Below are 144,179 nucleotides of genomic sequence, written 5' to 3'. Positions count from 1 at the left end.
ATTCATATTCACATTCTCCAAGCTGATTGCATTTAGTCGTTTGGCAGCTTTAATTCGAACTGGCTTGCATGTTAAGAACTCACATGCCAGGAGCAGAGCTAGCTGCAACCTTCAGAGGGTTGGGAGATCAATAATCATGTGGTCAGCATCAGACAATTACGTGCACATATAAAACAGACTGAGAAAAAGAGCTCATCTCATGAAGAAAAGTTCAGCTAAGTGCGGAGATGATGTTATTGTATAAATTGTGCATGTGTGCAGTTCTGGCAGAGCTCCATCTGAGATCAGAGTGAAAAACCAGCAGAGGAAGCAGTGTATTTAGTCAAGTATTGGTAGTGGTTTGACATGTTTTTATAGACATTTGCCACCTTGACATTGTCATTAAAATGCACTAATCATAGTTAACTTTCTCCATAAGGAGGTCACACATGTTCACTGATGCTATGTGTGTGTGCTGGCTTACTTCACTACTTCATTAAAGACATTCATGTGAACGCCGGGGAATAATTAAAAGTCTACATACTAACAAAACCAAGGTGGGACAACTTCATAACGCAACACCAAGTGCTTAGCCAAAAGATTTCAGCTTCACTGCCAGGTCACTGAACTCAGTATTATTTTCATAAAGAAATCAAAGAGAAAGCAACAGACTGCAAAGAGTGAGACTGGGTCAGGACCTAGACTGTTAAACGCAGCTGTATGGCAGACTGAAATAATAGTTTTAAGTTTTGAGAAAGTACATTAAAAAGTCCTTTTGATGTACAACTGTGGCATTAGCAGTACAAGAGTACAGCATTTCTCATTGCATTTTCGTTAAGTGGTGCGCAGAAGCACTCTGAGCACTAACTTGGTCCAAGCAGCAAGGTCACATTGATCATGCTGTGTTTAATGTAAAGTGACAGGCAGTATAATGAAACAGCTCCTCGTTCTTAATAACATATGACTCTGCCTGCGCGAGCCATAAAACAGAGCTTCTCTGTCCTCATGTCTCCGTCACGCCTGGCCTCCTGAACACGTGCAAAGACTCATATGCTCATCTCAGAACGGAGATTTTACCTGTTTTCGTGCAGACGAGTGCAAACTACATGTTGGGGCTCTAAACTCTTTATATCTTTTCTAGGCCAGCAGTGGACATCTCAACAGTAAATCCAGCTGGATCTTATGTTTATTTAGTTTTAGTCAGTGTTTCCACTAGTTATCAGTAGCCTACAACAAAGTCTGTTGGAACAAGGCTGTAAACAAAGGCAGCAGATAAGACAGATTATGCAAACCACTATGTGGGTCAAAGTGATGTTACAGATGTGCAGTTACAGCAAGTACAGGTCACAGTTCAGCCAGGATGTCTGCCTGTCCGACGGATGCTTCCGCAACAGTTTGACAAATTGTGTGCAGTCATTTTCTCCAAATAAGCTGGAGAGGAAACAGTAATGGTAATACTACATAACTTTGGAGAATGTTTGAGTAAAATTACTTAAAAATATAATTATTCTGATAAAAGTGAAAATATGTCTTGAAATATCCTCTGTGGAAACAATTCTGTATCACATTTTATGGTGAAAGCTAATTTACAACCCCTTAACCCTAACTATTACATCATCAGAACAATGTATGTACGTACATTTTATCAGTGCACATACAGCATTTGTGGTTAAGAACATGCACTCAAGCTCAATAGCCACTTGCACTTTGCCAGCAGTGCATACAACTGATTAAACACCATTAGTTTATTAGCTTTAACTAAACTAAACTAACCTCAATTTACAGTTAGAAAGCAAAGGTGCAGTCTACACCCAACACAAAACGGTTGGTTGTCAGACATGGAGCTGAGTGATTTAACAGCTGGAGGGTCCACTATGAGCATTATTAGCAAGACCCAGCATGCACATGTCATTCCACATAGCAGGTGTTTTTCACAGAGCAAGCTGGCTGGGTGGCACCGGGTGGTGTGTTTGTACTGTTTACACATTGCCAGATCGAGCCTGTGTGATGAAGAAGCTCTGCCCTCCACCCACCATAGTCACACCAACAACTCCTGTGACTGTACTGAGGTTGCAATAGACGAAAATCCTACAATGGTGTAGTCACTGTAATGAAAGTAAATGTAATTTGTTACCTCGACCCCTGGAAACAAGTTTGACAAACTTGGTGGTGTGTTTCACACTTGTATTGCTTGTGTTGCAGGATCTGTCAGATTTCTTTTAAGCCTTGTTGAAATATTAATACAGTGTTTATAGTATCAAGACCTATAACAGTCAGCATGACAGCGACACAGGTTCTACTGCATCAAATTCATCCTGTGAACTAATCACTGCATCCTTCAGGGTTAAAACATCTGAGTGAATCAACAGTGCAGTGGTGGGCAGTGACATATTCCTCTATTGTTGTGGCTCTGTACTCCACACACAGCTTCGCACACACACACAAACACAAACACACACTGGGTCTGAAGTGAAACAATAAAATGTTATTACTCCTACATTACTGTTGGTACTATTCATTAAACACATAGGAGATGGCCTTTCTGATAAGGTCCCATTTGCCAGGCTTTGTCAGCGCTCTAATGACGTCTATCCTGTAAAGAAATATGTTTCAAAGCGGCACCGCAAAGCACAAAAGAAATATACAAATTTGGATGTAAAGCAGACAATCATCGGGCAGTGACTAAGCACTGGATGATGGACACTTACCTAACCAGAAGCTGTTCATCTTTGGTCATATTCCTGGTGCTGCTTGACTGCAGCTGGTTCATTCTTTGATTTCCCATTCACAGTTAACATTCACAGTACCCATAAAATGTATTCACCCTTCATCATTGAACATTTTGACCTTTGGATCATGGTTGACTTCATTTGGATTTTTAACAAAACAAAACATAACATTTAAAAAGATCTCGATAAGGTAATGTACGTTAACTAAAAGCACAAAACTGAAAATAAATAAATGTATAAATGTTCATTCTCTTTAAAATTACTTGCCTACATTATCACTGGTGCAGCTTTTGGTTTGAATTAGGTGGAGATCACCTGTGTGCAGTGGTTGTTTTTCAAGAATTGTAGTATACGTAAATACACCTGCACTGTAAAAAACTACACCATGATGGATACAAGACAATTGAATATCCCTTTGTGCAAGAAAAGAACTAATAGTGGGATGCCACCACAACACCTGTGATTCCTCTGCAGGAGTTACAATGTTGTGCAGCTGAGGTGGGAGAGACTGTGTATAAAACAACTGTTGCCTGGCTTCTCCTCACTTCACAGTTTTATGGGAGAGTTCTCATACTAAATCTCAGCTAATTTACGAGAAGGCATGTGAGAGACTCTGAAGTCAGCTGGAAGAGGTTTCTAAGGTCTGATGAGAGAAATTTTACGTTTGGCCATCGGAATGTAGAAATCCAGGCAACAGTGTCTCCCATTTGAAACTCCTTGAGGGAGTCACAGGTGTCTCGTGTCCTCCCTCACTAGTCCACCTGCCGAACCAGTGGTGAGTTAGGGGACTTACTTTAAAGGGTTTCAATGCGTGCAATGATTTTTCGTTTTATACTTTTAAATAATGTGTACAAATTTATAATTGAACTAAGAAAAACACTTAACAAATCTAAACATCTGCAGAGCGTCGCTTGTCTTTTAGCCTTTTATTTTTATTATAGAGAGAATACCATGAGAATATTATTAATTTCTTTGCTTTGGTTTGTTCTAGTATTTAGTTTTTTAAGGTAAACGAAGATTAAGTGCACCGCCGTATGCTTTTTGTGGCATTTACTGTCGTTAAATAGTCATAAAAATGTTAAATGAAAAGGATTTTTAATGCCTTTAACATCGACAATAGGAAAATGTGTTTAACAATAATATTATAACAAAAATAGCCACATAATTCTTCTTAGCTGTGTAGTCCAGTGATTATGTTTCAGTGCTTAGGTCATGGTCTAGTTTTGATCTACGTTCCCCCCAGTTGTCTCTCTGTGATTCTGATTCTCTTAATGAGAACATGTTGGGGGCCATGACAGCACAGGTTCTTCACGGGTAGCCAATGTTCTATGTCTGCTCCCAAAATAGGGGATCTGTTAATTGTTACTATCCAGGGCAGTGACTTGAAAATGAAAATCATTTCTGGGTTTGATGTGTTTCTGTGGTAAAATGAAAGGACACACTTTGCATATATAGTCTGTAGTCTTTGCATAGTTTCACAGCGTAACACAGTAAACAGCTACAAGCACATGTACAATTCTACAGATCAAAACATAGTGAGCAGCATGGGACACCGTGTTGTGCTCCTGCTAATGGCAGCATTAAGATAATATTTCTCCGATTTTAAGGAAAGGCCACGTTTTGGCCGAGTGTCTCCTCTGCCCATGGAGTCTCTAATTGTTGCTCTTTTGCCGTTTTGCTTCTTACCTTCTCCCTCTCAGTAAAAGATGACAAGGCCACAGCTTGTCTTTTCTTAACCCCCTGCTCTCTGTGTGCATCTATGTGGGCATGGCAACCAGGCATAGCTGCAATAAAGGTGAGTGAAGAAGAAAACAGTGAGTCACCTTCATCCACAGCCGAATCGATTTAAAGAAAAGGGGTTGTGGAAGAGAAGTGTGGCTGGATCCAAAAACCAGCGCAAACATACACACTTGGTTCATGTAACTGCACGCAGCATTATAAGTTCAGTAATGTAAGAGCATGTGCTCATGTGGGTCAAAAAACTGCAGTCTCACATTGCACATACAGGGTCTGTTGTATTTCCACTCATTACTATGATGTTTGTACTTCGTCAATAATGCTCTTTTCACAAAAGAAGAATTGCCCAAGGCTGGTTTCCATCATTTAACATCTGTGTCAAAAACCAGAGAGCACAATGGGGAGTTAGGGAATAAAACACCCACATTAAACCAACTTTCTCTTTATGACTCATATCTATAAAGATGAACACATCTATTAGACTCACTTTCTCGTGAGTTTTAAGTTTGACGTTTTAGTTTTTTTTCCTTCTACTTCTCATTTGGCAAACTTCTTGGCTCTGCTTGTTATTGAAAGAAAATGTACGTCGGCTAGAGGCGCGAGCAATTTAAAGCTGCCTTGCTATACACCTGCTGGAAGTAAGATAGCATGTGGTAAAAGTGCATCCCTCTAACACAATTACCAGAGCACTCTCCAATTTGAGAGCTTCACTCAGGCATATGTTCATCACTGGCTTCATTAAATCCACGTTTCCAGTGCAGCATTCCCTTTAAACTCAAAGCTGTACATTAAGTACTGCAACTGCAAGTACTGTTTTCGAATTTGAGATTGGCTTCGTGTTTAACATGGCTCATTAGTTTCATTAGTTAAACCAAAACTCAAAGGCAATGTCTGATTGCCATGAGTGAATTTTTTAATACATTTTTATTTATTAATAATTTTGTCAGATTCAAGTTATTTCAGTGACCTTTGTGGGTCCACATGTGTAAATCTATCTGCACTACACAAACATCTTAACATGTGGATTTGAGTGTTCAGATATCTGAATGTTTCAGACATGTAGCTCACTGGTTCACAGCTTAGTTTCTGACAGGAAGAACTCAGCGGGCCAGCCAGACCTGTTTGCACCTTTCTATTCCTGCCTTCAGGCTTCACATATAGTGTTCTAGGTCATAAATACTGAAGTGAAGTTTTCAGACAGTGCTCATGATTGATGGGTATATTTTTGTTAAAAATACATTCTACACTGTAAGACTGCTGTAGCCACATCATGCGTGTAGTAGAAAAACATACAAAGCAATTCAGAGTTGAGGCTGATAAGTTACTTCTAGGACATCAGGTTAGAGTAACATGTGATCTCAACAGACAGTCATGAAAATTGTGCCTGTAGCCATGAGCAGATGTCTCATTGCTGCATCTGGGCCAAAGTTGTATAGTTACTAGACATTTCCATGTAAGTTGTAGATGATAAAAGACTTTCATCTGGTGACTTCCTTTTTGAAATGTCAAAAACATCATTGACGGCCTAGATCTTGTCTATTTTTCATCACATATATTTAAACTTGACAAGCTGAGTTTAAAAACTGGGATATTGCTAGAGAATAAATGACTACATACTCAGAGCACTGCTTGTCCTGATTTAAAACCCAGTGTAATTTCTTAAGTAGCATCATGTGATAAGGAGGGAAGTAGCCCACAGTATAAATAGTCTGTCTGGGAGTAATTTTGGCCCCATGCTTTACTAGTCTGATCTGCCAGAACATTCAGGGGTACAAGGTCTCATTTCATCAAAATGCATACGATGTCCGCTAGTGACAACTGGCATCATGTGCCCAGGGACAGGGAGCTAAGGTGCTGTACACCACTCAAATGCAGGGCATGCGGAGACATAGACATACCGACACCCAACCAGGAAATGAGTCTGTGTGCACAATTTGCATTAGCTGGCACACCCATGAAACTCTCACACGGTTCGACCGGAGCTTCACATGAAACACTCATCTTTGGCCTTGCCTGGAATTTGAGGTCATTCCCTCAACAGCAGCACGGAATCGCAAAACCTGAATACGCACTTTTCCTGTTGTTGCTGCTAATTTACTGTAAGCCGTCAGCCAGGGTTACATAAAGGCTTCTACTGAATGTACACTAACAGAAAGCTGACAGCAAAATATTTCACTTTTTAAGAGAGAAGTAAAAAAGGTTTTATTTTGTTGACTCTAGTGTTTTTTTTTTGCTTTTTCTACATGATCCAAACTGGTGAGTATAGTAAAAAAATATGTTGCAGCAGAGGCATCATTCAGCAGTAAACTTGAAAACGTGCCAGTGCAACCCTTCCTCCTAAAAGTGTATGTCCCCAAAGAGGGTGAGGACAAATGTCATTGTAACGTGTACATGTCGCATATGACAAATAAAGGCTGCTGCTTCTTCTGATCCCAGTGTGATTATGTCCCTGCATATTTTCTTTTAGAGAAGCCCTACATTTAATAAACTGAGGTGGGTATGGGGAGGATGGAGGACTTGTAGAGTGCTGGACCGCCACACTACAGACCTAAATTTGAGTCCAGTGTGTTTTTGGGCTTAGGCTTATAAGCACTTTGTTCAAGGTTAGAGAAAGGTTAGCATTTTGTTTAAAGGTTAATAAATAATAATAAGCGTGTGAAGTAGCTTTTCATTTTGTCTCTATTAAGTGCGAGTGTCTGAACCTAACCATAAAAAATGCTGCAGTCAGTCAAAGTAAATGTTCTGCTACATTTGAACATTTTGGCGTAAAGTCGACTGAATATATTTTTAGAAAAAATTCATCTTACTGTATTTTACTAATATGATCACTACCACAGTGGCCACCTGTCTTTTACATTAAGTGTTCTCAGGAACATGTGTGCATTAGCTTCCTGCACATTAGCAAAGGGTTTAGTTTAGTCAGTTGGCACATCATGTCTCCTGCCACCAGGAAATGAATGCCCAGCACTTGCCCCCTGCATTTCTTTCTCTCTCTCTCATTCTCTCTTTGCTTTTCCCCCTTCAAAGCGCTTCTTTCTCCCCACAGCTCAGGAACCTTTTCTCACGCTAAAACAGACCCCTTCACCCCTCGTTCCAACTCACCATGCACAAATTCCCTGGACGAAGCTCGTGTAGGATTCCTGCGAGCAGAGAGATAATTAAATAGCCGTCCATTCATCTGCTTGTGTCTTTGTGTATGCTTGTCACGCCTCAGAACCAGCTGCTGGGGCCGCGGTGGTCACCAAAAAGCTCACCTCACCAGGTCCAGGGTGCAGTGGCACAATACAGTCTTTTGCTTTAGACTTTCAATTTTGTGTTTTCCAATCTGGCTCTCTCTTTCTCTTTGGAAAGAGTGATTCAGAGCCATGATAGAGGAGCATTAGCAAACAAAACAAGCAGAACAGACTGATTCACTATGGTGATCAGAGCCTCATCAATGGCAGACTGTGTACTCTTACCAGTGTGTAGGTTGACTATTATGACCCCTATTCGATTCCTGTATGTATGTGTGTGGGAGCCATATTTCTTTTCTTTCCTGTTAAAGGTCTGCAATGACGGGCGGCCATGGGAAACCAGCGTCGCAGAGGGATCTGGCAAGGTATTCAGGGGCCAGTCGAGCACTTCCACTAACAGCCAGGGTTGCTGTGATAATTTTATCTCCAGCAGGGACAATCTGGAAAGGTTATTTCCATCTGCTGAAAGGCTTGTAGGGAGAGCTTCCGCTTGGAAAGAATGGTTAGGGAGAGAGAGATTTCATATCAAATACTCCCAACTGGTCTTGGTTATGCATCAGTTTGTGATGCTTCAGGCATTCCAGGAGTAACTTTGTGGTATAATAACCACCGTAACATACTCAAGTTATTGCTCCAGTCCACGTTATTTCCTGCTTTTCTTAAAATAAATGCTACGATAAACAGAGTAACTGCATTCATAGCACACCCTGTCTATCAAGCTTTGGATTTCTCAATAATGATAAATCAGTGTGGGTAACTGTGATAATTAGTTGTGAGTGCTGCAACATTTGTACTTATTTCTAAAAATACAAAAACACTTTTTTGTAGATTTTCCTTACATAAATGTCCAGGAATGGATCAAACTAAATGGGTGAATGCATGCTCTCTGACTAATGACCTAACCTAATGTTACTTCCAAGGCCTGCTGATGCTGGTGTTACGCCCCCTCAATAACTCCTTTATTCCTGTTTTTTTTTTTTATTCCTTCTGCTGAAACAGCTTCCTTAGTGTTTACTTTAGGTTAGATGTAAGAGACATTTTGTTAAGTCTGATAATAATGTTTTATGTGATAATATAATGAGCTGTAGAGTCATTGCCATGGCAATGCACACACATTAAATGCAGCACACGAGGGAGCACTGAAGGGAGACCAAATATCAGCAGTGGACCATAGCTTTAATCAGCGTTTTTATCATAAAGAAGTTATTGATCACACTCACCAGGGCCACGTGTCAGTCATGTTCGGTCTGAAAAGCTTCCATTAATTGTTTTGACCATTATTATGTCTTATTATAATACAAACATACATATGCTGTACAACATAATGTGTTTTCCCCATATCAAAACTATACTAAAACATTTCTAAATGCCTATAAATCCCCTTCCAATCACCTTGACAGGTGTTGTTAATCTTCACATGTATTGAACAGTCTTTCCCTGCGTCACCCTGAATCACCATGCTGTGGCATTTGCTGTGAAACTAGTGAAAAGGTTAATGACATATGAAACAAATTGTACAGTACTTGAGTGATTTGATTTACTCTTGCTCTGATCTCCCAGTGCAATTAGTCTGAAACTACCACAGAGGGAGAGAAACGCAGTCACTGCAGCACTATAACAATCAGTGAGAGAGATTCTTATCACAAGACCTGTGTTCTGTGGTAGCTAGTATTGGTGTTTCATGCTTTCTTTCTTCGTTACCTTCAAAACGCACTTCTTCTCAAATATGCCGTGTTGTCTAGGCAGTAACTTCAAGATTACTGGCGTCTAATTCCACGGTTTCCAAGAACCCATACAGTGTGGCTGCACCAGTACATCATGTTCATGCATTTTGAATTGCTAATTAGTTAGTCAGGGCCTGTGAGACTCGTATAGCAGCAGCAATAAAACCCCTCACATTCAACTAAAGAAGAAAACATGCTTTGGTTTGGATTAACCAAACGCTGGCTTTTTGGCTTTGTTGGAAAAAACAAAAAAGGGGTTAAAATGTCGCAACCAGTACAGATTATTTTAGAGTAAACACAATGCTAATTAGTTCTCTCAGTTCTCCATCGTATGCAGCTTCCCACTGTTCAGTGTTAGTATATGCTCGGCTTGTATTTCTCATCACAACGTCTGACCAGGCAGGAACTGTGACCTGGTCGGGGATGTGAATGATGAAGGCCAGAAAACAAGAGAAGAGGGTGGGTCAAGGAACTGACCGTGGCCTAAAGGAAATAAGGTTATGTAAAAATTAATGAGTAAATGATGGGGTGAACAATAGGGTGAATATTATTATAATGTGACCTTGGCATGTTAATGCTTTGCAAGAGTTCACTGATGTGGTGTCAACTAATTGTCAGCTGATAGTGATGACCTCACTTTAGTTGATGCATACCCACATTTTTCCTCCCAGATTTAGTTGGGTCACGTTTAAATAAAACATAAAATATAATTTCTGTATCTAGTGCACTAACTTGCAAGAAGCTGCATCAGTTATAGACCCTAAATACAAGATAATGTCTCCAAATGTAATCTAAATGTATTTTTCTCTCATCTTTATATTTAGAAATCAGGTTCATTTTGAAATTTCAGGACGTGACGTTCTCTTTTGGAGACATTGGCAACCATGACCCATAATAGACTGTTATATAGTAAACAGTTTGTTTCCAAGTGTAAAAGACGTACTGTACCTGCTTTGGCAGTTGAAGAGTGTGTGACAGTCGTGTGGGTGTGAAGTCGATCAGGTTGTCAAAAATGCATGAAGAGTGCAGTTGCAACTCTGGTTACAGGCTTTCTTGCATCCAACTTCAGCAGTAGCCAGACAAAATCATTACGGGTTTTGACAAGTAAGAACATCTGTAGCTTAATACGGAGCTTACTTTAGTCACAGGAGATGACAATTCAGTTTTTTCATAGAATACAGTGATTATGGTCGCTGGCAGCTAAACACACACGCACACACAGATTGCTTAAAGTGAGAATGAATTAAATGTTTAAAGTGCTTTTGTACAGTTTAGTCTTTTGGCCGCTGAGCTGGTCTGATGAATTTACCAGCGTCCACGAATCCGTGCTTACAGTATTCATTATTTTTTTTACACTGTCCCATAAATGACTTATTAAGAATGTGCAGCTTTTTACAGTTTTAACATTCCACAGTTTCAAAGCTGTCACTGTAATCCCACCTTCCACAGTCTGAGAAACAATTATGTGTAACATGTCATGCTTGGACACTGTGTTCTTACACGTGCTCTTGAAAAACCTGCTTCTGTGGTTCATTCACGTTCCCCAAAATCACTGATAAGTTCGGTAACATACCACAGTAGTTTCATTTCCGTTGTTACTATAGTTATTACTCTGTAGATATCCAGGCTGTAAAAGCAATGCACGTAGAAACATCTAATATTGGCATTATAATAATTGAACACCATTTCCAATGCTTTTTTAAACAAGTTATGCACATTTAAATAAAGACTAAGATGTGCTTTAACAACACGTTCATGAATATGGATTGTTTCGGGTGCAACTCATACACATAAAGTTCCTATAAGTAGTGCTGACATTAGCTATCCTCGTGTCTCTAACGCTGCCATACATTTATTAACGTCTAAAGTAACTAATGTCTTTTAACACAAACCCGTCTGCCTTCTAATGCACATAAATCTTTAAGAACACTTGCTGCTCATTTGTGAAACAGCTCTTAGGGTAATGTTTGATTAAAAAGAATTGCTCTAACCAATCACTGAAAAGTCCAAACCTGCGCAGGCAGTGTTTCTAATGAGGACAAATGAGGTTTGTAATAGGAGAAGGGAGGATGAAAGGCCACAATAGCTGATGCATGGTTAGGATTTGTATTTAAGCGCTGTCTCATAGAGCAGTATTGACCATGTCAGCTCGGCATAAAGAATGATAGTCTGTCTTGCATCAGGTAAGTCCGGGGCCCTGCTTTTCCTTTCCAAATCAGGTCGGGCCAATCGTCAGTCTTTGCAAACCTGCATAGCATGGTCAGAGGGATCAAATACAGTGCAGAGAAGGTTAGTCTAAGCTCAGTTTGTTCAGCCTTGCGCCCAGTGCCTGCAGAAAGATTTATCTTTGTGTTTCTTAATGTAAACCCAAGCCAGAGAGGGCACCGTTTTTTTTCTGTGATGAGTAGGATGAGCTGAGGTGAATAATTTAATTTACAGATTCCCCCAGGAGCAGTAGCTGTTGTTTAGAGAAGGAATGTGCAGAACAGCTTACTTCATCAAAGTCTATGTAACACATTGCACAGTGCTGAATGCATAAAAATATGTGCTTTTAAACAGCAACTTTTTGTACACAGAATTGAGAGGGCATTTATCAACGTTATGAAATAAATGAATGAAATAATAAAATGCCATTAACAAACTAATGCCAGCATTATGGACTTTAGCTTTAGGTTTTCTACAGCAACAACAAGCACGACCCAGTGTTGTCTGTCACCTATTTGTGCTTCACTGGGAACATTTTCATTGTCACTTTCTTCGTATTTGGTTGTGTTTACTGTATTTGTAGATTTAATTCTTTAATGCTGCTCCTCTGTTACCAAATTGTTGAAGCTGTTTTTGTAATATGCTTGTATGGACAACTATACAACCAAAATACAATATACAAAACAATTATTTGTCAGAAATGAAATGAAAATTGCAGTTCAAGTCCCAGGAAGTGTTAAACAATAGCTAGTTTGAGCCACTATGTAAATGCTACAGTATGACTACTTATTACTGACTGGCTGTTTTAAACCATTGTCTAACGTCCTGCTTAATGTACTGCTCTGTGTCCATTCACCTTGTAACATTAGCAGCTAACTGTGATCGTTCGGAGAGGATTTACATCTGTGTGTGTGTGTGTGTGTGTGTGTCCTGGCATATGCATGCTCGTGTGTGAGTATTTCCAACTCCTCGGGCTGTTGTACGTCACTGTTCTGCTAAATGAGGTTTCCAGTTACTAGGACTGTTGGCTACAGTAAGAGTTTAACGTGAGGATGCAACTGTGCTCCGTCTCTCTCCAAAGAAGGAGATTAATCGATGCTGTGGTCAGATGGGACTGCATGGCAGAGAAAAACAATAGGTAGATGACGTATAATTTAAAAAACTGTACAATTCCCTAAGGGCTGAAGGAACACTGTCACATACTGGGTCCCTCTCCACTCATGCAGAAACTTCCCATTCAAGCTTCCTAGTTTTATTATTATTATTTTTTGTTTTCTCTGCTACTGTCTCATTGTTTTTCACATGCACACACACACACACACACACACACACACACACACACACAGTTACATCGTAGCTCCACCCCAAACCCAAGAGTTTCCAACATTCTCAGTTCTGTTTTCAAGTGCCAGAGAACATTTGTCTGGCTGGATAGCTGACCAGAATAGTTGTACAAAATAGTACATTCAATGTTGCAGAGATGATTACAAAGACATTAGAAGTTTACCAGTTAAAATCAAATGGCAATTACACTGTGTCCGCACACACACTGATGTAATGATGTTTATGATGCATGCAACCTGAGGAAAAGCAACTCAAAAGTTGTCAGAGACTAGTTACCTACATACATCACAGCTGAATTTCAATCCAACTCTTTTCAGTGGCTCTCATCTTTTACCATATGTCACAATCCACTTATTCATTTCTATTCAATCTTACTTTATAATAATTTAGAAATTAGGGACACAGGAATCAAATCTGCAAGCTAATCGTGCCATTGTTTTTTATAATGATGACATAAAACATTGTATTCATGCTTCCTATGTGCTGAGTCCTTTTAAAGTTTGTTATCCTGGGACTTTTTCTCTAGTACCACCACAACGTTGTGGTTTTAAGTGAAATGTCTCTAAAATAATGGTATGAACTAAAATACCTTGATGTATTGGCATCATCCGGTAAAACTTTGTCAATCCTTGAAAGTTTGAACATGGTAAACATTATACCTCTTACAGTATGTTATGTATCTAACGTCTCTATGAGCATTTTAGTTGTTGATAAACATAAAGCACCCAGATGCTTTTAGTTCACTTTGCACAATATCAAGAATTGTTGATCAAATATCCAGACAGGAAGATAACTCCATGTCAAATGTTGCACGTTCTTGTTGTTCTATAAAACGGTGAATTGAGATCACTTGGCTTCACCGTGATGATGTTTTATGGAGTTGTGTGTCCCAGTAAAACTTGTGCTGTTTTTCGGTACGAGAAAATTCAGGACTGTTGAAGTGAGGTCAGTCTATTACTGTGGTATTTCATGTTTTGTTCCTTACCAAGCAGGAACCTGCCAGTGATCTGATATGTTTATTTGAGGTGAAGAGCACGTAGTCCAGAGGTTGTCTCAGACAGACTTCAGAAACACTCACACTCACATATGGAAAACAATTCATACATACTACGACTGCATTTTTTGCATATCATATAAACACTAAAACATTTAGACGGTACTTTCTCCTTAGTTTAAAATGTTTTACTTCATGTCCAAGCTGCTTCTTTAGTCTAACGTTGACAATGTTCAGCGTGATTGATATTATTCAACTGTAGCAGCAAGTCACCGACCTCGTTTGTGGTGCCTGCATCTGTTATGCAACCTCAATTTTCGTTTTCCTCTGATAAGTGCTGAACAGTGTGTCTCCTGGCAGCAGGAAAGAGGAACTAAAAGTGAGGGCGAAGCAGAAAGAAATATAGAAAACCTCCTGATGGCTTGGGTTAATAGCCTACGATTAGCAATCAACACTTCCTGTGTGTTTTCTGATGGAGAAAAAAAAAAAATCTATTTTTATCACTTTCAATTGTAGCTTACTTTTATAAGAGAAGATCAATACAGAACTTGTCAGATGTAGGCCTACATAGAATGAGAATGTATTATTATAGTAGTATAGTAGTAGTAGTATATAGTATCTTGTGTGCTAGGACGATCACACACATGCAGTCACATGCAGGTTATATATGATTCCATTGTAGTAGACCTATTTTCAATTTTAGTCGGGCAGTTTATGACACCAAAGTAGCAAATACAAATGCTAAATAATTATGTGACACCCTGACAAACATTCTCATCACTTACATTGTGAACATGGTTTAATTGACATTAAACTATAGTCTGGTTTATACGCAGTTTATGTGTTTTTAACCCGAATTTAAATGTCTTTTTCACAGACAGGTCAACATTGTTGTGAAGACAACACAAGAGTCCATTTACTTCTAAGACATGTCAGAACATGCTCTCGGTGGATAAGAAGACAACAATTGTTCTGTCTCAGTGATGGTGTTTTGTAATTTGATGCAACAGATATAATCCTTTCCACTTCCTCTTAATGTTAGCCCTTTCTGCATGCTGTTTCGAGAGAAGCATTCAAGAATACATCCACAGGCAAACTGCTTTTTCTACAATAGTACTGTTAATGCCTTTCATTAGTAAAACTCCGATTTTACTGTTTTCTTGCAGTGCTGAATTTATGCACATTTCTTGTAAGTTCATGAAATCCAGTAAAAAGGTGAGATTCTTTCCAACCATGGAGGTTTTTTACTATTTCGACTCATATATTCTCGTATTGTGGCCCAGACGCCCTTTATCACTAATAAACAAAATAAATGCAGGAGCCTTCTCTTCATTTCCATGTGTGTGCATGTGTTTCAGTCTGGATGTGTGTCCGCTGTGGGATTTTGAGAAATGGGTCAAAGATTAATTGATGGTACGATGAGGAAGACAACACGCTGTTCTCTTGTTTTGCACTGAAGCATTACCTGACAAGGAAATGAAAAGGCTTTTTTTTTTTTTTTTCAGACAGGAAGTATTTACATAAATTTGCCAGATTGGGCAACTACAGTCAGCTTTTTAAACACGACAAGTGACACAAGCCTTGTCTGGTTAAACTTAAGATTTCTGGACAAGTATAAGGTTGTTGTGCCATAAAGTCATTAAGTGTGATGATGACCTCTACTTAGCCACAGCCTGCAGGCTTCTCCCATCCTACTCAGGCCAAGATTACAGACATTCACGGACAACAACCTAGTATCATTATGCCTATTGCCATTACTCAGGCAGGATCAGTGTGGTAAAATGACGTTTATAGGCTGCTCAACACAATCTTCAAAGGCAGCATGAGCCTGCTGACCTGCAAAGCTGCAGTGAGGGCATGCAACCATGCATGTGCACATATTATATGTTGAATTACAGCAATAGATGCCACAGTTTGAATTTGCACAGCACACCTCAGGTACCTCTGTATCTATTTGTCCAAAGAGCAAAGATGACATCTGAATATAAAGGAAAAAGTTGAAAGTTGAGTGACTTATTGATCGATAACAGATGGGGATTTATGAAACTCAACAATGCATTGATTATTATGACCTCACTCACATACAGGAGGGATTTGGTACAGCTGACCAGGCTGAGTGTTCCTAACTGTGCATGGAAAAACCCAGTGACACACTGTGACTAACATATTAATTTCACCACCTTGTTGTCAGTGTGACCCCTGCTTTCCACTGCACACTGCAACAAGAACCCTGTGGCTCTGTGACCATACGCTTAGTTAATTGAGTGATTTCAAAACGTGGTGAAACAACTGACTGCATCATGCTGCTGATGGGAATATTGAGTTTTTGAATAATGCTGATGGGTGTGATTGATATATTACTGTGTTGCTGTTATGAAAAAAGATCATTACTTTAGCACAATTTCATTAAGGTGTCACAGCAGTAGCGTGAGAATTGCCATTAGCCTTGGTTAATATGAAGCACTTGATGACTGCCATTTAAATTACTCATGCCTTCATCACTGTACTGTATATACTGACATAGTTGATCCTTTCACACAGCACTTACACTCAAGTTACTGCCATTTGGCCCATCCCAATACCTGTAGCTATATTCCTCGTGTTAATACTCTATAAGGGACTGTATGGAATTTGGCTATAGGAGCAAAGAGTGAATAAAGGAGGAAGTTTACATTTTCATTTACTTATGTTGAAGCTAAGTTAAGATGTTTGTTAGAGAAAGGAGGGGCCATTCAACTTTTCTCGTCCCAGGATAATTATTTTTTTCTTTTTGAAGTTATTTGTATTTAAACAGTCAGAGTGTGTTAGCTGATGGACATTTATTGGTTTTGTTAGACACAACTTTTTAAGACAACAAAGCAAATTGTGTAGTAAGTGAAAGTGAGTGTAATAAGTCAGAAGTAGTTTATAAACTGATGTCAGGATCCATTAGATATAATTGTAATTCTTAATTAGACAGAGCCAATTCAATAATGACTCACTTTATTTTACAGTTTGCCGTTTGTAAAATACAAAAATATGTGTGGAAATACAATCTGAGTCTGTGAAACTCCATATTATGGAGTGTGTTTTAATTGTTGATCATATGCTTTTAAAACACAAACAATTCCCAAAGCAGTACTGTAAGTATAATTTAGTTTTCATTGAATTTAATAATAAAAAATCTAGTCATAATTTTGGCTGTTGGTGACAACGTGAAAATAACTACTGTTGTGTCTTTATCATGCTGTATGATGAGTGAGTCAAGCGCCATCTGTTTTGGCAACATGTGACCATTGTGGGAAAATGGTTCTAGCTAAACCATAGTGTACAAGTGCAAACTTGTATTGTCAGTAAACTGTTAGATCTGAGGTTTGTAAATAATAGCTACCGTAGTTACTAAAAGCTGCTGGGCCCCTATTCATCAAGCCCCTCAGATTAGAAACAAGCCAAACTCCTAGAAGTAAGAACATTCTTAATTCAGAAAATCACCTCCACCAAAATGAAGAGTCTTTTGCGGGACGATGCATTTGCTCCATCAGCAGGAACAAATTACATATACAGAGACAGATGATGTTACTTCTTCTCATGCAGGTGCAGAACAGACAAGTAAACAGCCCACTGTTTGTGATCTATGTGGTGTGTTTAAGGGCTCCTTTTTGGCCCACACGAAGGCGACGTGAGGCAACGCAGCAGTTTTTTTCAAACAAGGCTGCAGAACCCAAACAGGGTACATAGGCTACCAATTCCACTTCTTATTTGGAGGAAGAATATGTGATTTGACTTTGGATAATGTTGCCTTAGAACGGGTTATAAGGTGACCAGTACAGTGCTAATTAATCATACTGAGATATTGTTAGGAGTTGTTGCATTTTTTCACTTGCTCAAGGGAAGGGCTCCAAAATAAAATGAAATATAAAGTTTAGCCCCCTCCCTGCCCCAGTAAATCATGTCCCTGACACTGTCAAAACACTGTCCCTGACCTGAGCATACTTTATATATTCAGTTAAATTCTTTTACACTCATCACAACCTCCTAGTGTGTTAATGAACTTTTATCACACTATGGTATCCTCAGGAAATCCCCTCAAAACCAAACTGGAAATTGCAGGGCTGATTTTAATCTACACTGATGCATTACAGCTTCAGGCCTTGCATGACCTCAGACTTCATACTCTACATAACTTGCAGAAAAGAAATCAAATTTATGTTTTTTTATCTTTTGGATGGAAGGGCCTGGTCATTCATCTTGTTTTAAAAGCTAGCCAGGAGTGTGGATAACAGGCATCAGCAGTTCATTATGTAAAGACAAAGTGGAAAGAGCTCCTTACCAGCAAAACTGGCAGTACTGATTGGACCAGGCTATCATGGTAATAGTCAGGGTGTGAATGTGAGTTTTTCTACTAATTTTAAGATAAAGGTTCCGACTTTTTCTTTCTTAGAAGTATACTGAACCGCAAATATTTGCAACTTTGGAAGAATGAAATAAAGGCACATGTACATCAGAGTGAAGGCCCTGTCTGTGTTTATCAGTTTGTGTGTATCCATGCATGTGTTTGAGTCTCAAATGTTCCCACAGGAGCTAACAGTTGCTTTTAGATGTCCCTCAGTGTTTGTGTGCACGGCATAGTGAAAATACATTTCCGAAGTGTGTCACATGGCTAACATCTCTTATTGAGCTGCTGTCAGAAGTCTGAATGAGCAATATTGTCACTAAAGGATTTACGTATATTCAACTCAGAATTACATCTGTCACCATGAAACCATAAATCCAAGATGAAATTCCACCAGCGGAGAGGAAACAATAACCCTTTTAAAGGGAAATACCATTACAAAAGTGCTCTCCTTATTATGAGTTTGTGTTGTTTGAATTTCCATCCCTGTTTCCATGGAGTGCTGTTGATATGCCATTGTTTGAGATATTACGCAACAATGGCAATGGCAGTATGCTCCAGTGCACCGAAACATTTTAAAATAGCCGTTTGAAAGTTTGAGTGAAGAGAACTGCTGCCCCCAAGAAAAAAAAAAAAAGCAAGAGTTACCGTAGCTTTATTTACAGATTAGTAAATCAAATTTAGATTTAGTTGATGTTCTTGAATGGGCAGCAGAAATGCTGTAGCACCATGACTGATTCAAGACAGCCGTGTTAGCATGCCAAAAGCTGTCACTATAGCTACTCAAATGAATAGGCTTACTGTAGTCGATGCTTCCAATATAAATAATGGAGCAATAATGATACATTCATTTATTAAATTCAATTAATTCTCTTAGTGTCACATTTGTCCTGTATGCCATGCTTCTTTTGACATATTGCTCTTGATTTGAATGAAATTAATGCATTGCCTGCAGCCTGTGTCTAATTTCATGCTTCACTGAAATGAACTGCAAAGTCATGCAGCCTACCTTTATTGCAAATGACATTCAGAGGCGCCTGATAAAATGCAATTAAGATGCCTTGCATTTGCATTTCCATATGACCAACAGAACTCCCAACAGAGAAAACAAGACATGCTTTGCAACACAAAAGCAACGCAGATTTTTGAAATGAGGGACCATCTTTTAGAGTAATGTAAAGTCAAAGTAACTTTGGTTCACACCATTGTACATGGCATGTTCGGATGCATTGCCAGATGGGACATGTGTCATCTTTTTGTTCAGGTTTTTTATTATTTAGTCAAGGATACTCTTTAGATTTGCTTTTAAGGTGACAGATCCCGAATGTGTAAAGCTACAAAAGCCATAGAGATGTGTAGCATAAATATTAAAAGTAGGATTTGTTCTTTGGCCTTGTGAGACAGGCAGTCTTATTCTTTTGTGATTTTGGACTAAGCTTTAACATAAATTGATTCCAGCTCTCAGGTTTGTGTTGGGCTACATGTGGCTACAAGATGGGATCTGACTGATTCTGGTAATAGCTGAGCTACAGGAAACACAGGGCCACGCTGATAGCATAGCGTATCTTTCATACAAAATTGTCAGATTTAAGTCTTGCAAAGCAAGAAAACATTAAGTATCACTTTACCATTATCAGTGTTAATATACCCTTAGTTATAATGCCTGTATATCAGTATAAACTAATAGAAACGTTTCACATTGCCTGTATAAAGTGAGGCTGTATCTTATATTGAACTTGGAAAAACAAAAACTGGACTGATTCCATGGGGAGAACTACTGTTGTAATGTTCACAGAGAGACTAAAAGCAGCGTCAGTAGATATTGTTAGATCATGTGGAGATGTCTTATGAAATCCCTCAAAGTCTATTTAAATGTGGTTTTTTAATTTGTCATGTTTTTGTACTTGTGGTCCAGTTTTAATAATGTCAGGCTGTAAACAAAAGACTTGCAACAGGGTGGCTGATGGCGGCATCTTAACCCATTGACAAAGACGTCGACTTTACGTGTGTGTGTGCGTGCGCGCGCTAGTGCAGCATTCTAATTTAATGAGATAAATAAATGATAAACAAGTGATAAATCACTGAGCTTCTGTTGTATGCTTCATCAGTTTTCAGTTTACACACTGCTAAAGGAATGGTAAGTTGCACACAGTTTTATTGCTGACACAAGAAAGAGCGCTTTCATGGTTGCACGCCTGTTGCAACTCTGTCTCATCCTTTGCTCTAGTGGACAGAAATCGTTCAAGGCTGCATGTCTTTATATAGGGTGGGTATCTTCTTGAGGGTCAGTCACATCCTTTGCTTATTTGACAGGGAATGGGTCAAAAGTTGAGCTTGAGTCCACAGCGCCATGTCAGGTTGGGTTTAGGCAAGAAAAGGCCTTTCAAGATTCAAGGTGATTTTACTATCCTCAGAGGGGCAATTTGGTTCACAGCCAGCGGTAATAAATAACATCAGACAACAGGACAAGTAAATCTCAATACAATTAATAATTCCAATTGTCACTGACCAGACTGATATGACCGTTTCAACTTGTATGTCCTGCATTGCAACAGAATATATCTGCACCCTGATGGTAGTAAGCTAAAATTATCCCACAAGAATTGGCTTGGATCTTGTACAGATTGTGAAGGTCATTCAAGGATGTACCAGCAATTTTGCTGCACATCTTCACGACTTCACGATTTTTCTGTTTGACAGAGGGTAACCTGTGCTAGAACATAAAAGAAAAAGTAAGAACAGATTCAATAAAACAAAAAGGAACGTCTTCAGAAAGGTGGCGTTGACATTAAAACTCTGACTCCCATGATAGAAGCACATAGACTGAAGTGAAAGCCTAGTTTTTTGTTGAGTGCCCAGAAACTGCTGCACCAGTTAATTGATGAAAGTCGGAAAGTCAGAGTAATCACTGCTAAGGAAGAACACAAAAACAGTATCATTTGTGATTTGGTAACATGGCAGCTGTCATGATGACTTTGGCATTCATTTGTCTATAAAGAAAATAAGAGAGTGGAGAGAACACAGACCTGGATCCTGTGGAGGAAAAAAAGATATCTGATAAAACACCCTTAGGAGCTGTGACCTTTCTGTTAAAACGTCCATCAGCCAGCAAATCAGAACAATATCAATGTTGTGATTGTTCTTCAACCTTCTGCTAAAACATGGAGTTGGACACAGTTAAAAGCAGAACAAAAGTCAATAAGTAGCAAGTAGAGAGAGGGTCTAACTTATCCCCTACAGTGTCCAAAAGTGCATTCTTCACCAATTTGTAAATGTTTTCATGACAAGAGAAGTGGGTGCCACTTGCCTGAAGTCATTGATGTGTTTAGGGTTTTGTTCTTAGACATAAGAACATTTACTGACTCCTTTGAAAGACTAGTGACCTTATTCAGCTGGAAGGCCAACAACATTTCTGCCAGCTGTGCAGCACACTAATGTTGGTTAATGTAAGAAAAAGATCGTGTGATCATGGGAAAGTAAAGTCTGGTCTGGGGGTCAAAATGCATAAAGGGAAGATCCTTATTTTCAGTATGAATATTTACTTGACCAATCATTGGCAGCTCTAGGATTGGTTCTCAGATGAAGACCTGCCATTTATCTCTCTGAATGAGACAATGGCATGGTCTTCATTTATTTATACCTGTATTTACTGTACCACCACCTGACATTCAGCACTGCCTATGGCTATTAAAGAGCAGGTATTGTGGAAAACAAGAAAATGGGCTTTGGAATGGATAAGAGTGATGGTGCTGGCTCTCCTGTGCTGTCAAATTCGATCTCAGGAGCTAACGTCATTTAAAATTTAGAAATTCCAGCCTTAAGAGCTATTGGCTTTAAAGCAATACCCATTGCAGCCATAAACATTGTTCCATTACTCGGGCAAATGAATATAATATAGCTGTGCTAAAGCTAAGCTATCTAAGTTAAAGAAAATAACAAGTGTTACTTTGATTGGACATAATTTTCCTGTTCTGAAACACCCTGTCAGGCTGAATGAATGAAGAGCTGCATTTAGTGGCAGAGAGCGGGTGGCACGGAGGTACAGCAGTGTAGTTTGCAGAACTGACAAAGCACAGACCACTGGTTAGGGTTAGACAAATCATGATGTTGAACTGGAACATCAGCTGTCTGTATAGAAAAGAAAACGTGATACTGTAGATTGGATATTTATGTTGCTTGTATAAATGTAATTGATATGTTAGATAACATATTTGCAAGTTGTCATTTACACTAATTGTGAATCATCAGAAAATCGAATCGGGTTGTAATTACGCATCCCCACAAAAATGCATATGTCATTGCAGCTGTAAAGAAATGTAATGTAAAAGGAGACTGGATAATAAGATCTGACGTTGCTTTATAGATCTTGATACTGTTTAACAATATATACATCAGTATATCAGTATATCACTATATATCAGGTGTTGGGTTAGACAATTTGCATTATTCATTTGGTTATATTATGATGTGTGATGCTGTGGGTGACAAAGGAAAGAAAGTAAAGAATTATGCTAATTTCATTTAAATTGCCTTCCAAACAGTTTGCCAGAGGGCAGAGAGAAATCTAGGATGTTTAGACAAATCCAAACTACTAAAAATACACTGTATACAAAAATAGTTAAGAGGGACAGTATTGAAGTAATTTAGGTGGAATCACTTTTGTTTTAAGCAAAGGTTAATTATAATTTGCCTCTGTGCTGACCATATCAGTATCAGTATCTACAGATACTTTGTGGAATGGTAAACAGTTGCACACACTTATGAAATTCTCACAACCACAGAAATGCATTTCTTCTCTTCCCATAGGGTTGAACAACAGTAGCAAAACAGCTCAGGCTTAAACAACCTAATTCACACTGTAAATCCTTAAGTTTTGGCAAAATCCCTGTTTTCTAATAGTAGTTCTGGTTTTCCACACAGGTCACTGGGTCAATTCCAAACATTTAACCTTTAACCTTTTTTAAACAATAGTGATAAGTCTAAATACCCTGTGTACTACTGTTTCCCTTTGTGCATCATGATCAATAAGAGGAACGAAAAAAAGGGTCTCCCGTGAGAGCAGTGATTTTTCTTCTAAGCCGGGAGAGGCTCTGTGAGATATTCTCCCTTCTCTCTTTCATTGGCTTCTTAGAGTGTACTGAGAGAGTAAGGGAGTGTGGGTAAGACACATTGATAAATTCGAAAACAGTGTCTTATGTTTGCACACTAAAATACAAGAGCATCCTGTGCAATATCCTATTTTAGTTACACTGCTCAGATCCCGTAAGAACATTTTTTTATGTTGTCCCTTGTATATGTTATGCTCATTCTGGAAACCACAGCTCACGCGTTGTTGAATAGTACAGTAAAGTGTTTTTACAACCTCTTCCTCCGTCTGAACTTTATCAGGAGCCAGCTGAGTGAACAATGACCCAAACGCTCTCTCAGAAACTGCTTTTTCTATATATGGGCTTATTCATTAGAAATACACAAAATAGTTTCGTCCTACTGTTTTTGTTTATGTGAACCACATGCAGTACCGAGCGGGATACTTTCAACAAGAACACTAGTAGTTGATAGGACAAGCAGGGTTGGATTTCTGCTCTTTGATGGTCATAAACCCATTAGTTTTTGGGTGGACCTCACCCACAGTCCGATAGGGGGATTTCACACAGAAGCAATCTGTTGTCCAGGCTCTGAATTAATCCCAGGGGAATGTCTTTGTTCCAGTGAATTAAATAAGGACATGATTTGCCTGACAGACTAAACAGTCAGCAGTCGACACAGTTGTCTTCACATGATCACGTTCAATTTGAGATGATCTATTGGTCTCATGTTGAAGATAAGTTGTACATGCACAAATCTTGCACTTACGTTTGTATGTAACAGAGCGAGAGCATTTTGTGTTATTACTCTTTGCTATGTGTAACTCAACAACTGTGCTGCTGTGAACATCTGCCATGCAGCAGGTGTTCCATCGTCATTGAGTATTGATTTCTTTGATAATGAAACAGGCTAGTCAAACAAGCTGGTTGAAACATATTCATGATTAATAGTTCGACGGGCTGGAAAAGACTCTTAATCAGTAATATGAACAGAGTTAGATGAGATGTGTTGATACCACTTTCTTGTCTGTACAGTATGCTAAATATGAAGCTAGAGCCAGAAAATTAACTCAGTTTAAAAACCTAAAGCAGAGGAAGCCTGGCTGAGAAGAAGTAGGTATTACGGCATGAAACTGAATGTTCTCGCTTTGGTTGTGTTTATTTTTACAAATGTGGTAAAGGTAATACTAGTAAAGTAAACTGACATTTAAGAGGTGAGAGAGAATCTGGGCTCAGTTCCCGTCATGCTCCTGAAACTTTTCCCTAGAGGAATAAGGTCTCCAGGTATTGTTTTTCACAGATTACAGGACTAACATGGGTTTGGCTGGTGGGGGAGGTGCAAATTGGGCCAATGAGTTAATGTCACAACTTTCTATGTGTGGAAGGAATATGGATGTACAGTGTTTGACTAAGCAGTGCAATGGAAAATATCTGAGCATGGACCAAGACAGGAGGGTTAATCAGAAGTGTTTTGGCTCCGCTTGGGAGTGACAGGATACAGGAAGACAGATGTCACCGATTGAGGAAACTAGTCATGATTAATCGAATATACAGACTCCCACTTTCTAAAAGAAGGCAGTGAACAGAAATTAAATTATGTTTATTATAGGTATATACATGATATACATAGCTCTAAGCCAGTGAGGTGTAACAAGTGCAGTAGTTCACTAAGATGTACAGGCCTCCAAGTACCCAATACGAATAAGGAATTTAAGGCTCAACACCAACAGCAGCAAATACTATTGTAACTCTAGAGAGGCTTTTTCATAAAATGTGTTTTTATGTTGTTTGTGTACAAGCACAGAAAGGCTCTTCTTAAAAAAGTTAAGCACCACAGGGGGTCACAAAAACCAAAAGACTTCAACTGGGAGCAGTACTGTACTGTGTAAGTAAATTCCATGTTAATCTTTGATGCAGTTCTGACATTTTCACCTCTGCGATGCATGAGGAAAGCTCAGCGAGTGTTAAAAATGGCAAGTATTCATCCTCCTCGGAGGAAGAGATGTGATCTGTTAATTACAGGGCAATGATTGCATAATGTTTTGATATGTCTTGGGCAGAAGCGGAAATTTCATCACATTGTCGGGGCTAGAGAAATGTGCAAGAGGTCATCCAAGCATCTGAACTTACACTGGGATGATAAGTATTCAGAGATACTATGTTGTCATTCAAGAGCGTGTGTGTAATTAAGGTCAAACAAAAGGTTAGAAAGACGTAAAAATCATCAGGAAGGGGTGTTTTTAATATTTGCCCAGTGAGACTTGGCTGGATGGCCTGGACAACATAACTTAAATATTTGTAGGGCCCACAATCATTATAAAAAATCAGAACAGCTGAGCTGTAAGTGTCTACAGTATGATGAAAAGCAAGTTCCAATGATTTAGAAACTGTGTGTGAATGCTGAGTACCAGAGGACTCACTGGATGGATCAGGCGCTCATCGTGAACTACACTGATCAAGCGCCTGTGGCGCTGTCATTTGATGCTGTCAGAACTCTGGAAAACGTCATCACTTCCCTCAGTGAGGTCAGCACAGACACTCATGCAAAATCCCACCTGCAGGCACTGAACAACAACCACTTAGCTCAAAAGCCTGTTTATAATCCATGCTCTTTCTTAATGGTTGTATTTTTCACAATCTGCGCTCAACCACCCTCTGTACTGTATTTCAGCTAAATTGCCTCCACTCTTCATTATTATCAAAGAGAATCAATGCACAACAAGAAATTATCCAGTGATGACAGATGTCTGAAAGATCATTGATCACTTTACTGCAGTCATCTAACGTGAACGTGACTGGGACTCAGTTCTGAATGGAGCCAGCCAAAAGTGAGGACAATCAAGCAGATGACAGGGACCAAACTGCTGCATCAACTGCTTCGCAATTTACTGTACTGCACATGCCTGTGTTGCATGGTGCCAGAACTTCATATGTGTTTGTGTGCCTACAGATTAAATCTGTGAACATCACGTGTGAGATGATGTTTCCTCAGGTAGTTTAATTTACCAATGATTCCTCAGTCCAGATCATCTGGATATTGTCTGATCTCGCATGTGGTTCCTAGCTTTCTGAGGCTTTCAATATACACCCACCATATGTTTGCACAGAGGATAGCTACGTATCTGGGGAATAATGTGGGGAAACACCATGCTGACTCAATAGAAGCCAGGCTGTGGCACAAAGTAATGCAAAGAAAGAAAAAAACATTTACAGCCCACAGTCACTGATCTGTTCTTGTGACTCTTCTTGTGCATCTGTCGCTGACAGGGTTCCACACAGGGCTCTCTGTTTGTTTAGCTAACACATAGATAATGAAGTTCATTGTGTGCCAGACTTTGAATATGATTTCAGGGTCATTGAATAACTGTATGTCACCAACTTTGCATGGACTTTGTAAGCTTTGCTGAAATGCAAATTTGTCCCGAATCTCAAAAAAACTTTTTATTCCATTTAAAGCAGCGTTTGTTTTCTGCAGAGTACATCCGCTGGGCCGTTTGTGCACATTTCTAACAGAAATGGGATGAAATTTTCTGCAGTTTAACCTTTAGATGTTTTTCCTTGATGCATTACATACATTGATACATACAGGCTAAACTATTCCCAATGTTCATGTGTGCTGGATTATACATATATTATACATATATTTTTCTCATATTGAACACATGCAAATGTTTTTTCTAGTATTAGTTGAACTTTCCAATAAAATATAGTTGATAAACTGAATCTGGTTTACCTTGCCAGTTGGATCAACACTCAAATGTCTCCTCACTCAGAAAGCTTCACCTGTTTTCAATATAATACAGATAAACAGGCAAGAGCTGTAAAACCTCCTAAGTGCGTGGACTGCAAAGTCAACTAAATGTTTTTATCTCACCTTTAAAAATAGTACATGCATATTAAAAATAGTGTGTATGTACAAGGCTTTTAATATGTTTGCATATTTTAAAAGAAGTCAGATTAAAGACATTGCTTGTGAATGCAGCATTTGTGTCAAGCAGCGCTGCACAAGTAGCTGCAGGGACAATGCGTTCAAGCTCTCAGGAGCGCACAGCACCCTCCGCAGGCTATCTGTCTGATTGGCTGAGCACTGACCGTGATGTCATCACTGCATGCTATAAGGGCTCTGACAAATAGCCTGGGAGACAGATTTGAAGAAACACTGCTCAGCTGAGGCACTGAGTGAGTGAGGCACACGGAGCTTTAGAAAAGCAGAAAGTAGAGAAAAGGACATGTGACACTGAATACTTCACAGGAACTGCCTGAACAGTCACATTTCTACTTTATATGGGAAGCAGGAAGCAAAACAACTACCTGTGGAGGTTTGTATTCTTATATTGCGTTGGACTGTTTGAAATGCTGTTTAAGCTGTGATTGCTAAAGTCTAACATGGTGTAATGAACTTGCAGAGGTGGTGCTGTAACTTTTCTTTTTTTGTGAAAGTAAAACTTACTAGTGCAAATTTGTTAGTGCTAGATTTATATGCACATTTGAGTAGTGTGCAGTGCAGTTCTTTTTTCTTCTGTTTATATCAGGCCGTTTTTAGGTTTAAACTATGGTCTTCACCTCCGTGTGTGTCTCTGTGTGTGTGTGCGTGTTATCCACATATGATCTCTTCAGATGGGAAGCACAACCCCCTCAGACTACCTCAATGGGAGTGCAGAGATCAACTCGTCCTCGGACCCAGCTGAGCACGAGGAGGGTTACAGTGAGGTAACAATGATCCTGCTGGGCATGATCATGTCCTTACTTGTCCTGTGCATTGTCTTTGGTAACATCCTGGTCATTACAGCGATCGCCCGCTTCCAGCGTCTCCAAAATGTCACCAACTGCTTCATCACGTCCCTGGCCTGCGCTGACCTGGTTATGGGTCTTGTTGTAGTTCCTTTCGGTGCCTGTCACATCATCTTTAAAACCTGGCACTTTGGTAGTTTCTGGTGTGAGTTTTGGACTGCGACTGATGTGCTCTGTGTGACTGCAAGCATCGAGACCCTATGTGTCATAGCTATAGATCGTTATCTGGCCATCACCTCTCCTTTCCAATACCAGTCGATGCTGACCAAGTGCAAGGCTCGCATTGTGGTGGTGCTGGTGTGGGTGATTGCCGCCTTGATATCTTACCTGCCCATCCACATGAAGTGGTGGATATCAGATGATAAGGAAGCTAAGAAGTGCACCGAGGACAGTAACTGCTGCGAGTTCTACACCAACACGGCTTATGCTATCACCTCCTCCATCATCTCATTCTACATCCCTTTGATCATTATGGTTTTTGTCTACAGCCGTGTTTTCCAGGAGGCAAGGCGCCAGCTAAAGAAGATTGACCAAAGTGTTGGCCGTTTTCATAACAACGACAACAGCAACCTCAAATCTTTGGATGCCAATAATGGGCGTGCCCACAAGAAGGTTAAATTTTGTCTGCGGGAACACAAAGCCTTAAAGACGCTGGGCATCATCATGGGGATTTTCACTCTGTGCTGGCTGCCCTTCTTTCTGCTCAACGTGGTGGTGAGAATATGGAACGTGGACTGTAAACTCACTTTCAGGATACTGAACTGGATAGGTTACGCAAATTCTGCCTTCAACCCGCTCATTTACTGTCGGAGTCCTGAGTTTAGATATGCCTTCAAGGAAATTCTCTGCATGAAGAGGAACCGCCTCAGCAACCCAGGACCGGTGAATGGATACATCTACAGCAGGCACAGCTGGCAGAGCGAGCAGCAAGGGAGAAGTAAGGGCAGCTCAGAAGACAGTGACCCTAACGATGGGTGTCAGGAGAAAGGAGTGGCAATCTGCACTGTTGTGGACAGAGCAGTGGATTCTAACGGGAATTGTAGCAAAGGCCTAACAACTGCAACAGCTGTCCTTTAGAGCCCTAAGACTTCTGTAAACGGGGCAGTCCAGATATGTTTACATGGCGATCATGAACTTTTTTTTTCAATTTGACTAATGAAGGTAAGGTCGGTCAAGTTGACTTGGCAGAGTCTCTGGAGACTACTTTAAGGAAACTGTTAGAATCAACAGTTGCTAGTTCAACTCAAGCATTTCTTTCCTCTTCAAACACAGCAAATAGATACTGTAGGTAGATCACTTTTCATTTTGTTACATTTCTAATATTGATTTTGCATCTACCTCATTACATCTTTATTCACTCTACTAAATGTTCTGCTGTTTATGAAACTGCTAATTACCCGGTTCCAATTAAAAAAACGGTGGGACTTTTTTTTTATTTGTTTTTTATTTGTAAATCCCACAATTTATAGCATAAAATGTTTTTTGAATTTCAAAGTATATGTTGCTCTAGGTTGTAAATTCCATTTGAGCACGTTAACACGGCACATGTGGTAACTTACTTCTGTCAGGAAACTGGTGAGGAGTATTTAAGGATCAAATGCAATGCTTCTTTGGTTTGATGTTCAAAAATACATTCCAAATCAACCAAGTCAGAATTTGCTTTAATGTATTTCTTGTAGATTTTTTTTGTGTGTGTGTGTCTGTGTGTGGTAAAGTGTATGTATGGAAAATGATTGACAGCAGGTGTGGTGAGACCTGCCTCTCGCTTCTCACTGTTCAGCAATGTTCTGAGGCCCAGCTATCCCTGTGCTTTTTCAGCCTGTTGCATGGGAGTTTCTGTTGTCAGCAGATAGCACCAGAGATATGAATGTTCACAGCTATCTACATCTCACTGGTGCAAGCGTAGATACTCCTGGGGCCATCCCCTGTGAATCATATGATCAAACGAACTAAAAGCAAGTTTAAATGTGTTGTATCAGCCACTCCTCCTCAAGATATTTAATACCTTTAAGTGCAGAGCAGGTGACATTATTTGGGTTATTATGGATATTGAACTTTAATTCTAGCTGTTATATGCCTACACTTCAATGCACTTTTTTCAAACATTCACTACTGGACGTCATGCAAACCGATATTTGGTACATTGTATAGCTATTATAGAAGTTTTAAGCCAAGCTATGAGTCTGTCCTGCCTCCTCCATGTAGGCAGTAACAGTTGGTCCAACTGTTGCACAAACCCTGTTTGTTTATTAAATTTTGTGGTTGCGGTGCTTCAGCATGTTAAGTGTTTACTGAAACTAGAGAAGCCATTTCCTTAGATATGGCACAGGGTACAATCCACACATAATAATAAACAGTACATCGAAATAGCCAAGTGATAACAAAGTTCCAGACCAAAGATACAGTGGCGCTGACTACTTGGGCAAATAAACAGATATCTCCTGGTGAGTCGTGCACCTTTGTTGCTGCTCCCTAACATTTCCCAGAGTTTCGTCTGTCACTTAAACAGATGTCTGGATCTCTACAGCATTTGGATATAAGACACCAAGAAGTCCACTGAGATGCGTCTCATCTGTTCCAGCTGTTTCAGTCAGTCTTTAAATGCCCCTTGGTGTGCAGTCTTTAGGAAATGCTGCATTCCAGTGGAGGGTAGCCCAATAGGCACAAATTAATGTCTCTTATTTCTCATTAAGATTACGTTATCTCTGCTGTTCAGCTGAAGAATTATATAACTCCCTCATGAAAACTACACCAATGTTGATTACAAAATTACAAAGTCTATAGTTTCTCATTTGTACAGTGTGATGACACTCTTTCTTATCACCCGTCTAAAGGTCACAGGCTCTTGGGAATGTCACTTTTTTACTTAGGCAAGCATAAACAAGCACTTTCGCATGCGGGACTTTAATTGGAAATTTCACCCACCCTTTCCCACACTACGTGGCTTGCAAGAGCATTGCTCTCAGGAAGAGCAATGGAGGTGTTGCTGAAGTTGTACCCCCTTTTCCCCAGTGAGTTTGGCAATCTCTAGTATGTTCTGATCAAAGTGACAGCATGCTAAATGTGGCTACTGAAGGCACAGTGGGGGGGGGGGGGAGCAGGGATTCTCTGCCAGTCTAAATCGGTGTTAGTGACCTGTGTTGTAGTGCATGTTGCGTTGCCTCTGGAGTTAAGGTCAGCTGACATCGTCAAAACTGTGAACTTTGTTCCCTCAGAGTAATCACTATGTACTGTATGGCTAGGATTAGTATGTGCTGTTACCTTAGGCGTAGTCGTAAGTATGGTGACATCGTACGTCAGTGTCGGCCATGTGAAAAACAAGCTTTCTAACATGTTGGTCTTTTTTCTGTTTTTCTTTTCCATGGATTTACAGCAGAGGCTGACTGTTAGAACAAATGTTCACTCAGCTGTTTTACTGGACTGCATGCACAAAGCACAAAACAGATGAAGACGCTGATATTGGACTTTTTATTCATTTACAATTAGCTGAGACATTGACAACAATGTTACTGCTGAATTATATGGGCTCTGTGTTTGAACTGTCTGTCACTCCAAAAGTGATCTTTGCATGTTTTGCAAAATGTTTGTGCCAATGTATTTGTGGACTCTGGTGCCATTTCCTTTCAAAGTGCTCTGTTTTAGTTCTAGTGGAGTAGGATTTGAACTATATATCCATACTGCTCCCTCCTGGCAGTGGCCTCTCCTTGCACCTCAGCTGTCTTAAGGAGTATTAATGGTTTCTGTTTCATCAATACGCCATTACAATAAGGAATGTAGGTCATGTCTTCATCTCTGGGCGCTGGAGGACGCAACACAGTTATGTGCAACGAGTCTTGAACGATAAGCTGACACTCCGACATTCCAAATACAGCTGATGGTTTGGAACCATGTGTAGTGCTCACTGGTGCATACAGTTTACTTTCAGTTCGGCCACATATTAACCACTAATGTGGATATAGCAACTCAGATTAAATAAAGAGTCCTTTTAATAAAGCATACGTTACAGACATATGTATATGTGACACGTCATTTTTAATGGAAAATTAAATGATCCATGTCATGAATTGACAATTTTATGTGGCGCGATGCTAATGCTGTCTCTATGGATCTACTATTGTTTTTATTCAATAAAAGTCACTTTGCCTACAGTCATGTTGCCCTATGATTCAGATTTACTTAAAGCAGCAATGTATAGTACTCTCATAAAACATTTGTAGCATTTTCTCATTACATGACCCCCCCATTCGAGTTCATGAACTCTCAACAATATCTGGATGATGAGTTGTGTCTGTTCACTTGTACCATAATATTTGGGTGGAAGTTCCTTTTCCTGTTTGCAACAAAAAAAAAAAAAAAGAAAAAGAAGAAAAGAGGAACTCTAACAAACGATTGCTGCACAATCTCAGCAGTGACATTGTGGAAGGTGAACTATTCTGATTATTGGATGTATGTAAATGTGAATTTTCCATGGAAGTCAAATATTGCTTCAGCTTTCATATGACAAGTAAACCTTTCGTATGTGAACTTCTTTCGTCGCCAGAGTGAAAAAGTCGTCACTCAGCTGAATGTTTACTAAATGTTTGCAAGCTATTTTCGCACAAGTTTGTTTGTCAAGGTAATGACGTCTGTTACAACATGTGGTGTTCTGTAGTATTTATGAAAAAGCAAATGTGTATGTGCTGTAAAATTTGTATTGAAATAAATTATGTGCATGTTGCATGTAATGTCTTCAGTGATGTGTCTTTTGTCATCATTAGCGAGTATAATAAAAATAAAACAACCTGAGGAATGAGGTACCAGCAATTGATTGCACTTGGCTTTCACAATGACAGCGGTTAAGTCTATTTCAGTATGGGAAAACCAGTACCAGCATGTGATCCAGATGGAATGATGGACAGGAAAACGATCAGGACATTGTGAAAATGTTTCCATTCTGCTTTTGAAACTACACGGCCGGCCAGTTCTCCGAGTAATCATAGATTATACAGAGCACCTAATTCTATTCCAGATATCCATGGGAGGAGAAGTAGAGATATATAGAGGCATAAAAGTGTCTTAATATCTGGCACTTAGCCGGGGTGGAAAGCACCTTTCATGTTTCTTTCTAGCGTAAAACATGTTGATCTGCATTCAAAGACTTAGAGTTGCTCTGGTTAGAAATGCAGTTTGATAGAAAACATGGCCAGAACAACATACTTAATGCATTTGGTTTTAATGGCAACCGAAGAGATTGGACACTTAGAGTGTTTTAAAATGAGATAATGTGCTTCCATCACCCACACGGCTCTCTTTCTTCTTTTGACAGAGGAGGGTGCAAAATGAGTTCAGCCAAACTTGTTAGACCTTTTGTTATTTTGTGATTGTCAAACACACTAGTGAGTCCTCATGCTTCAAGCCTTTTTTCTCATTTAGCACCAAAATTAAAACACACAGTTTGAACATATAAACATTAAGGTATGGGTCTAATCTCCGTGTTGTTTATTTATGTGGCCTGTGCAGTCAAACAGCATCATGTTAAAATGAAGCAGGTTCTAACTGTGCAAATCCCTGATACTAACTCTTCACTGCAAACAAAGACAGTTAGCCTTAGCTTTAACTTTACTGTGAATCTTTTTTTTTTGCTACACAGCGACAGCAGTAAAAGTGGAGCCCATTAGTTAGAAATACAAAGCCTGTTTTGTCTACTTCTGTCGGAAGTCAAGGCCTATTATTTGAAAATTTGATGGAAAATCTGGCAATGTTATCATTGTAACTGGGTTTTATGAGAATGGACCGCTTGACAGGCACACAGCAGCAATAGTAAATAAGGGCTTTGCAAACAGTCAATTATACAGAGCCATGGTATCGTCTATGAATTATATCTATGGACTCTGAACAGCCCCAGACCTACTTGTGCATATATAAAGAGTCTAAAAGCTACTTATCATCTGCCCTTGAATTTCACAGTTGAACATCGGTGTTGTAGCAGAGGCATTTTGAGTGTAAATGCGTACAAGAGCTCTTCACTGCCCTCACCCTTTAATCCCTTAAAACTCAAGTTTTCCCCTGCAGCGTCAGATTGCAATTTGAGTTTAACTTGTGCAAAACGCTCCATGTCTTTCAAGGGTTTAGATGTGCACTGAGGCCGAGCCAAAGGGACGTGGGCAGACTTAATTCTGTGAGATCTGCCACGCACTCTCTGGAGCTTGATTAGTACTTTTTAATACTAGCAGAGAAACTTTAAGAAATCTATCTATCTATCTATCTATAGTATATCTATCTATGCAACCTTTCCATATCTGGACCTACTATGTCATCTGTGTCACAGTTAAACTTTAAAAAGTACCACAGTGGGAAAAATGTCTGGAAAGGGGGAGCCTATTTTGGTACAGGATGGCGATCATCTCAGATGTGTTAATCATGTCCATGTCATACTGCTTAAAGGGTGTGAGCATGTGAAAACGCTGCCTCTGATAGATCCATAAGTCCCCTGGCACTTTGGTGGCTACAGTGACCAAGGCACCGCAATGTCTGAAGCCCCCTCACTCCCAAGAGCCTTACTAGTATGTGTGTGTATCTGTGGGTGCGTGTCCGTGCATCTCAAATCATACAGTAGTTTGTCTGTTTGTGAAAAACTGGCCCTATCTGACCCCAGGTTATGAAAGCAAACATGAACTCAAAGGATAGGCTTCGTGATGCTTTCAAGGCCAAAGAAAACGTAAGAAACTACATCTTTCTCAAACTAGCTCTGTTCCTAACATGTTCGCTACAAACCGAGCGCACTTACCCTTTAAACGTTCTTATTCGTCACTTCGTTTCCAACCTGCAGCCAACCACGAATCTCCACATGTGACTGTTTTCTTTGACAGATGATTTATGCTCCATTCTGTCAGACTCATATCTTGTGCCATGGCAATTCTTTTCCCCGGGTTTCTCACTTAAACAACAGCGCTATTGGCAATGAAATAAATCACACTTACAGAAAAGAAATGCATGTTTATGAAATGTAGTAAAAATCAGCAGCCCAGTGTGTTTGTGTATGTACAAAGTGCTCAAAATTCATGTAGACAGCTACAAAATAGATACATCTGTTTTCTATGATGAAAAATATGTTAGTAATAAGTTTAGTTTCCAGGAGGTCAGGAAATTTTTCACAGAGTGCACGAGTGATCACATATAATCCCTTACAGTACAATCAGTAAGGAGTAGTGTTGTACTACTTAATTTTAAGCTCTCTTTTTATTTTATTAATATTTTTCTTCATGTTGCTGCTGACAGACCTTTGATTTCAATTTGAATAAATCTGCACACTGACACCAGTCCAAGAGCTGGTGCAGTGGCATAATCCCACCTAAAGTGTTCTTTCTCTCCTAATGGCTCAATTATCTGAATAAATAACAGTCATAATTTGCTTCCAAATAATCGATTTGACTCGGAGTCAGCTCCAGCGTAGTAAGTATCACTTTCATCACCTTTCTAAAACCACCTCAACATCTTAGGTAATGGTGCAGTATACTGATTCGGTTTAAATACAAACTTGTACTAAGTGGTGAATATTGTGTCCTAGGCTGGAGCTGACTTATTGTACAGTACAGTCATCAACATGTATTTTACAATAGAAAGTTTACACTGATATGAAATAACTGGAAATGCTCTGGGTTTTAAATCATCCAAAAGGAACAAACACAGGAAGAAATGAGGGAAACATGATCGTCACATCTCTATAGCACCCTAACAAACACCAAAGTTCTTTCTTCTGACCTGTCACACACAGGCTTGGGAGGCCCTGTCACCGCCAGTCACTAAGAAAACGCTCTTTATCGCTTTGACATAACAGTCGTCTCCCCCAGCATTCCCCTTACATGGTCCAAGTGTTCACCAAATGGGGGACAAAGACGCTTGTCATTTGAGTAAACAGATGCCTTGTAGGGAGCTACAGATAGGCCTATGTGTGAGCCAGCAAGTGTGGCTAAATGTGTGTGTGTGTGTGTGTGGATGTGTCTCATGGGCTCATGGTTAATGTCCAGTGGCAAGGAAGTATCCAACATTAATCCCTGACTCAACAGTCAGTATTAAATGGAAGCTATGGAGTGTATTTAAAACACATCTTGGCCCAGTAGTAAATACTTAACATGGTTAATACATTCCATTAGAGCTAAGTCTATTCTGCAAGGTACCCTGCTTTTAATGTGAATTAACATACATATTGAGTACATATGTTATGGAAGAACCTTGAAATACCTGTTATTAATACTATCGCAGATATTTAAAGCTTGACACTTTAGGTCAAGGCCAGTGTGAAGTGACAGATCCTGTCAACTTGAACCTCTTCTAATGAAAATCTGTACAGACAGAGAGTGAAACCAGAGTTAATCCCGCTGACCACGCTTTCATCACGAGCTGCTATTTGCTGCTGTTCACCTTGAACTCCCTGAGGTTACAAGAGGGCTTTGACAACAGGGATAACGTATCGGTTTGCTGCGAGATTGTCTCTACTGGAGCAGTCAACCTTAAACAGTGACTTATCCTCAATTATTGCAGAGAACAAAAACTCCCCAATCACCCACTACGGTGAAGGATAATGTTGCGGAGAAGAGAGTTATTATCCTCAGAGACGGAGAAGTGCGCTAGAGAAGGATGGGGCAGAGAGGAACAGAGCGTCCTAAAACAGACAACAGGGCATGCATGTTCCTTAAATCCTGCGGCTGACATTGAACTGTGACAAATCAGCTATGTTCCCAGCGAGATTTACCATGCAGTGTTTTGCTGTTATGAATATTAAGCAATCACTCAGCCCTGGCAAGTAGGTGACCAGCTCAGCTTAGCATAATAACACCAGTGTGCTACCATTTGACTCTATGATTCCATTAAGGCTCTGCAGAGATGCTGTGGTATGTATGAGTCAATGTGCATGGACAGTATATGCTGTCTGTTATCATGCACCTCCAGTGTTAGATAGCAAAGCAATTATAATTTCATTTATTTACTTGTAATTTACTCTTTTTTTAATGCATTTGTCTGCTTTGTTCTCTGTTCACTGGATTGCTTTTATGTATTCAGTTTGTTATTCCTCATTCAGTTCAGCCTTCCTGTCTGCTTCCGCCGCGTTTTGAAGTGTTTTATTGCTGTGTAATAGTCTTTCAGAACAAGTCTGGGGATTTTCTACATTTTGGTTGTTGTCAACAAATCCCATAAAGAAATTAAATCCAACAGCGAATTTAGTCTATTTACTACAACTTCTGTCAATCCAGAACCTCATTTATGCTTCCCGTCTGTGCTATAGAGCTCCATCCTGTGAGGCACTGGTTGATGTTTTTTTCTCATGATAAATATGAATATTTACCCCAAAAGAGCTCTGACAGCGAAGAACGGCCATTAGCCAACACCTGTGTGTCATGGATATGATTAAACTCATAAAACTAAATGGTAACACTGATTTGAAAAATCATGTGAGTTACTTCTCACATGCATGGTTCTTCCCTAAAGCAAATATACGGATGTGTGTATTGCTTTTTTGGGATGATGAAAATCCCTGTCAAGCATTAGCTTTACTTAAAAATGATTAGTTACATTAGGCAATCACACAGTTTGTCACTGGGGCCAGCAGAGATATTGTGTTTTGATGTAGTGTATCTTCTCTGCTCTCATGAGTCCATTAATCTGGACCTAGTATGTGCTGAAAACCTCACACAAAACTTCATCCTCGTCTAACCCGTCATGCATCTTCTGTACCACAATCTCTATAATGTTCCTCCTGTTACAACATCTGCTTCGGTTGGCATTGCTGAGCACTCGCAGCAGTTCTGTTGCTCTTTCTGAGTCTGACAAGTGAAGTGCAATTTAACAGGGAGGAAAAAATAACATGTCTTCTAGTGAGAAGAAGAGTGAGTAGTGGCAAGGAAGGGCACTCAGCAGGGGTGACAAGTCAAGCCATGGCAACAGACAGTATGTTAGTTATATGTTCCACCAACTTTAAGATCCACATCATGGTGGCTGCTAGTAATGCATAAAACCTAGCGCTATTGATTACAACCCAGATGACACATAGTCAGTGATAAACAAAGGCATTGTTTGCAAAAAAAAGAGGCAATTAGGATGTATATCTGCTATAAAATAAAAATGTGTGTTAACAAATCACAAACTGTTAATAAACCTGGTGATATTAAACAATGAGGTAATAGCAGCCACAAACGGCACAGAGAAATGTAATTGCCACACAAAATGCGTCTTCAACACAGTAACCAAGGCAGAGTAGTAGTTGTTTCACCAGTCATTTTCCTTTTTGACCTGTTGACCCTCTGCTGATACTCTTTTCTTACTATTGTACAGTACATTGTACTCTCCTTCCTATTGTTTGTTTTTGTTTGCTTGCAAAAAAGAAGTGACTCACTCCGCTAAGCAGTGTGTTACTGATTCCTTCATTGTTACGTCACAACCTTTGTTTTCTCCTTGGGAGCACATCTGTATCTCACAGCTGGCACCAGTGGATTCAGTACATCATTTTAATTACATGTAATTTGAGTTTTTTTTTTATTTTATACATTACTTTTTGTAAAATTGAACATCACTCACTTATAAAATATATATTGTATATATATAATGCAATAGTAATGAATAATTATTAACTCAACAACTTACAGTTTATATTCTTCTCACTCACAGGACTGTGGTATGTGCTTGTATAACGTGTATTGATTTATAAAAGTAAGATATGTGCCACAGATGATTAGGGAGCGATTGATCTATCACTACTACTACTACAACTACTATTTCATCTGTTGGCTCATTCTTAAGCAAAAAAAAAAAAAGAAAGAAAGAAAAGAGGCACACTGAATTACATATGATTCACCTAGGTTTTCATTTGTTATTTATTGTTCCAGTGTTTTGGGTCACATGAGAACATTTTCCTGTTGCTCTTTCCTCTTCACCCTGTACACCTCTGACTTTCAGTACAACACTGAGTCCTGTGATCTGCAGAAGTTCTCAGATGACTCTGCAGTTGTGGGGAGAGACAGTTTAAGGACTGGCTCCATTTCTGGAGAAGATGTAGAGGTGGTAGAGGGGTACAGATACCTGGGAGTTCACCTGGACAAGAGCCTGGATTGGAAATGCAACACAGAGGCTGTATACAGGAAGGTACAGAGCAGACTCTACTTCTTGAGGAACCTTTAATCTGTGCAACAAGATGTTACAAATCTTTTACCAGTCTGTTGTAGCCAGTGCAATCTTCTTTGCTACAAACAAACTGATCCGGGAGACTGGCTCTGTGCTGAGGACAACTGAAGCAGGTTGTGGAGAGGAGCTGAAAAAGCTGTTGAACATCATGGAGAGCAGCACACATCCTCTCCACAGCCTGCTGGTCAAACAGCAGAGCAGGTTTAGTCAGAGAAAGATACAGGAAGTCATTCCTGTATTTATTATATTCATTTGCACAATCATCTCAACGTGCAGCTGCACAGAAAGCTTAATAGCTGCCTGTTTTGTTCTGTAGATTTAACTGTGTGCAACTTTAGGTGCAATTTATCAATGTATCTAATGAGCCACTGCATTTCCTCACAAGCATCTAATGCAGTGTGTGGCGTAAACCTGTTAGTCAAATCCCTCATGACCATTTGAAAGTAGCACGGGGAATACTGAAAAAGGAAAAACATTCAGTGCTTGTATTGGCACAAATGAACTTGTTTTGAACTTGTGCTAAACTCATGCCTGCGGGGGGAAGGAAGAAGCCTTCCAACATTATTCAGCATGCAGATGATGTATGCAAACATTTCTCCCTGCATTACAACATTGTAATCTCTTTGTTTGCGTGTATCTGAATTCTCCTTATATTCGCTCGCATTTCTCTGCAATTTCCACTGTGTCAGTACCACAAGATGTTGGCTAGTTAATACTTTGATACTGTAATTCAAGAGATGCCTTTACGCACGCTAATCTTTCCACAAGTGTGGTTAAAATCAAAAGGCACTGTATGTAGTGACTGATTGACCCTGTATTTTAAACTTATCCTGTCAGGAAATGTATTTTAACACCTGCCTCTTACTCACAGTGTAATAGAAGGAGCTTCTTGCATAAATGGATGTCATTAATGGAGGTGAACGTTGAACACCGGCCAGAAATGTGACTGAGGTGACGCTTTCCATTACGGTCAGCATGGATACCTTCCATTGCCATGGCAGATGATAGAAGTTATTTTCTTTCCTCGTCTCTCTCTCTCTCTCACCTGTTGTCTGTGCCAGCTGAGGCAACGCAGGCTGCACTCAGGCATTATCTTCCACTGCCCACATCTGGCTCGAAAGAGGAATAACACGGGCATAGTGGCTTTTGCAGCAAAGCACATAATCAGTGTGACAGCGCTCTCTTGTGGTGCTTTCATGACTCTGTTGTTTTAATAAATCTGCTGGATAAAGGCAGCATTTTTATTATTATTATTATTATTATTATTATTATTATTATTATTATTATTATTATTATTATTATTATTATTATTATATAATTTCATTGTAATTTATTAGTTTATCTTAATAGCACCCACAACTATGCATCCAGTATAGGATCTCCCATGTGGCACTAAAGCAGAGCCCATGGGATTCACGTGACTACTAAAAACATCCCCCAACTTGTCAGTATAATAAAAATAAATTACCCAGCTTGTTAAAAGGGTTTGTGTTGTGTTTTTTCTGTTAAGATAAGGCTGGTTCTCCTGCTGTTATATGAGCTCTACAAAATTATGCACTGTCCTTTAGTTATACATGCTGCTGACTTGAACGAACAGCAGCATCTGTATGTAGTAAAGGTTTAGGATAATGTTCCCAAGCATATTTTCCAGACACAGTAATGGTTAAAGGGTTTCACATTAAGGGTATTTTCTATTTTATTCTGTACCACTATTTGTGGACTTGCATCAAATATATTAGAAACAACTAACTCTTTATATTTCTATTTGCACTTAGGCATTAAAATGTAAATATTAAAATATTACAAATAGAACTATAACTAAAATTATGGTTATAATTTAAAGAGTAAAACAGGTTTTTGACACATGGACTTTTTTATTAATGCATTTTAAGTCAGTACAGTTAATAAAACATGGAAACAATTCAAAAAGACGTTAGTCTGTCACTTTGAGCAAAGCAGCAGCAGCACAGTGGTTTAAAGAGCCAACGGAAGAAACGTCGTATTCTGTTCTTGTTGCTCCTCTTGACTCCTGAGTGATCTATAACAACGGCCACAGGTTCAAGAGGAAGGTTCAAACTAGCTGGTGAAGCTAGAACCATTGCAGAGTCTGGTGCTCTGGTGGGTTTTGGGTCTTCCTCTAGGCTCAAGCTTTCGTTTCTGTCCTCACTGTCCTGAACATCAGCAGTGTCAAGAGGTTCAGCGGGCGGTGGCTCAGGAGCTGGTGGGGAAGACACCACTACAGAGGCTGTCTCTGGACTGGATGGTGGCTCCTCTGTAGCCAGGTTCCTGGTGAAGCCGTCCTGCAAAGCAGCGATGACCGCAGGATGAGGATCTAGTGTCAGAAAAGGTGGGGCCACAGCAGAGTTTGCTGGTCCACTAGGTTTGGGCTTCTTTTCCATGTCAGCTCTTGTTGTTTCATCAGTTCTGTCCTGAATCTCAGTAATGCCTCTGGGTACAGCAAGGGGTGCTGAAGTACCTGACACTACAGTGGATTTTAGGTCTGGGTCCTTCTCTGGGCTTTTAATTTCATCCTCCCTGGGCTGAATCATAGGTTCAGCAGACACGGGTTCAGTAGGAGGTATTTGAAGAGCTGGAACCACAGCAGAGTCTGGTGCTCCGGTGTTGTCCCTGGCCTCACCCTCCGTAATGCATTCAGGTTCTGCAGGTTCAGGTGTTATAGAAGCTGTCTGCACCGCAGCAGAGTCTGTCTCTGGGCTGGGTGTTGGCTTCTCCTCAGTCACAGGCAGACTGAAGTCATCCTGGACTTGAATGGTGACAGGAGGTTCAGCAGCGGGTGTCAGATGAGCTGACACTTTAGGGCTCTGAGGCTGAAACATCCCACAAACCTGTCTCACTGCAACTTCAGCAATTTCACTCAGCAGCACCGGTGCAAAGCTCTTGATCCTGTTCACAAGGATGTCATGTGGGTGAGTCTGTCTGATCTCTGTCAGGATAGACAGCACCATGTCATCTCTGATGGAGCGAGAGAAGGTGACCTGATGGTTGTTGATGGGGAGACCATTGGAGACCCCATCCAAAACAGCCTTTGTAACCCCGATGGACAGTTTACTGAGCTTCAGGGAAGGCATATTTAAGAGGGGACGGGGAGGGAGCACCCAGAAGCCCTGCAGGACTCTGGGAACCACTTCCATCACCACGTCTTGTGGACAGAGCAGCTTGAAGCTCGGTGCTTCCTGCTTCTTCTCTCTCAGGATCTGAGCGTATTCTTGTGCCACACTGAGGACTTTAGGATGTCTGTAGGTTACAGTCAATCAGTTGTTAAAAATGTTAACAATATCCCAGTCATCACAAAGCCACTGTAGTTTAATTCATATTCATCAGATGTGACTCACTGGAAATTAGGAGGTAAGGCCTGTGGGGACTTGAGGAGCATCTGGGCTTCAAACTCAACATCCCTCATTTTGTTGCTGACGTTTACTGCCCACACCTGAAGTAAGTCATTTCATGTGAAATGTAGTTTTTACATACAGTATATTTACTGGGATAAAATAAGAAAACTGTAACAATTAGCTCCACACTAAATGTTAGGAATTACAGGATACTTACCAGCATGAGAAGTGGCTTGGCATCCTCCTCATCAAAATCCTCCAGTTCAAACTCCCAAAGACTTCAAAGAGAAACAATAAAAGAAAGTTCATCGTCAGTGCTACTCTTCAATCTTTGGGTACAGATTGGTCTGGGATTTAGTTGTGTCTCTTTAACTCACCGTTCTCTCACTGTACTTTTGCTTTTCTCTAAAATCAGGTTGATCATGTCTTCAGTAGTCACCTGAGATGGGATCAGGTTTTCCTGTTGTAGTCTTAGTAGCTCCGTCATCAGAGCCATCTAATAACATAATGGGGTTATATTATATTTATTAATCTAGCATTTTCTATTATTGTGGTTTTGGAAGGATCCTAGGTCTTACCTGAGACTTGTAGCTTCTAATATGCCAGCAGAGCTGCAGAACCCGATCATATATGGGTGTCTCAAACAACACCTTAGATAGATATTAATAACATAAAGTCAGTTATTGTTTGATAACCTGTTAAAACACATCTGAAAACGGTCAAAGTCGAACTCAAATCTTCTCTCACATACCCTGATGGGTCTGTAGATTCCTCTACTTCCTTCAATAAACTCCATGGATGGTTTGTTGCTGTATATCACAATGCAGAACAAACACAACTCTTATCAAAGCAACAACGACAAATTAGGTTTATGTTCGACAGCAGAGCTGAGAGTACTCGATCACAGTTGATCCTCCTGGCACCAATGAACAGAGTGAGTTCAGGTGAAGAGTGTGTGAGGTCCAAGTCGAATCCTGACTATTGAGTCACAACACACGACGTTCTGGAACTGAACTGGTTCTGAGTCTGGTTGGTCACCAAGGAAACGACTTTAAATGACGTTTAAAGTATTTAACACCCACCAAAGATGTACACATGTTTATGTTACCAAGTAAAATCCACTGGGTGTAAGTGTGGTGATATTCTGAACAGGAAAAGACCATATTTAATTATGAGTTGAAACTTCTGTCCATTGACTGATACATGTTAATGTGCTAATGTGCTGTATTATATTAAAGACACAGCAGTGAGTCACACTTTTGACCTGGATTTTCTCAGATTGTTTTGTTTGTATTGTATTTTTTTTATTTACAGTGCATTACATGTCTATTTTTGTGCACAGCACAATTGTGGGATTCCACTGTAACAGTTTAAAAGGGCTTTTTAAATAAAGTTGAATTGGACTGGTCAGTTTATTTTGAGTCCACACCTTTCTGCTAATAATACTTTAAAATTTTCTGTGTTTTCTGATTGGTTGATGCTTGTCAGCTCCATTTAGTTTTGTTATTTCCCTCTTTTTCAAACGGACAAAAAAGCACAATAAACACTAAAAAAAAAAACAAAAAAACATTCTTTATGTTTAAGTCATATCTTCCAGAGATACAAAAATTTTAGGAAACATATTAAAAGCACAAAGCACTGTAACAACTACAGAAGGCACATGCTTTAAATTTACTAAATCTCTCACAATTATACAGATTTGACATCATCTGTCTTACAATAAGTGCCACGTGGCTGGAACGTTGTTGGTCAGCAGACATGTGACCAGAAGAAGGAAATGACTGAAGAATATAAAGTACAAGGAATATAAAGTGCAACTATGTGTAGACATCATCTAAATCTTCGTTTTCAGCTTTCTCTGTGTTGCTGCGTGCATTGGTCACAGCTTTGTCGATGTTTGAACACTCAATGAGACTCGATTGTCTTCACCACGGACTTCTTTTTGAACAGGATCTGATTTGGCGTTTGTTTCCTCAGAGAGGCTGTTTTGTTCATCCTGAATGTCAGAATCAGTTTCTCTGGCGTCTGCATGTCCTGTGATGTCACTTGAGTGATTAAGAGGTATTTGACTGGGCGTGCTCTGGTCAGCATCAAAATCGGAGTCTTTCACATCTGTTGGCTTCTGGTGAGATTGTAAAGTGTCAGTGGAGCTGCTGAAATCTGAGATCTGTTCCTTAGCTGTATCAAAGGACTCAGTGAAAATGCTGTCACTGTACGACTGACTGACAGCTGTGTGTGTTTCAGATGCATCCGCAGAAGGACCATCTGTATCTTCTTTCACATCAGTACTTCCACTGTTAGTGTCTGTACATTTGGACTCTGCGTCTACATGGATAAAAGCTTGTGAAGGTGAATCATCTTCATACTTTTTAGCTTCAGGTGTAGAATTTAATATGTCATTTTCAATTTCTGTACGTCCTATATTATCATCAGACTCGTTTTCCTTCTTTTGGTCAGACTCTGTGTGTGCATCGTTCACATATTCCCGTCCAACAGCAGAGCTTTCCCCTCCAGCCAGAACCCTCTTCAGATCCTGGGCTCTGTCTCTGTAAACTTGGCACATGTGAGCGTCGGGCATGTGGTTGCCATGGATCTCTGCCAACTTCATGTACACCACGTAGAGAGCCTCTGGGTTAGCTTGGTCCTCCAAGGCTGCTGCCAGAGCCAACTGGAAGTAGCCCACTGCATCAAAAGCGTCCTGGACAGAGGGCACAGTGCAGAGGTCAGACAACAAGTCTTGTTGGAATGAAACACATCACACTGATCTTTGCATTTGGAAGTTGGATTTTGACCATTAGCGTTTCCTGTTATACTAATGTAACTATAAAATGAAAGATTTATTATGATAAATTAATTAAATTTTCCTTTTTATTTGAGAAATGCATCATATATATTCTGTGAGCTTATGCAACCCTGCCACATATGCTTTCGTCTTTTGCACCTTGAGTTTGTGTAGAGTGAGATTTCCCAGTCTGCAGTAGACTTTAGTGTAGTAGCGAGCCTCCATGGGGTGTTGCAGGAGAGGCGGACACAGGGATAGAGATTTGAGGTAGTAGTTTTCTGCCATCTCATACTGCTGCAGGCTATAGTAAACTGAAGCCAGCCGGTGGAAGGCTGACCTCTCATTCACACGCACACCTGAGGAGAAACAGAAATGGCATGTGCTCACTGAGTTATTCTAAGAATTGCTGCCTTCATTACACCCCTATGAAAAGTTAACATTGGTCCAACCTGTTTTGCTGGCTATCTGAACAGCCAGTGTCGCATACTGCAGGGCCTCTTCCTGCTCTCCCTGGTTCATCAACAGCTCCGTCAGTTTACTCAACAAACGGAACTCTGAATGGATGTCCTTGATACTTCGGGCAAAAGGCAGGCTGCCATCCTGAAACCACATACGAACAATTGTTCACATAGAACAGTTTGTCAACTGTAACACATTGTAACTATAAGTTATGGTATATCACATCACATCACATTAGTGACGTTTAGTTTTTTTGCATTCCCTTACCCTGTAGAAAGGTAGTGAAGCAATTCTGTTCCTGTGCCCTTTGAAGTAAACATCTCCTGCCTCCTCGTAGATGCTCATGGCAAAGTGAGGGTCATTCATCCTCAGGGCTGTCTTAACTGCTGCCTGTCAGTCAGATTATACTATCAATCCATTTGGTTTTATATCTCACAATAGAATGTGAAACGTAGCTTCTTGTAATGTTTGCCATTGCTTCACGTGAACGAGTTATGGCTACATAGAGAGGACGCCAGTTTACAAATGCTCCCATCTTTGCTGTAAACTCTACTTTACACTATGTCCCTTCCTTCTCACCTGCAGGTACATGTCAGCCAGCTCGTCCTCCTGGATGAGGTAATAGATGCGTCCCACCTGAAGCCAGGTCTCTGACTCTTCTTCTCTCTTGCCCAAATCAATAGAAATCCTCAGGCTCTGTTTTGTGTAGTCCAGAGACTTACGAGATGATCTGCATCACAGAGCATGAGTTAAAAAAAAGCATGAGCAAAGATAAGAGAATGAGAGTAAGAGGGAAGAAGAGGCAAAAAAAAACAAAACAACTCACTTCTCAGTGTTGAGTGACAGATACAGGCTGCTGAGGATTTCCAGGTACTCTCCCTCCAGTCTCTTGTCCTTTAGTTCTCTGGATACTGATACACAGTGCTCATAGTACGCAATACTCTGACCATATAATAGCATTTCAGCATACAGTCGGCTCAGCACCTTGGCCACCACCATCTGACCTATGAGAAATACAGAAAAGGTGTTATTACTTGCATGTAAGAATCCGAACTCTAAGTTTTGAAAGGATTAAAATGAGTTATAACACACTGTTTTGCCCATTTCATTTTACAGCTTTCATTTTACAACTTACTGTGCAAGTTTCTGGCATGTAGTGCAATAAGTAGCCCCATTTCATAAGATGCCCTGCTGTCCTGACTCCTTCCCCGGTCTTTGTAGCTCCGCCCCAACCACAGGTAGGTCTGAACATGCTCTACATCAGTGTAACTTTCCCAGAGATCCAGAAAAAGATGCAGCGATCTGTAAGATAGTTACTAATGAGAATAAATAACTATTTGCAAACTTTTGCACAACTTGAAAAACATAACGGACAAATATCTGACCTGACCAAGAAGCGTTCTGCTATCATAGATGCCCCCACATCTAGTGCCAAGCAGCCCAGGTTGGCTAGTGCCAGGGCTTGGTTCCTCTGATTACCGTTCTCCCTGGAGATTACCAAGGCTGAGTAAAGATGCCAGCCTGCCTCTTGGACCCGACCCTGCCGTCTCAGACACAGACTTAAGAGGTTATGGATCACTCCTCTTTGTGTAGGGCTGTCTGTTCCCTGGAGAGAGATCAGAGACACAGATATTCATCATAATCTATAATGTAATCTAATCTACATTTTATTAAATAAATCTATATTTAAAAACTAGTAAATACCATCTATTGCTATACCTGAAGTGATGTGAGTAGTGGGTGTAGGACACTTTGGGCCTGATCAACCTGTCCTGTCAGCACCAGTAGCCACCCGAGCAGCACAGAGGCCTCAAAGCCCTCCTCCTCATTAATGTGGCCCCCTCTCTCCACAGCTTGCTGAGCACAACGCACTGCCTTATCTAGAGATCCATGCTGCTGGTAGACTGAGGCCAAGCCCAAACAAAGGTCCCTCTGGGTTTTCATGTCCGCCCCTTGCTCAGCTATAGCCAGAGCCTGCTGCAGATAGATGACAATCTGCGCAGGGAGCAGGGAGCTTCCTTCTTTCCAGCACGGGTTGAGACGTACAGAGTTCTTAATAAACAACCCAATCCTCTGGAAAGCTTCGTGGAGAGAGTGGTCGTGTCTAGTGTCCAGACTCAGGGAGGCTAGTGCTAAGTAAGGCATGTATTTACGATGATAGAGCCAGCTCAGGAGCCAGTTCAGGTCCAGAGGAACTATAGGTCGCCCCTCAGTTGCTGAGAGAGTCACTGAGAGAAACTGGAGTCGCTCAACGAAGGGAAGTGCGTCATCAGACTTCCTGAGAAGCAGGAAGAGGCTGGAGATGAGGTAGCAGACACGCGCCTCCAGGTGTTTGTCCCCAATCACCACTGATCTTCTCAAGAGCAGCTTCAGCAGTTCCATCTCATCAGTGGAGGTGAAGTTGTGTCTGGGGAGACAGAGGAGTAGAGCGCTGGCCTTTTCTAGCGTCTGGGGCAGCTTGTCTGTCATGCGCTGCTTCAGGTAGACAGAGGTGAGATTTGTGAAGAGAGCAACGAGGAGTGGCGTGTCAGAAAAACTGTCCACACAAATACTCAGAGCCTCCTCGTAGTACACGCGTGCCTGATGAAAGGAGAAAACATATGAGGAGTGGTTTACAAACAGTAGACTATAATAGAAATTCATTAAAGATATGAGAAAGTGTGAGCAAGTAGGATGACAGACATGAAGTTCAAACCTGGGAGAACTTCAGCTTTCTAGCACAGAGTCTTCCGAGGAGGAAGCACGCTCGTCGATGTGCCCAATGCATCCCCATCCTCTTGGCAGTCTCCCTGATGCTCTCCAAATGTCCCGAGAGCTCGCCCTCAGTTTTACCAGTGAAGGTGACCCACATGAAGGAATACTGGAGGTCATACAAGGGCAGATAGTCCTCCTGGAAGAAACAACAAACCAAAGATTAGGTAACAATGGAGTTCTCCATATAACTTCATCTACCCACCCTATTAACATAAACGAGAGGGCCAAAAGATTAGAAACACAACATAATAGTAGATCACATTTATGACAGACATAAGAAAAGAAACTACAAGAGGTTAAAAAACAAAAAAGAAAAAGAAAAACACACAAGAGAAAAGAATCTGGCCCCTATAACAACTGAACTGGTTGAACTGAGACATTGCTGACCAGGAAGTGCTGATGGTTGAGCAGGGTCAGTGTAGGGTCACTGAGCTCAGACTCCTCCCCCTCCCAGCTGTTCTCCTCCAAGAAGAGTGGTGGATCTTCGTGGAACTCGTCCAGTTCTCGGAATGTGTCATCCAGACTGAAGGACAAGTGCTCTCCCTCCAGTGGCAGAGGATTGTGGGACTGATAGAGGGACACACGTGGAGAGGAGTGAGAAAGAGAGGGGCGAGGGGAAGAATGGTAGGGGGGTGTCCCTCCACTTTTCTCTGACATGACGCTTTGACGGGTGCTTGTAGGAACCTTATCTGTGTGAAGAGGATACAGGGGTTAACTATAACACAGAGCAAAGAAGCCAATGAAGATTTTATTTTTGAAGCTACTTAGACACTCAGTAAGAGCTAATTTCCTCAATACACTGTAAAGTATTACCGTGTTTCGGGCGACTTCTGATATACATGAAGTCAGTCTCATCCAGTCTATCTGGAAACACATAAGGTAATTCAATTAAAGGGTCAATAGTCCAGTTGGGAGTGTGGTCGGAAATACTTTTCTCAGAATGAATGAAACATCGCCCACTATTTGGGAAACAAACAGGACCTTCACACCAAAGCAAACATGACCTGTATTTTAGTTACGGCTCAGTGGCACATCCTGACAACAAGTACGTCTCTTGATCAACCCAGTCATGTCTTTACCTAGTCTGTACACAGAGCTGATATCCGATGAGAAGAGTGTTTCCAGCAGGCCGATGTTGCTCGGCTCAGAGTTAGATAGATCAATCTGAGCCAGGCTTGCCCTCTCCTCCTCAGTTAGAAAGACCAATTGTTCATCTCTGTGCAAGGCAAACAAAAGGCAGCGTTATGATCCCAGTTGTCTCCCCAGCCTCCTCGCCTGATCCAGCCTGTCCAGACTGCACACACTGTACGTTAGAAAGGACTTCATAAAAGATCAGAGAAAGACTATAGACAAAACGTCTGAGTAGAAACGTTTCGACCTAACAGGAAAGAAAAGTGCAGTTCCACATAACTTAACCTGGATGACAAGTTAAGATAGTGAGAGTCTTCACCATCTATAAACAAGAGGTAACTAACTAACTCACACAGTAACATTAGATCGATACGTTTAAGCCAAAGAATGGATTGCAAAACTAAAATGGTACAAACATCTTACAGGGGCGTGGTGTCCAGAGGTTTGACATGCGCCTTGTGTACAAAGCCAGTGTGTCCTGTGGAACTGTGTGTTCCTATAAACACATCCAGGCCTCTGACTAGCAGACCCTGAATCTCCACAATGTCACCCTGGCTGAGCTGGAGTTCATCGAGCCCCACTGGACTGTAGTCGACTACTGCTACACAGGAGCCTGTCACTGAAAGCAGGAGTAGGACAAGCAAAAGCCCAACACATGAGAGTTGAATATCATAAATATGATGATAAATGAAAATATATTTAAACAGTTCTGCATTTTACACACTGTCAGGAGTATTTAAAATGAAATAAAGCTTACATATTATAATCTCATACACATAACAGGTATTAGTAGAGGTATAAGGTTGTTAGTATTGATCCGTAATGTTTGTGCAATGTGTTTTCCGGTAAATAAGAGATGGATCAGTTTCATATTATCTTCTGTCTGTCTTTGTAAACAGTACAAGTAATGAATCTAAAAAACACAGTACATGTGTAGTTTAGTTAATTATAATATGTATGTGTTGTCATGTAAGCAAAACATTTCCTACTAAACATTTGTTCCACTGTAAGAATTTAATTTCTTTTTAATTTAATGCAATGTGATTATAGCACATTTTAAATTATTCTGATGTTTTTTGTTAAAAAAAAAATCAAACAACTAGTGCATTCAAAGTAGTGATTTCAGCTAATTAGGGTCAAATCAGTGAGAGAGGGCATAGACTATAGTAGCATGCATTGCTGTCTGCTACAGTGTGATTCTGGATGGTACCATGAGGAGGAACTAGTGTTTGCGTTCAGTCAGTCATGCTTGTTATTTTACATGTATAACTTTACCAATTGGATGTACATAAGGTTCCTTTTCTGTTGGCGAGCATCCAGCATAGCCTGTGTACTTCCTCAGGAACCACCTGACCAAACAGGAAGAACAGTTTAACACAAATATGCCCACTGATGGGAACACATTTTTAATCCTACTGTTTCTCAATCAAAAAAGTAGCTGAAGTGGCTCATTTGAGGAACACGGACTGACTCACTGATAGAAGGGGTAGGGTAGCGGCTGCATGGCGTTGACTGGCACCAGGCCATGGTTTCCTGTCGAGAGCATGGTGCCCTCCCACATGTTGTCCTGCCCTGTGTCTTTCACCATGAGCAAGTCATTCTTTTTGAATGACAGCTGATCTTCGTCGTCTTCATCCTGCCCACTTCTCGTGAATAGAGCCTTAGCAAAGAAGCATCCTTCAAAGAGAGTGACATATGAGCAAACCCACTGGACTTTTACAGACCCCAACAAACAAATGTGTACAGGTGTATACAAATGAGCCTCCATGAATCCAGACAGGGCAAGAGATTTCAGTCAATGATTTTGTGTTGATAAGAACCACCCTGCTTTAAGTTAAAGATCAGCAAAACAGCTACAGCTACTGCGCCCTCATTCTGTCACTGGCAAATGATGGATGCTTTATATTTCCTCTCTATCAGGTTAATGTAATTCTCATCACTATTTGCCAGCACTGCAGTCCTATAATACATTCTGCTTTTTGCCTTGGGTAGTGATGTCTGTGTGGCCCAGGCAGGAGGAAATCAATGTGTTCTTTAAAGCAAGTTGTATAATAGTTTTGTTTTAGCAGAAAAGAAAGGGAGATAGCTAAAATTGAGTTGTATAAATTAATTCAGTTGTACATCTTAATCATAATTAGAGGTCTTTAATAGTTTTGACATTAGCTCAACACAGTAACGTACAGGGAGTTCTCTAAAACCAACTGTAAGGCATCAATTAGAATTTGGCCATAGTCACGTGCAGCACCTTACTCATTTGGTCTTTCTCTGTGTTAATTGGGGTCAGTAATAGTGGATTAAAAGTAATGGGATCAAATGGCAGCTGCAGATTGTATAATTACAGTCAGTAGATTTAAAATGTCACACACAATAACTTCTTCTTACAAAGTAAAAGAACTACTACTTTTGAAACACACACACACAAAAGAAGACAATGTGCTCTTCGGTTAGAGTCATATTTAATTAACCAAGCTATACATTTTGGATTACATTCAGTAATCTTGGTTACACAACATTACTCACCCTCTTGCAGTACAAGTCCCAGGTAGAGTGTGGCCAGATGTTCCTCATCCACAGTTACGCTGATCTCCAAGTCACTGAGCAGCTCTGAGTCCAGCCAGAAGGCCTGATCACACAGGAAGTTCTCCAAGCAGCGCGTCACAAAGCCTTGGACAAAGCACATGCAACTTCAATTTACATACTACTAATCATTAAAATGAGTGCATGCCCAATATTTGTTAGACAGCTGAAGATTGTGCTTTCTAATATTTTAAAGTTTATAGTTATGAAGCTGAACGTTTTGATTTGCTAAACTGAAATGATGTGTTGATGCAGGACTCCATTAATGCCAGTTTGAAGGAACTGATTGAAAAAATATGTTGTTGAGACCTACAAGCAAAAGATGATCTAGGTTTCTTACCTAAGGCTAAGTAAGTTGAAAATTTCCAGATCTCCTCCACAGTCTTGAATGTGAGTACAAAGCTGTCTTTCTCAGCATGGACAGACACCAGACGTGCAGACAGGTCCTGCAGAAACAAAGTTTTTCCATAATGGAGCATCCCCCATGTATCAAATGAGCAATAAATAAACTGTATATTATTTTGCACCACATTGAACTCTTACTATACCACAATGCACTTCACTTTTTTTTTTTATTATAACATCAAGAGGTTTGAGTAGTACAGTGATGTCTACAGTATATAATGTTTGCATTGTCAGGTCTGACTGCAACTCACTTTAAAAAGCTGGCTGACGTCCTTGCTGTTGCTCTCCACTACCCGTAGTCGTGTGCGCAGGGCCTCCTGTAGCGCTCGATCAGGGTTTGCACTGGAGCGCCTCTGCCCCGTGAACAACAGCACAATTTCTAGGGAAGAGATGAGAATAATACTTATGATTAATCAAAATAATATTATTTCCTTTTAAATAAAATGCGACAGATAAAGAATCCTTTTGTTAATTCATCACACTTAATGGATACACATTCTTGTATTTTTCCTGTCTGTAATTAGTAAGTAAAAGGGGAAAAATCAAATGAAGCCAGAGTCAGAAATGAAATGTTTTGTTCTCTAAAAGCAGAAGACAAAAACGTCTGAGACTTTATTAAACATTTTCTCCAGGAGTTCACAGTTCAGTGAGATGCTACGTGAGCACAATGTTAGTCTCTGGAGGAATAATAAAGCTATTAAACCTCTTACTGGACTCTCACTGTGGCCATTTAAATCCATTTGAGAGGAAGAACCAGAGGGAATGTGATGGATGGAGCTAAACTGCTGAGCGAGTAAAACATTAGTAGACAGGGAAATGCGCTTCATCATTATGCATAGATGTAAAATGCATGGCAAATACCTCTGTGTAGAAAATGTAACTAGTTTAGCCGGCTGATATAAAAACAAGTTTTCTAGTTGAAACACACCACAAGTCAGGAAATGGACTGTGCAAGAAGCATCATTAAATATACCTGAGGAGAATTTGTCTCCTAATGACACAGTGCTTCCTCGAAGGAAGGCTTCTTTTTTCTTCCAGTAGTTGTCTGGCTCCTCCCCTCCTTCACCTGACTCCACTACTGGACCGTCCTCTTCCTCACCTGCACCTGAATGAGGAAATAAAGTCAGAAAAAAAAAAGCACCTTGATCAAGTTCAGATGTTTATCTTTTCTTATTCAAGGCCAGAAGGAAAACATCTTTATGTAAGAGATAAAAAAAAAAAAAAAAAAAAAAAAAAAAAAACTCAGTACGGTTTTTTAAGCCCATGTTTTCTAAACAGAATATTGTTTTTCAGGTATTCTGTGTGTTTATGTGGAAACAATTTTATCACAAGGGCACGTCCCAGCCTGACACAAGACAGCAACAACTGTTCTGCCGTTGAAGAAAATATGTCTGTCAGTATTAATAATACAGTATGGTTCAGGTTGAACATATGAATTAGAGCAGACCACCCTTATGGGTGTATACACGTATGTGTTTTTTTTTATTTATTTGGTAATAGGCTGAGCTACTCAACAGTCTACTTTGCTACTTTCTACTATGCCATTGTAAATGAAATGCAAAAATATTGTGAGAAATATTTTGGCCACATTCTTGTGTTCTAGTTGAATAGCCAGTTCTTCAGCCCACATACGGCATAACTGTCTGCTGCGTCCACATCTGCGCCATTTCTGGCACAGCCAGACTGTTGTGGAGGATAACCAGCAGTATCAGGCCAAGTGTATGGCATACTGTATAAAATGCCAGAAGTAGATTTAGTTAGTAAGTTAACTTCACCTAAGGACATAAACAGGATCTTCATCATTTCAAAACCTATAAATATCAGCCAGATGGATGCATATAATAGCTGTTGAAGTAGCACCAGGTTTCCCCTGGTTTGTTCCATTGTGCAGGGAGGATGTCCCATTCACTTCCTCAGTTTGTGACCACAGAGAGGCGGCAGCACGGCTCCTTCTCAAAAGAAGCCTCACAACGCTGTTTGAGCTCCACACTAATAGAGGAGTCCCTCATGTGATGACTTTCAACTGATCCAAAGGTTTAACGACATCTTTCTAAGCAGCCAAATCTACCTTGAGTCATGATGTCATTTCCTGGGAAGTGTTCATTGGTTCCCCCAAGAGTATAGGGTGGTTCCCTCCAAAGAGCATCCAGCTCAGCAGGAGAGATGTCTGTGAATAGAGAAGCAAGTGAGTGTGGGACCTAGGCAGAAAACATGTACATTTATTTAAAATTCAGTCAGTCAGTAATAAATTACTTCAAACATTTTCATGGAACTCAAACATCAAGGCATTTTAAAGGAATAGTTTGACATTTTGAGAAACCTGCTTTCATGCTGAGTTGAGAGAACTGACACCGCTGCAACACGTATGGTAGATGTGAAGCCTTTCTACTGTAAGGCAGGCAAGGCAACTTTATTTATGTAGCCCATTTCAAAGCAATTCAAAGTGCTTTGCAAAGGCAAAGAAAGGCATTAGAACATTAAAAAACCTTTAATGTTTAATGTTCCTTTTAGGTTGATGTCCACTTACCAGCATCTCCAAAGTTCACTAACAAGCCCACTTAAAAACATTTTTCTAGCTTTCAGGTAAGTTGAGCTAAATGTCTCCTGGCTGAAGCATTACCATATAAAAGTACGAGTATATTTCCCAAAATGTCAAACTGTTACTTTAAAGAAAATTGGTTTCTTTAGGGGAGGAGAATTATTGTCACTGTGGGTGATAAATGCAGCGGTCTATAGTTATTTGAAATGCCGGGGTTTGCACTCTTGGTTAGTGTGAGGAGTTATCGGGATGTGGGGATACAACAACAGCGAATACACACACACACACACACACACACACACACACACAGAACCTGGCACAGACACACAGCTGCACTGACATCAGAAGAACCCCCCAGGCTCAAACAGCCGCCCCTGCCTCTGACCCCTGCGTGCACGGTCACATGTTTTTCATGTCAGATACCGTGAAATGAAAAAGTAGGATAGTGCTAACCGAATACGCATTTTAAAAAAAAGTTATAATTCAGATTAAAATGCCACTTCTTTTCCTTTCCAACATGCTATGTCAGTGCAAAACACAAAACAAACAAACACAACATAACTGTGTTATCTTAACGCAATGCATTCACAACAAGACAATGAGGCACACAAATTAGCAACATGATGCATCATGACATTAGGCTGATGAGGACAACAGCCTATTCTTTCCATCCTACTACACAGAGCACAGTTAGCACCACCAGGACTGCCTGAGTCAACACAAACGCAGTCATGCTTCTACAGTTCAGAAACACACCATGCCCCTTTTTTTTACCTTCTTGGCTAAGTGTGTTACCCATGTTACACCTAGTCTATCTGAATGTGGCCGTCTGTCTCATGATGGTACAGCAGTACCACAGAGTGCGGGCCGGGACCAACCTGTGAAGGAGGAGAGGCAGACTTTGATGAGCGGTCCACAACAAGAGGAGTTGAGCAGCGGTCTGCAGCAACAAGACGCCATCTGGCCCAAGAGCCGGCAGCTCCCAGAGATCAATGCCATCCCACCGGTCCTCCCAGCAACTCACTCTCTCTCTCTCTCTCTCTCTTCCTCTCTGCTGGACAGCCCTCGCTCCCCCTCCTTCTCTATTCCCTATCCTGTCCTGCTTACTATGTCAGTCCACCACTTACAGTAGTGTTTACTAGATGTGTTTCTTCTGTTCTTCTTCTTCTTCACTATCTGTCTGGGTCTGCTCCTTTTTGTAATCCTTCTGTCTCTTAGTGTCTACATCTCCCTCCTCCCACCCACCCAGCCTCTCTCTCTCTCTCTCTCTGTCTCTCTCTCTCTCTCTCTGTCTCTCTCTCTGTCTCTCTCCAGTAGCTGCCAAGTCAGTTGGTGAAAGCACAGAGCACTCTCTGCAATGGGCACGGCTGTGTGGGGGCCAGGCCTCTGTGAGTTTCCCTGTGTGTTGTACTTGTATGTGTGAGTCCGGGTGAGAGAAAATATGTACAGAATGTGTGTCACAAAGACAGCGTGAGCGTGGTTTGTGTGAATTGCTAATCCACTGTAAGGCAATGCCACACAGAGAGGAGAGGCTGCAAGGTCACGAGGTAGGGAAGCGAGAGCAGCTTGGTGGCACAGATCAGTTTATCAACATCACAAAGTTCAGCACGGCTCTGCTCTGGGCCAACAGAGAGGTAACAGACATGCTCATGATAAGGCACGAGCACATCGGAAGGGCATCATGCTGCATAGAAATTAAATGGTAATGGGGGTCGGTCTCCACATGGTGACGACATCATGTAGACATCACATGACTCAGATCTAATGTTAAAAAAAAAAAAGACAAATCCAACAAGATTTTTTTTTGTTTAGTTTAAATAAACAAGCAGATGACAGAAATCTGTATAATTAGCTTTATTTATTTATGAAGTTGACTTATTATTTTCTCTATCCTTATAGTGTGAATAGATAAATCACATAATACTATAACATAGAGAAAAGTAAGCACAGATGACTGATGGGGAAATACAACTTTATTTGGGGTAAAAGTGTGTTTACTCTACTGGAGAACTCTCTCACTACAGTCTCTCTACCTTGCACACAGAAATCAATACTGCATTTCAAGTTTTATTACTGTCAGTCTCAAAGTAAATGGACTCTGCATGAAAAAAGTCACTTTGGAAATGAAATACTGTAGATGAGCCAGTTCGAAAGTAAACAAGGCTTTATTTTAATCATTTACAGTAGGATGATGTCAGACCGTTTCCCCGCAGACTTCTGCTCGGGAGCTGAACGCTCAGCAAAACTCGAATCGAAAGGGCTCAGGTTTAGTTGAGGTGTGGAGGCTGCTGCTGCTGCTGCTGCTGCTGCTCAGTGGTAAAGTGACACTCTTGTGTGCACATTGTCTTTGCATGTCTCCAGCAAACAGCTGGTGTGCATATACGGCTAACTTTCTTTTACACTGTTCCCCATTATGACACAGAATGAGCCGCTGTATGCGCGGCGCCTAGTGACTTCACTGAGATGCCACCGCATGTAATCGCTGCTCGTTCCGCTGTGTCAAGTGAGGACAAAGAGGCCGGTATTACAGCCCGAGACCAGTCGTTTCATCTTGTTTATGTGGCGGCTGAATGCTTGTGATTGAATCAGTGTTTGTGTCTTGTGAGGCAGACAGCTGTAAACAGGCTGAAGGCCTGTCGAGGCAGATCCCAACACCCATTGACTCCCCGTGCTTCAGTGCAACAGATTTTGTCTAATCAAATAAACACAGACTGGGCATGGTTGAGATGCACAGTCACACGGCCTTTGTTAGCACCAAAAGTTACACAAGGGAAAGAATTTGTCTCCAGTGGCAACCGCTTGTTGGCCGTCACAGGTTGTCTCGGTGGTAACCTCACATCGGAGGATGTAGCTACAGTGTTGCTTCCTCGCAGCTGTTGTGTCAAAACCCGTCCTCACCACCATGGCACCACACTACTGCTTTAATACGCTTTCATACAAACAAAACATGCCACTACAGGCATTTCGGTCCACAAACACATGTATGTACTGTATGTATGGCCAGTTCCAGTGAACACACACACACACACACACACACACCCCAAATTACCTTTCAGTCCCCACACAGTCTGAGACCACAGCAGAAGGCTGGGACTGCAATTGTGACACTCGACAGTCCGTGACAATAACACGAAACCCTAACATGAGACATATGGTTGAGGTCTGTGAGTGTGTGTGTGTGTGTATGTGGAAGTGTGTCTGCACAATCTGGGTTTGCAAATGTATAATATGTGGTTGAAGAGTTAGAGCAGAGTAATAGGAGACAGGGGTTCGGGTCTCTAAGTTTAGACTGATCCCCCCCCCCGCCTTTAGCTCACTCGCATGCCTGTGTGTCTAGAGCTCCCTGCAGGGAGATTCCCATGCTGTTGCACAGCGGCTTTTGCACCACACTGGAGCAAAGAGTGGAGCGGGAATTGTCCCTTTAACCGGCATTGTGGTAGTTTTATTTCAACAAAACTAACAGACTTTGATTTATTTAAAATTTCACAAGAAAATCTTTGTTGTCATGAACATTTGTTCTGCTCTTCGTGAGTCCTGGAAGCATTTATATGAATCACTAACCCACTAGTGAATATAAATGAATAAAAACGGCAATCTCTACACAATCTCCCCCCATTTAAAGCTTTACTGTCCATGCTATAACCTGTTGAGTGGCAGCGCCTTAATGAGTATGTGGCTAAGTACAAAGTACAGCAGTGTCAAACCTTCTGGAGAGAAGAACTTGTACGACGCAGTAAGACTTACTTATTTCAAAGCAGAAAGGGGAACTCTTACCTCTGTGTTGCTGCCGGTTTTCTCCTCTCAATTCATTCCTCATGAGCGTGGCTGAATGTGTGCGTAACCTATGCCCCTGCCTGGGTGAGTGTGTGAGGGTATGGCTTCACCATTTCACTGGTGAACTACATCCCACGACAGCTGCCAACCCCGCTGCCATTCTCCACGGTCAGCCCCAAAAACAGCAGGAGGAGAAACAGAAACAGAAAAAAAGAAAATCAGTGAGTGTGCGAGTGTGTGTGTGTGTGTGATAGAGAAGCTATCCCAGGCATGTCACTGACTGAGGAAGTGGTTCTGCAGTTAACCCCTCCCCTCATTTCTCTGGGAGAAGGGTCCAGCCTCCTTTTTCTCTCCCTCTCTTTCTCTTTCTCACTCGCCCCTACACACACACACACACACACACACGTGCGCACGCACACATTCTTCCTCTTTTCTGTCAAAACATGGAAACACACGAGCCTGCGGCAGCACTGAAGCAGGGAAGAGGGTTCTGGCTTTTTGAAATCTACCTTTTCAGAGCTATTCAACCCTTGCATTTCTGCGACACCTCTTCCCATTTGGAGTATCAAAAGCACAAACAGCCTATTTGCTCATCTTACAACACCTGTTACACCAGTTTTCTTTAACACACACACACACACACACACAGTCAGCTGGCTTACACAGCTATTTAGTCCATACCTGAAAAATCACTTCATTCCAAAGGCGTCGTGCCTTTACACAATCCTGTCCATCAAGTTGCTCACACCCGCATTACACAAAATTCACTGAAACATGTGGGGCATTTAGTGTAGCCTTGAGTGCTACTTGACAGAGCAAAAAACAAAAAATAAAAAAAGGCCATAGCAGTGACCTCTCTTTATCTTTGCCACTGTTTCACTTTCTGGGTTATGTACATCCCTATCTGTGCGAGGGGAGATAATAATCCCCAGGCCAGTAGCGCTTTGCTTTCTTGTGTGCGAGTGTGTGTGTATTTTGCCTGCTTAGTTAAATATAAACTCTGGAACTGATTGTGTATCCCCCAGTGCACCATGACAAAGTCACCCTGAACACAGAATTTCAGTGCTGTGCCGCACATGTGATCATACAACTGGCTGTGCAAGGCTGCAGGACACAGACCATTTATTCTGCTCTGTTTGCAAATGTGTGCACGCGTGTGGACGTGTGCGAGAGAATGTGGGTGCTCTGAATAGAAACAAATAACAAATACACAGGCATGGGTGGTGTGTCATTACGTGGTGGATGGTGGATTGTGCGTGTGTGTGTGTGTGTGTGTACTTTCCCCTGACTATGTGGTTGGACAAAGGGCAAGGGTTGTGAGGGTTAGTGAAGAATGAAGCATACTGCTGATCAGTGCTACTGATAGAGGACACATGGTCTGAGTGTGGTTCACAAACAAAAGACACATTACTTCCAACAGATGAACTGAGTGGACGACTGGGAAGCACAATGTGTCATGTGTTTCCATCATGTGTTCATGAAGTACATACTTAGTGTTGTCCTGTACTGCTTGCTGTGCTCAATGAAATGGTTTGCATTCGAAGGAGCAGAGTGACGTCAGTAGGATGCAGGTTTATTCCAGTAATAACATACAAGGCCACGTTTGCCTTTGGTGTCACATTAAGGAGTACTGGCATCTTTGCAGACAGTGACAGTACTGGATTGACCTGACGGCCCTCAACCCCGCTGCCTTCAGTGCACAGGAAGTCCAGCTTCCTGTTTTTCTGCCCCATCAGTTTGGAGGACGAAAGCACAATACAGGATTGACACAGGAGCACGATCAGCACCCAGGGCACCCACACACACTGATGAAGATCTTTGTTTCTTTACAGTCATCATCCATACTGATTATAATCAGAAAAAAAAGAGAAAACAGAAAAAAATCCTGCACCTTGATCTGTTCGTTTTAATTCAATATATATTTTAATTTTATTTAATATTCACTAGACAGTGAATGGATGACATAACAAACTGTTTATGTTGAACGGACAATTTCAAGTTCAGGCAATTCAGGTGACATGGATTCTTTTAAATTGTCATTAATATGAACATGCTGAAGGAAGTTATTCTTTCTTTCAGTGAAATCCGCACTATAGCTTTATGAAGCTCTCTGCTGAAACTGACCGTAACACTGTGAGGGGACTAAAGCAGATTAAAAGACAAAGAGAGAACATGTTGTACAACCACTGAGGTCCAGAACCAAAGAGGCACGACTGTGCCGGGCAGCAGACAGAGAGAGAGCGAGAGAGCCAGGCGCCTCTCACATCCCGCCATTGTCCAGCTTCCTCCAGGCTCCAGAACCAGGGCTTCCTCAGGACACAGGACAAGCCAGTGGGTTAGTTCAATGAAAACAGCACGCACGGGGTTTAATAAAACAGGACACACATAAAGTGCAAACTGTTCACCATCACATATTAAGAAATATTAAGAAGTGAAGACCATTTGCTGCCGACAAAAAGCACTAAATTACAGACTTCAATTCTATTAAGTAACTGAAAACACATCATTTTAAGCTCTGTAGAGTAATTATCAAGTGAACTGTGAACAAATACACATTGTAAGCACATATTATGTCTACAGTATGTTATATTTGGAATATTTTCTGTAACTACTAGTTTTTCACCTGTTCAGGTTTAAAGATGTCTTCATTTTAATTCTTTCTTGGTTTCACCATCTGTGACTTTTTGTTGCATTTGACCAGCTTCAGTTATATGTGTAGGAAACAGTGGGTGGGTGTTTCACCATTAGATGGAAATCTTACCACGCTGATATCACTGAATGCAAACGCCGCAGAGTCCTGACAGTTCCTCTATAACTCAAACCAACCAAAGCAACAGGCTGGGGCCAACTCTTAACACTCATATGTTACTTAACTCTACAGGTCATTCAAGCCAATTGTGGTAGTGGAGCAGCCTCAGTCCATCAGTGGTTACACAATTCATCTGTGCTGGACAACAGCTTTAATGCAAATAATCCTATTAACTAATTTGCTTACGTCGATTTTCCAGAAGAGGGCGGTGTCATAACAGGTTTTAGCACCAGGCCCAGCCCAGCACCAGAGGAGACGCCAACAAGTCGCTTCAGATTGAGAAACGCTCTCCACATCAGTTAGTTTCGAGTCATTTCAGTGAAGTGATGATGGTTATATTGCCTCCACTCAGCCCAGCAGCCCTAAAAAAAAAAAAAAAAAAAAACTGCTGGCTCGACTCATTCTAAACATCATTTGTGAATCTCATCATCATCTCAGGCCTCACTTCATGGGAGGCATCACTTATGGCTCAGATTAATGTGTGTGAAACATTTAACACTTCTCGCAGTGGGATGTGTCCCCAAAGCGTTTTCCTCAGCCCGGAGTGACGTCGCCTAACCCAGTGTGAAACATAAGAGGTCAAGTTCCTCACACCCAGCCAGAGAAATACCAGAAATAAGACGAATTTCACAATAAAATCGCAAAGACAAACGTTTTAAATCTTTTATTATTTTAACGTCACTGACTCACATCTTGAACTCAGTCCACTTTTCAGTCCACTTTTCAGTGGACTGAGTCGATATAATTAAGATACAACATTATAAAAAAAAGAAATATCATGCCACTCTTAAAAAGGTTCTTTATACAGTACATTACCACACATGAATCAATTTCTTAACGTGTGATGAGTAAACACATCAAGTTTAAATTAAACTTAATTTAATCTTAAGGTGTTTAAATAATAATAATAAGTTTAAATTGAACTTAATGTGTTTAATGCTCAAGACACAACTTAGTGTCTTTAGATGAATGTGTAGGTGTATGTTCTCTAGCAATAATAACAGCAGACACTGAAAATTAATACATTTTAATATCTATTTTTAATATATTGTGTAAATTGATTTTGATTAAACTGCTGAGTGTATTTTCTGTAGTACAGCGCCAAACGAAGCGTGCTTTTTCTGATTTTATTTTGAAAGTGCCGTCCGGAAGGCTCCGCTGTGAGCGTGTTGACGCTGGGTGAGAGACGCACGGTGACAGCAGCAGCTCTCCGCCGGGGAGAGCGCGGCGGAGCTGGGATGAGCCAGGAGCGAAAATGTGAAGGTGGAATCTGACTGAGCAGCATTTTGTTGAAACTGGCGACTGTGTCACTGAAGAAAACAACAAAACAAAACAAAAAAACAAAACAAAAAAAAAAAAACAAACACAGCCGACGCTCCCAGCCTGCAACAACAGGAGTGTATCTTTGGATTTTATATCTAACCACTGACTGATCTTTTCTCTTCTTTTCTTGAAATCATTTTTCTGGCTTCTCAGAAACTGGCTGCCTGGCATCACTTACGTTCGCTGGGATAATTAACACAATTTGCAAGGAGCAAAGTGCCGCCTGAAGATTCCCCTCTTCATTGATGGGATTATTCTCGACGGAGCCGCTTTGTTTTAGATAAGAGCACGTTTGGGCATCATGAGTTCCAGTGGTAAGTCCATTTTAGCGCGCTCCATCTCTCCACTTCAAGTGCAAGGACAATACTAGGTGTGAGAGAACTAGAACAATAGTTGCTTTTAACCCCCTCACCTGGAAGGTATTACTAATTAGAAATGTAATAAACCAGAGCTGTAATCCAGGTTTTATTTGAACTTCAAATATTGAGATATTACACGTCATAACATAATCATGTAAAAATGATGTTTCCTGTTTATTGAGGACTGGTGTAAGAGATGTCAGTGTGTGCCGAACCCTTAGAATAGACTTGGAGCAGGTTAAGAGAGGAGTGCTAAGAATATCTTGAGGTCAAAGTAGCATTTGCCCAGAGTTCATCCATACAGAAGCTTCTTTTTGAGATTCTTCATCTACATAACAGCTGTTGCTTGGGCCTCTCGGTGTCTGCCACTCTCCTCCATAACTTCTCCTTCATCTTCCTCTCCCTTTCCCCCACTAGCATCAGTACCTTTGACCTCTCTTGCAGACCACCCAGCTCTTCAGCTGTTGCCTTCTAACGCCTTCACTTTCCAGCGGGAAACCCTCGACCCTGGAGGTTTCTGACCCGACCGCCGTGGGTCTCACTGAGCGCAGTTATGTGTGATGCAGCGCATGACAAGCACGTCTGACGCCCTAAGGGCTCCTGTCGTACCGACCCCAGACTGGCCCGGGGTCCTGCCATGATGCTAAGCCGACCTTGCATCAGCTGACGGTGACCCTGATCCGCTGTCAGCTGAATCAGGACTTTCCCTGTAGGGCTTGCTCATCAGCTGTGCGTGCATGTGTGCCCTCCCCATGCACGCTTCCACTCTGTTTTGTTTACACGTTCCTGCTGACTGATGCACCGGGCAGATTGCTTGGATCTTGGACAAGTAAATTCCTCACCTGTCCCTTAACTGTCAGTGAGGCTATTGGAGTTGGTGTGCGCCAGGTGCCCTGTGAACTGATGGTGTCAGTCACTTCCTGTCCTCCCTCCCCTGCCCTGTGTCTACAGGAGGGAACCGGGTATTACTGCATCATTCATAATCTAGCCTGTCATTGTGTGGCACTACATTATTCAGCCGATGTTCTTAACCCTCTGGTACTGAGCCTTGCCTGACTGCCAATTCCTGTTCCATGCGTGCTCCACGCTTGCTGAGAAAATGTATGGAACTCTTTTGTTAAGCTTCAAAATGCCTTTCTCAGCTGACACACAGAGGAGGGGGAAGCGCACGAAGCATGCAGCACCAAGCATGTGGAGAGCTGCCACGAGCGCGTGTGATTTAAAAGCATGTGCTCACGTAGGAGGACAGACATCAACAACATATCGTCCACACGTCAGGCGGCAGTTTGAAAAAAATCATGTGTGAACCAGCGTCTGCACTTAACCGTGTTTGCGTGTGTGTCAAAGCAGGCAGATGGTTGTGTGACGCGGGGCCGTACTCTGGCTTCAGGCGTAAATACCCAGCTGAGGAGAGAACACATGAATGGGTCCGTACATGAATGGGCCTGTGAGGTTGTAGTGTGTGCAGTGTTTTCCACTGCACTGGGTGTGAGAGCCCACAGGACATAAACACACATGGAGTAATTACACACAGCGTTGACCGTCCGTCTTCATCTTCTGGGCCCTCTATCTCTCATGGTCACTGGGTTTTTGTGTGCGTCTGTGTGTGTGTGAGAGAGAGAGAGGTCAGACACTTATTTTCTGCTCGGCTGGCGGTCAAGACAGGGATGTGAGCGTAGCAGGTTTGTTTTTGTTGGAAAGGACCTTGGTTGAACGTAGCCAGATGTTGTATACACGCTAAGAAATACTGACCTTTAGTACTTCATTTAGCAGATTTACAAAGATTCAACCCCGCCGGTGAACCAGCTGATTTCTGAGATACAGTGAATTTACAGTTTGTGTGTTTCAGGGGAGTGATAAAACACATGTTGATCAATATACTGATCATTGAGCTGTGGGACCTGAGGGGATCTGCAGAGCCATTCATCACAAGCAGCACTGTCAACTCTCTGCTCCTCTCTTCTTTTTCCTCTGTACAAGCCGAGAGTTCTCCTGTATCAGGGAGAAATGTACTGCTGCATGTTAGGACTGTAAATGGTAATATTCCCACGCGCCGTTCTTAACTTAAAAAAGACACGGTGTCTCTCATCCGGTCTCACGACTGACACATATACCACGAATGCATAAGTATGGACGTCAACATTTTTTGCAATCTCAACTGGAGGCTTTTAAAGTCCTCTCATGTCTTTCATCTCATGCAAAGTCCTTGTAGCCACAGTAGAGTAACACAGCTTTATAAAAGACGTGAGAGTGTTAGTCTGTTACCCAGCTGGTACACCACTCTCACAACCACTACTGCTTGTGTTTCCATAGATCTAGTTTTGCTGATGCCTTGCTATGGATCAAAGTGTTCTAAAGGGGAAACTTAAACTTTATGATGGCGCTACTAAAAAAGGTCACAGAGACCGCTAAATTGTACTAAATGCTCTTTAGGGAACAATAAATATTTGCATAAAGTTTTATAGCAATCTGGGCTGTAGTTATTAAGATACAGTATTTATGTATGTGCCGCAATCCATCAATGGCCGGACAGACTGACTGAAACATGCATCTTTCATCAGGCCTCAGTGCTGGCACACCAAAAATGAGAAATAAATGAACACACTTATATCAAATGATGGATGTTTACTGCACTGGTCCCAGTGTTTTCGCTGCTTTATTAGGGGAATCAGCTGGAACAATAATTGGTGGGGTAGTATCACACTGTATGCTCTTCTGCCTCATCTGGTGAACAGCCCAAACCAGAGCCAAACACCATTTATCACTCCTGCCGCCAGACGCCTTAGTTCATTAACAAAGAGAACAAAGCTGGGACACAAAGATACACAGATGCAAACACAGATGCTGGGATGCTTCAGTGAATATTCATGTACAGTTATGTATGTATTTACAGGAGAGTATAAAATCTCATGTTTTCTTGGTCTTTTGCAGCTACAATTATTGTGGATACAAAACGTATTGATAACAGTTAAAGCCCCTTAGGTTGAACTGAAATACCATTCTGTTGCTGTTTCATAAGCATTAAAAAACTGAAGAGAATAAACAGTAGAACCACTCGGCTCTAACAGAATCATTAGGGCTGTATTGTATAGTGTGTCCTTGAGGATGCTGTTTGGATGACCTTGGCTCCTTGGTAGTCTTGAGTGATCATTCAGGCTCTCAGTAGCAGCGTGACCCTTCCCTCGACGTAGAGTGACAGCATGTTTGTGATTCGGATGGACACTACAATGGCTCCGAAGAACACCTCCGCCCAAGGTGCTGACAGAGATAAAGGGGGATAAAGAGAGGGGATGGGGGAAGTTAGGGGTAGACTCGCTGGCTGCGTTCGATTGTGAGTGAGGAAGACACGATGCTTTGTTGTGAAAATAAACAGCAAACCTCTGTTTATTAGCTGAGGTTACAAATACAATCTTAGCTCGGTAGACCTGCAGTCTCACAGATGTAGGAACAGCGATGCCACAGTCTCCAGACGTTTCTGTTAATTAAGAAATGTTGTTAACTTAAGTATTTGGCAAGTTGCAAATTTGAAAGATCATCTAGGTTAATAGAGAAGACATTAATGGTGATTTGAGAACAATCTTTCACTAAAATCTGTGGATGGATTCAAACTCTGGTCTCTGGTGTGGCCTTCATGTGCTTGGTACGCTGGCCAGTTACTCAAGCCACATCAAGGCAACTTATTTACCTGAATTTATTCATTCAAAGAAAGGTCTCCTGCCTCTGTCAGGAACTCCCTGACCACATGTACACTGTTACACACACTCACAGATGCTCAGTACAACCACAGACTGACCTGCGGCCACCGCTCAGCTGCGCTGGAGCAGTTGAGGTTAAGGGCTTTCTGGACAAGCACTGCTTCTTCACCTGCCCCACCTAGATTTTTATCTGTCCGACATTCTGGTCACAAGACTGCTTCTCTATCCATACTTTCAGAATTGCCACTGTACAGAGTAATATCCAGAATGTAGGCATCTTAAATTGGACCTAGGTGTGTGGTCTTCAAGAGTTTACTAGAAACGTATGTAAAGTTAACACTGTGCCCAGAATTTACACAATGAAATAATACAGCTGTTAAGAATGGATATTTTGGTCCTTTTGTAGTTTGTCTTTGATTCTTTGACTCTACTCTTCATGCTTTTCACTCATCACCATCAGCATCCCTTGCGAATTTCCCAGCATGTTCTTCCTCTGGGCTGTCAGGTCAGGGAGAAATAGCAGCAACCTCTCAGTCCATGGGGATGATGTGAGCCTCCCTCACACTGGCCCTGTTCTTATCACCCGGCTACCAGAGGCACTATTCTCCCGCGGCCCTCTCCACTGATTTGGAGTCAGTGGATTACACCTGTAGTCTGGTGGCTATCATTAGAAGAATGACTCAACACCGCAGCATGGGAGAGGATAGAGGGTTGAAGAGCGCTATAATGGGTTTAGACAGGGAGGGCTCGGGTGTGTTGAATGAGAATGAACGCACTGACACCATTAGGTAGTTACGTAAAGCTTTAGCTCCTGAGCTGATTGTGTACCTGGATTCTCAGCTGAGGTGTGCCTTTTTGGCATGCACACAACAACCTAATAAGCATCTCATTAATAGATACTTAAGTGTTTGCTATTTATGTTGCTACTGCTTTGAACACTGCATAATTATACATGAGGTACAGTACGTGTTGACAGTCTTGTTGTTCCTTTACCCCTACCACTTTGCTTGGCTAGCCTGTGAAAGCAGTGCATGGTATAATGTGCCAGAGGTTTGTTTTGGCCCATTTTCAGAAGGTCAGCTTTGTAAATAAATGCCCTGTGTTGTTTCCAGTAGGTGTTGGCACAGGAAGGCATGTATAGTACAGTACGGCTATTAGTTTCCATTATGTGAGGTTATTAAACCTCTTTAAAAAAAACAGAGTTTAGATGCATCAGTGAGAAGTAACAATCGACCCATATCAAATATACAGTTTCTAGGAAAAATTATTGAAAAAGTAGCATTAAAGAAAATTCACAATTTCTTAATTTGATATAATGTTTGTAATGTTTTTCAGTCTGGATTCCGACATTATCACAGTACTGAGGCTGCACTTATTAAAGTCTTAAATGACTTCTGCCTGAAAAATGATGTTGTTAGACAGGCTGGGAAAGTGGGTGAAACACAGACAATACAGAATTCAGTGTTGTGGTCCAAAAGAGGAAAGACTAAAAATTGCTGCTCACCTGAATAATAATAGTCTAAAAACTACAACTGAACCAAGAAATCTTGGTGTAATTTTGGACTCTGACCTAAATTTTAATAGTCACATAAGAGATACTTCTACAGTTTCAAAAATATAGCAAGAACCAAAGGTTTTCTATCTCAACAATCCACAGAAAAATCTTGTCCATACATTTGTTTTTAGCAGGTTGGATTATTGTATTGGCTTATTCACATGTCCTAGTAAAAAAATCAATCCTACCTAAGGTGGAACATATCACACCAGTTCTTAAATCATTGCACTGGCTTTCTATGCCATAGGATAAATTATAACATTTTACTAATGGTTTATAAAGCACTTAAGGGTCTTAAGTGGCCAAAATACATTCTTAACTTACTAATAAGTTATTAGCTCCAAGACATTTAAATTAAACAGTTCTACAATATTTTATTACTATTTTAATGTGTATTTATATGTATGTATACAGTATGCGTATGTATATGTATGTGTGTGTATATATTTATATATATGCATGTTTGTATGTATTTATATGTGTTTATGTATAAGTGTATACATGTGTATGTGCATGCATGCGTGTGTGTGTATAAATGGTTGTGTATAACCATTTTTATTTTTTTCTTCTTTAATTGTTCATTGCTGGCCTGGAGTGTTCCTTTTAATGTATACTTATTTTTATCTGTACTTTTTCTTTCTTTTTGTCTCTTGTATTATTTTCCTACTGCTATTTTAATATGCTGCAATGTTGTAAAGCGTTTAGTTGGCTGTGTGCCTGGAAGGTGCTATATAAATAAACTTACCTTAACTTATCTCTCATTCACACCTGATGGGAGTGCTCATTTGATTTGATACTGTATAAAAAATGTCTTCCTTTGCCATGTCACATGTACTTTCAATGGAGTCACGTTATTTGACTAGTGGCTAGACTCTTACCAGTCAGGCTTGTGGGGCCCAGTGGTGCTGCCAGCATTGTAGGGGAAACAATGAACTAACAGAGACTTGAGTGTGGGAGATCGGAGTGGGAATTAATCACGCTTGCATATTTCCAGTGCCCACAGGTCAAGAAAGTAAACAGCTACAATCATGCATATATTTTCTCTTGCACCATAAGTCTTAGCACTCATAGCCTAGGCATATACTGTCATCAAACAGAGCATGCAAAGGGTGCTCAGGCTATGAGGCGTGCAAGGCTGTTAGACTTTTTAAGTGCTGCGAGTCCTTCGGGATTCAGCCAGTGAAATGGAATCAGTAGCTCTGTCACGGCAGCCCATACGCTCGTGCTGCTCTGGCTGAAGCAGCAGAGTCCTTCTGTCAGCTATTCAGGTAGACAGCAAGGCCAGGTGGTTATCCTGCCATTTGAATACCCCTTTCCACCGAGTGCAGGGCCACTCAGATGCTCCTTAAGGAAAATGGAGCTGGATAAGGAACTGAACCCAGCTGTTCTGGCAGAGTCAGTACTGGGAGGCTGCTTGTCTCTGCTTGTGTATGCAAGAGAATCTGTTTATAGCCTGGAGGAGAAGATGGACCATTAAAGAGCCTCTAATAGCCTAAGAGGTCTAAGATAAATTCATTTTCCTCACTGATTTAAGATTGGTATTAATCTCTACTTTTAGCCTTTTTTTGCTTGTGATAGCATTTACTCCAGTGCTGTTAAGGCTGCATGTAACAACTATGAACTATGTGTTGTGCTTGCAGGAGTCTGACATGTAACCTAATGCATGAAGTAAGAGGATCCATCCACTTTCTAACCTGACACAGCAGTGTGTGTTTGTGTGTGTGTACGCGCGCGCGAGTATGTGTCTGTGTGTGTGAGCCAGCCCGTACTCGTGTGTGAAAAATAGAGACAGCGGGAGAGAAAGCCTGGAGCTTACCCAGCTTACATAGGTGTCAGACCTAACAGCTTCAGAACAAGTGTTGATAGAGCTACACACTGATCTTATTGTGTGAACTGCATTCAGTACAGTCTATGGTGTAGTCAGGGACACAGCTGTGGTGATGGATTGCTGCATACATCGGAGAAACATTTCAATATGAACTGATTTCCAATTAATCCAGTGTTTTATGTCTAAGCGGGACGTGTGTTTGTTGAGGTGGACACACTCTGTCAGTCGTAGTTGAAAAAATTTGCTAGCAGTTGTTCTTTCAGCCAAGAAAATCCATAGTTGTCATTGGCTAGAATTGAAAACAATTTTTTTTGTCTACCACTATCTAAATCAGAAGCAGAACTATGAATTTATAACATTATCAATATAAACTGCAGATGTACTGTGTGAGATAGAGAGTTTAACTTGGATACCAGCGGTACCTGAGTGATGATTTGGCTTTTAAAATAGTGTTAACCTCCTGTATGTGTTTTAGCAAATCATAGAAAGAATATTAAATGTGTATATTTTTGTCTTCATCAGCTTATCACCAAGGCTCAACGGGTGGTGAACGAAGCACTGGGCCAATCCGGTGCCAGCGATGTCGGGAAGTGTGCAAAGGAGAAGTGGTACGAGTACAAGAGACCCACTTCCACGTCAAGTGTTTCACCTGCACTGGTAGGACATGGAAACGTAAATCCATAAGCACAACTCAAACACAGGACGTGTTACAGGAGACAAACATTGATCACACCAGAAGATGTTGTCTCACAAAGCCCCCTGGCCTGGGTGGTCCTGGTTATAAATGTTGTCAGAGTTATACTGTGGATTGGATTCAGTAGTAGTAGTAGGAGAACAGGACATTTGTCTTTCTTGCATCCTCACCTTCTATACGCACACACTAACAGATATGTAATGCATCCCCTCATTCATCCATCCATCTCCTAGTGTGAGTGCTAGTATTAGCCAATGGAGGGGATTGGAATGGATCACAGGTGCCTTGCAGGGGACTTAGGCTCCTGCTAAGGTAGCTTATTACTGTGCTGCCACCTTGGAGAGGGTTTTTCTCAGTTGTATGCCGTGATCTAATGAGACTGTCTTAACCAGCTTTGCAGTGCTACAGGTTACCTACAATAGATACTCTAGTAACATAATTACACATGACAGCAATAGTGTGGGAAATCTGTGTAAAATCTTAAACATAATTTAATTACTTTTGTGCTCTGCAGACTGAAATTTAAATGATGTGTATTTTTATCTGTTCAAAAGAAAGGTTTGACATCGTAAGAAGCACACCCAACCAAGACTTAGTTAGACTCTATGGATATGTTATGAGTAATTTGTTAGAAATGTCTTCTGCTTCCATTTCTTACAGACTGAAATATTACAGGTATGTTATCACACTGCATTTAAGTTAGTGTCTCTGTAAAATCTGTAAATGTTTACTGGAGTTCTCTGCTGTAAACAGACATCATGAATGAAGGTGTAAAATCTGGGAAGCTGATGACCTGTTGAATGGGAGGCTTTGGCTCAGCAAGATTGCAGAAAAATGTAAGGGGGTCTGACAGGGCTTTATGACAGTCAGATATCACATTTCTGTATGTGTGCAAATTAGAAATCAAAGAACTGAGGAATGTTATCTGTCATGCTGCTGTACAGCCCGGAGCAAGATTACTTGGTATTATGTTAATGGTGCCATTTCTAAAGAAAAGAAATTCACTTGTGGTCTGGCGCTATTATCTGTACATAATCATACTGAAATAGCGGTGTTTGCTTCATGAAATAAAAAAAAAAAAAATGCAGACACTCGATTTAGTTTTAGAAAGTTTGAAACCTCCATTTTGCATCAAACTATCGAAATTAGGGAAAATATGATATCTTATGTATGTTAGTTTATTCCATACCTGATCAAGTCTGATTCTAAAGTTTAGCACTTCTTAGTTGTTCTTCAGGGTCCTGCAGTACACCTTCATTTAAGCTTTAACATACATCACAGCCCTTCATTCAAATGCCCATCTTAGTACATTATCCATGCATGTATAGTCCCTGGCAGTTTGAGTTTCTTTCACTCAGTCGTCCTGGGCAATCATTCAAAGCTGGGTTTTTATATAAGTCATGTCTTCAGCAGCTGTTGTCAAGGAGAAGAAGCTGAGGAAGTTGTGTTTGCTACAATATAAGAGGAGCTACACCGCTACACTACAGCACGCCGCTGTCCTACAGTAGATGAACTCACTGAAGGCTATTCAGTGGAGGCTTGTTGTTACATGTTCCCCACACGTAGTTGTCACACACATGAAAACACAAGCTTACAGTGCACGAGATATACGCACGCACTCGTGCATTTGAGCCTGCACATCTATACGTGTGTGCACGCGGCTCACTGTGGTTGTGAGGGGTTGCTGTGGTAACGGTGTGAAGGGGCACCCGGGCCCTGGTTGGTGGATATTCTCAGCATCTCTATGGTGCTATTAACCAATCAGGAGGCAGTTTTCCGTGCCCCAGAGAAAAAGGGGGGTGAACACAGGAAGCAAGCAGAAAGGAGAAGAAGAGGGGGGATGGGGGTGCTGTTTGTGTCGCCTAAACATTACATCATCACATTGAGTGGAAAACCAATCTGATTCTCCTTTTCCTCTCCCTCTCAGTCCCTTCACTCACAGCAGAATTCCAGTAATGGAAAACTGTCATCGATGAACATCATGTTAAATACACCTACCAGACAGCCCTCCTATCTCGTGTTCCAGAGAGCTCTCCTCATCCCACGAGGCAATGGGGCACTATTGTGTGGCCGGTCTCTGCCACGTCCCTGCACGCAACCTGCTCATGTGTATGGGCCTCTGCACAGCCAGCAGTTTTCTAAAGCTTTTATTGTTGTGTGTAACCCTTCACCCCCACCCACCCACCGCCACGACACGCACACACAAACATGTTGCATGTTCTTTTTGAATTTCATAAACCATGTCCATACATTATGGTCTGTTTCTACTTCCTTTCATTGGTTCCACTGTGTGTTTTCTGTGACCAACAGAAATAGCAGAATTTTTATACTTTTCACATCTCTATTGCAGTTTGTTTTCTTTATTTCACTTTTATTCTCTCGATTTCCCCCTTTATCTCCCGTTGGTACTCACCCAAGCATGAAATCAATTTCTCATCTCGGGACAGGATGACACTTGCATGCAGGATGTGCCATTCGTAGGCTAAAGAGTAAACTGTTTTATACCATTGCGCCAGAGTGACAATGTGCTAGCAGCAGCCAATTTCCCTATCTGTTGGACATTTTTAAACCCTGTGATTGGGTTGTGTTTCAACATTTAATTTTGTTCTTTTGCTGAACGGTTTCCTTTTTCAGAGATTCAGCATGTGCACCCAGGTTATTGGCTCTGATCAATGAGATTTCGTGCGCGCCTCATTTCATTTCCACAGAAAAACGATGACATAAAACCTTAGTTATTTCCTATTTTCCTCCCTCGTTTCTGTTTCTTCTTTTATTTCTGTCCCCATTCCCCTTTTCATCAAAAGGGCTGACTATGCCCCACTAAATAGATCTAGATCGTTTACACATGCACTCGCTGTGTAGAAATAAAAACCTCCGACCCATCAATCATTTTATCCTCCACACTTTCTCAAGCCACATAACCTTCTAGTTGCCACATCATGATAATTCCCTCTTGTGCATTAGTCAGAAGAAGAACAGATCACTAATCATGTGCATTTAACCTCTCATTTGAACCCATTATACAGTAGCTGATTATAGCATGGAAAGCAGCCACACAATCAGCTTCAGAAAGGAGCCTGTGGAAAAGGCTCAAGACAGAAGCCAGCACACAGATTGATGCATCAACTCTAGACACACTGAAGGCAGCGGGGGTGTATGTGTGAATTATGTGGATCCCATAGCACTTCTCAGTGAAGCAGCAAGCAGTAGTGTACGGACGATGTGGTGTTTTATTACCAGCAGATGGGCTGACTTGTGCATACTGGCCTAATGACATAGTGACCACATTTACCCTGCCTCTGAAGCGTAATTGGCACTCTTAGAGTCCAACAGAAACACTGTGGCCTGTTGGTGGCACAAGCTCACAGCTAACACACACATAAATCAGAAGCAAAATAGGCACGTGGTTCCCGTCAGCTCACAAGCTAACAAAAAAACACAGAGGCAGCAAAGCAAACGTATGAGCACAGACGAATACACACACAGAAACATGCACACATAAACTGCTGAGCTGCTCCCAGTAGTTATATGTTTTCAAACAGATATTTCCCATAAAACAGTGCTAAAGGAACAAGGAGATAAATAGTCTACAGAGCTCTTGTAAAAGCCTCCATCGCTCAAACACGGTGTTAATAACATCAACCCACTGTACTGTACTGCCACTCTGCTCTCTAAATGCTAAAAAAGAGACCAAGGGGGAGAGAGAGAGAGAGGCTGTGGGAGGAAGAGTGGCAAAAGACAAACAAGAAGAATAAAGGGAATAAGAAAGAAGCAGAGGTTATGAGGAGAAACGGAAAGAAAGAAACATAAAAAAAAAAGTGGGGGGTTACAGGGAAGGGGAGCTTCCTGTATCTATAGCAACGGCGGGTACGCTGGTCCAATCACCACGCCAATGTCTGGTTGCTAGGGAGAGATTCCAGCGGAGAGAGAAGGGAGCGCGGCAGGCAGCAGCGCTGTTCCCCAGCGACTCTCCAGGATCTGGGAGATGTGACAGAGATTATTCCCCCTCTTGTCTCCGTCAAGCGTCACCGTTCGGAGGGATTTTTTACTCACTGACATCCCCCCTATTGACTTTACGTGTGTGTGTGTGTGTGTGTGTGTGTGTGTGTGCTGAGGTGGAGCTGTGCAAGTGTCTGGCTCAGTGAGAGAGTGATTTCTAAATGATTAAGAGGATCATTAAGCGATAAACTCTGTAGAGTCTTCGTGTTGCTTAGTGCAAGGCCCCAACGCTGGCGGTTTGGTTGTGTTTGTGCGGCTGTGATCTCATTCACGCCTATTTTCTCCTCGGCTGAGTCTCTTATCAGCCTTCGGAGGGTTAAAAGCTGAAGGCCTCAGCAGCAGAGCTGGTCTACTGGTATGAAGGGACTCCACTGGGCAACCATCTGTCTCCATAAGCTAATGCAGCCAAATGCTAGGGGAACCCTATCACTCGTGCACGATTTCTCTCTGATTTATTCGACAACGTCTCCGTTTGCTTTTTTTTTTCTTTTTCTTTTTTTGTCTTTTAGCCTTGTTAAAGCATGGCTCTGAGCATGGCGGTGTCAGTCAGTGAGTCATTCTGAGATTTTGGTCCAGACTGAAATATCTCCAACACCATTCATTGGACTTTTATGACATTTTGCATCACCTTTTGATCACCTGGAGACAAACTCTGCCAACTACAGTGAGGTTTACAGTTTTGATTAGAAATATATGTCTGACTTCATGGATTGACACACATTATTGCAAAGACACTCATGATCCTTCTCTTTAATATCCTTGTACGTTATTGCTAATGGCATATGTCACCCCCAAAGCATAATGGATGAAAAATGATCACCTCCTAAACCTAAATAAAACGGGTGTTCGCCATTTGATATGTAATTTTACACCGACTGTATAAAACCTGTGAGGCAGAGAAACACAGCTCATAGACCAATCAGGAGAGACAGAGACAGTTGTACTGATCTGAACTAATTGTAGAGACTAGCAAAGCACACTCACTTCGCCTGTCTTTTTGTGCCATGTGCAGTACGCCTGGATACACTGCTAGAATGAGTGATCTGCTTGATGTGTTGACACAATATTTAATGCTCAGATGATGCACTAGTCTAATGACTTCAGTGATCCCCTGCGTTCTCCTCTGGCACCACCAGCACATTAACATCTGTAGGTCAAACTGATATAATTCAGCTATTTGATGGATTTATACTTTATATTTTAGATTTAGTGGTGATTGACAATTTGTATAATGCTAATTCACTGAAATAAAATATTGAAATTGTAAACATTGATTTAACATGCGGCCAACTATAGCCTCACAGAACTGTCAGTGTGGTTGTAGACTGTTGTTTCTGTCCACTTCCTGTGTGCTTGATCGCTTCTCCAACTTGGCACAACTTGAGAAAACACATTATTTACTCTTGAAGTGTTTCCTCCTGTCAGAGGGGCTCAGATCCGGGGGACAAGGGAAGGGTAGAGGAGCACAGATGTGGTGGTGAATAGGTGAGTACCTCCCCTGCCGCAACTTGTCATTGGCCTGCTACATACATGCCCCTCTATTAGACTGTCTATTGCCTCTATTAGTGTGGAAGAATCCTTAAAACTTTGCATAAATGTTGACAACAGCACTGAAACTATTAGAATGTAAAGCAGGGCTACTTTGACATACTGCACAAAGCACATCCATTTACTGTAATAGTGCATTATGAAGGCCTAACAGTAATATAATGAGATGAGGGAAGAGTCACAGTGAGCGAGACTGTGGGGGGAAAGGGAGACTGTGAAAGAAAGTGGAGGTGCAGTCTGTAGTAGCGAGAAAAGAGAGTACAAATTGAGATAAAGTGGAGACCTCGTGCTCAGTGCCACAAAGATTTGGAAGAAGTCTTGAAACAGAAAGACAGAGAAAGAGAAGGGCAGGAGGAGGCGGGGGTGTCAGGACTATTTTGAGGTTGGGCCTGGGCCGACTTTGAGAAGGGAATTTTAATTGAGTCTGTTGGCTAGAGATAAATACCCAATCATGCAGACCCCCTGTGGGTGCCTAATCAGTGCAGTGCAATGACCACAGCTGCAGACACCAGCGCACATGCTAACCTCTAGTAACTAGACTTCTGATCTCTAGATGTAAAATTTCTGCCTTGTCAAAAAAGAGCAATTTGAAGTAGAGAAGTAACATCTTTTAGTGTCCCTCATTACAGCACCAACTAAGGGAAATAAGCAAATAGCTCAAATCAAGTCTTTGATTTTGTTTCATCTTGCAAAGCTGATTACGGTTTGTTTAGGAAGATATAGTAATTGATGAAAAAGCTGAATATGTCTCCATAAAATAATACATATTTATTATACAAACACTTAACACTCAACTTAAATTTAAACTGAAGTGGTATAAATTGCATAAATATGATTTTTAAATACAACTATGTGCGCTTTCTCTTGAGGAGCTACAGCATGAAACCCCAAAAGGCCATTCATAGACAGTGACACACTAGTCCAGTTGTTGTTTTTATGGGTGGGTGTTCGCATCATGTGGCGCTGGTTATGCGACTGTAACCGAAGCCTTTCTTCTCGGAGCCAAGCTAAGCCACCACATCTCTGCAGCAGCAAAGACACCGAGCACTGACTGAACTCCACCTACTGCGCTGGCAGCTACAGCATGCGATGGGAGTTTTCACGTTGATAGTTATGGCTGGAGGCAGGATATTAGTGGCTTCTGGGGAGTTTTCAAAGAATGGTGCTTTTTTTTGAAGATGTATAAGTTGTAACTCCCAACAGATGCAAATATGTTAGCTTTTGCATTTATGCATCCTTATTTGCATAAATGCATCCTTATGCATGAACATTGAGTGGCAAGAAAAAGTATGTGAACCTTTTGTGAAAAGTATGGTTTTCTGAATTAGTTTCTCATAAAATGTCATCTGATCTTCATCTAAGTCAAGAATATTAACAAATACAATGTGCCTAAAATAATGACTCAAAAACATTTCTAATCTTTCATGTCCTAATTGAGAACAACTGTAAAAAACTCACAGTGCGAGTGTTTCTTTTTATTTTTTTTATTTTTTTTATGGCCACTCTAAATGGCAGATTTTGTTTTTCTGAAACCATTCTGTTGTCTGCTTTGGGTCATTGTCCTGTAGCATCACCCAATTTCTTCAGCGTTTCAGCTGACGTACAGACATTCTCACATTATGCTGAATAATTTTTTGATACACTTAGGTATTCATCTTTCCCCCAATCACTGCAAGCTGGCCAGGCACTGATGCAGCACAGCAGGCCCAAATCATGATGTTTCTTCCACCATATATTACGATTGGGATGATGTTTTCATGATGATATGTAGTGCTCTTTTTACGCCAGATGTAGTGCTGTGTTTTTCTAAATAGGTCAATACAGTTTCATCATTCAACAAAACATTTTGCAGATACTGCTGTGGAGTGCCATTTCCAGCTTCATGTAAATCAACATTTCTTGAATGTAGATCCTCTGGAAAGATCCTTTCTAATTTTCTTATGCTAACACCTGACTCCAATTAGCTTTTGTAAGGTTCGATATAAAAGGTTCATATATTTTTTTCACTCGCAACAAATTTTCTTTTGTGTTATTACTTTAGGTACATCATATTTGTTAATACTCTTGTCTTAGATGAAGCTCATATTTTATGACAAATTAATGCAGAAAACCATACAATTTCAAAAGGTTCATACTTTTTCTTGCCACTGTATGAGTTGAGTTTGAACTTTCGCAATCAGATTCAAACAAGTTATCATCACTGATAATGTTTGATATTCACAGCCATGGCTGGTGCACCAGTTAAATCACAACACCACCACATGTGCCGCCACCACAACATCATTCAGACTGGGACCTGGCTGTCTCTAGGGCAACTGTGGAAGGTTTACATCTCCTATGGCAACTGAGGAGGGGGGACGTCCTTTGCAATGCATCCAGCCAATCGTCCAGTCAGAAGAAAACAATGTGATTAGCCAGAACAGGTGAACCATTCAACCGGCCCATCCAATCTACTCTGAGCAGATCCAGTCGGCTGTCTGTGATTTGGTCAGTCGTCCGTATGCTAATGAATTCTATTAGGCTAATTGACCAAATTCCATTCATTTGAAAATATATCTGGATGCACATTGAAAACATTTTAAGTGAGGAAGAAGAGGAAAAAAAGACAATCAGAGACAAATATATCATGATTTAGTTTTAGAGAATTAAAAGATAGTTTTTATTCAGTAATTGTTATGGACCATTTCAGCACACAGTGTTTTGTTACATGGCATAGAGCTTAATAGATGTGGAAACATCCGTATCCCATTTTCCATGAAGGCATCAGATAGCCTGTGATTTGGGTTTTTGGTAAGAGCCTTAGTCTGGTTCTGCAGCAGGGACACTTTTTGAAGCTCTCTGCCATTGTTCAGCGGTTCTGGAAATGTGGTCGACGCACACACACACACACACACACACACACACACACACACACACACACACACACACACACACACACACGCAATCAAAACATGCTATTTAAATCTTAGAGCTCTGGTCCTCCTTGTGCATCCCCTCTTTACGTTCCTCTCTTCCTCTGCAGCCATCTCACATTTATGACAATGACCTATCACAATGATAAAGATCACATCTCACTGTACACATCAGCCCCTTTTTATCGTCCAATCCCTGCATACGCTCAGTGCCATCTCGTCTGGGATGGATTTATGTGCCCCTGTCCTCCTGAGGGACCTGAGATTGTTTTGTTTTTAAGTGGGGGCCGATTGATCTTTTATTACACTATTAAGTCAATATGCTCCACTCATAAACAGCTTGAGATTAAATGAGCTCCTTTGAAGGGTTTATGTGTGTGTGTGTGTGCCCGTGTGTCAGTGAACTCTCAGCCTGCTGCCTTACACCAAATCTGCTGGCTATAGGAAGCTAAATACAGCCTGTAGCAGCAGCTGTATGGCCAGTATGAAGGCTATAATTAGCTATAAGTTGTAGGTACTCACGTTGCTTTATTCCACCCTATGCAGAATGAAGCATTGTTCAAGTTTAGATGTTTACTGCTTTATGTATTTATTTCAATTGCTGTTAGTGCGTTTTTTGCATCGTCTGTTGGACCTGATATTGTTAACCTCATGATTATCAGTTTTCCTTGTAGAAAATATTTCCATTTTCATGCAATGACATCAGTCAGTGGTTTGGAATTTATTATAGGGACAGCATATGTTTTCAGAAGGAGCCTAACTGTATCTGTGTGTGTCTTAAAGGACCAGGAGGTGAATTTCTGTATTTTGTTGTTGTCAGCAAATTCCCTACAGAGAAAGAACCCTGACCTGTAGGTTTCATTTAGGAGAATCTGAGGTGTTTCTACAGTTAAAATCTACTCTTCATGGTTCAGTAGAACCACAAGTGTGTTCAACATATGAATCATACTGACAGTGTCTGTGTTCAGTGCAGATTGTTGTGTTAGACAATCCTTTGAATGCCAGAAAGTACTGTCTAATAGTAGCAAAAGTTCTCTGTGTGTAGTTTTATCCATCCATCCATCCATCTATTATCCTAACCTTAACCTCTTCCTGTTAAGGGCTAAGGTTCATCCCAGCTGTCATTCGGCAAGAGGCATGTGACACCCTGGACAGGTTGCCGCTGGTCTGTCACAGGGGGAATAGTTTGATATTTTGGGAAATTAATGAAAAGATCGATGCGACCCATATACGTATACTGAATAGCTGCTCCCAGACAGTAAATAATGTGGCACATAATCTTAGTGTAAAGCACATAAACAAGATATAATGTCTTGATTAGTGAAGGTTAGAGGTGCTAACCAGTCAGCTAGATAATCAACGTGCCAAAGCTGGTCCAGGTGTCATCATCAACTAAGCTTACTGTGCACAATTGTAGTTGTGTTACATAATTATTGTGTAATTATAGTACTGGAGTCACAGTGGGGGACTTTACATTTGGTCAAGACATAACCTAACATAACAGTAAAGTAAGACCTTGTTCCAAACTCAGCAGTGGTGAAGGTCTATGGGCTACTGTCTTGATGCAGTTTAATAAATTGTCTGTTGCATAAAACACTTGTGTTTGAAAATGATATATGTTTATATATGTAAATATGAAAATGTGGATTTGTTTTCCAAAGAATACGACCTTCATCTGTGCTGTGTGTATCCGGTCACAGCATTTTTCAAGAGGTTACAATAACCGTCAACTCTTTCCTGTTGGTAAACCGCAGAGACTTTGAGAAACCAGAGACCATCAACCGCTGTGGCCGCCGATCTGTGAAAATGCCTCTTAGCAATATTGTTACTCCCACCGGAATTCACTCAGTTACATGGCAAAGAGATGTAGCACACATTGTCTGCTTAGGATATAGACACGTATACACAAGCTGAGCTCTCACCTTGCACACACACACACGCACGCACAGCAAATGAGTTATAGTCGATGTTTTGATGATGTTGAGAACTTGTGGTCTATTGTTTTGTCTCCTTCTTCACATTGTTTAGCACAAAATGACTTTTCCACTGATTATATCGTTATATTCCCATCAGAGAAAATTGGCTCACCACTGCCTGGGTCTGAATAACTTCCCCACCAGCCATGTGTGAACACAAAATAAACACACCACAAACAAGTACACATGTACACACGTAAAAAGGAGGGAGGTACATAATAAAAAAAAAAAAAAACACACACAAAAACAACATCTCAACACTTGAGCCTAATAGAGCACAACACAGAACAATAGAGAAAATATGACTTGTAAAACACTTAATTCTGATGTTTTTTTTTTATTATTTCAGGATTGGAGTCCAAAAATAGAATTTCTGAAATCCACAGGTTATTCAATATCCTACCTCATTTTCTCTCACCCATTGTCTCCACAGTGTGTAACTGTGATCTGGCGCGATCCGGCTTTTTCCAGAAGAAGGGCGAGTACATCTGTACGGCAGACTATCAGCGTCTGTATGGTACACGGTGCGACCGCTGTGACAGCTTCATCACAGGAGAGGTGGTCTCCGCTCTGGGACGCACGTACCATCCCAAGTGCTTTGTCTGCAGTGTCTGCAGGTACACACGCTCCATTATACAACACACACTCCACAGACAAATATTCTGGTACATTGCTACAATGGTACAAACTGTACGATGGGGCAGAATCCCATATGGGCAACATAAGGATTATTTTGTTGTGTGTTTTCCAAACTAGAAATTGTTACTGCCCTTTGGTATATGAGGTCCACCTGAGGTTGATGAATTTTTCAATGCTTTCTTAGTTTGTTAGATATTTAAACCTGCTTTATTTGCATTTTCGGTCAGTTGGGTTCAGTACAGCATTATGTCAATACAATATTGACATACTATCACTTTATAATAGTTAGAATAGTTGATATGCTGAGTGTTTAGGTAAAAAGTGTCCTGCTTTGCATTCAGCAACACATTGCTAGATTTATATAAATTTATAATGATTTTTATAATTGAATAATCTCTGGGTTTTCTCTGTTTTTGGTTCTTACCACCTCCTAGCTGACCTTTTAACTATGTTCACCAGTGAGGTAACATTGTTTCTCAGCTGTTTAATACAAGTTCGGGATGGAAACAAGACTGATGAGAGCAATTGTACCAAAATAATAAATGTTTTAACTAGCCAAAAACAGACATTTTAGTTTGGTTATTTTACCCATAAACAATCTCTAAATAAAAAAATATAATGACAAAGTGTACTTAATATGTACTGAGAATGCTGTATAGGCTAACGTTTACCATTATACAGGATTTAAACCATGTTCCCCTACCTATAACTCACATATTGTAAGGTTTTAAGTATAATAATAACACATTACTTCATCAATACAATATTTGTACTGTTCTTTATCAGCTCTGTCATGCGATTATTCATCAGAGGAAGTAGCACGGATGGCATGAAAAGGAGGACTTGGAGAACAGGAGACAATTTGTGGAGCTACTGAATAGGAAAATAGATGCCTGTTTCCTCTTCTTTGCTCTGAGTCACCGTCTCCTGCCTCATGACCATGCAGTCCTCCCTCAAATGACACATTCCAACTAGCGTATGTGAAAAAAAAAACCAAAAACGCAAAGGTTAATTATCATTTCTTTTTGCTGTGTATGGTAATGTCAATCAGCCCCCAGTTCAACCTTAACTCAGCTCCTGAATGCCACGAAATGCCCGATTTGATGGCTGAGGCAATTTGTTGTTTTGTTTAGTCAAGGCACGACTCCAGAAAAGAGAGCTGACCCCGCGTCTCAAGCTGTTAGATTTAGTGAAAGTAGGCCATCTCTCCATTGACCTCCATCAGTGTTCACATTAAGCTCCTCCAGAATGAACTCAGAGTCAGCATCCCTGTCGACTCCTCTTTCTGTTTCGACATTTCCCTCCTCTTGTCGCCGCCTTTCTCTTTTACACTTAATTCTAAAACTGTTCCTTACTGTACACACATGACATCATGACATGTGGGAAGACACGTCTTTTGTGCCGCCCTCTCCCTTCTCACCCTGTCTGTCTAAGCTTTGATAACTGCGATCTCTCCTTAGCTCCCTCCAGGAAAGTAGTATTCGTCTGTTGTTGTGTACAGTATCTGCTTGACATTGGCTGATAAATATGCGGTCATGCCCGGCAACCGTGGACAGAGAAACACAACTGACGCCAACTGGCTGGAGACAGTCAGTGGAGCAGTCCTGGCAGTGACAGCGATGTCTGTGTATGTGTGTGCGTGTGCGTCAGTTTATGTGGAGTCAACTGGAAGAGACAGCCAGAAGCCAAAGGGTGAATCTCTTCTTTCCTACTCCGTCTGCCCTCTGTCACATTGCTCGCAGTTCTTTCTTGTACCTCGACATTCTTCTCTCCTGACTGTCTTCTCTCCACTCCCCCACTTCCGCCCGCTCATCTTCATCGCCCTCATTATTCCCATCATCATCTTCCTGCTGTTAATCATCATCCCCATCATGTTACCTTGCTTTAAGTCTTCATCATCGCCGCTCTTTCTTCCTTTTTGTCAACGAGGTCTCATTAGATTGCACAAAAAAAAAAGTGGTCATGGTCAAAGCCAAAGGGCATCTTGCTTAAGCCAGAAATAGCTGTACTTCTGCGGGCAGTTTGGAAAAAGGAGGAAAAAAAAAAAGCATTAAATATGTAAACAGAGTAAATTTTTAAAGCGCCGAGAAAGGCTGACAAGGCAAGATGGTCTTGAGGGAGTGAGGGAAACACACAGGTAAAGACAAGGTCAAACGCAGACTAACACATGCTTCTGCACCATAACAGTATTAAGGGGAATGGGCATTAAGCTGTTCTATAGACTGACGCGCTGTAGCGATGACCAGGCACTTACACAGAGACTTAGCTTCTCATGCTCGTGAGTGGACATAGATACTAATCTCAAAACTGGCTTTATGTGCATTTGGCCTCACTGTAGCTCGTCACTTCAATTAAAATCAAAAGGGGGTGTCTCACTTCATTAACAGGTTGTTAACCTTGGGAGCCACTGCAAGGTGGAATTAAAATGACGCCCAGACGAGTTTTTATTGACTCGTGCTCCTTTCAGTATTTACTCGGCGCATTCGCTAAATTATTTGTGGGCTGAAATATCTCTGCTGGCTCATCTGTCCTGCTCACTTTCGTATGCTTTTTGTTTTATGTATGGACGTTGTCCTTTTTTGAATAATATAAAAGGAGCAGACCTAGAATGCTGTATGTGCCAGTTCACTTAACATACACACATATTGGGTCATAAACTACTCCCACTGTATATTGCACAAGCTCTTTTCGGTACATGTGTACACTGACGTACTGCGTTCTTGTGTGCTGTCTGTGAGCTCTAGCCTCCCTCTGGGTCTTGGCTCCGGCTCCAGGCCTTGGCCGGGGTAGTAAAAGGATTATTGCCGTCTGTGTCTTTTAAACAGCCTTCTCTAAGCCTTTTAGCTCCTCATTCATTCTCACGTTCTCTCTAGTTATAAAGAAATCAATCAGTCTCCTTGAAAGGGAGAGGGAAACGAGTGTATCACAATATGGCAAATTTAATTCTGTTTTGCTGTCATGTTCTCCGTTTGCCTCTGTGGTTTTGCATTTACTCTTTTTAAATTTTTTTTTATTGTGCACAGCGTGGTCCCGAAACAGTAAAACAGTGACCTGGTGGGACCAGCTGTGTATGGGAGTGATTTAGGCAGACAACTGGGCGGACAGAGTGAGCGAGAAAGAGGCAGTAAAGATCAGTATGCACTCCGCACAGTCTCCCTAATAACTTTTCATTCTCACTAAGAGAGCTGGTTTTCCTTTTAGGAGCCCGTGGCAGCGTCACATTATCGTCTCTTTAATCACAGAGCAGCCAGGTGCTCTGCAACAATCAGCGTCCTATTAACCCGTCGCCTCGACTGTTTGCAAATGTATTTTCAGGTTCACAGAGGATGTCAGACGGCATTCAGCATGTGTCAGCAGGATTATGTCCCGTCTGTCACCCAATCATGCTCCTGTCAGCAGCCATTTGTTATTTCCATGTGTACAATTGCATATAATGTAATGTAAACACACAGAATCACTGCAGGCATAAAATCTCCTATTGTGTGCTGGTTTTCTAATCGCTCTCTCTGTTTTTTTCGTTTTTTCCTCTCTAGTAAACCCTTCCCAATTGGAGACAGAGTGACATTCAGTGGCAAGGACTGTGTGTGCCAGCAATGCTCTCACACACTCATCAAGTCAAATGAACCGATCAAGATCCACGGGCCCAGCCGTAAGTCCATCGTCTGCCACGCTCTGTCCGTTCTGTTTAGGGCCACCAGATGCTGCAGCGCACTGAGTCTAATTTAGTGTGTCCGTGAGGTCCGTTTAGCTCATTTCGTTAATCAAGTGTCTGTCAAGTCAGGGGTCTGACCTGTCGTGGTGATCTGCCAGCTGAGAATCATGCAATGCAAACAGACACATCATTCATTCCTTACTGTCAACCCCAAACACTGTGAGAGTAGAGAATTCAGTGAATCAGCACTGTACTGCACCTCTTGCACATGTTATGTAGTTTCATGTTTAAATAAATGATGTGTTTAAGTTATATGCATAGCCTTCCCTTTCATTATAAAAGGAGAAAATGATCCCACAACAGAACTATAGTGATTGATAGTCCATCATTTGTTAAGTGTGGCATACAGGCAGCAGGCTGCTGCTCACTGGCTGTGCAGTAATAACAGATGGCGGAGAGGCAGTGAATAACTGTCCTCCCCAGATCGCTCCATTCAGGAGAATAAAATCCAAATGGCTCCTCAGGTACTTGTTCATCACTCTGTCTTATGAACAGGCAGTCGGTGAGACGGGACACTGAGTGCAGACACTAAATGTAATGCACTGGCCGTAACGTCCCGTTCCTCTGTGAATTTGTGAGAAGAGCAGGATATTCAACAATGCCAATATATGCTGGGTCTTAAAAAAGGCAGGGATGGGACTTCCAAAGTCTAAAAAATGATTATTGAAGAAGACAACCATGGACCGGATCCTGAAACCCTTCACAGTTGAAGCTTGCTCGAACTTTTCTAACCTTAATCAAGCTTAGCTGTCATGTCGTGTCAACCCATGACTGTGATGTAATGTTTTGCTTTTGGGCAAACACACGCACTTTTGTTTGCCCAGAAATCCATAAACAGCAGCTTTTTATTTCATTCAGTGTGAATTTTCATGTAACCATGCCTAATAATTTCTTGTCACAAGCTCTGTTGCATAATTGCAGATGATCTAATACGATTTAATTTGGTGGCAAAATGGGAACCGTATGATGACTCAGTAGAAAATCAGCTGTGCACAGTACCAGTCTGCTCGCACAGACCCAGCACCACCATCAAATGAAGCGCAGAAACCTGACTCAGAACGCTGCAGCTTGTTTATTTTCACTGCAAAACACAGCCTTGGCTGACAGGTCAGAGAGGAGCAGCTCCTCTCAGGAGCAGTAGGTTGGGTCAGAAAAGGTTAAGCTGAGCCAAACGTCTTACAAATGGAAACAAATGGAGCACTGACCTTTTTTTCTGCATTTCGACACTCTGCAACCATGAATCCTTTGCAGCCTCTGTGAGGTCCTGCTTCTTTCTGGACCTGTTAGAGATGGTCAAAAACACATCATGGGCATCTTTCGGAAGGAAATGAAATATCCTTTGTGTGTGTGTGTGTCTGTGTGTGTGTTGGGGGGAGGGGGGAGAAGGAGACAGAGAGTGGGACAGAGAGTTTAAGTGATATGTGCTTCCTGCCTACATTCAATCATGTATAACAGTCTTACAATCAGAGGAGTTTACATCTCCTCAATATCCTACATTAATGCAGCTATTGATTAAGGACCTAAGGGGTAGAAGACAGCACTTACACAGGAGCACAAGGTGGATGGATGTACAGTTACACCTTGGCTCACTTTGTCTTTCTCTGTTTGTGCTTGGACCTCTTTCTTTCACCCTTCCCTCTCTTTGACCCCCATGTTTGGCTTTTCTTTTTTTCCCCAGACTGTGCCGGATGCGGAGCTGAGATCAAGCAGGGTCAATCTCTCCTGGCGCTGGAGAAGCAGTGGCACGTCAGCTGCTTCAGATGTCGGACTTGCAACATGGTCCTCACCGGAGAATACATCAGCAAGTGAGTGTGTCAAGAAAAACATAACAGGGGAAAGCACGACGTGTCAAAGATTTGTCTCCAACCCGCTTTTTTTTTTCGTATCTAGTCTTTCACTTTAAAGGTCACGCTGTGCATTTGACACACTACATCAGCCTCCTTTCTTATTTCTATGTTGCAGGGATGGAGTGCCATACTGTGAGGCAGATTACCACGCCCAGTACGGGGTGAAATGTGAAACCTGCAGCAGATACATCAGTGGAAGGGTTTTGGAGGTGAGTACAGGACCAGACGATGCTAACACATATGTAGCTGCACAGAAATCTGAAGCGATACAGAAACCCAAATTGGGAGTTGACTGCGGCAACTGAGTGCAATCAGCATTATCAGGATTGAGCAGTTGCATTTTATCCTCGGCTCCGCTTTAAGCCCCACTGTGCTTGAGGGAGTGAGCGATATAAGATTGGCGGGTGATGATAAATGTTGTCCTGCTTTACTAAACCAAAACAAATTCAGCTGTTAGTCTGGACAAACATAGGAGCGTATCCACTTTTTCCAGTTTCTTTCAGAGGCACAGTTGCATGTCTGCAGTAACAGGAGGCAAAAAGCTGGACTGAATCATCAACAATGCAGCAGGAAAGAGGTGGAAGGAGGAGAGACACAGAAGACAAACGCAACAGTGATAAAACATATGTGTGTGTCGTTGTGCTTTCACACTGAAGCAGTTTTAAAAGGAGAGGGGAGAAGCAATAGGAGCTGAGGCGGACAGACGAAGAAGTGACGGGAAAATAATGAGGGGGGGAAGGTAGAAAATAATGAAAGTGATAAAGTGCAGATGCTAATTAAATGTTTTGGAAGAGTCTCCGGAGGGCGTCTGCTGTCTTTTGGGAACCTGGGGAAAGGGAGCGGACATAGTAGAACTTTGTCAGACACACACACAAACACACACACGCAAACGTGCGCGGTGGGCCTTGTTGTCCCTGTGCTCCTTTGCTTGTCAGAATGGTTGGTGTAAAGTGCTTTGTTCCTGACTGTCAGCCTCTCTGGGCTATTTATAGACATGGGGACATGTCAGCTTTTATCTGAGAGTCTCCCTCTCACTCTTTTCCCTCCATGTCTGTCTCTCTTAGTCATGAGTGTCTGTGCATAGTATGTGCTCACGTTGGTTCTTTTCTTCTGTCAAATTTTGATATCATAATGATGCACTGAACACACCACTGATTTGTCTCACGGGGAGTCGGATCCAGAAGACGTGCTCCATAAAAATGCTGTCTAGCATAACAACATACCTGGTTATTTTTCGCAGGTGATAAAAAACAGTTTCACCTCATTGCAAGCACCATTTAGCGTGTTTTATGAGGACAATTTGTGATTCTACACCTCATGCATGTTGTTGAATATACCTTGACATTGAGATGTGTTGTTTTTTGTAGTGAAGACCATCATTTTAGTCACAGTTTTGTTTATTAAAACAACTGCAGTAATGATTTCTCCAGTGGTGAAAGAGTATTAACAAAATTTACTTATTTAAAAAATGCACTTAAGTTAAATTTAATGCAGAAAACTGACCACTCAGACATTATTGTATATTATCAAATTCTTATCATCAGAATATTCAACTGTCATGAATGAGGATGGATGAAGTGCAGCTATTTATATATTATGTACTTTTTTCCCATCAATAGTCCAACAAAATGTTTTAAACATTTAAGTACACCTAAAATCAAAAGGAAAAAGCCCTGGCATGTTTGGCATTTTGAGTGAAAAATAAAACAAACTATTATTGAAGCAGATGCCAGTTAATTTTCTGTCCATGAATTATTTGTTACATTGATATACTTTTGGTTACAATAGTCTAATTCTAAAAAAAGAATCATATTTTCTAATCATATGTTATATGATTCCTGTCTCCTGATATGTAAAGAAACTAATTACTAGAGCTGTCAAATAATCGTAGTGCAGTACAAGGTGAAGACAGAAAAGCATAAAACCTTCTCTTTTCAGTTCCATTTCTTTCCTTTTCCAAAGTTTCTTGGCATCTTAGTTTGCCAATAAATATAGCAGCCTATTAATGTCACTGAGAGAGAGAATGGGGGCCTCATTAGAAATGGTAGCAGCACTTGCTGAACTGATACATCATGACCACGGTCAGTAAACACTGCTGCTGCTCGGAAAGCAGGAAACGGAAACGTCGACCAGCATTTCCTTTCAGAGTAACCTGAGACAGACAAGTAGAGCGGGGATTGGTTAAAATGCAGCCCAGATAAAATTAAGTCCCATCATATTGGCAGTTCTTGGAGAGAGGCCTGGTCGCGTTCAAGTATTGGTTTTATGAAAAGTGAGTGCAATATAAAATTACATAACACCCCTGCACACACACGCACACACACACACACGCTTGCACTGACTGTGTGCAGACGAAACCTCTCAGGTCTCCTTGATACCGGCCACATGTCAGCAGTGCTTCTATAAATAGAAACTCTCTAATGGCATGTCAGGGAAGGCAGAGGTGACGGGACAGAGCCTCACCTCAGTCATCAGCCCCGCAGGGACATGTGTGAGAAACATCAGGACTGTGAACTGGGCTGGTTTAACAGACCAAACAGGCTTGGTGACATCATACTGCATCATTTCATGTATCCGGTTCACCTGCGCCACGTGTGTTTGGATTCCCTCGGCTCACTCTGAATGTCCATGGACATGTGTTGCACTCTTGTGTCCTTCACTTACACGGCCACCTACATGCGACCTGCAGGGATCTGTGCTCTAATTATGGGAGAGTAGGTGTTGGCCATTCTGTGATTCTACATGCTGATGAAAGAACTACAGACCATATGATGATGTCTCAGTGCATTGTGAGGCCAGTGTGCTTCTCTTCTCTTAGTTTGATTGTCTAAAATGTCTTTTCTCCTCACAGGCAGGGGGGAAACACTACCATCCAACTTGTGCCCGCTGTGCTCGCTGTAACATGATGTTCAAAGAGGGAGAGGAAATGTACCTGACAGGTGAAATTTGATGCCAGCCCATCCGCACCCTGACATGCATACACACACATACAGTGCAGGCATGATGTAGAGCATGTAGACAAATTCATGGCATGCGTGTAAACACCCAGCGCCGCTCTGACTTTCTCTCGTTGTTCCTTTAGGATGTGAGGTGTGGCACCCATTATGCAAGCAGGCAGCGCGAGCAGAGAGGAGGCTCAGGGTGAGATAGAGTTTGAAATCAAAATGCACGACTAAATTGAGAACTGTAATTTCCTCACTGGTTGCATTCTCCGCTCTCTCGTCTGTCTTTGTTTGTTTTTATGCCTCACAGCACAGGCGCCTGTCAGAAACCTCCATCTCCCCACCGGGCTCCTCCATCGGCTCTCCCAGTAGAGTTATATGTGTAAGTAACTTGTGATCCTGCAGCTTTTAGCTTCTTTTTAGCTGCCACAGGCCACAACGCTAACCTAAAGGCTCGAACGCCACACCAGAAACACAAGCACTACCCACAGGCTTGAACTTTTAAACACCAACCCGAGTGGCTGCTCAGTCCCTTGGCCTGTTCACCTGTCTGTGTCCTCCCGCTGTGTTGTCATTAGCGATGCTGCAGGAGTTCAAAGCAATGAGAAAATATAAATTATTGCAGGGCATCTTGTTCTCACACATTTTTCCCTATTTTTATTCTTACCACAAAATCACAGTGAACACTACATTCGTGTTAAACCATATCTGTGATGACAGCACTGATATGGTCATTTGCAAATCGGAAAGCAAAGTCGAAAAGTCACATTAAAACACATTAAGGTGCTTCACTGAAGTAAATACAAAAACAAAACTACCACCACAAACTGACTACGGATTGATTTGGTTTATCTCCAACCTCCAACAAACGTTTTTAATGTAGTGTGTATTGTCCCTGATAAATAAATCAATAATATTGAAGACTATTTTGACTAAATTCATTATTAACATGTTATGATGTGCATATGACCAAAACAGTGCTTGATGATTGGCCCCTCACAAGCCAAAAATGTGAAATATACACTGCCTGTCCAAAAAAAAGTCACCACCTTCATTTAACTAATCAAATAGGTAAAAGCCTCCTACTAGGTAATTACATCATGGAGGATTATGTTTCAGCTGGCAACAAGTTATGTAACCTTAACTGATGCAGTGAGTAGCTTCTCATGTCTTGAACAAACATGTTGGAAGACACTGCCCTGAAACTACTAATATTGGATTGGGTTTTTCTTCATTAAAGTCTTTGCTTATCGAATCGATGCCACGGTGAATGCGTAATCAAAGCTAAAGGAGGTCCAACGAAATATTAGAGTGTGTGATTTGTTTTTTGGACGGGCAGTGTATGTGCTGTGCTGCTTGGCAGTCTGCTGTTCGCTGCTGCATGTCGGCAGTATAAGCATGTCAAGGGTTGTGTGCATGCCAGCAGAAGTCACTGTTCAGCCCTGCCCCGCTCTGCTCATAATCAATGACCTGTCTGAATAAGGTCATGGATGAGGGAGGAATGCAGTGTAAGCACCTTTGTTGCTCACGGTGTCGGCTCCTTCTCTCTCTATAGCACTCTTTGCTCTCCTCACACATGCTGAACTCCTGAAGGTCAACAGCGGTTCTGCAGCATGTGTGTGCACTTTTAATTTTGAGTGCACACACATGTACTGTATGTGCATCCACTGACTCGTGCGTTACCAGCTTCTTTTTTTTTCTCACTCTTCAAATGCTGCATGATCTCCTCTCCTGTCACTGAAGGAGTGTCCATGCTGCTCTGTTACTATTCATCTTCCATGTGATTGATGTTGGGTGTGCTGCTGTTGTGTGTGTCTTTGGTTGGTGTATGTGTGTGTCCTCTCTCCAGGCCAGAGTGGAGAATGAGATCCTAGATTATAAGGACCTAGCTGCCCTGCCAAAGGTCAAGGCCATATACGAGGTCCAACAGCCAGACCTCATTTCCTCCTCATACCAGCCCTACCACAGATACACCTCTGATGACAGGCTAGACACTTACAGCTATGGGGAGGTACTACTGCTACACACCTACGAGTCAAACCCTAGCGTTGTTGTAATCACCGAACCATTTTAGGAGAAACACTTTGCTTAGGGTTTAAATGGACCTGCGCTGAGACGAACTTGACGTCCTCATTATGCCTCAGAAATATTGCATGTGTCGGGCTTATTGTTTGTTTTACAAAAAAAAAAAAATCCAGGAAACGAGTGATATTTGTTTTTTATTTGGTAAAAATGTTGGTGTGACACTTTGCACAGATTGCATTTGAAAAGAGCTTCCTTTCTCGTGGTCCTGGTAATGAACATGATATACGATGCATTGTGTGTCCTGTATTTCCGTGCTAGGGCACAAAGAATAACTTTGTCTCTCCATTGATTCTCCAGTCACTTGGGACGCTTTCTCCCTATTCTCAGGTAAGGGTTCTCTCCATGTGAGCTATTGTCACTGAGCTACAGGTTTCGTCTTCTTCTTAGCCCTCCGCTCCTCTTTCAGCACTGCCTCGTCTGTTTTGTCTTGTCAGGACTACGACAGCTTCGACATGAAGCAGAGGCGGTGCTCCAGTCCAGGTTATATCGACTCACCAACGTATAGTCGCCAGGGCATGTCACCCACAATGCCGCGCTCTCCGCAGCACTACGGCTACCCCGGTGAGTCAGATGGTTCGTTCGGGATTGTTTTTACTACATCAGAGCATAATCAGCGCAATCTGTGTGCTGACAAAAAAAAAAAACAATTACGTCAAGGCTCGTTTGAAACTCAGTTCTACCAAAATGAATACACTGCAGAGTTTCTGAGCTGAAGGACTTTAATGTTGGGAATTATCTAAATGAAGTCAATTAAAAGAATAATTTAACATTTTGGAAAATTCATGAGTTTACAGTACATTTAATGTAAATTAACTAGCAGGGCCAGGCAGCTAGGCTAAGTTGGTATCTAACTAATTTATGGCCTTTTTAGGCAAAACACAAATGGATGTTTTTCCCAAATGTCAAACTATTCCTTTAAGTGAGAGCTGAACTTGCTTTTCATTTCCATCTGTTTGCTACAGTTGCTCTTTGGCTGTCATTTCATATAACTCTTCCACATGTGCACTGACACTGTCATTGCCGGTCATGACGACAAGTCAACAACCTTTGTCATTACACAAGTGGAAAAGTTATCCAGTGTCGCTCTGTTATTCGAACCAATGTTTAAGATATTTGGTTTTCATCTGCATGTGTCGAGCCTTCCTTCATGCTCATGTTTCCTTTGCTGTGATTGGCTGCGGCTGGCTGCAGGCTCTGAAAGTGGCAGGAGTTCTCCTTATTACGGCCAAGAGGGGCGGTCAAGCACACCCACCACAAACCAGCCCCCTAGACATTTTCATGTACCAGGTAGGACTCCTCATCTCCCAGTCTCATTTGTTACTGCTTGGGGAAGCTTTTATCAGCTATTATTCACTAACGCAAATCATCCAGAAAGGTCACTTTATGTTCTGTGGGAATATGGGGCTTTGAAAATGTGACTAAGTCGTATTTTTATACCGCACATAATTGCTCTGACATATACTTCCCCTCATACTGCATCTTTACCTACTTCTACCTTCCTTCCTTCTCCCCAAACAACTCACAACTCAGTGCTTTTCATTCCTCCACGTTTCACCTCTCCATCTGCTCTTTCTCTCCTCAGCCACAGGGGACCCTAACATCTACAGGAAGCCTCCCATCTATAAGCGAACTGGTACAGTGCAGTTAGCCCGCCATAGCCTGCCTGTGCTCCTGTCAGTTTAGTCATAGTGTGTTTGAGTTCTCAATGTAGATGTTTTTACCGGCCTATTGATGTTTTTCTGCAAGTCCTCTTGATCTGCCATTGATGTTCCAGTTATCATTCAGTCATTTTGAAGCCATCACAACGAAACAAGAGAAACAGGAGGTATTGATCCTGTGCTTGAACGTGTACAAAGGAGTTCGACCTGTGGAGCTTTAATTTTCTATATTGATGAAAGGATCAATTAAGCATATTGCATTAGTAATGTAACAGACCAGTGTTTGCTTTAGCGTGTGTGTGCGTGTGCGTGTGCGTGTGCTTGTGCGTACGTGTAGTCCCTGCAGCACGGCAGTTTCTTGTTGGCAAATAGGAACAGGCCATGAATGAAGTGAAGGTTGCTCAGGCGTGACAGGTGTTGAGTGCATGGAACTGTGAGGGCACCAATTCACCGAAATAGAAAAAGAGCAATGGAACAAAGGACAGTGGAAAACTGCATTATAAGTGGAATTTATATTTGCTGTGGAGACTTCTTTTGTTTTCTCAGCCTGGCCTTGCTGGCCGGCAGTCAATGACATATTTTAGTTTGTCAGAACATACGAGGGAGCATGGAGAATAGGGAAGTCTGATTTCTTAATTGTGTGGATTTATGTACAGCGTGGTTAACACAACATGCTATTTTTGCCTCTTTTTACGACTCATTAACCTCAAACGCACTTCAGCCATCTGGATAGCATGCTTCAGTATAAACATTCAGAAGCAAAAGATTCAATGTCCCCCGGCCACGTTACATTGGAAATGGCTTTTCAGCTGAGAGTCACAAGACTGATGATCTCCTGATGGAGGATAGTTTATCTTTGTTGTTGTCTTGCATGTCCTCTATTGTATGTGTTTGGTATTTGTGTTTTAGTTAGTGAACTGTGTATAGACATCATTCCCCTTCCTGTGTTACTCATCTATAATAAGTACATCACTGGCCATAATGTTTTACATTTTCTATATGAAGAATGTAATTGACATTTCAGTATCTACTGTAAATGGCAGCTTGCCTCTTTAGCATACTGACATTCTGTGTGCACATATCAGTCATATTGATCCTGTCTGTTACTTTTATGTCTCCCTAAACAGCTATCGATCATCAATTCCTCTAGTCTTAGCATTAAACACAACTGATGTAAATTCAGGGCCACAACCATCACGTGTACGGTAGTGTTGCTGTGTGCAATAAAGGCCTGTTATGTACTATTTAATTAGAAGGTTTCCTCAAATCACAGCTGTCTTGGCGTTGTCCTCTGGGACACTGAAGTAATGTTTCCCTTTTCTTTTCACCTCTTTTATATTGCATCCAACTACTTTTATGCACTTCCCTCCACCTTCTGCTCCACTTTACCCGTGACCTTGCCACTGTAAGTATCTCCCTCCTCTTGCTTTTCTTATTCGCTCTCGGTATATAAATATTCACATGCCTGTCTGACCCTGTTTTACTGTACATGTCTCTCAACCTGTGTTTGTCATGTCAGAAATATACAACCGTACAACCTCTGAGTTTCAATTTGTTGTCAAACTTGGCTCTGATTGTGTGTGTGGGTGTGTGTCTTGTGGCTTGTCCTACTGCCGAGCTGAAACTGAGAATGTTTGACATTGGTGTCATGCATCATGTATATAGTAATTCAATGGATTGTGAAATGGGGTTGGCATGGCTAATGGCTAACGGATTGGAGAGTGATCTGTCTGACATTACACTGCATGTCAACCCCATTGACTGTCATTGACAGTGCGTTAATGCACAGTTTCATCAGTATCATCGCTCCACACCACTCATGATACACCTGTGTGCCTTAGGCTGAGCAGTAGCTGAACTCGTAACACTGGTTATTTTCATGCTGTTGGCTGGAACGTTGATCTCCTCTGACAGGAACGGTGGAGGATGACTGTAGTTTTGTAGAGTAAATGTACTCTCTTGTTGTATACTGTGTCTTTGGGATGCTCATTAACACATTTCTCTCCTTAGCACACTGCAGTGCGGTGTCATGTTGAAGTAATAAGAAGACAGAATTACTGAATAATGTGGAATAGAAAGTGAAAAGAATCCACCCAAATATTATAAATGTAACAGCTTTAATTTAATTAATATCATTCTCCATCACATCACATGACCAGTTATAAAGTACAAGTTGCACCAAAAGTATTTTATCTATTTAAATGTACTAATCACTATGAGAGTGAAATGTATTTATCTATTACCACCTAATATGAAGTGAGAATCTGGGGGCCAGGAACAAAGACTCAATGTATAAGAAAACAGCTAATTTACACCAGTGGACATATTTCATTTGTTTAATTCATACAAAAATATAGTGACTGTCACCAGCGTACACTGTCAGGCAGAAAGCAGAAAATCACCGCTCCTAGCTACAGATAGTCTGGAGAAAGTTAGATGATATGATCAGTCAGGAGACTGACAGCTCAGCCTAGCAGAAAAATAAATAAATAAATCAAATCTTCTAATTATTGTCTTTACAGCTTACTAATAGAAACAATCAACTGGTGTGTTCACTTCGATTATTAAAACTGCCAGGTCGAACCGTCGTTTCTTTCATTTCTGCAGTAAGAAATGTTGGAACCATCATAGTATTTCAAGGCTGAAATCACTTCAACCAAAGCATTTAGCAGCATTTCATCTTCATATTTCACATAAATATTTCACAGTTGAATTACCTTTCTCATTTAACTCATTGCAAAAACATTAAATAAAAACAAGCATACTGTATTTTGCTGTTCCTTTTAATAGGATTACCTTAGTTTCTGTCCATTTTTCTTTTCTCTCTTAACTTGATCGGTTTCTTGGCAGACTATCATGCGGATGCAGCCACCAAAAGCAGGACCAGCGAGGACATCCTTCGATCCTCCAGACTCTCAACCTACTCTCCTGAACCATACACCCAGTCAGAGTCTGACTTCTACCCATACACCACCTCCCCCAAGGGTAGGAAATAGGTGTCATTTCACCGAGTTTAGAGTAGCAGGCTGCCTAGTAAGCTGCATTTTTTCATTTTCTGCTGGACCAAACACAGACATAGAACCACGGTCCATTTTGTAAGTCTGTGTTGTCATGTTTATTCACTCATCCACTCTGTAACTGCTTTTTACACGGAGCTCTTTATTTGTACGAGGGAATCTCTTTTATCTCTTGTCTCTCGCAGCCTATCGGGCTCCGAGAAGACGCTTCTCGACAGGAGGAGATGAGGAGAGCTGGAGTCACAATCTTCAAAGAGTAAGAGCTTCATTATTTTCCATCTCCAGTTCTTTAACACTGTGCCGAAGAAAGTCCCCTCCTCAGAAACACCCATAAATTATGCACTTTTTATGCTGTGACTCTTACTGTAAACTATCCATTCCTTTATTTGCTTCTCTCGCCATTTTTGCAATCACTTAAATCAGTAGCTTTCCCCAATGTCTCATTAATCCTTCCTCACCTTCTGCTTCTTTGCTCGCTTGTTTCCTCTCAGATTGGGAGTGGCATCGGGAGGCTCATCCTAAAGGAGGAGATGAAAGCTAGATCTGGTTCCTATGACAACGACCCCTGGGGCAGTGCGAGGAATTCTCGTAGTGGGAGCAAGGAAACACTAAACACTACGGGCTACGGCACCACGGCGTACAACAACACCATCAACGGCTGTAAGGATTCGCCCTGCCCCCCTGTGCATCTCCCTCTTTTGCTTCTCATGTTTTCTGTTCCTGCAAGATCCCGAGCAACACCTCAACACAGTATGTCTGTGCAGCCATGACCCTCCTTCAGTGGGATCGCATATGATGCCACATTACCTTTTTATGAGCGGCGGTATATGCCATCATCTGGGTTTGCAGGTCAGCGAGGGTCACGGCTGCTGCAGGCAGCGGCGGTTTATTGAGATGAAAAGGCGTTGAGAGGGGAGAACAGCTGCCGCCAAACTTGTAGGAGGCAAACGGCAGCAGCACCAGATGCGGGCTGTCATTGTTGTTGTGAGGATATCGGATCACGCTGATTCTGAACAATTCGAGCGACGGAAAGCAAGGTGCTTTCAGCCAGGTGTGCAGGTGTGACAGATGTGACAAAGCCAGACGTGAACCTTCCAGGCAAGCTTTACTGGCCACACAGGGCAAGTTATTTTAGACTGCCAGGCTGTCACTATCTACATACAGTAACTATTACCGTCATGTGTTTATTCCAGTTTTTTCCTCCTCTCTTCTGTTATTGTTCTCTACATTTTACTCTGTTAACTATCAATTCACCCATATATCTGTGTCTGTATCTCACTCACTCACTCTCACAGCTGGTGTCCCAGATCCTGTTTTATTTATGAGCAGTAAGATCTCTCATTAAGGCCGTTTCTCAGTTGGGAGGGGACACAGCTGAACGGGACTCTGTTGGCTATGGTTGAAAGGCAACAAAGGCTTGTAACCATTCAAGCTGTATTGCGCGATTAGCTGAAGCGTGCAGTGTCTGCTCGTGCTGGTGTGTTCCTAGGTTTTTATATTTATTTTTTCTCTCTTCTCTTTCCTGAGTCATTCTCGCTTGGCCTCTTTCTACTTTATTGCCCTGTTGATGTTTTGTGTTGCCCCTGGCATTGATGGGTGCACACTTTGAGTTTCCCTGTTAAGTCTCTCACTAGACAGATGGCAAATCTCAACCATTATTTTCACAATTTCATCAAATTAGAATTGAAATTCAATCAAAAGTTACAACAGGTCAGATTAAGAATGTTGCATTTTGTTTTTTGTTGTTGTTGTTTTGTTTTTTTGTTTAGGTAATTATATGATCTCTTTATTTTACAGCTCCCCGGTCTCATTACAGCACTGATAGTGGTGAGTTCCTCATTTTCCATACATATTCTTAAATCAATAAAGCAACATATGAACCACCTGAGTCACTGGTTCACGTTTATGTTTTTAAACGTCTTTTTTGGATGAGCCTGGCGTTCAGGATCAAAAATGATGTTTGTGTTGAATTCGATGACTCTACATCCACCACTGTCATGTGCACACATCTGGAACTTTAAAAGTCTTATTTCTTTGGTTAGTCATGAGTGCCATCTTCTGGCACTAATTAGGTATTGGTAGCTTATTTCATTATGTCAGAACTGCATGGAAATGACTGTTTACTACTGTTTTTATGTCTTTATTTTGCATCTAGATTTTGTTTGTAAGTCTGCATCGCTACCTGGATATGGACGCAATGGCATCCAACGGGTGAGAATACCGTGAATAAGACATAGCATGACATGGTTAGCTGTTTATGTATCATACTGTCATCTGTCTTTTCATCTGCCTTTAACAATGCATATAATTTATTAGACTTTATTTTTAATTCCCACTATGAATGCTGCATACATTACTTGACTATAAAGAATGCTTCATTGTTCCTTTCTGCCCCTGCAGCCTCAGAGTGCAGATTGTTATCAGTACCAGTACGACAGTGGCAGCGAAGTGAACTGGGGGAGCAAAGGTAATTTATTTAGCATTTTAAACACCTACCCTTTATTACATTGAATTAATTAATTCTAGGCTTTTTTTTTTTTTGTTATACTGACTTGATTCTCTTTCACTTCTCTCCCAGCAGAATACAAGGTAAGGCCTTAACATAATCAGTTCAATAATTCCCTCTATCTGAGTTAGCCTATATGTTGAATAATCCCAGTGTTATTGTAACCCTGTCTCCAAAGTGTGCTAAAGCATAGCTCCCTCTCTACCTTTCTGCAGATTTACCCCTATGAAGCACTCATTGTGACCACCAGAGGGCGCAACAGACTGCCCAAAGATGTAGACAGAGCCAGACTTGAGGTAGGTGCCGAATGGTGTTAGCTGGTCCTCCTCCAGGTAAAAACTAACAGTTTTAGAAATGCAAAGTTTGTAAGTCCTTCAGCAGAACAACACCCAATACAGTAAGAAAGTTCTGACAAGCCTTATGTTGTAGTGACAGGATGTAATTCTTGTGGAAAAATCCTAATAATATTATACTAACCAGCCCCAGGAAATGCAACCTGTGTAAAATACAGTATGCCCTCCATTCCATTGAGACTTAATGTGATAATAAGTCTTTTTTTTTTTTTTTTTGTCCATGTTTTCTTAGCGCCACTTGTCACCTGAGGAGTTTGCCCAAGTGTTTGGCATGACCATGGAGGATTTTGACCGACTGGCTCTGTGGAAGAGGAACGAACTCAAGAAACAGGCTAGACTCTTTTAATAATGTATGGACATCCGTCGAATACTGCCATGTCGAGCCACACACTTGACCCATTGTAGGAAGGAAAGAATAAAGATCGGAAGACAACTCAGTTTCACTGCCATGGCTGAGAACCTGTTCTAGATCTCCTCATACGACGAACCAAATTCTGGTCACACCAGCGTGGACTTCTGCTATATCCAGGGAAGGCTACAGAGACGTTAAGCACAGACGGACTGAGAAACTGTTACATGGCTGCCAGTGCAACCGTGGCTGTGAGTGGAGTGCAAGCAATATAGACTGTAGTACAGTAGCATTGTGTTTTTTCTTAAGCCTGAAGGATGGAAAAAGGCATGACTGCCCCTAGAAGGCCACGCAAGGGTATGTCTGTCCCCAGAGCTGCAGTACAAAAACATATTGAGGAGAATTATGGCTTTGCCTTATTTGTTATGCTCTCTTAGATATGAGTGTGCAGCACCAGCAATCTGAATGAGTAGAATGTAGATACAGTATCATCTATGACACTTTATGAGTGCGAGTGTTACATGAGAAGAATGAGTGTGTGAGCATACAGAATCACTTTGCTTTGGTTTATAAGAATGCATTTTGTGTACCTGTTCCCCCATTTTTGCTCTTTCACATAAAATCCGGTATCCTTCTGGTTTACACTAATTGATATAGAACCAAACAAGAACCGAGTTGAAATGTCCACAGCTTTTTCAACTGTGTGTGTGACCTGCACTCATCTGTGAGAAAATGAAAACCAAAGTGAGAATGCATATATACAGATTAGCAGATGTAACGTTCATGTAATGTCCTGGTTAAATAGTCAAAGGTCACCAGTAGATGCAGTTCACCATGCAGCTGCACGGTAACCTACAAGAATGTGCAATCCAGTAGATTTAATAGATGCAGGAAACACTGAAAAAAAACTGAATCCTCCTGTTCCACATTTTGAAGAGTGACTAAATGTTTTAGGATGAGAACAGTAGTCATCCATACATTTACATTCACTATTTTTCATTTTATTTTAAAACAACAATAAAACAACTATCATGTAACTACAGAGATTTATTAACTCACATGAAAACACTAAGGTATTTACCACATTGACAAAGAGCCAGGGTTGTTGAAAACTTTACTTCCTTTGAATACTGTTTTGATTTTGTCACTAAAGATTAAAGTTCAACTCCAAACAGCCTCCTCATTCTTTTTTTGTTTTGTTTTGTTTGTTTTTGATCATTGTGATCTACCTTGTTGTACTAATAATAGTTTACTTCTGAAAGTGATACAGTAGATCAGAGGATCCAAGAAATACCCAACATGCAATTGGCCGTGTCTTGGCAGAATGACCAAATAATGCTACTCAATGCTGCCACCATTTGACTAAAGTATGTAATGGCACGATAACGTCTGACAGCACTATATTCACAAGTTAACCAAAAAGAACATGTTTTAATTATCAAAAGTGGGAATGTTAACCTAAAAAGGAGAAAGTAAATCTTACTTACTTTGTTTGACTCAAATTATTCTTACATGAACTTGTAGGTGCATCTGAACAGAGCCAGCTACCTTTTACCCCTAATTAATAGTCTAATGCTAAGTTAGGCTAATCAACATGACTCCAGATAGCATGGTTGCATGTTTACTATATGTACATTAATATTCCATCAACACATCCTTAACTTTAGGAACTTAGAGCATAATTAGCTCTAAGTTGTAACACAGATGAAACAGCTGACTTTAGGACCCAGCAGGGAAGCAGCCTGCCTCCAGATCTGTGATGTATCCACTGTATCTGTCGGCAGCAGCTCTTCACACACTCCCTCTCACTCACTCATGGGCCTGCACTAAGTCTCAGCATCTGGCATGGACAGCATCACCGGCAGAATGGACACAAACGACACCAAATGTAAGTCAACTTTTAGAAGTCCTCTAACACTGAAATTCTGCAGCACACGCATTGACAGTTCTGGTGGAGTTTGTCAAAGTTGATTTTGATATGCATTGTTGTTATTTGTTTGTTGGTCATTTCAAGCTTGGAACATCCACTCACACACCCCACATGTCCTGCCTTCTGACTGCAACACCCTCACTGAAGCACCCTACACTTCAGTGGTTTTGCTAGAAACTGGGGAATTATTGCTGGGAATATGGAAATGCTCAGTCTTGGCTCTAATTGCACATAATTTCCTTTACAAGATTGCATAGTTTTCTCTGTGTGACTAAGCAGTAATCATCGTCTGAGATCACCCAAGGTGAGCCATGACACTTCCTTCCCCCCGTAATTATCTCTGTACATGGAAGATAACACAAAGGCAGAGCACTTCAAATATATAAATAATGTAACTTCAGTTCCCCCCCCCCCCAGCTGCTTGTAGAGGCAGAAACCCAAGTGCTGATCCGAAGTCTGATTGTTGTTGTAGGAAAGTGAATCTTGAAGTCAAACATGTGGATGTGGAGATAATCGTTTGATATTCGACACCACCAGCAGTGAGTCGCTCAAATAGACCCCCCGAAGAACTACAGTGCTGTTTAGTTGAAATAGCCAGAAATACAAAATGTGTTTCCGCCTCTTTGTGTTTTCTCTGGGAGGGGTGCAATTGCCCCCCTGCACAGTCCAACATTTTTCCACATTGTAATATACTATAATGAAAACAAATATACTTATAGGCTCTGAGGTTGGGAGTAACAGCCTCCCTGTTGATGTGATCCTACTCAGCTTGATAAATTGGATTTCAAAAATGAAGTGAACAGTTTATAGTTAATGTCTCTCTGATCCGACTTTGTGCTTAAGCAGATGTTGCTGCAGCATGTCACTGCATAGTTAGCTCTAAAGACCAGCCACCAGGCAGGTAAACATGTGATTGTGATTATAAGGACCAACTTTATGGACATTTTTACTCAACTGGCCAGAGGTGAAAGGAAATGGAACAAACTACACACATGGTCTATCTTATCAAGCATTTTAACAACCTCATAGCCTGCAAGAAATATATTTATTTTTAAGTCTTCATGATGTACTTCTTTTCCATTGACATGTTGTTATGTCTCAAAGGTCACTCTAAAAGCTTAATCCGTCGAGTTGCATGCAATCAGATATCAGCTTGGTGAGGTTGACGAGAGGCAGGTATGAACTTGAGTGCTTGGAGTTTCTTAATATCCACTGTCTCAGCCAGCTGAAGCAGCATTGTAATACAGATTCTGTTTCCACAGTGTCAGAGAACACCAGGTGGGTGTGAGAGGGGAGAGGCTGTCCCTGCAGAGGTGCATTGCAGTGGTGGGATTGCCTGGGATTCAGCTCAGCAACATATGATGAATGGTAGCTGTTGTCAAGATGTTTCGGAGTTAATGGAAGAACTTGTGGATAAAACTGTGATCCCCTGTGGATTATACAGTGATGCAAAATCAAACAAACTGTACTGCTCATGTAAGCGCAAGTGTGCTGCATGCTCATGAAATCTATGATTTTTCCCTCTAATACGATGGTTGGAGTGGTTTTCATATCCACATTGAAAAGAGAGTCTGTGCGTGTGTGTGTGTGTGTGTGTGTGTTTGGGTGTGTGTGTGTCTGTGCGCCTATTAGAACTTTCAGAAATGTTTTATTCACATTTATTTTGGACATTTCACAAATTTTCCTGAGGCCTGTGGAGAACATCTTTGAGAGTAAACAAGGATTTGAATTGTTAAGGCTGCATTGAAACACAGTTCAGTAGTTATGGGTTAAGAGGGGAAACGAGCACAATTAAAATGCAGTCTGCTGTCGTCATGTAGCCTGTGGTCACTGACCTGTGTTTGCATTCATGCCACATTTGTCACTGCAACCTACAACTGCGACTCATGCTGCAACCTGCACTTCTACATAGCAAAAAGTGACTTTACTCCAATGTTTCTGTTATCTACAAATCACTCTTCTAGTACTTTACAGCATAAGTGTCAATGTCGTGGTTTCATCTAAGGTATGCTGTTGTAACAACACTGTTCAGATCGTAAACAGAAATTTATTTTAAGGGTTTTTTATTGATCTTCATTGGTAAATTGTTGTATTTGCTAGAAGGAACTGGGAAATTAATCATTTTCATTTATACAGGTTAGGCTAATTAGGCTAATTTGTCTTGTTTGCTCTTTCAGACTTTATCCAGAATTTTTAGAACTGAAAATAACTGCACAGACATGCAGACACTCACCCAGTATATCTTATTACATACAGCATGAAACATATTTATGTTCCATCATTTATGAGCTGTAAATCTTGCATGATTGTAGACATGTCCCATAAGAAGTGGAAATCCCCTCTTTAACCCCAGAGAAATGAGGAGATCACTATGATTCATAGGGCTGAGATGTGTGTGGTCATGCATATGTGCATCGTATACAGCCAATGGTCATTCTCTGCAGAGGTGTTTATATAGAGTGTCCATGGAGATGTGCTGCACAACATTAGACCAGGACAACTCTAGCATGTATACAATGCTTGGAAATTTTGGGATTTTTTCTTCCCTTTGAGAGGGTGAAAAGCGACTTTGCCTCGGGTGTATACAGACATGTATAGGCACAAGAAAAAGAAATCACAGGGAAAATTCTGTTTTATGGGAAAGACTTATAGAATATAAGAGAGGCTAAGGTAGAATGAGTTTTGCCTAACCTGTTATCATGTTTATGCAATTTACCTGACAACTGCCATTAATTAGCACTGATACACTGTACAGTGTGAAAAGTATGAAAGAGTATGTGAACCTTTTGAAATTTCAAGGTTGATCTGTACCTGTATGTCAATATACAGGTAAATAAATTGTACTGACTGACTGTTTGGCTTTAGGCAAAATCCAGTTCAAGAAGTGCAATATATGGATGTTAGTTATATTACATGGTTCTGGTATGTACCCACTTTTTTCCCACATACATCAACAAGTCTTTCGTTGAAACATGTTACAGTCTTTGGGGTGTTCTGCATAGTGAAACTAAACTAACTAACTTTCGTTGGCCAGTAAAGGCAGTACAATCCCCAGCTTTCAGAAAACTCATTAGCCACATTCAGACTAAGTTGATTCAGCCAAAGCGTGAAAGGGTCTTATTAGCTCGCTAGCCTAAGCTCAGAGCAGGCGATTTAGTTCATAAGTAAAGCTGGATTTGGCTTTGTGAGTAGATCACAAGTATTTCTGCGAAGCCTATGAGAGAGCACTAGAATAGACTAGACTCTTGACCAGTCATACATGATAAACATCTTAAGATGTGTGGATGATAACTCGCAACCTTTTGTCGACTTACTTTATATTACACCTAATGTTTGTTTAATTGGATTCTTTGTGATAGTAACTTAGAAGCAACTTTAAAAACGAACTAACTACTTACTGCCTTTCCTTTTTACAGTCTTTAACTCCTCTTGAACAACTCAACAAGGAGAAATGCAGGAGAACTTATCCTTGCGATAATGGTAAGACTCAGACAACAGCAATAAGGAATGAAGAGAGTGTCCTAGTTTTCTGGTGAACAAGTGAAGACAGTGCTCCGGTCAAAATCCCATTAGCACAAAAAATCCTAAATGGAGACAAAGCGGCCCCTTTTCCCCTCTAGGCATGTGTTACTCTGTGTGTGTGTATCTGTGGGCATGCATGTGTGTTCTGTGTATATTACCCTTGTCTGTGCAACATCAGTAAAGTAGTGCAGAATAGCATCTTTCTCAGTATGTGAATTCTTCTCTGTGAGGGAGACATAGCATTGTGGTGATCTCACAGGACTCAGGGCAGATACAGGATCGGAATAAAGCCGACTGCACTGTAGGTCCTTTGTCTGGCAGCAGGCTGAGTCAAGCCCTCTGTGCCACCCCAGACTTTAATAAATCAGAGGGCAAAAAATGAAAAATGGGAAAGAGGGGAAGGAGGTTTAGCAGACATCATAATCAGTTTTGTGACCTTTGACCTTTGACCTGACACTATATTGAAAGTACCCAGGTGTGGGACGGCCACTTCTACCCATCTATCCTTTTTTTTTTAACCCCATCATGTGTTGGGAGAATTCCCTGTACAGTTTCTCGGTCTATCAGAGAACTAGGCACCCTTGATTAGCTGTTAGTCATCACATTTAATAGATTAAATGCCTCTTTCCAAAGGCATGGATCTGAAGACATTAACAACTTTTTAGGGGGAGGACTATCAGCATATTATGAGCTGTAAAATATTGTTAAGCACCCCTTTTCCTCCATGTGAACTACACATGATAAAATAATTTCTGTAGCACAAATGTTTGTTTTTGCACCTCTATCAGATTGAACCATTATTGGCTTGATATCATGTGATCTGGTCCCAGACTTCAGATCTGTAAAGCTATGCAAAAGAATTTTTGAACCAAAGTAAACACTGGGCAGGAAAATGAGCAGCAGTGCTTTTATTTATCATACTCTGGAGACCTTGACTCTCTTCACTAGCTAGAAACCGGCGATCCCCACTGTTTCCCAGATTACTCAACTGCAGTGAAGCCATGGGTGGCTGTAGCTTGTGCATGTGTGTCAGAACATCAAACAAACTTGAGTGCTCCATAGCCTGCCTTCCAGTCCCAGTTAATGCTTAAACAGGTGAGCGGGAGTGTACGGACCCGTAATTCTCCCACTCCATCACCAGGGGAACGTCTCATTCGCTTAACAGGCCTAATGCCTTTGAGCAGATTTGCTCTCTGTGATGAGCTCATTAGAGTGGCCTGATTAGAAGGAGCGAGTCTGCATGTTCAAGCTAGAAATGAGTTATAGACATTGACTACACAATACAAACTCAATTTAAATAATGTGTACACATGTCTGCCTACATGTGGGGGAATTTTCCTAAACCAAGTCATTTAGTTTGGAACATAATTGTACTATTTAGGTATTATATATACTATTTGTACTATTTAGTTGTCTAATTTATGATTATGAAATGTGTTTTCAAAGGAAGCAGTCAATGGAAGTGTCAATCTGTCTAGATGAGGTAAATAACAGGAACTACTGTGTCCACAAAGCCATTCATAGCTTTTCCCTCTTTTCCATCTCCAGTGAATAATGCATTTGTGAGAACACTTGTGAGTACCATGGACTGAGATCCTGTTTATATTTAATGATAACCTGAAGCTTCTCGTGCACAATAAAATAGTGGGGAGCGTGTTTTTTAATTTGCACACCTTTACGACTCAAACTAAATAAGTCTTTCCATATGTGCCCCTCACCTGCTGCTCAACTCCACCATGTTTTACAGTGTGAATTTGGAATGCAAGTTAATTATTGTGCATGTTAGTCTCAAACGTCCACCCACATGATAAATGTACGCATCCGTGCCATGAGAAAGCATTTCTTCCTTTCAAAGGGACTACCTGCAGCAGCTAAATAAAAGACTTTATAAATAGCTCATTGAAAGAGCTCCATGACATTGTCATCCCTTTTAAATACAGAGGTAGAAGCAGACACATTAAATTCTATCTTGTGTAGGATCTACACAGTGCATTGAGAATGGTGTCACCAGAGACAGTGCAGTAAAGGCTGGTGTGGGTCAGCTGGCAGGAAGAGGAAACAGAAGGCCGGAGGTGATATGTGATGTCATCAGCTGAGGAAGTGCATCTCTATAAAGGGCATATAATGGGCATCCCCATACACTTGGTCAGTCCATTAACCAGTGTGGGACAGGAAAGCACATGGCCTTTAAATCCCCACAGTGTTGATTTCCGACCACATTTCACAGCCCCTTTTAAGGCACTTCTATATCATCGGTTGTCCTGGAAATATTCTGTCATTTCTGTTTCATGTCTTTGATTAATAGCCAGTGCCAGTAATAATTAGTAATTGCAGTATGCAAGCTCTGGAAAACAAGCTGGTGCATAAGACTTATTAGACTTTAAAGTAAACCACTCTGCCCCTCCTACACTAACTCGTAGTGTATGTAGCCTCAGTGTGAGAGGAGTATTAGGCCAGAAGTAGGTTCATGACTTGTTGTTAAGGCCTAAATTTGACCTTGTCTGCTTGGTTAGAAAGACAAGGCTCAATCAGAAAGGGAATTTCAATGCAGCTTGTGTCTGAGTCAAAGCCCTCAACAGCATCTCTCCTCATCAAGACACAGTCCAATATTCACTCTCCTTTCAGCACTGTTTTGTTTTCAATCTACCTGTGAGGGAAATCTTCTCTAGTAGCTCAGTGATCAGCTATGTTCACCAGCTGACTCTGTCTAGCCGTTGTTTGGTGCTGGACCTGTACATCCTTCATTCTGCATTTTAATCACTTTCTAAATGTTGGAAGTGGCAACACATCACCTTTCTGAAAATGAAGTGATTTCTGCAATCGCATTTTCACGCCTGATGAAATCACATATAACTTAATTCATGCATGAGTGCTGTAATCACAATACCACAGCAGGTCAGATTTGCACGTCTGCCACTTATCAGTTATCTTATGAGTCTTCCACTTTCAATTGCTCACCATCGTCTGTTCATGCCATTTTTCAGATGCTTTGCTTTGCATCTGCAATATACTCACCCAGTGACATCTGGCACAGATACATGACTAGACTCATCTAGTTAGTCATCGTTTGGTTTTCTGCTAAGGGCTAACCCTTTTGATACAGAGTAAATGTTAATATAAAAGTGTTATACATAGCAGCTTTAAATGGCTGTCTAATAAAATAGTGTTTTTCATGTGGGCTCAGTTTGTCCAAATCAAAGCCCCCCCCCCCCCCCATTTGACAGGTCAAACTGTGGCAAACACGACTGTCAGGTCACAAATACAGTCATGATCTTGATTTCTATTACCTTGAGCAATGAACCACAACTGTCTCTGTTTACCTGTCGTAAGCTCTGGTGATAGGAGCTTGTGAATGCCCAGACATGTTTTGTGCAGGGAACCATCACACATGGGAAATGCCTGGAATCTGAGGAGTAGAGTGAGGAGGGGATTTCATCATGATAGGCTGGTGAGAAAAGAAATTGGCACAAGCCTTAATGTAATTAAAAGCCTGAAGTACATCTGGCCATCTGGTTTAGTCCATCCTTTGTTAGCGGGTATGCTACAGACACCTCATTGATTTAAGTGGAGCAAAGGTGTGTGATAAAGTTTGTGGTTTTTGTCATCTGCAGTCTTTTCTCATCTGTGTTTCCTAATAATGTGATTCAGCTATGTTTTTTTTTTTTAAACATGCATGCCGCAGCTTTGACGACAGAGTTTGATGGAGGTATTTGGATAACCCTTACACGGCATGATGATAACAGTCAAACCCTGCTGTCTCTTAACTTGAAAACCTCTCCTGTGACTCACTAAATACGAGATAAGATTGTGCCCTTTCACGGAAAATATGCTTGCCAAAGTATGCTGGGTCATATTGTTTAGTTGGCCGTAGTAATGAGACAAAGAAAGACTCCTACGCTGTGTTTCTGGACAAAGCACCTGCAGTGCTCTTTCATGTCAGATCAGGTCCAAAGACAATAAGAAAGAAGAGCCTCCCAAGAAAAAACCTGCAGTTTTCATTAGATACTGATCTCTTGTGGAGTCACAGATGGTACAGTCTCTGGAGGTTCCAACAGGACTGACCTCTGTATGGTTATACCTGTGTTTTTTATTGTGTATGTGATTAACTGTATAACCAATTAAACCAAAAAATGCATCTATTTAGTTTATTACCTGTCAAGTTTAAATCCTGTGTTTTAATGAATACTCAAACTTGTGACGAACACAAAGAGGACCGTTTTACCCGCTTGTAATGAGAGGCACAGCGATGTGCATCTTATAGCTCAGTGTGTTTTCTCTGGCCTCCTCTGGCATCCACACGCCTGTGTGAATTCACAGCTTTACTGAGGTGGTCAGAGGTCACGTTTAGTCACAGTAAGAAGTGGTTTGTCATGCCATAACCAAGCCTAGTAGGGTGTGTCTGTGGTATTTGTCACAGCTAGAGAGAGCTTTGAAAATGTTGGGAAACACTGTACATGCCTCGGGGATGATCTGCTCTGTGTGGACAGTTAGAGGACTTCATGTCTACATAATTAGATCATTACATTTCTTCTTTCCTGTCTTTACCTTAAACTCAGTACTGTATGTACCTTTGACCATTACTGTTGTTTCTTTTCTGTCAATCTGGTATTTTTTTTAAGTCTGTGTTTCTATAAACAGTTCTAGTAACAATACATATTACAGCATGGTAGCTCACCTGAGAGGATGGCATATAGCTACTACCCAGCATGCAAGCCACACATTCACTCAAGCCTTGAACCCCCTGACTATGTGTGACTTAACAGTGATTATTAAGCACTCTTGCCAGCCCAAACCCAGCTCACAATGTTTTCTTTCTGCATCTGACATATGGAAACGCCCACACTTAGGAAAAGCAGTGTGTTTTGTCAATTTATCTGAATTTGTCGCATATGCTTGAGGGTTGGTTTGGCCGCATTGGTGCCACTGAAGGTAGTATGCGGCATTTTGTTGGGGTACATTGATCTGCCTGAGGGTGACAAGTCATCCAACTCTGAAAGGTATCATATTTCCTCTACCAACATCTTATAGCTTTTACTCCAGCTGTCCTGTGTAGTTGGTACAGATAAACACACTGAACATAGGAAAAAACTCACACAGCATCAGTGAAACACTTTTTTTCTATCTGATAGTGGTAAAGATGTTTCAACAATGCTTTATTGTAGCTGCATGTCAATAGGTTCACTGTCACCGCCTGGATGGCAGGTTTTCAGCCGGTGAAAGGTTAATAATGTGCACTGAGGTAAAGAATGTGGGTAAGCTGTTAGTGGACGTGTGTGTGTTTACACAGCAAGCATTTCCCAGGTGCTATACGATCCCAGGGATTACAGTGGAGGAGGATCTAATAGGGCTACAAACACAAATACACACACACATCTCCCCTCACCCTACCCCCCCAGACAGAAAAAAAAAAAAAAAGAAAGGAGGGAAGACAGAGTGTGGGAGGAAGGTAGAGGGAGATAACAGATCAGAGGGAGGAAGGAAAGAAATGGGAGTGTGAATGCAGCGGTAGCCAGACCGCAGCTCACCTCCACTCCAGAAGGACTTTACGTGACACACACACAAGGAGTCTTTGACCAACAATGCTCTTTGTGTATGAATGAAGTGGCTTGTGTCCTCCTTATACTTGGAAAATGGTAGGGCTCTCGTCCACTGCTGTTGAGGGTAAGTGTTGAAAGAAAGCATGTGTAGCTTAGAGCAGAGAGAAGCTTTGGGGATTTGTGAAGATGTGCAATAGACATAACACTGTGAAGGTGTACAAGCTGTGGAGATGTAGAGGTGTCACAATTAAATGCAAGACGTCGGGTAATCTTTAATTCAAGCTCCAAGTATCATGCCAGCTTGCTGAAAAACCAAGAAAGACATGGTTGATGGTTGAATTGTTGAGAAAGCTGTTTTCCACCCAGACTCAGTAGTGAAACATAGTAATTTTTTCAGCTTTTAAAGACTCTTTGTGGGTTGGAGATTCCTCTGTGATTAGCTGGAATGTCTGCCAGCAACAATATTGTGAAACCGTATTGTGAGTTGCTGTCAAATGACTTAATTTTGTCACTTTCGAAACACTGAGAAGTTATGTGTGTGTCTGTGTGTGTGTGTGTGTGTGTGTGTGTGTGTGTGTTATGTGGCAAGATGAGTAGGCTCAGCATGAAGAAAGCATTTGGCATGAAATACATGAGTAGAACAAAACACAAAGTGAGGTCACATTATCCCTTATATCGGGCTTCGGTGGACATGTTAGCACAGGTGCTCAGCTCACTGGCATTATTCACCACCCCCCACCCATACACCCACCCACCCACCCTCAAAAAGTTTAAACAGAACCTGTGCTAATGTAAGCCTCTTCTAAAGGGCTGAGCCTGCACTGTTAAACAAACTACTCTCTGCTTCACAAAAGTCTACACATGCACACACAAAAGCACTTTGCAGGGTTCTGCGTCGTTAACAAGGTGAGGAATGTGTATTGCGTTGGCAGGCAAGTGTGAGGATGTAACGTTTGAGTGTGTCCGAAACCTTGAACGGCTTTACACACCACCCCGCACCATCCCTTGTGTGGTCGAGAAATTGTTTTCTGGATAGAAAGTTTTTTTTTTTTTGTTTAGATTTAAAAGAAGTAAAATTAAAAGTAATTAAACCTTAAATTAAGCTGACATTAATGACACCACTTCCAAACAGTTTTTTCTTCTTTAAGCTTGAGTGCAGTTTCAAGGCTTGCATGCTGTTTCACCATAACCATGTGTTTATAAAGGCATGACTGTGGTAGTTTCAGGCCAGCTACTACGATGTAATTCCTCTCTTCTCATTTTGGCACAAATGGAATAAAACCTCTAATCTCCGCGTTGGATAATCAGCTTTTTGGAACTGTAGTTGAGTTTAGTTGAAGTTATTTTGCGACTGCTGCGCCCTACTTCACAGCAGCTTCTTTAAAGCATCCTGTTGATGTCTGTGTTGTGTTTGATTTAGTGCTGAGTGTTGCAAACTTTGAGTTCTCTCTTCAGTGAATGAGTCATGCTGTGGATAAGGTTCTGTCTTCCACTGGGTTAGGGGAAGCCCAGTGGTGTGTTAGAGCCAGAATCTAAACAGCTGGAACCTCTGGCAGAGAGACAGCCTTTACCAGGCCAAGACATCCCGCTCTCATGAGTTTCCTCTCCTTCCCCGAACTCCACTTCCTTACTTCCCCTGGGTGAATCCGATGTTAATGAGGAGACATTCCAGGCCGCTACATGAATTAATTCCTCGTGCCCACTTTCGAGTTCAAGCATGTTTTTATTACAATAGACGGAAACCACAGTAGTAAAGACGCGGTTAGACAAACACACACCTACTGTAGCTCTTGTTGATCTTTATTGTGGCCTTGGCAGGGCATTGTAAAGCCCATAGGAAGACCCACCTCAGGAAAGCATGTCTGTCTTTAAGGAGTGGGAGCAGTCTGAAATGTAGAACACGGACAAACGCCAGATACATCTTCCAGCTTATCCAGAGTTTCTTCTTGTCAGCAGTGATTTAATATTAGATCACTGTGTTAGAGTAATACTTTTACAGTAACAGTCTGAACATGTTATTATACTCTCTCTACACACACACAGTGTACACTGTTGCAGTCACAGATTGCCAGTTTTAGGTGCTCTAAACTCTATGTCTGCACGTACCAGTGTTTGTTTAACGCAACAGGTCTTGTTGCCACATGACCGCCTACCAAACAAAGAGTTTTTCTGGCTCAGCAGCTGTCCCATGGCTGACCCTAGCAAGATGCACGGTTCAATAGAGCTAATGTGAGCGAAAGACGGAGATGGAGGGAGTGTGAAATTGGGGAAAGCACAGAAAGTGTGCCAGTTGTCAGGATTTTGATTATAGAGGTGGAAAAATGTGCCTTAGGATGCAGTGATAAAAAAAGACAGACACAGTGGTTGACTAACGATATTTGAAATCAGATAAAGGATGAATGGGAAAATACATCAGCAGAAAGTTGTTGTGGACCTGTTCTCAGACTGTGCTGCAGCTGGGGGACTCAGAGTTTATTTAGGTTGTGCTCTGAAAACAGGGAGTGGACCATTCCCACCTCCCAGATCAACACGATGAGAATTATAAAATGCTTTTTTTGTACGTCGTCAAAGTGTTACAGAACTTGGAGAGTCCTCTGAAAACGATGTTGATTGCAGGGCCTTGTCTGGCCCAGCTCTTGTTTTTGTTACTCTATGACGTTAAATCTCTCAACTGTTAGATAAAGATCAGGTTCCTACAGTATGAATAAAACCCCTTTTTACTGGTCCATTTGGCCCACTCCAGTCTCTGTAAGGGGGCCCTTCATTTCTTCTTCTCAGAATCTCATGTGTTTGCCAACATCTTTCCTTTCTTTCCAGTGCTTCTTGGTATGAAGAGTGACAGTTGATTGAAATGTGGCTTTTTGCCTCTCTGCCTCTGAGCCAGTAACGTTTCAGAGCTGCAGCACTGTCGTTTCACTCTCCGTGCAGGATGTTCTTTTCATGTTATTTTTGGTAGCTTCGTGTCCACTTTTTCTTCTTGGTTAATGAGCAATTAGCAAACATGCTTCCTGCCACTGCAGCCTTTGACATTGTTTAGTCTGGTTAATAACAGACAGAGGAGGAGATAAAGCAGACTGGGATAAGGTGACAGACTGACAATGACAAACTAGGAAGCGACAGAGTGACAGAATGAAAGAAGGACACAAGGGACGCAAAGCAGAGAGAGCATCTTTGACAGACTCACAGGGGTTGTTTAGACATGTCAGTTTGACCTTTGACCCATGCCCCACCCCTGCAGCCATGGAGGTGTTGGTGAGTGAGCTGGGATTACTGTTGAAGATGCTGGACCAGGAAAACCTCAGCTCCTCCACCCAAGAGAAGAAGACCTCAGTGTCCAACCTCCTGCAGCAGATACAGCCGTCAGGTTAGTAAGAAGATGACAAGACAGATTAAACATCTTATTATATCCATAAACTCACTAAGTATTACAGATTTTAAATATTAACACCCTGCACTTTCATTATACTGTATGTATCTGACTCTGACTATAGCCGTTCACTCCTGTAAAACAAATTAAGCCCATCTTTATTGCAATTTAAATTTCACAATGTGAAATATACTACGTTTCTTCACTTTCTTTCTCTCCATTAGTTTCAGGAACGGACTACATCTACATGAATTCAGCGGTTTACAGAAATGGCACCAGTTTTGTGGAGTCCCTCTTTGAGACTTTTGGTAAGTTTGAGTTCCAACATGTGAAATAAACCCCAGTGTCTGTAAGCATCTGTCACAGTAACAGTCAGTTCTTGAAGGTGTCATGATGTGTTGGACCACAAGAAAATGGGCAAGAATATTATATATTTGATGTCTATGCCTGGAAGGTGTCAGCACATACAGTGCATCCCACCTTGCTGTGTATGGGTGCATTGGGCTGCAGACCAATTAGAGTGCTAATGCTGACTCCTGTCCGCCATGAATGTGTCTACGAGGTGCAGAGAGACTGCACTACAGGCGTCTGTGGCCCCACTAAGCATCTTTGAAGTCTTCTAGGATTTTCTAGCTGACATCTTGAGGCCACATAGCAGAGGACACATCCAGAGGTCTTGTGGGATCTTTGCCTTGATCAGTCAGAACTATGCAGCCTATATGTGAGCGTGATATTTTTGTCATTTTTAGACTGCCAGCTTGGAGACCTAAAGGATGATACAGAAGAACTAAAGGAAGACAAGAACACTCAAAGTAGTGCTTTAAAACAGGCAAGTTGTCCAACTCAAACTAAGTTCCTAAATCAAGTCAAATACATATGAACTATTTGCCTCATTCTAAGTGCTGGAAGAAGGTTCACACAGTGTGTGTGTGGGATGTATGTTGTTTTATGTCTATATTGTTTCAGCACTCAAATCCAAATCCAGCTTTGCAAGAGTACTACACCTAAATGACCTGAGTAGAAAAAGCAAAGGAAAATAAAGATTGTATTCCATGTTGTGGGGGTTTCCCATGCACACATGCTCATCACTCTGTGGGATGTTAGAAGAGTTAAGAGACCCACCCACAGCCAATGTGTCTAATTTATGGATATCATTTTGAGGGCTACACTCTATATGTCTCTGATGATGTATGTCTTTGGCTGTGAGAAAAAAAAAAATCTTTCACAGCCAGGCTATGGAGGAAATTTGAGAATTATGTTTGTGTTTGTGTGCGTCTCTGTCAGCAGAACTGTGCAGACTCCTCAGATCCGCACTCGACCGACTCCCCTCCCCCTCTCCCCACAACACCTCCTCCTGAGGAGTACTATGAGGAGGCAGTGCCCCTCGGTCCTGGCAAAATGCCCGAGTACATCATCACACGAGGTCAGCATTTTCCCGCGTCCAGTGAACTCAGTACCCTCAGTACTCAGCACTCCAATTATATAAGCAAGAACACATATCACTTTTTCAAACATAATTACAAAGTAGGAGATATATTGAAGTGCATGAGGAAACATAATGACTAATTAGGTTTTTCCCCACTCTTTACAGTCAGGTCAAGCCCTCCCAACTCTATAGAAGATGGGTATGAAGATGCTGAAAACAACTACCCTGCTACCTGCATAAACTCACACCGTAAAAACTCCTGTGAGCTAAGATCAGTTGTACCTACAAATTAAAGAGATAGGGCATTATACAAACTACCTTCTTTAACAAATAAAGCAAACCTGTTCTTGCTTTCCCAGACAATGATTCCGACGCCTTAAGCAGCTCCTACGAGTCTTACGAGGAGGACGAGGAAGACAGGAGCCCCGGTGTCCGGCTCACTCATCAGTGGCCCTCAGATGAGAGCTCCATGCCTCCTGCCAGAGACTGCCGCATCTGTGCTTTCCTGCTGCGCAAGAAACGGTTCGGCCAGTGGGCCAAACAGCTCACGGTCATAAGGGAGAACAGACTGCAGGTGAGGAGGTCTACATTCATGTTGTTCAGTACAAGATGCCTTGTTATTGCCCTCCTTTAACCTACTCTATCCTATGTGTCCTCCTTTCTGCAGTGCTATAAGAGTTCCAAGGACGCATGCCCCTACGTAGACCTGCTGCTGCCTCAGTGTGCTGTGGTCTATGTGCCCAAAGACAGCAAGAGAAAGCACCACGAACTACGGTTCACTTTACCCAATGGAGATACACTGGTGCTGGCAGTACAAAGCAAAGAGCAGGCCCACAGATGGCTTAGGGTGAGCTGTAATTGCACACTGTGTAGCTATATGTCTTGTGGACAATTGTGGACAAGTTATGCATATAAACTATCCTCACAGGTTGTTAGAGAGGTAAGCGGTCAGAGCACAGGACCTGAGGAATCTGTGTCTCCTGTCATTCCAAGAAAAGTCAAACTTGACAAGGTAAGTGTAGAGGAGAGGATGTTTGTAGTAACACCTCCCCGTCATTTTCATCCTCAAAACATAATTCGTCTTCACAGCTGAGGTGAGGAAAAGCCGGTGACAAGCAGCAATTGTGCTGTCACCATTCATTTTCCTAAACAATTGTTTGGCTCAACACCGTGCATCGTGACAGCTGCTGTTGGCTTGTAGAAAACACAGGACATGTAATGTAGTGTAATTGGGTGGTAGTGTTAGAGACACATGTAGGTTACATTTCCCGACCTGTCAGTACACAAACAGGAAAAGACAAAGAGGGGAGTGAAAAGGTAAAGCAGCCGCCTGAATGTGTCATTACATCATGTGTTATGAGACAGGCTGTGGGAGAGTGAAAGAATATCTGAATATAGTAAGTTTGTTACCGAGTTATTTAGCTTTGCAGTAATAAGTATAGGCTGTGCAAAACTCCCCTATTCAAAGTCTAAACCTGAATACGTGTGCTTCTTCCTCAGAGGTTATCTGCTGAAAGAAACACATCCGATTCAGACAGTGTGGGTGTTTCAACTGGAGACAACTGCAGAGAGAGTGGTGAGAGACGTACAGTACACACAGTCGGCGTTGGCTCAGTCATCAACATGGAACTTCTTTTCCATACTGCGTGTTCAATGTGACACACTTGATAACTCAGACAAGACAGTTGCATGTCACAAGTTCAGTATTTATGATTTTATGTTTGCACATGCCAAAGAAAAATAAAGACAGTTTTATCCTTTAAATTTTGATGTAGGTAAGGTGAAACGGGGGGCCTTTGCTGCAGGCCGTAAAATAACACGCATCATCAGCTTCTCTAAAAAGAAGCCCCCTCGGCCTGGGGATGCCCATACATCTTACAGCAACCCTCGGCAAGGTGAGTCACCTCTTCATTGCCAGCCTTCTGGTCTCCAGTTGTGCAGACGTCTAAATTTGATTTCCGTCCGCAGGCTTCCTGTCAATACTGGTGAATCAGGTGTGGCAGGAGCAGTGGTGTTGTGTGTGCAGAGGCTCTCTTCACTTCTACCAAGAAAAAGGAGATCCTCAGATCTCCCTCCCCTCTCTTCCTCTCCACGGTTGCGAGGTGGTGCCAGGTCTTGGACCCAAACATCCATTTGCCTTCCGAATTCTTCGAAACAGCACAGAGGTGGCTGCTTTGGAGGTAGAATATTATGTTGGTATCTTATTTTTGCAGCTGCACTAATCGGTATTATTATTTAACAGGGCAAATTACTATATGTGAGTTAATAGAGGTGACAAAATCCACAGAAAACTATTAGTTGATGCAGCAGTTCCCCCCAGTTCACTCTTTCAGCTTCTGGTTTTGGTTTTAAATGCTGCAACTTTACATTTTGTATTTAATATTACAGCACACAGTTGTCTCTTTGTAGGCAAACACCTCAGAGGAGCTGGGAAGGTGGCTCGGAGTTCTCTTGGCAGAAACAGGATCCGCAACAGATCCAGAGTCACTGCATTACGACTACGTTGACGTGGAAACCATTGCTAACATCCGCGATGCTGCGCGGCATTCCTTCCTGTGAGTGAGACAGGGAGCAGGGAAGTGGGGATATTTGGACGAGGTCAAAGCAAGGCCACCGGCCAGGACAGTGATGTTTTGACCTCACACAGAATTCATCTCCCCCTCTCTCTGTGATCCTAGGTGGGCCACATCCTCCAGCAGTACCTCCACAGACTCCAGAACATATTACGAAGTCCCTAATGAGGACATGCAGGTGCGGCAGCCGTGCTCAGATGCACGTTTACAAAGTCCCCTTAAACCCTGTGTGTAATTTTTATACTTTGATGTGATGAGATTAGAAGCTGTGTGTCTGTGTGTGTGTGTGTGTTCAGCTGTCCCTGTCTGAACATGACACCGCGCATCAGTCACCTGAGCAGACAGACTGCTCTCTGTTGCACGCCTATCAGTGAGGGCTTTTTTGTAGGGAAGAGAAAAAACAGGGTCGGAATGGGAGAGTTAAAAAAGAAAATGCGAACTGGTGACAGGAAGGCGAGAGGTCATGGCAATTTTACAGTCCGTAAACCCGTTTTATAACCCAGTTGACATGCACTTACACACATATGTGTCATTATTTACATCCACACCTCCAACGTCTCCAAACAGTAAATCTAAAGATTTGTTTATTGCCTAGTCTGATATACAAACATAACCTTTTTTTAAAAATTCCTCTGTCCTCATTCTTTTTTTTTTTTACGACTGTCATGTCCCCCACCCTTCTCTACTCCACCCAGTCAGGGGAGAACTGCAGGCAGCAGTCTGGAAATCAAGCAAAGCGGCGCTCAAGTTTCTCAAGCAGTGACTCCGACAGAACCAAACCATTAGTCTCCCTCAAGCGAACAGGCTCAAGTAAGTGCGTTCAGATAGATGGATTTATGCAGTGGAAACTTACAGAAAGAAAGCTCTCATCTGTGGGAGTGCCGGTTTGAAAGACAACTGAGTGATGGCAAGGGCAAAGCTAGCAAATTACTGTTTAAATGACAGAGCGTGTAAGAAACATATTAGCATGCCAGGGGAAAGGTATAGTATTGCAAATGTGCAGAGAAAATATGCGATGATTTCCCTGGGGTGGTCTAGGGATTTCTGAAGGTAGAATAGTACTGTGTAGCTGTAAGACAAAGAGAATCTCTATATTTTGAAAGGCCGCTTTCTCAGCTTTGGGACAGAGATTTGCAGTTTACATTGTGTAAAGAGTGTGCTGATGTGTGGTATGGTTAATACCAGTAAAGACGAATAAGAGCACTGTGAAAAGGTAGTCTAGAGAAATAGTAATGGACCAATGGACATTTTTAGATTAATTATATTATATTATTACCAAAAATGTGCTATTAGCTTCCATTTAAAGGTCATTGTTATAGTGGTCCCTGATATCTGGTCTTATTTTATGTTCAGTACACATATGACAATGATAAAGTACTAATTCAGTCATACAATTAGATTTCCATCTGGCTCAGTTATTTTACTCTCTCCCTGCAGTTATTTTCTCACTTTCCATCTATAGTATCATCCCTACTCTCTCATCTCTTCCATTTGCTCCATTGTCTCACTTGGCCTCTGCCATACAAATAAATGAGATGAGAGTCTAGGGTTTAGGAATGTGATACTGGTGTGGTTGGTTAGCTCACAGCTCTTCTCGGTGCCATTTCACAGGCTTTCACTGTTACATTCTGACACATCAAAGAGCCGGTGCTTTCCAGGGCCCGGAGCTTCAGGATGTAACCTGAGATTTATTGGACACTCACGTTAGATCCACTGCCTCGCCTCCTGACCTCTTACTCTGCAGGAGTGTTTGTGTATCTATATTTTTCTCGTGCATCAGATTGTTTTACTTGCCCAGATTTTTTTTATGGCTGCACACAGTTACGTGTTACACTTCTGCACAACCTGTAGCGGTTTTATCGAACATCACACATGACATTAATGTGAGGGACAGGGAGACAGATCACCATACTATTTTTCTTCTCCTTCCCATAACCCCTGCACGTTTGACCGTTCACCTTTGCTCCCACCCAGATGCCAACCAGTATGGAAGGTATGGGAAAACAAGAGCAGAGGAGGATGCCAAGCGTTACCTGAAAGAAAAAGAGGAGCTGGAGAGAGAGAGGGATGGGATACGAAATGCACTAGTGACCCTCCGAAAGGAGAAGAGACAACTGAAGGAAGAGCTAAAGACAGCCCCTGGTAAGAACATACAGAGCACAACTGACATCAGATGCTATATAAATATACCAGAAGTACATTAGAAACACTGTCAGAATGAAGGTTTTAAAGGACCCAATTATAATGCCAGACATGAAGAGCAAGAGTAAGGGAGTTTATTGTAACAAAGTAGATATAATACAGGGATCAGGCATGGGAAGAAGGAAACTAAAGAATGTGTGACGCGGCACTTGAAAACAAAGTAACAACAGAACTCAGCAGTAAATGCGGCTGGGTACCAAAGACAGAGTAACAAAAGAGAACAACTGGGAACCAAAACCAATAGAGACCAAAAAGAAGAACAAGAGTGAACAGCCAGAAGCGTGGGGATAAACAGAAGTAGTATCAACAAAAAAATCACCCCTCAAAGGGCAGGTGAAAACTTACAGGAGCAAAGATAAGAAGTGAGCAAAAAGGTCCAAAACGTCAGGCAGGCAAAATCCAAAATGTGCAAGAGCAAGATCTAGGAGAAGACAGGGGCAGGAAAGACAAGACAAGGTTGTGACAGCAGAGTAAAAGTAAACTGGCAAGGTGAGTGGAGCTTAAGAAGGGAGGCTGGTGCATAGGTGAAACAGATGATGTGATGAAGGTGAGTGAGCAGAGGGAGACACAGGTGAGGTAATCAGGGTGATTAGTAGCATAGTATGGGACAGGAAGTGAGGAGCAGGATCATGACACTCACCACATGAAAAATTCAGAGGGTTTGCTTTACAATGACACCATGGAAATGCACACGGTGGCTACCTTATAGGATTTGAGATTATAAAATATGGAAAATGAAAATAATCAAATATGAAAATGGGAGGGATTCAGTTCTTATACCTAACATGGTAAAATTGAATAGTAAGTGCACTTACTGTAACCTGCTCTGTTTCTGACCCTGACCTCCATTATTAGAGGGTCATGTGAGAGGAAAACCTCCCTACGGGGATAAATAAAACATTAAATTTGTATTATTGAAACTAAATGGCTATGAGCATTCCCTCCAAATCGAATTAATTTCCTCTAGAATCATGTAAGTGCTGCCAGCAGTGGTAGAGGAAGTGTTCTGTTACTCAGTTAAAGCAGCACAGCAGATTTTACATCCACTCCATTTCATTTCAAGTAAACATGCTTTTTGATAGTTTAAATGGTAACAGTGCACAATTTTTCTAAATGCTTTTTGATATTTTATTTTCTTGTGAGTACAAAAAGTATTTGACCACCGAAAGGAGAACATGAAAATACAAATTGTGTGGGCTCTGATGTTCTTTGTGGGGCAGACAGGAGAAAATCCCTGCTGAACAAGCGTGTATCCCAGCTGGAGGAAGCCTGCCGAGCTAAAGAGTCAGAGAGGGTGGACCTGGAACTCAGACTGACCCAGGTCAAGGAAAACCTCAAGAAGAGCCTGGCAGGAGGGGCAATGGGTGCACCAGTCGAAGCTAAAGCATCTATAAAGGTATATTTGCTACTTTTTGTAAAACAATTTATTTAAAGCACACTTTCTGCATACATCGTTTTTGTCTACTTTGTGTGCAGGCATCCAGCAAAATGATCCAGAACATCTACAGTGAGTCTCTACCAGTGAACTGCGCCTCCGAGATGCGTAGGAGACCTCCATCTATGTGTGCTTCTTCTACAGGAACTGTCATGCAGAAGGCAAAAGTAAGAGTGGGCTCTCACACACACACTTCATTAGTAATTCTTCAGTCATATCCTTATGGACAGATTTCTCTGTAAGCATAATAGAATTACAGCAGCATGTGTCATCATCTTATGGGTTTTTATAGATCACATAGAAATAGACAGTCTACATGTGCTGGTGCAACCTCTGGACATTTACATGATGGTTTTAAAATCAGCTGAATGTGTTCTTCTTCTGCAGGAATGGGAGTCAAAGAAAGGAAGTTAAGTGTAGCACTATGGAAAGGACTGGGAAAAAAAAACCTTGGATACCAGGATGTGACTTTTGCCACTGTTAATTCCCGCCTCAAAGCACAGTCTTGTTTCGTTTTGGATTGCTGAGAAAAATCAACTGTAATGAAAAATGTCAGCCACTAGGTGGAGGTACATGTCTTCAGATGTTCACTCCTCTGCCTCCCCAAAAGTACTAATGTGAGGACTGTAAGGACTTCATCGACTACACCGTCCGTATCCAAGTATTTTTATTGTCTGTGGTGTTTGTGGTACACAAAAAGAGAGAAAGCAGAGTGTATGAAAGAGAGAGACACGAAACGTCTTAAGTTGAAATGCACAAAATGCACAGACTGTTGCACCAGCGTTGCATTTTCTGAAAATGTTTAATTGTGAAGATGCCATGTGGGGAAAGATGACCTATGAAATGTGACATGTAGGGAAATAATAAGCCACGAAGTCCCTTTTTCAAACGCCATGTTGCTCTGTTCAGTTCTGCCTGTACATAGTGAGCCATGACTACTGTTTGTACTTTTTATACTTTCATACTGTTAAAGGATTCATTTCTTATCACATCATAACACATAACTGCACTGGGTATTTGGCTGTGTGCCAATGGAAGAAACTATTTTCTATGACTGCATTTACTGTATTCCCTTCTCCCCTCAGGTTGAAGCTGTGTGTGTGTAGTCAATGAAACCATCTGCTAAATTATTTGGTTGGGGCCAAATCCTACAACCGCTTGACTCCATGATGCCCACTGTTGAAAACCTTTCTAGAGAAAATTAGGTGACTAACAAAGAGATGCTATTAGGCAATCCAGCCTTTTCCTAGTGAGATCTCCTCTATAGGTCATTGTACAACGTTTCTGCTGAACATATTGTTGACTTTTGCACTTTACTGTTCTCCTACGTAACTAAGGGAATAAAACATTTCATACTGTCTTCATACTTTTTTCCATTGCTTCCTCTTATTAAAGCACACTTTCAGTTACTGACTTTTAATCTCGTATAACGTGAAGTAAATATCCAAAGGGGAGGGGGGTCTCATGTGAACAGAGTATGAAAACCAATGCAAGAAAAATGCACATCACTTCATGAAGGCAATTCAGTGCAGCACAGTACAGTGTGATGCAGATCAGGCAGGCTAGTTAACACATCCTCATTTGTTCTATGGATTTTTGACACTAAAGAGAAAAATACAGGCTTCATGTTCAGAATATGGTTTAAAAAATTTGCTTTGTAATCATTTTGTAGCCCTATCAGTGAGAATAAAACAACAACAAAGGTTTCATTTGTGTGCTCCAAAAAGGCTCAAACCAAAGGGTTGGATGATCAGTTTTGATCCAGGCGGCGTTGACTGGTTTTGGATCTTAAATGAGGAGGTAGAGCAGCATCACGGTGGTGAAATTAACTGCGTGGCAGCTTGAAGCCAGCACTCAGAGGAGGAGATAGTAAAGCCAGTAGAGGATATTCACGAAGAGAAAGGCCGTAGGGAAAAGAGTGCGGGCATGGCGATCGATGTTGTGTGGGTTCTTCACAATGAAGACTGACGCCGCCCTGCGCGATGCATCTTTCACTGAGGATAGGCCGCAGCCCTGTTCTGGCACCTTGTCTTTTGATTCATCATGGTTCTTATTGTTACTGGTCACTGACCCCTCGGTAGTGGACTCCACCTCCACAGACTGGTTCGGTTGGGTGGAGCTGACGATGGGGATGGAGCCGTTTCCATTGGATTCACTGAACTCCCTCAGAAGCTCCTGATGAATAAACAGAAAGACAGACGCTTCCAGTGTTTTCATTATGTAACATTTTAACTTGAGTTTTATTTTTTATCATGTACAAGAGGAAACATGTTGCTCACCCTGTGCAAGTCCTCTAAGGTCTGGTGCTGCATGGTGTAAAAATGAGCACAGGCGTATTCCAGCAGAGCACCAAAGATGAAGGTGAAACAGATGCCCAAATACACATCGATGGCCTTTATGAAGCAGTTGGCATTGGGCAGGGAAGTGCGGGCACCCATCATCAGAGTGGTCATTGTCAAGACTGTAGTCACTCCTATAGGAATAGATCACATGCCATTCATTACTTATTCCATAATAATTTATTCAAATGTAGACAGTTTCATTTTTAGTTTGGTCTTCCTTTACATATTCAGATTTTCTGATCTATATCTCTATTTTTTTTACTTGATATTATTTGTTTGTTAATACTGTGTTTACCATTGTCATTATGTGTGTGCATTTTGTTCATGACAGTTATTATAAAGTCTAATTATTCTGCAATGGGTGTTTACTATAAACTGCTTCAAGCTCAAGGGAACCAATCAGTAACAGCCCCCATGCTGTGAAAAATATTATAGTAGATGAATACTTGGCACTGACCAATGCATGTCCTAGCTGGTACAGAAGACTGACTGATCCAGAAAGAGACCCAGGAGAGGACCACGAGCAGAATGGAAGGAACATACGTCTCCAAGATAAAGAACAGCACGTTTCGACGCAGTGCGAAATGCAGCACCAGCTTGGGGTACTGTCCTGGAACCAGAGACAGAAACACTTCTTAAAAAGAGAAAGAAGACAATACTTTTTTTGATACGTCACTTCATACGGCATTCTGCGGGTTAAAAGCGCTGTACCTGTTTCATACACGGCCTCTGACACTGACGTGTAGTAGCTCTCTACACTGTACTGAGCCAGCCGCAGCGTGTTCAGACCCTTCACTGAATCATTCCCCTCTGGTCCAGTAGAATACCACATCCTGCAGGTTGTATCCCCCTGACCACACACACACACACACACACACACACACACACACACACACATAGATATAAAGATACGGGTAGAATATTTACATTTCAGTGAATTCAACCTGCTGAGCCTAACGTTGTCTGTGCAGTTTAATACTCACTATGCTGATACTGATGAAAATGGTTGTGATGAGATGAAGATGTCTATACAGTTGATGAAGGGTTGATGGGGGGGTTGATAGGATGGGGAGGGGGGGGGGTGCACCTCACAGGTATTACTCACAGCTTTCCAGCTGCAGGGTGCACACCTGTCTGTCCATCGGGTATTTGGTCAGATCCATGTTGCAGGCAATCGTAGCTGTGATGCTGTTGTGCATTCAGAGAAAAATCATTACCGACCTTCACAGACGTCCCCCAAAGGACTCACTTGATGTACGACAGAGTGATTAATTATTACTGAATCTTCTTCCCCAGAGCGACGATCAAAAGAACAAACGTTCATCTCCAAAGTGTCAACATTGGACATTTCTCTGTTTGATGCCTTGATTATCAAATAGCTGCTGACTTGTTGGCATTCAGTGACATTATTAAATCTTTCTGAAGCTAGAAATATCACAAAGGGCAACACAGCGTTCTCAGCCCTTTGTATTTTTGCAAAAAAATACTAACTATATAATCATTATGTAATATTCAATTACCAACATATAATTACATACTTAATAGTCATAGTCAAGAAGTGACTGAACCACACACTACATGTCCAACGCTCTGTCTAGTCATAATTTAAGTATCAATTTGACATAACAGATTAGACATTTTTGCTGTGGCCGTAGGGGACAAATCTTCACTAATAAAATCGTAACAGTTTGAAGGGCATGAGTAATGCAGGGATTCACCGGCATTCCCTGAAGTTATATGACTGAGTCATAAGACACAAGTGGGGTTTTTTTATCCTTCGTAGAACCCAAGGCCAATTCACGGTTGATTGCCACAACAATCATGATAACAGCAAGAAAAATGTGTTTCTGTGATTTCGGTTGTGTGTTTTTCATCTTCTTCGTCATCATTTCTCCCATGTACCCTTTAATTTTCCATTCTTTCAGGCCAATTTTCTTGCTACAAGCGCAGCAGCATTTAAAAAGTTTATTTTGTGGCACATCAAATGTCGCTAAATGTCAAATCAATACGATTAAACCTTTCAACAGTTTTTCTTTTTTTTTTTTTTTTAAGTACCGCAGGGCGTAGAGAACTGTTCCATTACTGAAGATGCGTATGAGGCGGTTTTCCACTGTGACGTCATGCAGGAAGGAGCGTTTGGAGTCTGGGATGAAGGTATCAGGGATCCACAGCAGTGACACCAGGCGTCCATCCACACTGACACTCTCATTTCCCGGGAACACCAGCCTGGAATCACGCCAGCGCTGACGGAGGAAGATAGTCGCAGTGTAGTCCTACAAAATCATGGAGAGAGAGAGAAAAATAAAGCTTCTATTTATTTGACCCTTTCTCCTAGGTATTTACACACTCATTCACACACACACACACACACACACACACACACACAAAGAAATTACAGAAAGAGCAGTTATACCATATTGATTTCAGAGATGGCATCAATGCTGGCGATATCCAGGCTCATTCCAATTTCCACGGGACCTTCTATCAAGGACAGGAACACAGGAAGCTTTGGAAATGGGCCATGTAGGACACACACACACAAACACACACGAGCACTACCTGCCTTGACAAAGAAAAACACAACTCAGGTGAAAAAAACAACTTCTTCTCAAACTGCTTCTTTTACCGTTGAAATTGGGTCTGAGGTAGCGGTTGTAGCCTTTCATCAGCCTCTGAATTGTGGGCTGCAGCTGAGAGTCGTTCCATTCGCCCCAGTGGTGGTTGGGAAACATACAAGCACTGTATTACAATAGAGAGAGATCAACAAGGAATCAAAGCACATGTGGAAAAATGCACATGAATGGAAATATGAACGTGAGCGTGCTCTCTTAACCCTAGGTGTGTTTCTTTAACCCTGTATGGACTCACCCCTGTGTGAAGATCATGCAGACAGTCAGTAGAGTGTACAGCTGGGCAGGCATTATGGGGGGGGCGGGGGCAGGCAGAGGTCAGCAACTCTGCTCGGAGAAATACGACAGAGACCCAAACATGAAGCAGTGTCTGCAAATCACTCCCCCGCAGGTTTAACGGGATTGCACCGTTTCACCATGGGGTGGCAGCACCTCACTGAACGTGACCGCGAACCTCAGGGGAAATCTGCCACACAGCAGCCGTCCTCAAGCGTCTGCTGATATAAAACGGTGCTCTCCCTGCCCCTGTGCATGATAAATGCACTGGATACTTGTATTGATCTACGCCTCCCTGTTTCCATGAATACATTAACAGATGCTGGATTTCACGCTCACTCGTTGCCAAACATACGTATGCACACACACACATAAACATTTAAATTTAGTGTCTAGATAAAGCTGCATGAATGCACTCTTATATTTACATTTATTTTGGTGTGTTTTCTGCATGCTAGTGTGTCACACAGCCTGACACCTGCTGACTGATGTATCCATTACCTACCTGATAACTAATCCTGTCTATAACTCATTACGGACTCCCCTCACCACCACTACCCTCCCTACCCTTCTCACAAATAAATCTTGCTGTCAGTCACAGACTTCAGCAGCCTTTACCTCTTACTTACATCAAATCTATCATGAAATGAGTTTGTGTTTCCAGCTCCCCAAGCATGTTACATTTCCATGTTGGCCATATGTCTGCAAAGCAACTCCATCGAATATTCAATGTATTATTCACACAGAGCTGTCATTACAAATGATGAAGCTACACATGAGCGCTATTTCTTTTCATAATAATCTTTTATTAGATTCTTTTTCTTTTCTGACACAGTTCTGATTAAATTAGTTAATTAAGTTTATCATTTGGTGTTTTTTTTTAAATCTTTTTTTATTTTCTCACTTCTACTCCACATTTCATTTGCCTAGAGTTGTCAGTACATGCACACTCAAATATAAAAATACATCTTTTCATCCTTATTATTTTTTCATACAATCATTTCACTCATACTCAGAATTAGAGTCTCCATCTCTCTCTCTCTCTCTCACTCTTATCTTTCTCCTACCTGTTTCAGTTTTTGTTTGGCACTTCAGGTCACTCCTCTTCTTTCCTTTGTTTCCTCCTCCACTCTTCTGACTTGCTCTCTCTGTCCCAGCGGCTGAGAGAGCTGCTGTTCCTCAGGTTATTGCTGATTAAATCCCAGTGTTCTCCATTTACCAATAAATCACAGCTGCTTCTGTTATTTGGTCCTGGTGCGTGGGCTAGTGTTGGTTGTTTTACCACTGGTGCGTCTCCCTCTGTCTCTCTGCACAGCTGTATTCATCTCCCCACACAGCCTCCGTGCAGACCTCCTCCCCTCCCTCTCTGATTATTCCATTCACCCTCTCATTAGTGTTGCATGTCTCCCCTCTTTTTACACTGCTCCCCACCTCCACCTCCACCTTCACACACATACATACACATACACATACACATCCAGTGTGACTTCTTTTTTTTCTAATTCTTCTGCTCCCACATATTTGTATTGTTTGCCCCTTAATCTCTATCTGGCTCCATCTCCTCCAATTTGCACTGACACCACATCTCCTTCTGGGCTTCGAAGCTCTCCGCAGTCTGTCTCATTCCCTCTTGCACTCTTTCTTTTCACATCCAACGCCGTTCCCTTGCATCAGTGTCATCATGTGCATTAGTTTCCTCTGAGCTCTATCTCCACTCTCTGTCTTCACGCCCATTAAATCCCCATCCCATTTATGACTTCTACGTGAGAGGAAGGACGATTTTGAAATTTTCGATCTTGTTTTTTGCTATAAAACTTCATCTTGTCTTTCCCTTGTGGTTTATGAATTTAACCCTATAGTGCTGCTGCTGTCCACATTTCTATCACTGCTCTTAAAGTTGATTAATTGAAATGAGCAGGATCATGGTATTGGTAGGCTTGATGGAGGTGGTGATGATGATTAGTTATTCACCCATAGCAATCAACCACAGCTCAAAGCTGAACAGTCATTTATTCAGCTCCAGCGCTGCTGACATTCAGTGATTAATCTCTTTTAGCTCTGTATTCTTACAGCTTCAACTCCAATTATGCAATCCAACCTCCGAGGACCTTGCTGTAGGACCTCCAGCATGTGCAAAAAAGATTTCACAGATGGCAGAGATGGAAACTGAGTGTGTACTACCTAACAATGCCTTGCGAGATTCCAATGTGTGCACTTCTGCAGCCTATTGCTTTCTCCGTCTGCCTCCCCCAGTGCTGACTAATGACATTAACTGGTCACTAACAAGCTGCAGAAATAACTGCTCTCCAAGGTTATTTGGTGCATCAGCAACAAATTGTACTCATAAAGCATTCTTATTCTTGATTTCATGCTCTGATGGCTATATTTGAGGATCAACTGGCAGAAGCAGATGAAGCTGTGGAAGGAACATAAAGGCTGACATAATCACATCCAAGCATTCACCTTACGAATCAAATGAATTGGAGTGCACACACACACACACACACACACACACACACACACACACACTCCCTGACACTGAAAGAGACAAATGGAGACGTTTGTGAAGCACCCGAGGAGGAGGATGTAAATGTTTGATCAGTGACTTAGGGGGCTAATGAATAATTAGAGTCAGAGCAGCAGTGTTTGACAGACTCAGTTCAAGTCAGCATCCACCTGGCTACCTCTGCCTACCTGCCTTCATCTGGCCATGTTTGCATTTTCCTTTTTAGTTCTCTTTCCACTTAAACATGCACCCACCTCTCCTACGCATCGATTAAGTAGCTCACTTGTTATATTCTCTTGTTAAGTGTTCTCTCTCTGCTTCTTTACATCCCCGAGGTCACTTCCTCTGACTATATAGCTGTCGGTGTCCTTGTGCGCTTTTATGACCGCTTTCCTTCGTGTTGTCAGAGCCGCACGTTTTATCTGTTAGAGGTTTGATTGTAGCTGCAATTAAATCCAAATGCTCGGGCTTAAGAAATGTGCCAAAAGCTGATGAGAGCTTGGCTGAGACACAACTGGCACCATTGGGTTTCTCAAAGCCAAACAAATGGCCATCTGGACCACAAGCTATTTGTTTTTATTTTGTATTCTAATGTATCACCACTAAATGCTTACGGAGACTATAGCACTTAGTAAATATTGGTATTCATCCATGCATCTAATAAATTAAAGTAACAAAAGTAGCACAATAAGTAATTTTAATTAGGCAATTTACTATAAGCACATATTTTCCAGCCATTCAGTGCACAGAGACTAGAGCAAATTCCTCAACACATTTTTGATAGATGCACTTTTACAGTCTTTAGCAGAGAGTTATTCGAGAAGATCACTACAACAGTCCCGTGGGACCCGTCAACTACGTGTAGGATAAGCTTAACAGCCTGTGCTGAGTTAGCTGTGGATAGCTCAGTTTAGCAGAAAGAAACAGAAGAAAACACCTATGTAAGCAAACATACATATACACATAAAAAAAGACATGCTACACTGGAAAACCTCAAATCTTACAATGTTTGTCTAATTTTTAGCCGTAATATCTCATTTGCTTGACACAATGACTTAAAACACCCCCCCCCCAACCACACACACACATTTTTACTTGTATTGATCCCCATGGGAAAATCATTGTTGGACAGCTGCACATAGATGATGGCACTACCACAGGGTTTCAGTATCTTGTCCAGGGACACCTTGACATCTGGCCAGGAGGAGCTGGGAGTTGGACCATTAACCCTACAGATCATGGACAACTGTACTACCAGCTGATCCTCTGACTCTCCAACTGCATCTAATCCTTAATTTACATTAGATATGTGAGTGAGCATAGCCAAAGTATGTGCTTAGTGCTGTCAGAGAGTCTTCCAAGCTCAGACTTACTCCTTCATTCAGTTCATGACCATTTCTCCTTTAGTTTTGTGTCACTATTTCTTCTCCTATATCCCATCTTCTCAGGTTTACTGCTAGCTTCATGTCCCATCCATCCATGGTAGATGGTTGGATCCATTCATCCATCCAATAATTCCATAAAACATACAAACACCGTCCCTTGTAATCTGCTGTCCAGCCAAGAGCAGCTCACTTTGGTTTGTGTCATATCAGTGTTTCACTGTGTAACCATCTTTCTCTCAAACTCTTCCACTCTCTTTGATTAAATTAGCCTCTGTCTGTCCTCCTGTCAGTATGGATGAGTTATTTGACGACACCAGGTTTCAGGTAATACCACAGTGGCACCAGAAAATGGAAGCATCAGTGCCCATGACTGACCCCGTGATTTGCTGCCATGTGACAAATGAAAATGTCACAGGAGCGTCTATGAGGGGGACAGAGATAAATCTCTCTTAAATGACTATGACGGCTGCCATGTCCAGGAGGCACACGTATGACTTAATGTGGCGTATAGTCTGAGTCCTCTATACTTCAGCCTCAGCTGTGAGCCAGCTGTCATGCCTCTCTGTGACTGCTGTGTCAACATGTGAAACAGATTAGGCGTTTTCTGTTGTCTTTCTTCAAATACAATGGACAAGGAATGGTAATTTAACATTTTTTTAACTCTGTGATTCCCAGATCTGCTGTCTTGTGCCCTCCTAGGCTTTATCTGTGGCAATGCTCAAGGCAGTTCTTCATTTGTGACACTTTTATCATTGTGCAATTTGTGAGTCTCTTAGATATTATCTACAGCCTCAGTCAATGCATTCTTTCATTTCAAAGTATGAACTGGTTTGAATGGTGTTTCCCAGAGTTTCTCACTGCAGCGTTAGATTAAAAAAACATGTTCCTGTCAGGCACAGAAATCTCACACACTCTGTCTTTGCATCATTCCTCCTTTCATCCTTTCATCTCTTTGCTGTTCAACTTTTTATCACAAGAATGTTTTCAACATTTTTCTGCATATGATCTCTTATGTGACATTAGTTGCCTGGACCCTCTAGAACAATATATCCACAAAAGTATAATTAAAATGCACTGAAGGCAATGTTTCATCAAGCATAGCGCAGCATTCTGTTTGGGAATGGGAACAAACAACAGCCTTCAGGACTACTTAGCACCACTGCATTTGGTGCATCAGTAATGTATTAAAAGTAGGTACATTAGAGGAGGAGAAACGACGTGACCAAATAGTGGAATGGATTTGGTGACAGCCTGTGGCTACTTGAACTGATGCTAGATGACTTAGCGGTGACATGGGATGCCCCAATAATTCCCTAAAAAGCCACCAGTTCAGAGTTCTGACTGGACTTAGACTCGGATTTAGAGAGAGATCAAATGTTTCTTACATTAGCTTTAAATTTAAAATCCTTGCCATTTACACACAAAGTGCACATGCTAAGAGATAATTTAATCTTCAGATCTACTTGTAGTTCTTAGATTTTCCAAAATCTAGGAGTCAGACACCCCCTCTTCTTCTCCTCTCCTCTCCATCTATTTTTTTTTTTGCCACTACTGACTTTGAGTCCTCTTTCTCCTGGGGTTGTACTTCTTCTTCTTCTGTCTCCATCTCTCCGAGCCTTTCTTCTGGCCCTACCAACCTGCCCTGTGCTTTGTCTGCTGCTTGTTGCTGCTCTTGATTTCTCTCTCCTCCTTCAATAACCTTCAATAACCCTGCATTGTTGCTAATGTGCAGAAGCTAGTCATGTTTACACAGTGTCTGCCACACATCCATGGGTTGTCTCGCAGTCAACCATGTTAATTGTTTACATTTGGCTTTGTGAGTCGCAAAAAGCTTTGACCCCGAACATGCAGTCAGATATTTCTGATCTCTGATGTGCATCAGTAGCTGCACACGTGCAAAATAAATAAAACAAACAGACAAATAAAAAAACACAATTAAAAGTAATTGCAGCAACAAAAAGACAATCATAGATAGTAAACTAGGGGGAGAATTCAAACCTGGAACTGTAAAAACAAAATCAACGAAATCAACATCATACTGACATCGTGCCTTTAGGAAAAAAAGCTGGACAATGACAATTAACAGAAGAAGTGAAGAAAGGTTAACAGAAAAATCTTCATTCGGTCTTGAGGGAGGTCTAGTTTAAAGGTCATGAAGCCAATATAGTACACATGTTCATTTTCCTAGATTTCTCAGATTGGCAACAGTGTATTTTAAGTGCTTGTATAAAGTCTGTCTTGCTACAGGGCTTTTTAAATCACCAGTGCATAATGAGTTGCAGTCCTCTGCAGTACAAGCTTATAGGGCTCTGTTTGGCTTTCCTGCAAAAATTGGCAAGAAAGATTTTCTGCATAGATTTGTCTAATCTGATCCTTATCTACGTCAAGAGTATTAACAAATATGATGTGCCTAAAATAATAACACAAAACAATTCTGATCATTTATGTCTTTATTGAGAACAACCATAAAACCTCATTCCAAAAGGTTCACATTTCACACTTTACGCAAATCTGCAGGGGCACATGGGCTTATAAAGGACATCAGTTGTAGATAATCTTACCTTCTATCTATAATTGTTCTACCTTTAAAAGGATGTTAAACATAGGTGGTCTTTGTTGTTATGTAGGTTACAAGTGAAACATTTAAGTTACATTTAAAGTTGCCTTTTCAGTTCATACAGGAAAAAATGTGTTTGTTTGTTTTTAACCAAATCTGATTTAGCAATTCAGCCTCTTATACTGTGGGTCATCTATACGCTATTCTAGGAAATAGCTTGATAACTTGAGACTGTGCTTCAGTAGTTTATGGACAGCCCACAAAGAAAAAGAAAACTAAAAAGTTCCTGTATGAAAGACAATACAAGGCCATGTCAAATGTATTACCAGTGTAGTAGCAGTGAAGTAATTATAATGTATAATGTGTAACACACAGCACATGTCTCAACTGTCCTATAAGGTCGGAGGTAGAATAATCAAGATAAAAGTTAAGATTACCTGTTCTGAAGCTGATGGCATTTACATGCTCAAGTGCCCCTGAAGATTGGCTTTTGTAAGAAAGACAAACAGAGCTCTGATAACTTGTATCGCGGAACACCGCAGCTCAGTGCACACTGGTGGTTTACAAAGCCCTGTAGCAAGACGTTTTGTGGAAGTAAAACATGCGGTGGCCAATCTGAGATATCTAGAAACAGAACATGTTCTCCACCGCAGTTGAAAAAGCCACTTAGGGAGGGAAAATGCATCACCTTCAAACACGTACCCCTCAAGATCACATAGACGTTCTACTATTATAAATCATATAAACAGGAAACAACAAGGGATTTTCCAGCCTAATCAGTGCCTAACATTGAATTTATGAAATGGTTGAGACAACTTTTAGCAGTCGGAGCCACTACACAAACAGTTCGGACTCATTAGACAAGCAGCTGCTTTTCTGCATTCCCATGAGTTTTGGGATTTGGAACTCAGCCCAGATGGGGTGAATAATCCTGTGTGAATTAAGCTGCTTACTCCCTTGATGTTAACGTCTTATTTTCTTCTTCTGTCTTTAGTGGGCTGCCACTTGAAATAGCTGGGAGGTTATTTAAGCTTCATACACTCGGGTCCCCTATAGTGTGGGGGAATCATCATGTCGGCATATGAGCCAACTACACGTACTCTTTTTGTTTTAAAAACAAATATAAAGCGGGGCACCTCCCGAGTAAGTAAATCAACAACACTTTTAACCTGAAATATGGCTGGTAGGGTACAGAAAATTTGCATGATTTTAACAGACTGATAACCTTAGTCTTAAGGTAAAAGCAATCCGTCAAAATAGCATTGATCCCTTTATCCTCAGGGATAAACGTGTGCATTATGTAATAGGCAAATTTTTATAGATACAATAATGTGGATTTTACACTGTATTACACTAATTCTTACTACATTTATTTTGGCAAAGGACACGCTCAGGGGAAGAAAAACAGTAAATCCACATGGTCACAGATCTGTTTTTAACTCTGCCCTCAAGTGCACTCGACCTGTTATTAGAGCTGTCTGCAGCAGAGAAGAGTGAAAGCTCCTCTCTATGGACGGAACATATCAAGAAGCACAAAGAAGCAAAGTCTCTGTCTCCATCAGAAATTCAATTTTTTCCTTCCCTTGCAGAGCTGTGGGAGTTCTCTATTCCCCTAAGCCATCAGAACAGCCAACCTCTCAGGAACTCGAGGTGCTCCAGCCCCAATCAGGACTGAATCTTTTGTTCAATTAATCAATCTCGGCTGTCACGGGATAATCCAGAAGCAATGACATGGAACATAACAAAATTACTGAAGTGGAGTTTAACTCTTTGCAGGGAAACGCTTTCCTGCTGTTCAAGTAATCGTTACACTACAAGATCACTGTGGAGCGAATCAACTTCAGTTGGGGAAAATGGCAGAAGCTAAAATATCTCTATTGATAATAAATAACAACTACATTTCCTCTCATTGTCTGTATCCTGTCTTTTTTTTTTCCAGTTTGTCTTGTTCCAAGTATTTATTTTTGTTTTCATGGTCTGATAATACGACTCTCATTTCTTCTTACGCTCAAACTTATTCTGACATTATCAGAATAACAATCATTCACTTTTTGTCAGACAAAGACTCACATCACATTCCTGTAATCTATTTCTAGCAGCAGCTTAGCTTGGCATTAAAACTATTCTAGGTTAATAATCCAAAGATCACCATAAATCAACACATTGTCATTGGATGGGATTGTTTTCTTGCACATAAATGATCTTAAAACACCAAAGTGTTGTTTCTACACATCAGGATTGAACAGATTAAAGACATAAAGTGTTAGTTAGTGAGCTTAAGCGTTTTAGTTTGTTATTTCGTCACAGACGGCGTGTTTCCATTTTCCAGCTCTAAGCTAACAGACTGTTGGCTTACTGCAAAGATTTCCGAAAGCAAGTGTTACTTTACTGTTGACAGACCTAACCGACCTGTCTCCACTCCGTCGCTCATTTGCATGTAACACATCACATGCTGAGATATTGCTTTATGGGTGACAAAAAACAACACACTTGCTCTTTTTCGCCGCTGACCGTATTTTTAAACCATTTTTCTTCCTTCATCTCTTGTTGACTTTTTCCTCTTCTCAGAAATTACATTTCTATTTAATGCTTGGGTTCATCACAGCACTGGGTTCAGGTCAGGGAAACATTGTGGGCTGGTTTAATAGAGAAAAATCTAATCTAAGTCGCTTGTAACCCACTTTCCATCAATAAATGTGGAGCTTCATTCTTTTAAAAAATATGTTTGATCACAACAGAATTATTAGGCTCACAGTTGCAGTTTAGTTGCATGATTTCCAGGAGACTGAGATTTGTCAGTTGTCTCCAGTTTTCCTCTGGTCAGTCTGTCTTTCATCAGTGTGAAGTGAAACTCACAGCTCTGTTTTTACTGAGTAACCGTGAATCCATCAACAGGTCCAGTGAATCATGAAGGTTCAGATTATCTGTCAGCCATACCATGACACCTGGCGAAGTGAATAGACCCAAAGTGTAAATAAACATAAACACCCCCAGTCAGTCCTGCAGAGAACTGTTGTACTATGGCGATGATGTAAATTCCTGTTTATTTTTTTTTCCATTTCTTTGGTCAAGGTATGTGAAGAAGATTATGATTGATTGTCTTTCCATTCATCCTATTTTTTTTGGAACTATGCGTTCATATTAACTTTAGTACAGGCCTCTTTCCTACAGTATTTCATTTCTCCATTACATTCTGTTTTTTTTTTTTTTGTTTTTTTTATGGCACTTCTTACCTTTAAAATATCAAATCAGTCTACTGACCCATGGTTTCTCCTTCCAGAGTCACCCCCTTTCCCCGAAGCAAGTCTTGTCCCTTCCACTTGCAATTCAGATGAGTGGAGTGTCAGGAGTGGTTATCATCTGGACCTGGGTGAATCTCATTTAACTCCACAGGAAGGAGGAGAGGTGAGCAGGGAATACTCTTTTCTGGCAAAGTTGATCCCACCGATTTTGCATTAATCAACAGCTGTCCAAGACTAATACATTTAAGCATTAGTAGTATTATTCCCATATTGGCAAATCTGTTTATTTGCCTTTCTGCCTGAGAGTTAGATGAGAAGATTGATACCAGTCTCGCAATTGCAAAAAATTTGAATCTTCCACCTGCAGCCATTTAGCTTTGCACCAAAAATAGAAGCAGTTCGCCAGGTTTTAATACAAAATCAACCTACCAGCATGTGTAAACCCCCCTATTATCATCTTGTTTTAGCCTTATAAAAACTTCTTATAGATTCAAAGGTGATTTCATGATTTTCTTTGTCACCATCATGTGGCTCGATAAACCAACACATATTTGTTTTTAACGGCCTAATTTGAATTATACCCTGCATAAGATACTCCGCTTACTAGTAGAGTAAAGTTGTGGCTGGTTCCATGAAGCGTTAGCACAACTGTTGCTGCTGGCTTGATGTGGGATTACAAACTGCACCTCAAACCGACAGTTAATGAAAACCGTGCTGTGACGTATTTTCTTTTTAATAAATGTCTGACATCATCCTTGTGCCTTTAACAAAATACACACAATGAAAGGCAGTTGGAACTCAAAGTGGGTTTCTCAGAACGGCTGGCAAGCACAAGCTCATCAGAAGTGTTGGTGAAACACTGATGACATGTAATTAACTATCTGCCAGTTTTTTTTTTCTTTCTTTCTTTTTTTAATTTTACTTTTAAATTTGCCATTTAATCTATGATTTGGAAAAACACATCACTTTGGATTACTGTGAATGTGGATCACATCACAGCTGTTAAAAACAAATGCATTCACTTTAGGAACAAGAAGGTACATTCACCTCTTTGGAGTGTGTGTGTGTGTGTGTGTGTGTGTGTGTTTGAGGGGGGTACAAGAAAAGTGTCTAAATGAATATACTGTACTGAAGGTTTTTTTTTTTTCTTCCTGCAGCAATTCTAGGAATAACTCATCTACATACGTGGTCCAACAGAGGCTCCTCCGCCCACCCACACAGAGTCACACACATCTGCACATGTACTGGTTCTCCTTGTGCCACAGGCATAAAGACACAGCAATTAGTATGCACCAGTTGATTTACTCATGAACTGGAGAAAAGCCCACATGGAAAATGAAGGTTCAGAAGGCCAAGGCTGTGTATGTTGCGCAGGCAGATTTCAAAGGTGCAGTGGAGTAAGAATAATTAGGGACACAGTTGTTTCTTGGACATGTAATGACTTTGGAGGGAATTTCAGCCAATTACTGAATAATATACATTAAAACTCATTTATTCTTTGTCAAGGCTCTTTTGCTTTTAGTAGCTTTGACTGAAAGCAGCCACATTCAATTCCCCTCGCTTTTCCCTTATGAATGTGCTGAATATGTAAATTCCATGTCATAGAAGCGATCCAGTATCCCCAGTCTTCTTTTTTTTCCATGCATATACAATATGTGGTTTATTTGTGGTTTATTTGTGTTTTCAAAGGATGTGTAGGTCTGTAGCAAACAGAATTCTGCTTTAATTTTCAATATAAATCATTATGCAACAAAGCAGATGGAACTTTGTTCCGTAAGTACTTTCATCCATTGCTTTGGAGCTGTCATGCAAATTTCTGAGAAATACATTTTGTTTTTAGTTTTTTCACGTTATTTTATGAACTTCCTGTCAAATATGATAGGCGAGAGGATTTTATACAGATTTTCTTAGATTTGACTAATCCACAATAAATATACAAACATTGCAGACATGTGCAGACACTTTATATGCTGCATATTTTATATGCTACAAGGATTTGTGTTGGGCTTAGAGTATTACATTTGGATGCCAGTGTGCTGTTTAATAGACAGTAGACTAGGCGTGTACTGGAGTCCTCAGTGGACTTGTATCTTGGGAAATCTACTCTATTGTAATGACTGTCATGTGGAAAGTAAACTCATTTGTTCCTTCTCTGGAAGCAACTTGTTCTCCCTTGTGTTCTTGCACTTTATTGAACATTTGTGAATAATTCTCTTACCTCTGCCCACACTGTACTTTCTCAGCCTGTTCTAAGGATTTCTGCATGCTGTAGTAAAATGGGAAATCTGTAATTATGAAAGCACATGGATGACAATAGCAATTCAGAGTTTAGTAAACACATGTGATACACATTCAGTTAACAATGTTGTGATCAATGTTCATTTGTGGATCATAAGCATTAAGAAAATCACAAAAATAATCAATAATAAACCTGTACAATTAGTATACTCACTACAATATATACTAAGCTTGATTTTGTTTTGTTACACACACTAAGTGGTCACCATGTAAGACGTCCTGTCTTCGAATGGATCGATTATCTATGCAGTGTAGTCATGTTTGAAACCTTCAGTTTACCAGGACAAAGCAGGCAATTAAATTGCCATTGATTCTCACTGTCACCGATCTGCAAAGTGATGAGAAAGCAGACAGACGGTGGCTTTTGTTTCTTCATTAACAGAGCTAGTAGCATGGTATGGCAAGTTGATGCAGTGCACCAATATACATTATTAATGACAGAGGCTGACATGTAAATAAATCCACAAATCTATCACTGAACATGTATATGTATCTGTATCTGCTGGAATAACTTGGAGTTGAGTTGAAGAGTTCTCTCAGTGACCACTAGATGAACTCTATCCTCTCAAGATACCTGTTCCTGCACATCACACCTGGTCATGTTAAACAGTCATGGGAAAGACAAGTAGCTGGGATTTGCTATATCATATTTGTCTACAGCAGAAAGGGAAAGTCTGTTTTGTGCCAACCGTTGTAAAACAGTAAATAAATAAGCTCAAATAGATGGAAGTGTTAAGCTGTGATCTACCATCAATCAGAGGCTATATGTGCCTTTAATAGCTGAACCATTTGTGTTGTCGGTTAAGGTCAAATTACAGTTCTTTGTTTAGGGGCTGTACCCAAATAAAAGCCTCTGTAGCTTAGAGCTACTGCAAACATTTCACTTCCCTAAAATTGACTCTGCGTTCTAAGAAACCAGGATGACAAACAATCATTCTTCGTAGAATTTAATGGATCTAGAGATCACCACTTCACTACTTCATGTGCATGTACAGTACCTGGTGGAGTTAAACCCTCTATAAAACAACAACAACAACAACAACAAAAAGAAATGTTTTTAGTGGATTGATAAGATTGAGGGACATGCTTCATAGCAAACTTGATGATTTTAAAAAGCTTTTTTTTAGTCAAATAAGGTAAACTTCAGGCAACTGGCATTTTGTCTTCAGCAAGCAAAATTTGCAGAAACATTTTCGTGACCACACACAAAAATTGCTAAACACCATTGCTCATACTTGTGTCACATATAGTTTCTGCAGTTGTTCATCTTAAGAAAATGCATCATGTTGACTTTCAAACCTAAATCTGCTGGAAAATCCCTATCAGTAACTCTCCATTAGAGTCTGGTTAGATAGGTACTGAAAAACACACCTTGTTTTTGTCACTGGAGTCAGAACAATGTGTCATAACACGCTGGCTATGGGGGTTTGGAAGACATCCTGTACCTGCCTAATGTCTCCAAGCATGCGAGACCAACAGTTTCGTTGGGACAGTTACTGTTTTTCACAAAGTGGATGTGATATGTGATCCATCAGAGGTAACCCTCAGACACAAACAATAACAAAATGGCCTCAGATAGAAAGCTATGAGTGATGCTCGCGGTGGTGACATTGTCTCCATCTACCTAAGAGGCACACACACCAGTTTGTCACCAAACACATTGAATTTGATATTAAGGTTAATCAGGATATCAAGTTTAAAATAGGGACACTATAGATATGTGCAGCTAAAGCACATTAACATCTCTCTCTCTTTGGTCCATATGAAGCCTCCATGTGTGGACATTCTCATGCGCATGTGTTTTGTGTGTAAATTTCCGTTTCTGCTTGTTTACAACATAATGGCTTGTCAGTAGTTTCAAAGAGCTCTACTGAGTCTACACACAGCGGTGAGTCCTTTGATATATCAGTGCGGCCAGTGCTGTCCCAGTCCCAGTCCGTGCTTGCTCAGCATGCATGTATTCAGCAGTTACAACTGTAATGGTTATCAGTGACGAAATCTCAAAGCCTGAAGCTAATTTTTACAATGTTGAATCTATGGTTAAACTTTAATAAATCTAGCAACGTTTTTGTAAATCTTTAAATAAGCATGTATTTAGCACAAGGCATTAATTGTTATACATATCAATATGTTCTGGCTGGAAAAAAAAAAAACAAATCAAACAAACCGCAGCCTCTCTCCAGAATATTAAAAACACTGAGGCTTGGGTTACCACAACACCACAACTTTGCATTTTCATCCTGTAGCAACTTCGCCCAAAGAACAACTCTCTTTTTTTTTAATTATTGTGAACAGGAGAAAAGCGGCTCCTTAGCCTATTCTGCCTGAGGCACACTGGTTAGAGGACAGCGTGTGTCTGAAGGTTAATGGTCACATTTGCGCAAACTGGAAACCAGTTTTTCATTCTTTATTTCATGCGGTTTTAATGTTGTGCAGTTCGGATCCCCGTCATACTGTCTGATTCACTTTCAGACCTGCTTCGTGGAGATAAATGAGTCTCTCTCTGCCATGTGTATTAGTGCACACATGGCCTGCTAACTACACCGTCCACAGTCTGCATGCAGAAATCCACCCTCATTAAGTCTGCGATTCACATGGAAGCTAAAAAACACCTTTATCTAATCAGCAGTGGAGCAGTGTTATACCTTCTTTCAGTCATAAGGAATAATAGGCAAACCTCCCTGAGAACAACACTGATACGTGTTGCATTGTACTGTATTTGCTCTTCACCTGTATAGGTGTAGCTATGACTTACTAGAGGGTCACTCTGTATCAACATAAAAATATGTTATTGTAACTTAAAAGGAAAAAAATATTTTTTTTAAAAATTGAGATTTTTTTTTTTTCTTTTTGTCAGTGTGGCAGCAATATGCCATGCAGCAGGTTTTTATTGTGAAAACAACAACAAACAAAACAAAACCAAAAAACTTTCTTGTATCAGTTCATATTTCATATAAAGCATAAATCTTTATATCTTCCTTCAGTGTGTTACCGTGCCAACACTGGCCAATTAGCACTACACACAAAGCAATGAGAAAAGTGAGAGGGGAATTGTAATTTGACCTGACAAAAAGGTAAGGCGAAACCAAAATGAGTAATAAACTCCATCCTGAGGGGTGCCTCAATGTCTGAAACAAATTTTATTGCAATCGATGCTTGCTGTTTTATGCAAAATCCCAAATGCCAACATCATAATGACAATACAGAAAAAGTCTGGGGAACACCCAAGTCATTATCATACATCCTCTGGATAACGTGACTACATCCTTTGGGGAACAGATTGTCATGGTATTACATCTGACGTGTGTTCAAATAACTGGAGAACACCTGGCGCAGTACTTTAAGTCTCTCTGCAATTACTGTATCTGGTAAACAAATAGGACATTTGACTAATGACACACAATCCTCTGTGTGTCGTGTCAGTAAATGGGAAAGAAGAAAATGAAAAAAAAAAAAAAAAACAACACTACATTACAAGAGGTTTCTGAATACTTCGATCCTTGATCAGCTTAGCAGATATCCACTAAGGCTTACAGTATTCCCCCCTTCTTCTTTCTTCTCCCTCCCTCACTGCAAAACCAAGTTCATATCGCCATGTTTACAGCATGTTGACATAGAAAATATTTTAGGGTGAAATAGCAATGATTCATATATACACAGACTCTCATTGCGCTCTGTGTTTGTCTTTAAACTTCAGTTTTCCCCAAATCGTGTATATAAACCATGTTTAGGAAGAGGAGATCTCTCACTGTCTTATTCTCCGGACTATGAGACACTGGGATCCAGGATTTTACGAAGAAGGAGCTGGCACATTGGTGTTCCTTTTTGTGGAAAATGTTAATGAGATTTGAGCACAGTGGAACTTTTTTTTATGGACCAAGATTTTTTGGATAATGGAGATGGGAACTTGCAGAGAGTCTGAGTATGTAAGCATGGAAGTTGGGATATTGTTGAGTAATGTTATTTGGATTATTGACATGTGACTGTACAAATGCCAATTCAAGAACGGGACATTTTTCACAGTCAGA

The 144,179-nt window shown here is 41.2% G+C and overlaps 6 protein-coding genes across 13 annotated transcripts; 3 read left to right on the top strand and 3 right to left on the bottom strand.

Moving 5' to 3' along the window:
• Positions 1–27,560: 27,560 nt before the first annotated feature.
• adrb2a (adrenoceptor beta 2, surface a) lies at positions 27,561–32,924 on the top strand. 2 transcript variants are annotated; one of them, XM_026357869.1, is made up of 2 exons: positions 27,561–27,720; positions 28,019–32,924. In XM_026357869.1, the coding sequence occupies exon 2, from the start codon at positions 28,019–28,021 to the stop codon at positions 29,267–29,269; it is 1,251 nt and encodes a 416-aa protein (XP_026213654.1). In that variant the 5' UTR covers positions 27,561–27,720; the 3' UTR covers positions 29,270–32,924. The 2 variants fall into 2 exon arrangements, with proteins under 2 accessions (XP_026213654.1, XP_026213655.1); XM_026357870.1 differs by lacking the exon at positions 27,561–27,720 and having other exon boundaries at positions 28,020–28,111; positions 28,191–32,924.
• Positions 32,925–41,221: 8,297 nt separating this feature from the next.
• On the bottom strand, positions 41,222–43,554 carry LOC113160408. The gene is made up of 6 exons (XM_026357640.1): positions 43,448–43,554; positions 43,275–43,346; positions 43,074–43,192; positions 42,914–42,974; positions 42,700–42,794; positions 41,222–42,601 (listed from the first exon to the last, which is right to left on the bottom strand). The coding sequence occupies exons 1-6, from the start codon at positions 43,490–43,492 to the stop codon at positions 41,269–41,271; spliced, it is 1,725 nt and encodes a 574-aa protein (XP_026213425.1). The 5' UTR covers positions 43,493–43,554; the 3' UTR covers positions 41,222–41,268.
• A 694-nt stretch (positions 43,555–44,248) lies between these two features.
• sh3tc2 (SH3 domain and tetratricopeptide repeats 2) lies at positions 44,249–59,400 on the bottom strand. 2 transcript variants are annotated; one of them, XM_026357638.1, is made up of 22 exons: positions 59,118–59,400; positions 54,873–54,971; positions 53,778–53,909; positions 53,056–53,183; positions 52,740–52,845; positions 52,343–52,486; positions 51,298–51,499; positions 51,098–51,171; positions 50,246–50,441; positions 49,771–49,907; positions 49,505–49,555; positions 49,079–49,380; positions 48,633–48,827; positions 47,657–48,517; positions 47,323–47,543; positions 47,073–47,239; positions 46,764–46,941; positions 46,517–46,667; positions 46,205–46,327; positions 45,928–46,078; positions 45,638–45,834; positions 44,249–45,394 (listed from the first exon to the last, which is right to left on the bottom strand). In XM_026357638.1, the coding sequence occupies exons 1-22, from the start codon at positions 59,158–59,160 to the stop codon at positions 44,576–44,578; spliced, it is 4,677 nt and encodes a 1,558-aa protein (XP_026213423.1). In that variant the 5' UTR covers positions 59,161–59,400; the 3' UTR covers positions 44,249–44,575. The 2 variants fall into 2 exon arrangements, with proteins under 2 accessions (XP_026213423.1, XP_026213422.1); XM_026357637.1 differs by lacking the exon at positions 59,118–59,400 and adding an exon at positions 56,222–56,495.
• A 3,750-nt stretch (positions 59,401–63,150) lies between these two features.
• On the top strand, positions 63,151–102,090 carry ablim3 (actin binding LIM protein family, member 3). 3 transcript variants are annotated; one of them, XM_026357045.1, is made up of 22 exons: positions 63,151–63,563; positions 71,209–71,343; positions 82,249–82,432; positions 85,988–86,103; positions 87,845–87,971; positions 88,129–88,222; positions 90,865–90,952; positions 91,096–91,154; positions 91,266–91,337; positions 92,805–92,966; positions 93,338–93,367; positions 93,475–93,601; positions 94,232–94,327; positions 97,549–97,683; positions 97,901–97,971; positions 98,207–98,375; positions 99,513–99,542; positions 99,871–99,926; positions 100,116–100,182; positions 100,297–100,304; positions 100,437–100,517; positions 100,807–102,090. In XM_026357045.1, exons 1-22 carry the CDS (start codon positions 63,551–63,553, stop codon positions 100,918–100,920), a joined length of 2,034 nt encoding a protein of 677 aa, XP_026212830.1. In that variant the 5' UTR covers positions 63,151–63,550; the 3' UTR covers positions 100,921–102,090. The 3 variants fall into 3 exon arrangements, with proteins under 3 accessions (XP_026212830.1, XP_026212829.1, XP_026212831.1); XM_026357044.1 differs by having other exon boundaries at positions 100,294–100,304; XM_026357046.1 differs by lacking the exon at positions 94,232–94,327 and having other exon boundaries at positions 100,294–100,304.
• A 637-nt stretch (positions 102,091–102,727) lies between these two features.
• afap1l1a (actin filament associated protein 1-like 1a) lies at positions 102,728–123,353 on the top strand. 4 transcript variants are annotated; one of them, XM_026357410.1, is made up of 19 exons: positions 102,728–102,811; positions 115,151–115,276; positions 115,504–115,587; positions 116,029–116,108; positions 116,567–116,702; positions 116,871–116,966; positions 117,065–117,279; positions 117,373–117,552; positions 117,634–117,717; positions 118,206–118,281; positions 118,481–118,600; positions 118,674–118,885; positions 119,115–119,260; positions 119,384–119,456; positions 119,974–120,088; positions 121,253–121,420; positions 122,701–122,876; positions 122,957–123,082; positions 123,303–123,353. In XM_026357410.1, exons 1-19 carry the CDS (start codon positions 102,769–102,771, stop codon positions 123,327–123,329), a joined length of 2,283 nt encoding a protein of 760 aa, XP_026213195.1. In that variant the 5' UTR covers positions 102,728–102,768; the 3' UTR covers positions 123,330–123,353. The 4 variants fall into 4 exon arrangements, with proteins under 4 accessions (XP_026213195.1, XP_026213194.1, XP_026213196.1 ...); XM_026357409.1 differs by having other exon boundaries at positions 116,564–116,702; XM_026357411.1 differs by lacking the exon at positions 102,728–102,811 and adding an exon at positions 111,794–112,036 and having other exon boundaries at positions 116,564–116,702.
• A 1,034-nt stretch (positions 123,354–124,387) lies between these two features.
• Positions 124,388–137,996, bottom strand: gabrp (gamma-aminobutyric acid type A receptor subunit pi). The gene is given in 11 exon segments (XM_026357413.1): positions 124,388–125,090; positions 125,195–125,388; positions 125,715–125,867; positions 125,969–126,068; positions 126,070–126,107; positions 126,363–126,445; positions 127,313–127,530; positions 127,671–127,738; positions 127,884–127,996; positions 128,126–137,556; positions 137,845–137,996. Coding segments are annotated over 10 exon segments (1,341 nt in total). The 5' UTR covers positions 128,179–137,556; positions 137,845–137,996; the 3' UTR covers positions 124,388–124,769.
• Between the last annotated feature and the right edge of the window lie 6,183 nt (positions 137,997–144,179).

This window comes from Anabas testudineus, chromosome 10, assembly GCF_900324465.2.
Source record: "Anabas testudineus chromosome 10, fAnaTes1.2, whole genome shotgun sequence".
Lineage (NCBI taxonomy): Eukaryota > Metazoa > Chordata > Actinopteri > Anabantiformes > Anabantidae > Anabas > Anabas testudineus.
The sequence above is the reverse complement of the archived record's forward strand: the minus strand, read 5'-3'. Positions and strand labels throughout refer to the sequence as shown.

What these genes read in the sequence shown, in the direction of transcription:
- sh3tc2 (XM_026357637.1), bottom strand. Translation starts at nt 56,342, where the DNA reads ATGGCATTGATCTCTGGGAGCTGCCGGCTCTTGGGCCAGATGGCGTCT. An exon ending in AAATGACATCATGACTCAAG is followed by an intron (nt 53,910 to 54,872) that starts GTAGATTTGGCT and finishes TTCCTCATTCAG; the next exon opens with GTGCAGGTGAGGAAGAGGAC. An exon ending in ACCTTATGTACATCCAATTG is followed by an intron (nt 50,442 to 51,097) that starts GTAAAGTTATAC and finishes TCCTGCTTTCAG; the next exon opens with TGACAGGCTCCTGTGTAGCA.
- afap1l1a (XM_026357409.1), top strand. Translation starts at nt 102,769, where the DNA reads ATGGACAGCATCACCGGCAGAATGGACACAAACGACACCAAAT. An exon ending in TAAGGGAGAACAGACTGCAG is followed by an intron (nt 117,280 to 117,372) that starts GTGAGGAGGTCT and finishes TCCTTTCTGCAG; the next exon opens with TGCTATAAGAGTTCCAAGGA. An exon ending in AGGCCCACAGATGGCTTAGG is followed by an intron (nt 117,553 to 117,633) that starts GTGAGCTGTAAT and finishes CTATCCTCACAG; the next exon opens with GTTGTTAGAGAGGTAAGCGG.
- ablim3 (XM_026357044.1), top strand. An exon ending in ACCGGAGAATACATCAGCAA is followed by an intron (nt 87,972 to 88,128) that starts GTGAGTGTGTCA and finishes TCTATGTTGCAG; the next exon opens with GGATGGAGTGCCATACTGTG. An exon ending in TCAGTGGAAGGGTTTTGGAG is followed by an intron (nt 88,223 to 90,864) that starts GTGAGTACAGGA and finishes TTCTCCTCACAG; the next exon opens with GCAGGGGGGAAACACTACCA.
- LOC113160408 (XM_026357640.1), bottom strand. Translation starts at nt 43,492, where the DNA reads ATGGAGTTTATTGAAGGAAGTAGAGGAATCTACAGACCCATCAGG. An exon ending in AAAAGTACAGTGAGAGAACG is followed by an intron (nt 42,975 to 43,073) that starts GTGAGTTAAAGA and finishes TTCTCTTTGAAG; the next exon opens with TCTTTGGGAGTTTGAACTGG. An exon ending in GCCTTACCTCCTAATTTCCA is followed by an intron (nt 42,602 to 42,699) that starts GTGAGTCACATC and finishes TGTAACCTACAG; the next exon opens with ACATCCTAAAGTCCTCAGTG.
- adrb2a (XM_026357869.1), top strand. Translation starts at nt 28,019, where the DNA reads ATGGGAAGCACAACCCCCTCAGACTACCTCAATGGGAGTGCAGAGATC.